The sequence below is a fragment of the Choloepus didactylus genome, chromosome 17 (genome assembly GCF_015220235.1).
Source record: "Choloepus didactylus isolate mChoDid1 chromosome 17, mChoDid1.pri, whole genome shotgun sequence".
Taxonomy (NCBI): domain Eukaryota; kingdom Metazoa; phylum Chordata; class Mammalia; order Pilosa; family Megalonychidae; genus Choloepus; species Choloepus didactylus.
In genome coordinates, this window is record NC_051323.1 from 17749058 (window position 1) to 17889932 (window position 140875).

Here is a 140875-nt window from a genome sequence, read left to right on the forward strand (position 1 = left end):
ATATTATTCGTTTAAAATATATATATATACACACATGGATATATTTACTTGCTCTGAAGAGGGGAGTGTGTGAGAAAGAAAAGGAGAAATATAGATGAGAAAGTGGCTGTCTCTATTTTCCCCCTTTATACCCAACTTTGACAGTGGATAGCCTTTGAACATTATGTAGGTGGTGGGAGGGGGGGAAAGGACAGGTTCTCTTACTGCTTTAGACAGTGATGGCCTCATTTTTGCAGCTACAACAGGCAACAGAAGGAAAAGCTTATAGGGTACCTTTAACTAAAACAATCTGGTCCTGCTTCAAGGGGGGAAAAAAGGACCCACACTGAATTTGAGTGCAAAAAATAAATATAAAATTTATTAAAACACCCACAATATTTTAAAGATACCAGGAGTAATACAGTTCACAAACCCAGTTGTTTGTGTAAATTATAATAAAATACAAATCAAAAAAAGATACATACTTGCAATTTCTAGGCACCCTAAATTAAATTTACCAAAACACTGGGGAAGAAGGGATGGTAGGGAGGGGTAGCTCAGGAGGCAAACCAATGAAGTGGGAGGAAAAAAATATTAACAAAAAGGTAAAAATGATACAAAATAAAATTATCAGCATAAATTTACTGTACTAAGAATATCTACAGTTTAATAATACACATCCTATTGCCTTGAGACATTGCAAAAATCTACCATTCATCCATCAACCCCAGATAAACTTCATTTCAAGTAGCCACAGTTACAAAGTCAAGACGGAATATTCAAGTATGGTTGTTAAGTTCACCTCCATTGGAAGCCAAGTAACCAAACAGGAATTTGAAGAGAAGAAATAAAACACATCAAAAAGCAACAGGGGTTCTAGATTAAGTCTAACGCATTAATACACCACAAGAAAACCTGCCCTTGCTTCTTTTTTTAATTAGAATACATGAAAAAGAAATGACATCACTCCTGTTGTTCTCCCCCCTTTGTCCCCTCAAAAGAAAAAAAGAAAAGGTATTGGAACAAAATTTGGATATTCAAATATGTCAATCAGTATTTTTTTTTAATCCCCATGAGAATAGCGATAAGTTATCCCTGAATGATGGGTAGTCAAAATGAGAAGAGAGCAAACAAAACCACTACAAAAAGCATCCCTGATATCAGAATAGAAGCAAAGGAGGAAGTAGGCCAAATCGCTCACTGATTCTTAGGCAAAAAGCAACCACAGACCTTGATTTCTGTGCTGCAGTGTCTGCTCGGGGAGAAGCCTATTGCTTTGCTTTGCTGGCAGCACCATGCGGAAAGGGCTGGGAGCACCGTGCTGGGGGACCTCACGCTCAGCCCCCTCTCACATCTAAAAACACCCTATGCACGCTGGGGGTATGCACCTCAAAAAATGTTCCTTTTTCCAGGGTATGTTGGCCATGTACCACTACAGATGTAGCTGGGTAAAAAAAAACACCTAGGTTTTGAGGGAGTCATTTCAAATGACAGCAACGATGACGGAGAAAGCTCACTGAGATGGGCATAGGAAATTCACATTTTATTCAAAAGCAAAACTTTTAAAAAAGAAAGTCAACCACGCTCCTTCCTTTAGGTGTTCTACAATTTTAACTGCTGAAGTATGGAAAAGAAAACGACCCCCGAGTCTTAAAGGTCACGTATGTCATCCAAAGGATGACATGCAGGTGTCAGATCCTCATGGAATCTACTGAAGATGTTGCAATGTCCTGTGTTTGAGGTATTTTAAAAAATTATTGTGACAGTGGATGACACAAATGGAGCTTCCTGTTGGGTTTTTAAAACATCAACTCCTGTGGACCCAAGAAGAAATTCAGAATAGCACCGACTAAGACGCAGCCTCAGTGACGTCAGATGAGCAGAGAGCGCTCCTTTCTTTAGCTGGGACATGAGGTGGTACCAACCAGACACAGAAGCAACACTGGGGTGAAGGCCACAAAGAGCAAAGGAATGACCTGTGACCCCCTGCCCACCGTGGTCCCGGCCAGCTGAAGAAAGAGCTCTGTGTGGCCAACCCCAGGGTGCAACGTGCCCTTGGGTCATCCAGAGCCATTGGTGTGGCCTTGGCACCCCAGGCTGGGAGGCAAACACATGCCCCTGCTATGAGGGTGCTGCCCCTTAAGGAATCCAGGGTCCCTGATGCCCCTTCCCCTGCAAAAATGCTCTTCACCCTTTCTTTCTCATTGGACCTGAGAAAACAGGTTTGAAGCCAGAGGACCTGCTGGGTCAGGGACGTCTTCTCCCATCTGAAGCAAAGGAGCAAGCTGCCTTCTCCACTTTCTTTGTTTGGCCACCAAGGGAAGAAAATAAAACGGAAAAACTGCTCAGAGCAGGTTATAGCACGGTAAACAGAAATCTAAGAAGACAGCACCAAAAGGGGGGGGGGGGGACAAAACGAGAGACTGGAGCCCACCTTATTTTTGGTTGGTTGTGGTTTCGTAATGTTGATAGCACCTCAGCAAGACAGGGTCAGGGACAGTCACGTTAAAACACCGTAGCACCATTTTGTTTAGACTATTTCAATTCATAAAAAAATGCTTCCTAGTCCATAAAACACACTTCAGTAACAAAAGGAAAGAGATATTGGTTGAGGCACGTCAGGGATATCATTTTAGTTTTCCACCAGCGTCGCCTTGGTTCGAGAAATCATGGTGGTTAAACTTCAAGAAGAAAATGTGGCTGGATCTCACTCAGACTGCATTACCATCTTACCATCTACTCATCATCAACCATCCTTGCACACCTACTGCTGTTTGATACGAAGCTATTAAGCTCTGGTACGTCTTTCCTTGCTTTAGCGCTTTAAAAATCCCTTGCTCTGCAAACTGTTTCCAAAAGAGGCTGGTGGAAGGGCCAAATGGGGGCAGGGTACAATCTCTTTCCATGCATGCCACTGTCAGTCTCTGGGAGAAGGCAAAGCAGTTACCCATGAAGCTGGGTATGGGAAACTTAGGCCCTGCTAAAAATGAAAACCACAACAAAATACAACAACAAAAAAACCCCAAATCCAAGAAACACCTTTAATCCAGATTTCCGATAGTTAGATAATGGTTTCTTGAGCTAGCACCAGTTATTTAGTGAGAACCTGCTGCAAAGCGATTTTTATTTTAAAAATCTCTTAGCACAGAACTTTGCAAATACTTCCCTTGCACGCAAGATGCAGGGAAATCAGAACGAAGCAAAAAAGGAACCAGAAGTCCGCACTGCCTGTGGATGGTGTCTGTGGACGGGGCATACTGGGGAGACGACTGTTAGGATTCCATCACGTTCTGCTGCTATAATATTAACCACTCTTAAAACTTGGTCATGCTGTTAGGTTCTTTAGTTGCAATGGCTTTATTTTTCTTCTCATGATAAAAATGTCCGTTAATCATCTTTAGGACTTAAAAAAATGATAGTGCCAGTAAAAAATAAAAATTTGATTTTTCTGTTTAAGAAACCTTCAGCAGCAAGGGGGGATAAATAGCTGTGCATAGTTACTTTTAAAATATACGTCTAAAGCATGCTAATTTTAATGACTGAGATTTGAGGTAGGTTATACATGTAGTGTGTAAAAATCAGCATGGGCGTGAGCACGGCACCAGCATCACCTAACTCTCAAAACACCACTCTACGGGGATGGGAACGTCCGATGGAGACTGCCTCCTGACTTACCTCACAGCAGCCTGTTTTCTAACCTAGAAATTTATGAACCAAAGGCTGTTTGGGCTGGGGGGGACAGAAGTCACACGCTTTTAGCTTGTATCGGTTTCTCCTTTCATCTAATGGCTTTGCTACCAAAGGGCGATGAGGGGAAAAGAATATTGGACATACATCAGGAAGATTCACGCGCGCCAAGTTATCCGAATCACCTGGGTTACACTAGGGACCTTCCAAACCAACAGCCAACCTGGGGCTTTCACAGGCCATACAGACAGTCACATTCTCAAAATGTTTCGTAAAATATTGTATTTCTTGCTAAGATCATTTAAAATGATGTTTTCAAGGCACCCCCGCATCTACCTAAGCATGGAGTCAAATGAGACCTGCATAAAAGTACTGATGCGATAAGCAAAATAGCATTTAAAGGACCCAACTTTTCCTCAAAACTAGAAAATTAGCATGCTCGTTAAAGACTCTGCTTCCTTTAGCTTGTCAAACTGAAGGTCAGAGGTTTTCCTATAAATCTGAGTTCTGAATAATTCTAAATCCTGATAAGCTCTTGGGTATTTATTTCAAAAGCAATATTATTTCATTTTTTGTCCTGTAAAATAAATGCAACTTTACAGAATATGGTAAAAGTGAAGGATAGACAAAGCACGTTAAATATCCAGCTACTATTTACAATTCTCCCACAATTACATGTTAAAACATACTTTTTTTTTTTTTTCAAGTTGCTGTTTAAATCTAGGCAAAAGTGCTTAAAAAAATCTTTCACTATTTACAATTAAAACCAGACCACATAAATGCTCAGGACATTTTACAGCGATTCTCCGCCAGCGTTCCAGGAACGGTTACAGTAAACACCCAGCGGGTGGGTTCTCAGCTCTTACACAAGGCACCTGGAAGTGCAGGAACTTGCCTTTAGCATCGTCATCTGATTGTTAAACTTATTTTACAAAGACCCACATCTGAATAAAACTGCTCAATAAATATCTGATGTTGCACTAAAGTAGGGCTCGGTTTTCATACACCGTGCGGCCACATCCCCTCCATGTACAGACAAGGACGAAGCCTCCCGTTCACCACACACGTCCACATGGGTAGCTTGATATTTCTGCTAATACCACAGGAAAAACAAACACTCCAAGAAGTCTGACTTTGTCATAGAGGCGCTGCCTCCACCTGTCAGGCACACCCTCTCTCGACAACGTCTCAAAATTGAAGCACCACGTTCTCATTTCAATGAACTGAACGAATGCACCAGAATTTCAGAATGGGCGTGGCAAAGTGGGTGGAGAGGGGAGGAGGGGATGGGGGAAAGGATCAGACAGAGAGATGGCACCCATTAGGGAGAAAAACCATAGCGACCTAGTGAAAATGTTTGACTCTTGCATTTTAAAATCGTTTTAAGTGTAGCCTCCTCCCTCAAATCATAGCTGAGAGGGAGCGGGCTTGGGTGGGATGCATGCACCATTAGCCAATGTGGAAATCCAGGAATACAGACAGATGTGTTAACTGCTGTTACACTGGTTTGCTGAGCTCCTGCAGGATCCAACCTGCCCTAGAGTCAACGTCCCAGCACAATACTACAGCACCAGGCTCCGCTCGGCGCCTGCGCAGGGCAGCGGCCGGCGGTTCACAGCTTGGGTTCAACTTCTTGTTTGATGTAAAGATACAGTAGCCCTTTCTCGGTATCAGCATAGACTTTGGGGCATTAAAAAGAAAAACTGCCACTAAGATAAATTCTTTCAGCCCAGTATGAGTTGGCTTGTCAATTTGGTGGACACAGCTCCTGAGAGCCTTCTCAACTCCAGCGCCATCGGGAGGTACTGCTAGGGGGACCTTGCCGTCACGTGACTTGACAAATAACAGAGGATTCAGTGTGGAGACTAGCAAGCTTGAAGCCTTCTACTTCCAACCTGGTTTCTGGGGAAACAGACGCCGGCATGACAAGTGCCTGGCCTGGGGCACGTGTGGCCTCCCCTCCCTCACACCCCCTCACGGACGCCAAGCCGGTGGCCCAGATGTTTTTCTAGGCTCTCCCATCCTACCGGGGGCCGGGCCGGGCGGCGACACTCGGCATTTGGTTCATGAGGGATGAGGGCGGAGGGGACCGCGTCAGCTCCCAGGGGGCCGGTCTTTCCTGCTAAGCCTTTACCATTACTTTTATCGCCTTAAAAAAAACCAATAAATACACATTTTAAATGGAATTTAAAACTACTCCTTTGTGAAAGGACACTATAAACTTTCTTTCCATTATTGTGATATACAAGGATAGAGTTTTAAAAACAAAGAGAAAATAACATCCCCCCTCCCCCAAACAAGGAAAAACAAAAACAAAAAACCCACCGTGGAGATATAAATATTAAGATCATGGAAAAAATCACCCGACAGCCGTAGTTTCTTCTTCAAAGTGCTGGGGAAGGGAGGGGCGGGTCAGTTCTGAGGTTTGGACCATAAATACATATATATGAGCGTCTATATATGTATATATAGATAAAAAGACTGCTGCACCCCCAACCCCCCCCCCCAGGTGTGAGGGCAAAAGCACCACAGAGGCAGCTCGGGCAGGGCCCGAGGCTGAGGATCGCCGGCTCGTGGACACCTAGATCCAGCGGCTGTAGGGGCCGGTGACCTTCGTGTAGGCGTAGGAGGACACGGTGACCGCCGAGTCCGTGGGCACGGCCAGCGCCTGCCGCGTGGGGACCACCCCCTTCCTCTCCTTCTGCTGGGGCTCGGCGGCGGCGCCCCCCCACTTGCGCTTCTTGCCGTAGAGCTTGGCCTCCTGCTGGCCCAGGCCCAGCCGGGCGGCCTCCTCCTGCCGCACCCGTGCCCGCTCGGCCAGCTGCTTCATCTTGGCCTCCCAGAGCGCCAGCCCGTGGTTGGGCTGGTTGAGGTTCTTGTGCTGGTAGAAGACCAGCGAGATGCGGGTGGGGTGGCAGCGGTTGGGCTTCTTGAGCGGCGTGGTGGCGTGCAGCTCGCGCCGGGCACACTCGATGAGGATGGAGCCGTGGGCGGGCGCCACGGCCACGCCGCCGATGTTCTCGTCCAGGAAGTTGTGCTCGCTGTCCGACCACAGCTCCTCTTCCTCCTCACCGCCGCCCGCCTTCTCCTCCTTCGCCAGCCCCTTGTTGGGGGGCTCCTCGGCCATCCCCTCGTCCAGGCTGAAGGGATCCCACAGCTTCTCGTCGGACTTCAGGGCCCCGAACAGTTTCTCAGTGGCGCCCAGGGGCATGCCGAAGGACTGCCAGGCTTTGTCCAGCTGGCTGGCCCCCGGTGTTGGAATCCTGCCCTCCTCCCCTTTCGTGGGGCTCCACAACTTCTCTTGGAACCCGGGACCCCCCTTCAGGGCCGAGTGGAAGTCCCCGGCCCCCAGTGCCCACGGCTTCTCGGTCAGGCCGGGCCCAGCCAAGGCTGAGGCGTTGTTCCCGAACTTGCAGGGGCTCCACGGTTTGCCTCGTAGCCGTCCTCCAGGCTGGGGAGTGGGCTGCAGCCCCTCGCTGGGGAACAGCCCCCACTGGCTGTCCAGGAAGTGGGAAGGGGTTAAGCAGCCAGCCCCAAAAGAACCGAGCTTGTCGGGGACAATGGCAGGGCTCTCCCCAGGAGGGAGCACCCCCCAGCTGCCACCCACGCTGTTAGTCCTCTTGGGGGACATGCCTGGGCCTCCTGAGTACTGTCCCCATAGGTGACCGGGTCCCCTGTTCTGAGATGCCTCGGGCAAAACCGTTTTACTCATCTTCCCAGGGTCCCTCAGCACAGAGTCAGCCTGGGCCAGTGGATCTGCTGGCTCTTGCTTGATGGATCTGCTGTAGCAGGTGGAGCTCTGTGCAAAGGGAGAGGGGTCCCTGGCTGCCGGGTAGATCTGGGGGGCCCTGGGAAGCAGATACTCCTTGGGGCCTGGGTAAGCAGGCTGCTGGTGGTGAGGAGCGGGGTGGTGGGCGTCCGAGGGAACAGCCTGGCCGGGCAGCTCGGCAAACTCAGCACCACTGTAGGCCGGGCTCAGGCTGTTGTGCAGAGCGTGGACGTCTGGCTTCTTCTCAAAAGTGCCACTGCTGCCGCTGTGCCCCCAGGTGCCAGGACCCAGGAACTGGGAGGGGAAGACGGGGTTGCTGGATGGAAAGCCATAGTAGCCGAAGGAAGGAAGGGTGTACTTGGAGTGGAAGCCGTTGACGGAGGTCGGGCCGGGCTGTGCATAGTAGGAGTGGTAGGAGTACACACTGTTCACGCTGTAGGGGTCGGAGGGCCGGCAGCTGCCCAGCACCGAGTAGCTCTCCACCACCGCGTTGCCGCTGTACTTGAAGGAGCTGAAGTGGCTCTGTGGCTCCACCTTGATGGACGGCTTCAGGCCTTGCTGGGACAATCCACCATTCAGGGACAGGCCTGGGAAGAGAGAAGGAGCAGAGAGAACCACAGCCGGGAGGGGCCCTGGTAGGAAGCCCGGGGATGGAACCTACCACCCTGCTCAAGGTGGGTCCTCTCCCAGGACAGGCAGGGCAGGTGTGACGCGCCCCAGCCAAGCCTGCCCCCACAGAGCGGCCAAAAGGAGGCTTTTCTGCATCTCCTCATCTCTCTCATGGAAACACCACCGCGGACCCCATCTGTGCTGGCCACCTCCCCTGGAGATGCCTGGAGCCCCGCAGGGACTGGGGCCAGGACAGTGAGACTCAAATGCAGGCCAGCAACTCCCCGATGCCTGTCAACCCTGTGGCCCCCGGTGCAGACCAGCATGCCCTGAAGCGCCCTCAGGCTCTCGGGGTGGAGAGAGCAAGCTGGTGCAAAACCTGAAATTCCACCTCTCCACAAAGCTCAATTCTGCAAAGATCAAAAGGCCTCTGGGAATTGGTTCCCCAAGTGCCTGCCCTCAGGTCTGGGGTCCTGGGGCTGCCACAGGAATCTTTTCCGACCACAGATGGGATGGCACAGATGGCCGAGCAGAGGCCCAGGGCTTCTCTGTCTAAAAAACCCTTAGTGGGAGGCGCTGAGATTGGGGCCCACCATGTCACGCCACCCCTGGAGGGCGTCCGCTCTCCACACACCTGGGTCAGTCGGGACACCCGCCAGCTCCAGGGCCTCCTGCTTGATCTTCTCGGGCGTGCTCAGCTTCTCCTTCTGAATCTTCTTCTTCTCGGCAGCCGCCTTCCTGGCTTCCAGCTGCCGCTGGCGGCAAGACTTGGCCGGCTCGGGCAGGCGCCGGACCTCGCGGGGGAAGGCGGTGAGCACCTGGATGGCCCCGCTGCCCACCTTGGCCTTCTGGTTCTCCTCGCTGCCGAACTCGTCGGTGGTGGCCATCTTGTACAGCGGGAGCACGTGCAGCTGCTCGTCCTCGGGGATCTTGCCCACACGGCGATTGTCTTCCTTGGTCAGAGTGCAGACCTGCCCCGAACAGGGAGAGGGAGAGCACCCAGGGGTCAGGGTGGCCGGGCACTGGGAGGGGAGGGGTCTGAGCACAACCCCCTGCCCCGGACCACCTCCTTCCCAGCCAGCCCCAGCCCCAGCGTTCTTGCTGACTTCCTAGAGGTTCTCAAAACAGCACGTTAAGCTCTGTTCCTAGAGTGAAAGTCCTACAGCTTTCCACGCCTGCCCACTCACGTCATCTCACGCGATCCTAATGAGGCTGAGGGGGGAGGAAATGACTGTCCCAGGGTCATGCCACCAGCCAGGGCCCCAAGACACGCTCCGACCTCCAGCACAGCGTCGTTCCCACTGCCCCACAGCCGCCTAGCGGAGCCCTGGGCCTACCACCATCATCCTCCTTGCCCTGAGCACCAGCCTTCCCTGGCTCTCAAAACATACTTTCTTATTATCAAAGCTATATGGAGTGTTATATGAAATGTATGCAAGAAAATAAGTTATCTCCACAATCCCACCACCCTGAAATAATCACTGTAAACCATCTGCCATATAGGCACACAACAAAAACATCTGCTATGTGCACACACACACAGACAGGCACCCATTTTGGGGTCATTCAATAGGATCATATGCATTCATTTTTTCTTAACATAGGATATTTTCTTATGCATTAAACTGCTCCCCCAATATGATTTAAAAGCTGCATATTATCCTATATTATCAGTGTGTCAGTTTATTGAACTAACCCCTTATTACCAAGCATTTAAACTTGTCTTCAATTTTTCCCTACCATAAACAATGCCGTGAGAAATATCCTTTGAGCTACCTTTTCGAAGATACTTAATTCCTTAAAATAAATGCTGTGAAAGAGAACTGCCACATACTGCCAGAGTGCTATCCAAAATGATTATCAATTTTTCCTCATAACAGCAGAAGGTAAGAATTTCAATTTTCCTATACTTCTGCCAATAATTTTGCCATTAACTTCTTTGGATTTTTTTGCTCATTACCAGAAAGGTATCTTTTTAGTTTGCATCCCTTGGATTACTGAAGCTCAACTTTTTTTCAAGTATGCCCCCTTGTATTCCTTCTTTTGTGAGTTTTATTATCTTTTGCCCATTTTTCCTTTTTTTTTTTTTTTTTTTTTTTTTTTTTTACAACTTATACCAAATGTTTCTATATTAGGGCTATCATTCCCTTTGTCAATTTTTACAAATACTGTTTTCCAGTTTGTGTTGGACTTTCGATTTTGATTATGGTGTTTTATCAATGAACAGAAACTTTACATCTTTATGTAGTCATATCTATTAATCCTTTCTTTTACAGTTTCGGCCTTGAGTGTCTCCTCAGAGCTTGTGCGGGCCTTCAGGCCTGGCTCCACTCGGACCCCCGTGTCCTTTCTGGGCTGGACTGACCTCCAGCCCAGTTCCTGCCACACTCTGAAACCCAGTGTTATAAGCAACAGGGAAAACGTAAAATGCAACTGATGAACCGGTGGATAAATATTTGCAAGGTGTGACAGAAAATGTGTTCCTTTCCCTAGTACACAAAGACATCCTAAAGATGTAAAAAATGATACAGCCATCCTTAAAAAAAAAAAAAAAAAAAAGCAAAGTACATAAACAGAATATTCACACAGGTGAAATAAAAATGGCCAAGAAAAAGAGGAAAAGATGGCCAACCTGTCTGGTAATAAAAGAAACACAAATTCAAATAGGATTGTACGTTTGCTACTCAGGTAGCCAAAGACTTAAAAAGACTGATAAAACCCAGTGTTGCTAAGTAGGGAGAAGCATAATTACTCTTAGTCTGTAAAATGTCCGTTTCCTCAGATCTCAAGCAGAGTGCTGCACTACATCAAAGAGGTGTGATAACGACGCTGCATCCCTGGGGTTTATAGTGGTGAAAATCTGAAAGCAATTTAATGTCCATCCAGAGGGGACTGGTTAAACAAGTGACGGGAGAGCCATTCATGCAGCCTTATAAAACATGGAAATCAACTGGCATACAGTGCTGTCCACCACATTTCCTTGAGTTAAGAACTGAGGCTCAGCGAACAGCATGTGTGTATGATGTGATCCCGTCTGTGTAAGGCTTGTGTGTAGCTGTGCACATACATGCTCAAGGGTCAAAATGGATGATCATCAAAATGCTAACAGTGGTTTGTACCATGAGATTTCAAGGTGATGTGTACGTCATTCTTTGTTGTATTGTTTTAAGAATTTTTTTTACGATGATTGGTAGTTATTAAATTAGAAAAAATATTTTCATTTTGGAAAACAATATTTTTTTACCCCAAATTCTAGAAGTTCTGGGAACCCAGTAACCTTAACTGTTCTGTCGTGTCTCTCCTCTACCCCCTTCTCTTGCCTTGTCCCTCTCCTAACCCTGAAGGCCCCACCCTTTCTATATATTTCAGCTGGAAACCTTATGTCATCCTGTAGATGTGGGCCTGCCCCATCTTGCTTCTCAGTCCTGGACAAGAAGGAAGGAAGACAAGATGGCAAAATGAAACCCCGGGGTCCAGCCATTGATCCCCACAGGGGCACGAGCTCCCAGGATCTGGGAGACCCCTTCCAGCCTCTTCCACAGTCCCATTGGGGCCCTTTATGCCTCTGAGGTCTCCTCACCTAAGTCCAAACCCCTCTCTCCATTGGCACTTGCTCCCTCAGTGCTTCATGGCTCCAAATACAAACCATTTGCTCTCTAAGTCCAAGTTCGTTTCTCCAGCCCCTCCCTCCACCTGAACATCTAGCGGGCAGCTCAAAACAGAATTCATTTTTCATCCCCAGCACTGGTCTTCTCCCATTATGGTTTAATGCAGTAAACAGCACCAAGACTTGCCCAGTTGCTCAAGTCAGAATCTTGGAGTTGTCCTCAGGTTGCCTCTCACATCCCACATCAGTCCAACAGCAAATCCTCTTCCTGCATCTTCAAAATCATCCCCAAATCCACCTGATCACTCCCCTCCCCCCCAATCCTGGACTCTCCCAGCCCCTTAAGCATGCCTTTCTCCTATTCTCTCCTGCCTCTACAGTCACATATTTTATTCTCTGTCTGCAGAGAGCACCTTTAAATTGATAAGTGAGATCACACGACGTTCCCCAACTGCGAAAAGCCCTTCAGGGGCTTCCATCACACAGGATAAAACCCACAGCCTGCCCCAGCCTCCGAGGCTCCCTGCGATCTGGTCCCTGCTCCATCTCTGATTTTGTTAGCCCTCTTCCCTGGACACTCACAGGCTGCCCCCTCACTTCATCCACGGCAGCTCCACTGCCCTCCTCAGGGAGGCTCCCTGACTGTTTGTTTCACCAAACACACAGCCTGTCCTCTCACCGCAACAGCCTCCGGCACCACGTCACCTCCCATACTTGGGCAGGGACTTGGGCCACTGAATTCCTTGGCATCTAGAGCAGCATCTGGGGCACAGTGGCCTGGAACCCTGCTTTAGCTAACTGGGGGCTCCAAGTGCCCAAGGGGCTGCACCCCACAGCATCCACGCTGCCTGATCCAGGTGGATTAGTCGGTGGACACGCCAGCCTTGGCCATTCGCTCTGGTGACACGTGGGCAGGAGCAAGCAAAGGACTGCCAAGAGTTCTGAGATGCTTGTCTCTGCATCCCTCTCTACTCTGAGCCCACCATTCGGCCCAGGCCCCAGCAGGGCTGCCCTCCGGGACCGTCCCGCGGGGTGGGGGTGGGGGAGGGGCTGCCTTACCACGGTGCACCCATTGTAGAGGTTATGCTGGTCCTTGTGGGCGTGGGCACAGAAGTCCATGCAGGCTGTGACCCCCGAGAAGGGCCGCCCTTCCTTCAGCCCCAGGCGGCAGTCGATTGCTATTTCCTCGTTGGTCACCTGTGGGGGACAGCCAAGGACAGCTGCTCCAGTGACCTGAGCTGGGTGGCCCTGACCCTGCATCTGGGAAGGCTTAGGCACCTCAGCCGCCTGGCATTTGGGCTGTGGGAGGGAGGTCTCCTGGCTGAGCCCCTGCTCCAAAAAAGCTTCCAGGCCCTGATAGGAATGATTTCCTTCTGGGCTTTCTCAGGTCCCCTTTGCCTTATCTGGGAGAAGCAGGAGTGACAGGAGAAAAACTCACGCCTCGCCAGGGCATACCAGACCCAGAGCAGGTGGAGGCTTAGCTGGGGGAGTGGGGTGACATTAGCTTGGTGTAAAAAATGGATCTTCCCAAAGGACTACAACATCACCATTTCTGGGCTGGGCTTTTCCCGTGGGGAGCACAAAGGCACCCACTCCTGCTTCCCAACTCGGGGCATCTGGCCAGAGCCGTGGGTGCTGCAGGGGCAGGGAAGGGCCCAGGAGGCCACACCTGGTTCTGATAGGCCTGGGGGGCCAGCCGCTTGTACAGGGGGGCGACCTCGGTGGCCAGATCCTGGAAACTCTTCCGAAGCACTTCTTCCTGCGGAGAGAAGAGCAGTCACGCACATCCGGAGTGGCCCCGCCTGGGAAACCACGCATGCCGGGAGTTAACCGCTATTTGCTGGGAAGGTGGAAGTAAGGCGTCGGGTAGGTGTTTCCACAGGAGGGGGGTGGGGCCATGTCTGTTTTAAGGCTCACCAGGAACAGTTCCTGCCTTAAGTTCCAGCTATCTTGCTAAGCTATTGCTCCTCTAGGTTCTAGCCCAGCTCAGCTCAGCATACATAAAACAGATCCTTGCTTTCCAGTGGGGAGCGCCTTAGATCTCTGGTGCAGAACAGCAAGTACATAAAAAGTGTGAGCAATGACTATGGCGCCTTCCTCCTCTGTGACAGTCAGGAAACCAGAGGCAGCAACGGGTCAGGGTTGGTGGTAGATATTCCACAGCCAGCCAGGCCCAGAACCTGCTGGACACAGACTGACTTCGAAGCTCTAGCCTCTAGATCTGCCCTATCTAATGCACTAGTTGCTAGCCTCAACTGACATTTAGGTTAATTTTCCTTGAAATTAAATAAAAAAGTTCAGTTCCTCTGCTGCATTAGCCACGTTTCAAATGCCCCGCGTGGCCAGTGGCTACTGCATTGGACAGGACAGATACAATTTCCATCAACACAAAGTTCTATTGGACAGGGTTGTCCCAGACACAAGAGCAGTCACATGGGCAGATTGCCTCTCCCCAGGACCCCCTAGAGCAGGAAGTGGGGCCGGTGGGGGCTCCTAGGAGGCTCGAAGCAGAGAAAAAGAATGAGGTTTGAAGAATTAGGAGTGGAGGGAGACAGTGGCTCTGCCATGTGTCCAGTGGGGCGCCCAGGGCTGCGGCCACTGTGCCTGAGCTGACAGAGCCATAGCCACCTCCCCGGCTGCCCACCAGTATGGTGGCCACAAGCCGGCACCACGTGGTTGGGGAAATAGACCCGAGTTCAAATCCTGACTCCAGCACGTACTAGCCATGTGCCATGGGCAAGCCATTTACCTCATCTGAAAGAGGGGAGCAACAGTGCCTAGATCACTGGGTGTCACGGAATCAAGTGCCCAGGAAATGGTCACTCGTGTAACAGGAAAAATATCTGTGAGAGATTAGACCGATGTATTTTCATTTGTGTTAATTCCTAGTTCCTGGCGGCCCTGGGCTGCCTCCATTCACAGAAGCAATTGCATTCGCTGCTTCCAAAGGAGAGTGGATGCTGTCTCGTACAAAAGTCTAGTGTCAAATTAGACTATTTTAAGCTCACGCTATAGTCTAAAAGCCAGGCTTTGAGGAAAAGGGGGTTCTAAATTGGAAAATGCTTCCCTTGACCTGTGATGAGCAGAGCGTGGAAGTCTGAGCCCAGAAGTTTACATGGGCTGTGCAGAGGACGTGTCCAGGGGAAAGAAGTCGCCGCCCCGTGGGCACAAGGGAAGCCCCTCCGGACTAGGAGGAGCCTGGAGAGATTTGGAAGGGTCGGATCCCCCAGCCAAGGGACCCAGTAACCCCACACTCTCAGGTCCCAGGTCCCAGGCAGGAGTAAGAAAAGCAGGAGGTGAAATGACAGCCCAGACGGATCCGTGCCACCTTTGCATTTGGAACAGAGGAGACCCCTTCTCAGGCTGCCCTTCACAACCCGGGCAACCGAGCAGACACGGCAGGGGTGGGGGCAGCCAGGCTGATGCTGCCAGTCCCCACAGCCCGGGCGCAGCCTGCAGCAGAGTCCCCAAGAGGCCCAGGCGTCCTGCTGTCAGGGAGAGAAGAAGGCCAGGCCTCCGGGTGAGGAGGCTGCAGAGGGGAGGCCCCACGCCCGGGGTCCAGAGCCCCAGGACCGTCAGCGGAGACAGCGAGCGCCTGGACACAGGGACGGCTGCCCAGGGGCCAGGCAGGCGGAGGATGCCCAGTGAGTCCCGAGAAGACCCGAGGGTGCCCCAAGGGCCGGAGAGGCACCTCCTCTCGCTCCACCAACCACACCCAAAACATGTCTCAGGAAGAGTGCAGAGAAATGAGCCCTTGAGAGGAATCTGAATGTTTACCTTAAAACAACTGTTCTAAACTAGGAGAGCTGAGTTGTCTGTAATTTTTCACTCATTGCCCCTCCGCATACTGCCCCACCCCTCAGCACCTCATCTGCAAGGTAAGGTCAGTTGACGGTATAATAAAGCAAGTTACGCTTTCCGCACAGCTGAGTCATGATGTGCTCGTTCTACCTGTACCGTGACTACTAGAGACCAGGTGGAAAGGGCGTGTGCGTGCGTGCGTGTGTGCGTGCGTGTAGGGGGGCTGTGGAGCTCTGCTCACCTCTTTGGGATTGTCCCCTGTGAGGCGGAACTTGCGAGGCGTCTTGCTCCGAGCGTATTTGCAGCCGTTGAAGTACATGCTCCAGGAGCAACCAAAGGAGAAGGAGGCACCGCAGGTGTTGGGGTCCTTGCCTTGGCAAGCGCAGGTCCGGCTGCAACAGACAGTGCAGGTTAGGCCATATCTTTCCCTCAGGGGAAAGCCCTGCTTCCAGAATCTTCCCCCTTCCTCAAGGGGAAGCCCTGCTTCCGGAATCTTTCTACTTCCTCAGAGGAAAGCCCTGCTTTAGAATCTTCCTCCTTCCTCAGGGCAAAGCCTTGCTTCTAGAATCTTCCTCCTTCCTCAGGGGAAGCCCTGCTTCTAGAATCTTCCTCGAGGGAAAGCCCTGCTTCCAGAATCCTCCTCCTTGCTCAGGGGAAGCCCTGCTTCTAGAATCTTCCTTGGGGGTAAGCCCTGCTTCCGGAATCCTCCTCCTTCCTCAGGGGAAGCCCTGCTTCTAGAATCTTCCTCGAGGGAAAGCCCTGCTTCCAGAATCCTCCTCCTTGCTCAGGGGAAAGCCTTGCTTCCAGAATCCTCCTCCCTCCTCAGGGGAAGCCTTGCTCCTAGAATCTTCCTCCTTCCTCGGGGAAGTCCTGTCAAGGCCTGGCATCCACCAGCCACCCAGTGACTGGAGCTATATCCTCCCCCGTTCCCAACTCCTTTCTTGGATTTCCTTGGGTCGAAAGCCAGCTCTGTTCTGCCCCCACCGCTGAGCGAAACACAAGGGCTCCTTGAGATAAGCAGGAAGAATCTACTTTAAAAACCCAGTTAAGTTTATACTTTGCCTTAACTCCAATATCTTTATCAGCTCCAACTAAGACCATAAAATAGGAAAATAATTTATGAGCCAAAGTCCAAATACACCTGCTTCCTACTGCCCCAGACACCGGCAGGCTTTTAAACAAATAAACACTGGAATTAAAATTCAATGCTTAATAAAATCTGGAAAGAACTCAAATGCCCTTCAACGGAAGGATGGATAAATTGTAGCTCATCCATACAGTGGAATGTTTCTCAGCAACGAAAAGGAATGAGCTGCTGACACACACATCAACATAGAAGAATCTCGGAAGCATGGTGCTCAGCGAGGAGCTAGGCAGAAGGCTACAGCTGGAGGTCTCCATTTATGTGACATTCTTGCAAAAAAGGCAAATCTATAGGGACAGAAGATAGGCTGGTGGATGCCGGGGGCTGGGGATATGGAAAGGAATGACTATAAAAGGGAACAGGGGAGATTTTTTTGGGGGGCATGGAACTATCCTGATGGTGTCCATGACTATAAATGTTTGTCAAAATTCTCAGAATTTACCTAACTGTAAGTGAACTGTACCTTAATTTTAAAAAATGAGAAAAAACCCATAAGGGTAGGTATGGTAAATATCATCACCCTCTTTCACGTGGGCGTTTTTACTGTTTTCACACTTGCTAACACCATTAGAATGTCAGAGCCGATCGGGGGTATGATGGTGTGCTGGTTTGAATCTATTATGTACCCCAGAAAGCCATGTCTTTTAATCCAATCTTGTGGGTGCAGACTCATTGTGGGCGGGACCTTTAGATTATTTCCATGGAGATGTGACCCCGCCCATTCAGGGGGGTTTTGGTAAGTTTATTGGCTTCCTCTATGAGAAGATAATGGGCAGAGACATTTTGGAGAGAGCTCAGAGACATTTTGGAGACAGCTGTTGAAACCAGAATGAGGAGAGAAACAAAGATGAAATCCAGAGCTTGTCCCGGAGAAGCTAATAAGACCCCCAGAAGCTGAGAGAGAAACACACTGGGAGAAAGAAGCAAGGATGCACAGGAGTTGAGAGAGAGAAGCTAAGAGAGACTGAAGCCCAGAGACATTTTGGAGAAAGCAACGGAAATGAGAAGTGAACCCCAGGAGGGGCCCAGCAGACTCCGGCCATGTGCCTTTCCATGTGACAGAGAAACTCCAGATGCCATCCACCTTTCTTCAGAGAAGGTATCATCCTATTGATGCCTTAACCGGGACATTTTCATGGCCTTAGAGCTGTAAATTTGTGAAGTAATAAACCCCCACTGTAAAAGCCAACCCATTTCTGGTATTTTGCATTTCAGCAGCTTTAGCTGAGCCGAGTTAACACTCTCCCAAGCTGGGGCCAGAATGCAGGTCCTGATCCCACGGCCCTAATCCTGTGCAGCAGAGAGCACCGTGGAGGTGGTGCCCGGCCACCCCCGCCCCCCACATACTCGTCATTGAGGCCGCATCTCCGGCTGGTGGGGTTCCCGTACTTCCGCAGGGTGTCGGTGAGCTCCTGGTAGAGGGTGTCGCTGAGGCTGCGGGGGATGCCCTCCCAGGCCAGGATGAGGATGACGATCACGGCGTTCTGGCAGTGGTGGCCGGCCCGGTGCCGCACCAGGCAGAGCAGCTTTTCCTCCTGCGTGTGCCTGCGGATCACCTGCAGGGGCACAGGGTGGGAGCTGTCAGCTGTGGGGCAGGCACCTGTGTTTCTCTGCAGGGCACCCCGTGCACCCCTTGCCGCTGCCCAATGGACCTGGGGGTGCAGGTCTTAGGGCAGTGTCCCCAGGGTGTCACCCCCTGGCAAAGGCAACCACACAGGCTAAGTGACTATTATGATTAGGGAATGAAAAACACAAAAGTTGCATTTCTTTCAAATAGCAAAAGGAAAACTGATGGCTATAAAATCTAAATTAATGAGGACTTCTACAGGCTTAGGAGTCAAGTTACATTGGTCCTAAAACACTTGCAGAGAAAATGCTACCTTCTCTGTGTGTTTTTAGGTAAAAAGCAAGGGCCTTGGGGAGCGCACCCTCCGCCCCTCAGGGTCCCAACCTGAGAGAACATCCCAGCTCACGGAAAGGGGTGTCAGGGTGAAGGGTCCCAGGAGCTGAGGGTGCTGGGCTGACTCTCCCCAAAGAAAGCCCAAGTGGACTCTGTGGCCAGACAGGACCTGGGGGGCCCGTGAGGAGGGGAGATGAGTGCCAATCAGGAAGAGCTGAGAGTGGCACATCGGGGGGCAGGTAACACATCAGAGGGCAAGGACCCAGCTCTGCAGGTTGTGCAAACAGGCTCCACGAGGGCTTCTGAGCAGGGGCTTGGGTTTCGTGCTGTAGAACGAGAGGTGAATGGCTGGGAGAAGGCATGACGGGGGGACCTTAACATACACAGACAGAAATGGAGACGGCCCCGAGCTATGGCAGAGGAAAATGAAACAGGAAAAGGAAAGGATTCCAGAGACACTGGGGAGAAACGCGCCTTTGCACGGGGCCTGACTCCACCTGACCGAAAAGGCTGAGGGATGGAGAAGCCCTGAATGGCTTCCGCGTTTTGTGGCTTAGGAGATGAGGCAGGAACGGGCGTCATGTACTGACGAGGCGCTTGGGAACAGGCTGAGGTGGAGACACTTTCGAACGGCTGAGTGGACATTTCTAGGAGGCCCCGACAGAATGGGTCTGCAGGTCAGGACATGTCCAGGCTGCAGACAGACTTGGTCACAAGAATGTCAGTGCAGGAAAGTTCTACGGGGACATCACGGCAGGCAAAATAAAGATCGGGCCAGATGTGACACGACGCATGCAGTGGGCCAGTGCACACGGAAAAGCATTTGCCCCGTCAAGAGGGGGCGGCCAGGCCTCTCCCGACAGCCACTACTGGGCAGGAACTCCAGTTAGTGCCCAGTGGAGCATTAACTCTTCCAATTTTGCAAGAAAAAAACGGAAATCCCCCCTTTTTAAAATGAGCAACAATTTAACTTTGTAAAAGACAGTCTGTCTTCATGCTAAACAAAACCTCTCTGGATGGGCCATAGGTTCCTGCTCTGGACTATGCAGAACTGCTGCAACCTCATCAAAGCATCAATCGTGATAATTTTTTAAACTGTCGTTTAGGCAATCAGGAACTCACGAACCTGACGTTAAATCATCTTACCGTGTTAGAACTCCCTGGGTTCTTGCCGGGTATCCCCATGAGACGTTAAGCTCTGCTGAGGCAGAGAGCACACCCCCCTTCACTGCTTTATCCCTGAGCCGGGCAAAGCACGGGCACCAACACACGTGCACAACTGGTGAGACGGCGGCCCCTGCGTCTGGGGCTTCCGAGGCACCGTCCTTGCCGTCCACTCGGGGCAGCTCGCCAGCGTGTCGCACTCACGGAGGGGAATGTGTTCAGAGCACACAGGGACACACAGGCCCCAACCTGCTGAGGCTGCGATTTATGCTGCGTCCTCGATTTCCTGAGCGGCACACACATGTCGGGGGCACAAGCAGACGGCTTTCCGCAGCCACCCCCCTTCCAGGCCTGTGGGTACACTCGACAGTGACCAGAAAATAATCCAGAACGGCTTCCCACCCACACTCCCACAAAGGGACCCAGCAGGATGAAATGCACAAAAGTGCAAAGTCAGAGGGTAACGAGGCGTGAATACACCAACACCCGAGCGCAGCAACGGAAACGGCTCACAGTCTGTTACAGAATCTCACGGGATCATCAATGTCTCATCCAGTTTCTGGTGGGAATTCTCAAGCACTGGACCAAGAGTAGCACAACGCTCAACAGAAACCAAAAACTTCCTGCCATCACTTCTACCCATGATGTTTTGTTCCAGTTCCTGGGGTTTCCCAGATAAGTCCACTCCCCCATGCCCCTGACGGGCCTTCATGTACCTGCCTCCTGACCTCGGTCAGCCTTCCAAACTGGCCCTGCGGCATCCTGAGATTTTTCTACCAGAGGCCCAGTTTGCTGTCCGCCGTGTGGGCTCCAAGCATGCCTGCATTTATTCCGAGCCTTCGGAAAGGTATTTGGGTCACGCTCTCACTCACACACTCAGCTACTTGGTACGTCTTTCATATTTTATACATGCCACCCTAAAATCAGAGATTACCAGGCAGCTCTCTGGGTCACCCCAATGCTTCCTTAAGTCATCTCTCAACCTCCAAGGCTCCCACGGCGTGCCCTGACATCGTCCCCCAACAACCTGGCCAGGCAAGTCTGAACGTGCCAGGCCCCCTGCCCTTAGCTGAAGGCACCGGCCGGGGGTCTGGAATGCAAACACAGACATGAACCCTGGCTGGAAAAGAACACCCGGGCTCCAGCCATAGGACCAGGGGTGGGAGAACTGCGGAGACGCCGACCACCACAGGCTGGACACTGCCACTCACAGCCACGAAGACCAGTCTGTCCTCAGCATTTGTGGGTCACTCCGGCAGGAGGTGGCAGAGAGAGGGAAAACCTGCCCCTGCTCCAGTTTCCAAAGGAAGTGGAACTCTTTTGGAGAGACCTTCCCACCAAAAAGACACAGGGTATTTGATGAATGTGGAACCCAAAAAACCACAGACGTCCACCACATCTAAATGAGCTGGCGAGAAAAGAAAAACAAAACAATGCAACCCACACACTGCCATTCCTTGCCCCTTAATAGTTCTGTCATCTGCCCATTTGTTCTTCCCATAAAAAAAAAAACAATTTCTTTCCTCTCTCCTTTTTCTTTCACTTATCAGAGAAGTGCATTTCCCTGCCTTTGGGAACAGTGTCACTAGGTGTCCCCTTCTCCCCGGATACCCACAGGGCTCCTCTGTCCTGGGGCATCATCTCGGGCTCACAGTGCCGTGTGTGCTCTGCACATCTGTCCCCAGGCTCCTGAGGAGCGCCAGCCTGCTCCTTCTCACGGCCGCAGGACGTGGTCTCCCTCGGCCCCTCCCCGGGTCCGCTGCTCTCCAGGCCAACGAGCTCTTCCGAGGCTCTGCAGAGATGCTCAAAGCCCTGGTTAGGAGTTAGCGCCTCGCATCTGTGTCCATGGTCTGAAAACGCACGTTCTCTTCCTCAGTACCATCCATGCAGCCAGCTGTTCCCTTTCCTTATTGTGTCAATTTTTCCTGAAGTCCCTAATGTTGGCTGGAAAAGTCCCTAAGTCTTCCTGTGCCCCAAAGATCTTCAATTTCCTGCCCCAAGATTTTAGGACTCTTAAACGACCATGTGCACTAGCAGGAGAAAGGGGTAGCGGTCACTCTCTGGCAGATGTCCATCATTTTCCTGATGGGTTCTCTGGGCAGAGAACACCCCACCCTGAGGAGCCCTGTCCGATGGGCCTGATTGACCTCCCACTGCAGTGAACTTTCCTCCACCAGGACCCCAGGCTTCTTCATGCCTTAAACGCTCTAAGCAGGTCCGGATTCTTTGGTTAGATATAATTCTACAAGGCTGGCTGACAGTCGCTAAAAACAGAGATGTGGTACTTCAAATTCAGACGCCTTTTATTTTCCTTAAACACAAAGATGCGAAGGCACGGGGTACGAGCCAGAAGGAAATGGGCTTTTGCCCAGAAGGGCTGACAAGGGCCACCTTACCGCCTGCCTCTCTCGGGGTCGGCCAGGTGCAGGGTCCAGCCTCTCTGGCTCTGCCCATGTGACTCGCTCACCTGGAAAGCATCGCCTTCCCTCAGCCCATTTCACAGGACCCTCTATCAGGGCCCCGCATGTGTCCACCTTCAGGGCTACTTTGCAAAGTTAAACCTCAATTTAATTTCCTGTGTCTCCACATCATAAACCGCTTGCACACAGGGACAAAGCCTCCATTTCCCAGGTAGACGCCCCCCGCTGAGCCCCCAGCCCAGGGGGGCTGACTGGCCTGGCTCTGCCCCCCAAGCATCCATCCCACAGGAGCAGATACTCAGCTAATTAAAGATCTCTTTATGGGCTAAAAGGGCAAGGCCAGAAGAACTCAGTTTTGGTGACACTGGAGGGCGAGTCATTTCTGCTCTCCCTGCCCAGCTGCCACGTAAGAAACGGTGGCTCAGGAGTGAGGCAGCTGCCCCGGGGGTCCAAGTGGGGTCACAGCCCACCCGCCTTCAGTTTCTTCCCGGATCCGGACAGGCACGTGGAGAGGGGAGTGGGTGCAGGCCCAGCCTGGCTAATGACAGCATCTCCAACCTTCTCTCTCCTACTTCCAGAGCCTGGGGCCACAGGGACAGCATGAGACGGATGGAGAGCTGGGTGCCGTCCCGAGGCCAGCCCAGGAGGCCAGGGGCTGACACAGGAACTAGGTGAGGACTCTGCCAAGTCCAAATGCCAGCTTCAGGGCTCCCTTGGACAGCAAACATGCCTGGTTCCCCCACACACACCCCCACCCTGGCCTGTGGCCTGCTCAGCCCCATGAGTTGAGGGGGGCAGTGGAGGGGCAGCGTGGCCTCAGGCACGGGCCCCGACACTCACCCACTTGGCAATGGGACAGCCGCGTGAGCTCTTCCCCTCCTTCCCGGTGTAGATGACCTTCTCGATCCGGATGGCCTTCCCCTTCTCTCCGTAACTGCAGAAGGAGATGGAAGCTATCGTTAGCACAGAGGACTCCCACGGAAGAATGGCTTTTGGTAAGGAGGACAACCCAGTGCATCCATGAGGGTTTCTGGTCACTGTGGGGAAGGTTTAAATCAGTGTTCTGTGCCAAGAGGCTCTGAAGACAGCACGGCCGCTCACAGGTCCCCAGGCCCTCGGCTCACCTGCCTCTGTTCTGCTCCCACCCTCTGGCCCACCTCTGGCCCAGGGTGGAGAGGGCAGCTGTGCAGAGGTCCCCAGTGAGGCCCTGGGCCTCCAGGAAGGTACTGAAACCAAGGGCTGAACCTAGGCATTTGTTCCCAGCCATGTTAGCCGAGCCACCCTGAGAGTTGGCGATCTATAAACCCAATAAAAAAAAATAATAAATGGGGAAATCCTTAGTGTTCTCCTGCAATGCCTCCCAGCTGACATCTGAGCAAAATGAGGGCAAATACTGAGGCTGGGGGGGAATGATCTTCCAAGCCCCAAATACCAGGGGCAGGAAACGCATCCGGTTCCTACACACACCCCTGCCCTGCCTCCCCCAGACCCAGCGAATGTCCCTAAATTCAGGGTTTCAGAGCCGCAGATCTCTGAGGCCATCTAATTAACTTCATGTCCAAGAGGTGACGAAACTGCAGTCCCCCGAGGTGACTGATGTGCCCGAGGCCATGCAACCATACGGGAGCAATGATGGCTAAAGTACAGCCTCGCGGTCACTGCCAGCCCAGACAATTACTTTCTCTGTGACTAAGGCCAAACTCCTGGACTGCTCTAAGCCTCAGTTTCCTCATCTGTAAAATGGGGACAAAACTGTTTCCTTCCTACTGGGCTCGGTAAAAGATTAAGTGGGATGATACACATGGAATTCGTATTTTAACGTGTTTTGATGCTATGGGCATGAGGGAAAGAGTCAATAAATACTAATTATTCTTAATAATGTAAACAGCCATCTTACCAAATCGTCTTATTTTGAGTAGTTTTGAAATTTCTGGTACACTACCATATCATCTGCAATTAACAGCAATTTGCCACTTCCTCCTTTCCACTATCTAGACCTCTTTCAGTCTCCCATCTCTGTGCTGGCCAGCCCTCCCAAAGTGCTAGCAGGCTTCTTTGCTTACTTCCTGACTTCACTGGAAATGTTTTCAACAATTCATTGCTGGGCATGAGGCTGGCTGACTTTTGGGTAAAGACAGAAACTTCCTTACTTTTAGGAGTTGTACTAAGAGGCTCCTAGAAGTGTCTTGAATCAAAATCTAATGATTACTTTTATCAAATACATTTTTAACATTTCAGGAGATGACCAAATAGTTCTTCTCCTTTGATCAATTAACATGATATACTATTTTAATAACTGTTTAAATCAAACTATCCTTGTATTTCTATAATGAATCCAATTTGGTTACCTCATATTATTATGCAAATAAACTGTTTTATAGAGGGTGATGTGATCATGGCTACTACAGTTTAAAATACACACATTCTTTGTCTCATCTACTCCTCTTAAAGGAATCTCTATGTCAGAAAAAAACTGTATAAATTCACCAAGATTTAGGAACAAGATATTCATTGTTGCATCAACAACAAAAAAATTCAAAAACAACCAAGCACAAAAAACGAAAACAACATAAATGTCCAGTCCGGGACTGACTAAATAAAACATGTTTGTCCATTTGATGGAAAACTATGTCATTAAAAAGGATTGGAAAGAAGTATATGTACTGACAGGGAAAGAAATTCAGTGGGGGGAAGGAAACGGCAAACAGTGGGTATGTTATGACTGATCCCATCTCGTTTAAAATTTCCCTAAATCCATGTTTATATGTAAAGACTTATTTATACTGTAAATGCTTAGAAAAAAATCAAAATGTAAGCATCAAACTTTTAAAAAATTGTTCCTTCTGGGAAGAATAATTGGGGGAAAGCTTTTTTCGCTCTTTACTTTGATAGGCATGTTTTATTTCTGTAATTAAAAAAGAGAACAAAGATTTTTTTTAATGCTGATCTAAGGTTTCCCTGAGTTCCATGTTCTCTATTCTCAAGATCTTAGGGAAGTGTTTCTGACAGTTTCAGCATTAAAACTGTAAGGCTACGCGAGTCCCTTATAGAGAGTACTGGGAAGACGGGGTTCTGGGGGGTTTATGTAGCTTGGTCTGGATCAAGAGGAAAAGACCAGATAGTGGTGCTTTTGTTTGGTTCCTGGAAAACTTTCAGTTCAACAAGCCTTTATCAGGAAGTGCCCACAAGGGCAGGGGCAGGGCATTGCGCCTGCCCCGGGATGGCCGTGGGGAAACACAGCCCGACAGGACACCCAAGGAATAGCAAAGGAATATCGCGTTCCCGCGGGAGGGTGAGCTGAGGACACAGCTGGGGCTTCTGGCCAGGACACCCTCCCCCATCATCCTGCCCTTGTGAGAAATGCTTCCTGCAGTGAACTCCAACTTCATATTAGAGAGTAAATAAAAGGGCCAAAGCACTGTCTGATCAGCTACACTTTTTTTTTTTTTTTTTAAAGCGGAACTGACTCCTGGTGCTAACAACCTCTGGCTTTAGCTCTTTCTCTCCTTAAATATCTCACCTTCTGGCCCATCATAAAGGGTCCTTCTGGCATCTAGATGGACGCCTAGACCTTAAAACTAGGTCTGGAAGGAGAGGCTGAAACCTTATTCTTTTAAAAGGTGACCTGGTCACTTTACCCAGTGGTTCTCCAAGGGTTGTTCCCAGACCAGTGGTGGCAGCCTCACCCAGGACCGTGTCAGGAACGCACGGCCCCAGACAGAGCTGCAGGATCTGAAACTCAGGGTGGGCCCAGCACTCCGCTTTCAGAAGCCCCCTGGATATGCTGAAGCCTGCTCAGGTTTGAGAACCACCGATCTAAAGCTGTGCTTCCTCGAGGTTACCTCTACCACAGAGCCATGAGGCCAGTGCCCCCAGAGCTCAGGGGACTTGCTGGCACAGTGTCGGGTCTTCATTTCCAAAATGAGCATTTAATGAACACCTTTTCTTAGGTTGCAGAAAATCCCCGCCCCAGCTGGAGGGCATGCACTCCACGCACTCCACGCAGCACTGTGCTCAGATACAGGTTTGACAACTGACTAATCACCTGTGACGAGGACCTGGGCTGCCAGGAGGCCGGAACCCAAAAATAAGTGGGGAGGATATTTTAGGATTTGCTTTCAACCTCCCCCTCCTTTCTTCAAATCTTTACCAGAGTCATTAAAAGCACTCCTCGATTTTGGTTTACTTCCCCTCCCTGCCTTTGCCTGTCTCCTGGCAGCAGAGCTCTCGTGCAGGGACGGTGTCGAGGCAGAGGTCTAGGGAAGACAACCTGGGCCATTCGCAAACCGGACCACCAGCCGGATCATTTACGTCAATCGCTCATCCTCCTTCTTGTTCCAGAAAGGATTTTTAAAAGGTATCTATAAACTATAAGTAACAGGTGATGTAATCAGAATAAAGGAGGGTGGGGGGAGACAGAGAGACGTAACGTTGGTACTCGAACGCAAATAGGGGGTGTTTTGTGTGTGTATTTTTGAGAGATGAGCCCTGAACATCTTGTCACCTGATAAATCAAGGAAGCCGTTTGTGGTGGTTTGGAGCTGTATGCACCCCAGAAAAGGCCATGTTCTTTTAATCCATTCCTGTGGGTGTGGACCTATTGTAAGTGGGACCTTTGGGTTAGCTTATTTCACTTGAGGCCTGCCCCAAGTGGGTCTTAATCCTCTTTCTGGAGCCCTTTATAAGAGGATAAAAGACAGAAAGAGGCAAAGAAGCTAAGAGAAGAAATACAGAGAAACACTCAGAGAAGTTTAGAGAAAACGCCACAGACGAAGAAGCCAGAAGCTGAAGCAATGAAACCCGGGCGAGAAGGACCAGCAGACATCGCCACGGGCCTGGCTCTCTAAGAGAGGAGCCCAAGCTCGCTGGCAGCCCGTCTTCAGAGAAGGTATTGTCCTGCTGATGCCTTAACTGGGACATTTTCAAGGCCTCAGAACTGTAAACTTGTAAGCTAATAAATTCCCATTGTAAAAGCCAACCCATTTCTGGTATACTGCATTCCCGCAGGTCAAGCAAACCAAAACACCATTCGAAACGCCTTAGGGTTATGTCAAAAGGACCCAGGAGCAAACCCGAATAGGCTCCCGCTGGCCAAAGATGAGACATCATATTCCTTCTGATGGAGGGACACAAATCTGGCTTGAAGCTTACTAGCAGCCAACATAAAGATGGAAATGCAATCTGTTACATGATTTACAAGGTCCTTAAGATAAAAATAAACCAGTTGCTGAGGAAAAAACACAAGTATTTCTGGTTTTGAGAGGAATTCCTCCCTTGGATCAGTTTCTAAAGAATCTACGGTTGGCTGTTATTTTTAAAGCAATGAAGGAAAAAAAGAAGGGAAATCTAAACTTTATCACTATCTCAATTTTCATTTCAAAACATACTCTTCTATAACTAAAAGTTCTTTTGGGGGCTGTCTGGAAAGCTTATAAAATTTTTAGCAAACTGTCCCAGGTCAAACGTGTGCATTTTACCCCCTCTGTGGCCCTCAACCAGCTAAGTTCAGAGTCAAGGTTCCTTACAAAAAATCACTGGCCCAAAATGATGCCTGGTCCAGCCTCAAAACTGCGTGCACGCGCGCGCGCACACACACACACACACACACACACACACACACACACACGGGCAAGGCAGGCATGCTTGTACAACACACATACTGTTTTAAATCTGCTTCATTCCCATGCACTCAGAGGTGCCCTTTAAATGGGACCTGAATTTACAGATTGAATCTTGGATAAAATACTTTTCTGATGTGCTTTGAATACAAATGTTTCCAGATGCCATAGGATAATTAAGAGTGATTCCAAAAATAAAAATATATATAAAAAAATAAAAAAGAGTGATTCTAGCAGGTCACTGAGCTCCACCCATCCTACCTTGTATTAGTTCAGGGAATTCGTTCAGTCCCAAATCATGCTCCCTGCCATATTAATGATAAGGTTAATTTGGCTCTCCTGGTCAGACAAAAGCTGGTTCCTAAATCTGTAGAAACGCTAAGCCACTGAGCTTCCACACCTTTGTGTGAATACATATGAGCAAACACATTCTATGTTTGTATAATCTTTGCCTTTACTGTTAAAACACTAATGCTTGTTATAAAAACAATGCAATCAACAGATCTCTATGGAGGTAAAGGCCGACAGTCCCCTCTTTGTTTAGTGTTTATTATGTGCCTGGCTCTTTGTGCTTTATAAACATCAATGCAGTTTATCCTTACAACTATAATGGGTGTGTTTTTATCATCTTTTCTTTTATAGACAAGAAAATTGAGTCACAGAGAAGCAGAGCAACCTGCCCAAGGACTCAGCAGTAAGTGGCAGGGCCAGGATTTAACCCTAGTCTAGCTCCAGTGTTCATGTTCTCTTTCTCCCCATGAAAGGCGCAGAACTTCTTAGATATATCTACAATATGAGCCCAGACTATCTGGTCATAAGAGAATCAAGGAAGTTATTGAAGACTCCTAGGACTATGCCAAAAAACCTCAGGAGACAACCTGAATAGGCTCCCAATGGCCAAAGATAGGACAGTGAAGTCCTCCTAATGGAAGTACAAGACACCACTGTGAAGTGGTTTTGAATTAAAAAGAAAGAAAAAACAGCCCCACTCTGATCAGGCTTTTAGATCTAACTACCAATCAACAGGACATACAAAGGGCAGAAGAACAGGTTAAAAAATTCCACAGGAAAGCAATAAGCAAGATTAAGACTGTGGGAAACTTTACAGGACAAACAACCATGTTTCTTCAACAAAAACATTTCAAGGGAAAGAAAACAACACAGAGAGGCAGTAAGATGGTGTGTAGACCTCGAGATCAAAAGAAACGCAGATGCACTGGAAGTGGGAATCCCCCACTCCTTGCACACTCTTCCTCACTCTCTGTTCTGCATGTTGCCTGGCACAAGGCACTGAAAACGAAGGGCTTGAAAGCCACATTGCATCAACAAGGCGCCCTCTTCTCCCTGGACTCACCGCTCCTCCATGAGTTCCCGGATAGAGGCTACAGTGGGGCCAGATCCCAGGTGAGTGTAATATGGGCCTTCATCTTTCTCCACTATTTGTTCTGCAGAAACACAAAGAGTAAACAATTTGAGATATCAATTAGTCAACATTAATTCAGTAAGGCAAACCACCAAAAGGAAAACAAATAGACACGTAAAACGGGAAATCCATCGGCTTTCAAACATGCGAAAATGTGTCCTACCTCCTTAGAAATCAGGAAATACAAAGTAAACCATAATGAAGTGCCACTGCACACTGACCAAACTGGCAAAAATGAAAAAATGTGATAAAACCAAGTGTTGTCAAGACTGTGGTCTAAACACTTTGGAATTCAGTTGACTGTTACCTAGTAAAGCTAAGGAAGCACACACTCTATGACTCAGCAATTCCACTTCTAGATACATACTCTAGACCAAGCACCAGCAAACTTTTTTTTGTAAAGGGCCACACAGTAAATACTTTAGGCTTTGCAGGCCATGCCATCCGTCTCTGTCGTGATTACTCAACTCTGCCATGGTAAAGGTGAAAGTGGCCACAGGTAACATATAAACATATAAATGGATGTGGCTGTGTCCCAACAAAACCATATTTACAAAAACAAGTGGCGGGTCATAATTTGCCAATCCCTATCCTAAATGAAATCTTGGTCACATGCATCAAAACACACTAACAAGGATTTCCATATTGCAATTGTTTTGCAATAATCAAAACTGTAAATAATCCATAACCCAGCAACAGTGGAATGGATAAATAAAATGCAGTAGAGTCACAAAATGGAATCTATCCAGTGCTGAGAATAAACAACCTGCAACATCGTACTAAGTGAAAGAAGCACGACACAGCAGAACACCATACAGAGTGTTTCTACTTAAATAATATTCAAAAACAGGCTAAACTAAACTCTACTGGGTAAGGATACTGCAATCCATACACAGATGGCAGAATTACTAGGTTGAACCCTAAAAAAATTGCAGCTTTTCAACAATTTTTGTCCTACAAAAACCCCTGCCAATTTCTTAGGGTTCAACCTTAATATAAAGAAACGCAAAGAAATGATTATTGCAAAAGTCGAGAGAGAGAGAGAGAGAGAGAGAGAGAGAGTTACTGCTGAGGGACTGAAGAGGAACGAGATTGGGAAGGGTACGCGGAGAATTCTGGGGGCTGGAAATGGTCTGTTTCTTGATCTAGGTGGTGGCCACACAGGTACTCACTTTATAGGTTTTCATTCAACTGTACATGAATGTTTTGTGTACTTTCCTACATAGAGAATTCAAAATTTTGAAAATGTGAAAAAATCCATTTCATACCAATTTTATGCAGAATGTTATGTTCGGTTCTTTGGGGGATCCAGGACAGGACAATACCTGATTGTTGCCTTTAAAAAGTTTGTCATCTAGCTGGGTAGACGTGACCCACATATATGAAGATACCTAATGGCACTTGAAATCAATGGGGAAAGATGAATTTTTCAATGAATGGTGTTAGGACAACCAGGAATAAAAAGTTTTACCCATACTACATACCTTACCCCAAAATATATTCTAAATGGTTGAAAGATTTAAATACAAAAAATAAAACCAGACAACCGTTAGAAGAAAGAAATGGAAGAGTTTTAAAAAACTAATTACAGAATTGGAAAGGTCTTTTCTAAGTATAACATGACATTCAGAAGCTACAATAAAACTTTTGATATATTTAACTAGAGAAAAAATTTTCTGGTAATAAAAAAAAAAAAAAAAAAAAAAAAAAAAAAAAAAAAGCCAAAAGGCAAAACTGGGGGAAGTATATGGAAATCACATCAGATGAGAAGCTAATTTCCTTAACATATCAAGAACCCCTATATAGCTATCTATGTTACCACACACATGCACACACAAAAACTGACAGAACTGTACAACACAAAGACTGAACTCTAATGTAAACAGTGGACTTAAGAGCATAATTATAATATTGTGTCATCAACTGTAACAAAGTTACTTCACTAATACAAAATGTTAATAACAGGGAAAACTGTGTGAGAGCGGTATTTATGGGGACTCTGTACTTTCTGCACGATTTTTCTGTAAACCCACAACTGCTCTAATAAAAAAAAAGAAAGAAAGAAAGAAAAGAGCTCCCATAGCTAAATATGGCCAATAACAAGAAAAATGGGGGTGGAGGAGGGAGGTTAAAAACAATTCTTAGAAAGGGAAATGCAAATGGTTCAAACACATGTAAAGCTAAAATAAGATCTGATTTTCACCTTTCAGATGAGTCACCATCAACAAGCCTGAAAACTCACTGCGTTGGTGAAGGCTCAGGAAAACAGGCAGGATAGAAGGCAATTAAGCAGTATGTTCAGATTACACAAACAGGTACACTGTCTGACCCAGCAATTACAGAGAAGTTCAGATTCTTTTAGGAATTTATTTCCAGAAATTTGGTTATACACTTGCATATGCACAAAATAATACATTCACAAGAAAATGCTTAGTATCAGCATTTGGAATGGCAAACATCAGAAACAACCTGAGTGTCTGTCATTAAGGGCTAGTTAGATATACCACAGCTCATCCATATAATGAAACACGAAGCGGCTTTCAAAAAGAAATAGGCAGTTTTGGATTTGCTGAAAGAAAATGACCTCCAAGCTATTTTAAGTGGAAAAGAGGCAAATTTCAGTATAGTATGTACAATAATGCTAAAGTTAGTGGATCCACAAATCACACATACATTTGTAGATGTACACACACACAAGCACAATGTGTATATGTCATTACCCACACTAAGAATAGCAGAAAATGAGCAAGTTTGTGAAACAGAGTGCAGCTGTAGTCCCCGTTTAAAAAGAAAAAAATCAAGACCAAAAACTAGTAAGCAATGGCAAGAGTGGGCACGGCACAGGGGAGCCTCCTACTGACAGCTTTGGCTCCCGGCAGCTCTTCAACCTCCCCACTATCCCGGGTCAGGCTCTCTGCTCCGGCCTCAGCTCAAGTCATGGACCCCTACCTGGCCTCACCCCTCCTAAGTCACCACCCAACACCACCACACCAGCTGCAGCCGCAGAACAGAAATCGAATCATGCCACGGCTCAGTGACGACCCCCTGCTTCACTCCATGCCCCCACCTCACACCATCTCTGCACACCTCCCCGGGACCCCCACCTCCTGTCATCTCTGCATACCCTCCACAGGACCCCACCTCACGCCATCTCTGCACACTTCACAGCCTGCATCCTACCACCACCACCACGGGCTCCTGCCACAAAACTGCATGGGTGCCTGTGTCTTTGAACATGCTCTCTCACTGTCAACAGTGCCTTCCCTCATTTCTCCCTTTTGAAAAGCTGTGCTCACACCCAGGGAAGTGAATCTCCCTGGCAACGTGGAATATGACTCCCAGGGAGGAATGTAGACCTGGCACCGTGGGACGGAGAACATCTTCTTGACCAAAAGGGGGATGTGAAAGGAAATGAAATAAGCTTCAGTGGCAGAGAGATTCCAAAAGGAGCCGAGAGGTCACTCTGGTGGGCACTCTTATGCACACTTTAGACAACCCTTTTTAGGTTCTAAAGAATTGGGGTAGCTGGTGGTGGATACCTGAAACTATCAAACTACAACCCAGAACCCATGAATCTCGAAGACAGTTGTATAAAAATGTAGCTTATGAGGGGTGACAATGGGATTGGGAAAGCCATAAGGACCAAACACCACTTTGTCTAGTTTATGGATGGATGTGTAGAAAAGTAGGGGAGGGAAACAGACAGACAAAGGTACCCAGTGTTCTTTTTTACTTCAATTGCTCTTTTTCACTCTAATTATTATTCTTGTTATTTTTGTGTGTGTGCTAATGAAGGTGTCAGGGATTGATTTAGGTGATGAATGTACAACTATGTAATGGTACTGTAAACAATCGAAAGTACAATTTGTTTTGTATGACTGCGTGGTATGTGAATATATCTCAATAAAATGATTAAAAAAAAAAAAAAAAAAAAAAAAAAGAAAAGCTGTGCTCATCTGTTAAGGCTGAGTTTGAACGTCATCTTTCCCATGAAGTCCTTGTGGATTCCCTCTAGACCCCCACAGAGCCTCGTGCACAGCACAATATTAAGGCACGAGCCACCTTACACTGTAATTGTCAATGTGGTGCAGCAGGATGGACATGGGCTTTGCCAACAGAGACATGTTACCTTCCCAGCCTCTCTAGTCCTCAGGCCTTCTTAGAGACAATCTATTTACCTCGCAGGGCTGTGGGGAGGGTCAGTGGATTCAAGCATATAAAGACCTCAGCACAGCACTTGACACAAAACCTGCACCCAGGAGGTAGCTGTCGTCCAGGCTCTGCTAAACAAATTTGTGTGGTTGTTGGCAAGTTTCTGAGCCTTAGAGCAGTTAAAATTATGTGTATACGTTTTAGAATTGTTGCAAGTTAGATGAGATGTAATATACTGGCACAGAGCTCGGCTTAAATGTTTGACGAACGAATGAATATTTCCAACTAAAGAACTAAAAATGACTTGTTCCAAATATACACTATTTGAACCATAAAAGAGAATTACAGAGGGATGTGGGTGGGAGGAGAGAGCAGGGAGGGAGGAGAGAGGATCTGAGAACGTGTGTCTGGACAGGGAGTGGTTTGAACACTCTATAGGTGCTGGGAGGCCACTGGAATACAGAGAATAGAAGGTGAGAAGATGCCAGAGCTTCTGGGCTCTGTTCCAGTTTCTATTGTCTGCAGAAAGTTCAAAGTAATGGACTGACTGCAGGGTCTTATACTGGAACTGGAACATAATGTAGCTTGTGGTGACTACTTTCTGCCCCAAATCAGAAAACCTCAAAATACACACTGGTTAAGGGCTGAGAAAGGAAATTTTTCAAGGCAAAAGTGCAAACCAAATTTGGCAACTCAATCCCAGCAGCTGGGAAGGAAACCATGAAGATCCAAAACCAAGCCAACCTGCAAACTAGCTGGACAGGTTTCTCTGGGAAGGTCTCTGGGTCCCCTAGGCTCCCAGTGCCAAACAAAACCAAAGTGCCTCTTTCTCTTTTAGCAGTTTACAGGGAGCCCAGAAGTCCTTCAGAAGTACTGTATCTTTAATTACATCCCTTTCCCTCCAAACGGATCTATTCTACGGGAAGAAAAAAAAAAAAGCTCTCATTTACCACTGTTGCAGGTGACCATTTCATTTACTGTACTATGCACTATTACATTAGGTACCATCAAAAAATAAAACCACATCCTTTGCTTTGTTTTGTTTGAAATGTTGTTTTTTTTTTTGTTGTTTTTCTATAAAGTTAAAAAAAAACATGACATAATGCTTTATATTACTTGTCACTTAGAATTTTCATTTTATACTTATTAAAAAGCTTTTAGACTTATTTGGACAGATCTGTATTATATATATTATTTATGCTATATTATTATGTACATAAAAAGGAAAACATAAGCTAAATAAATGAATTGTTTTGCAAGAAAATATGAAATTGTGGTCACTTGACCAACTATAAACTTTTGCTTCACTAACATGGAATTTATGCCCTGAATCTGTTTCCACATTCTGCATACTCAATTACTTTTTGTTTCTCTGCTGAACTGTAGTGTGCTCTATTTGAAGACATTTTAAACAATACTTTAACGCAATACACTTAATACCAACAATGTTCATTTCTCAACTAAAGAGATAACAGTATGAAAAATCTATGACCAGATTCACATGTGCAGCTTTGTCACAAGGGCTGTCTGGCCACCAGCAGGTGTAAGAAATTGCTAATTATAAGCCATACCCTGATTTCAGAGATGTTAAAAATGTTAAAAAAAAAAAAAAAAAAAGGATAGAAATACATATATCCTCCAATTATGAAATGTCATATTAAGTCAACTCTTTATTCTGATAATTGGTAATTAGAGGAAAAATTATGCATTATCCTGCCTTTCTGGGATGAGGAAGTAAACTGATGATGAAGAAAAGTACTTCTTTATAGAAAAATGCCAGGCATTAAGTGTAGAAAACAATGATGGAATTAGAAAATCATTTTGCAACCCCTAATGAAAAAATTAATTTATTTAAGGAACATCCATAGATGCTGAAACCATCAAGTGGAAGACCGATGGGGAACTGGATCTTCACACAGTGGCAAGGTACCCCATAGATGACCTGCTACACACAAGGGGTAAAGCAACCTTACGACAGCAAGACCTGGCTCTCCCTACTGTAACCTGGTGATCAACTTGGCATCACAGCGGGGCAAGCAGACCTCTGGATGTGATGTAACACAAGGAGTGTGGCATCATCCATAAAGTATTTCTAGAACATAAATGTTTCACCTGACCTAATCAAGTATTTAGCTCTAACTTCCAGGCCACAGAAAATACAGGGATATAAGTTAAGCAACATCCCAAATCTGGAATGGTGATAGGACAATGCACAGGACAAGTAGCTCTGGTCTCTTCAACAATCCAGGCACAGATGTGACTTCTCTTCCCACAGTGCCTCTGCCTAAACCACCACCTGTGGACTGACCCAGTCTGTATCCACCATCTCCACACTCCGTGCAGCACTGCAGCTGGAGCTTACTTTGTAGCATGCACCATGGAATCCACTGTCTATTACCCTAACAGTACAGAATGGTCTTTTAAAAAGTCAATGATGGTGCCAGATGGGTGACAACACTCTGCAAAGTTGGGATAATGTTCTGTGGAATGCAGTATCTACTCTGAATTAGTGACCAATATACAGTTCTGTTTTGCCCAAAGTGATATAAGGTTTATTAACCATCTTAGTGCTGCTCAATGCTATTAATCTTCAATTCAATAGGTGAGTTTACCGTATTTCCATGTATTATTGTAACATATGTTTGGTCTTCTGTCATTTCATGCTTTCCGTGTTTATGCTTCCTTGTTTTGTAGCTATAGACTGTGTTTTTCTTTTATTCTTCCCCTCCCTTACCCCAGGTAATCTGGAAAGTCTGTAGTATGTTTTCAGTAATGCTAATGGTACTTTTAGAGAAAGAAATTAGTACCCTTAAATTTCTCCTACCTCCTCCTTCACTTTATCTCCTGCTTTTTGTTGGAATCCTCATGGATATATTTCCCCTCTCTCTATTATAATTTGTTTAATATAAAAATAAATTTATTTCAAATAAAGTGTAAGTAAATATATGAACTTTTATTTAGAAAATTATCACAGTTAAGTTTAGACTTTACATTTAAATAGGTTTAGTGTTCACTGCCAACCCCTTCATACCACAACTTCCCCATATGCTACTTATTTATTTTGATGCCTCTCCAGAAAATCTGAGTTCTTGCATATTTGGAAATGTTTTTTTGGAGCTTTTACACATGATTGGCAACTTAAATGGGTACAGAATTCTTGGGTCAAATGTTTTATCTCAGTACTCTGAGTACATCAAGCCATTGTTTTCTGGTTTCTAGCAACACTGAGTAGACTGCAATACATCTATCCAACAAGAACTCATATCCAGAATAAAGAAAGAACCCTTACCAATCAATAAGACAGAAACAAAATAGAGATAGAGGTAAAAGACTTGAGCAGGTACTTTACAAAGGAGGACATACGAAAAAATGCTCAACCTCATTGGTCATGAGGAAATGCAAATTAAAACCATAATGAGATACCATTATATTCCTATGGGAATGGCTGATATAAAAGACTGATGAAATTGGACTTTATCAAAATTAAAATCTTGTGCATCTAAGGACATTATCGAGAAAGTGAAAATGGGAGAAAATATTTGGAAACCATATATCTGATAAGAGTTTAATATCCAGAATATATAAAAAATTCCTACAACTCAACAACGAAAAGACAGACAAACCCATTTAAAAATGAGCAAAGGACTATAATAGACACTTCTTCAAAGAAGATATACAAATTGCCAAATAGCACATGGAAAGATGCTCAACATCATTAGCCATTAGGGAAATGCAAGTCAAAACCATGAGATACCCTTTCATACCCACTAGAATAGCTATTTAAATAAAAATCAAACAGAAAATAACAAGTGCTGGTGAGGATTGTAGGGGACAAGTGGGAATGTAAAATGCTACAGCCCCAGTGGAAAAGTTTGGTAGTTCCTCAGTCAGTCAATTATAAAACTACCATATGACCCAGCAATCCCACTTCTAGGTATATACCCAAAAGAATTAAAAGAAGGGACTCCAACAGATACTTGTACACCAATGTCCACAGCAGAATTATTCACAATAGCCAAAAGGTAGAAGCAACCCAAGTGTCCATCAGCAGATGAATAGGAAAGGAGGTGGGGGGAAGTATCTACACACACACACACACACACACACACACACACACAGACAGACACACACACACAATGGAATATTACTCAGCCTTAAAAAGGAATGACGCTCTGATACAGCCACTATATGGATGAACCTTGAAGACATCATGTTGAGTGAAACAGGTCAGACACAAAAGGTCAAATATTGCATGTTTCCACTTACATGTAATAGTGAGTATATGCAAACTCACAGAGACATAAAGTAGAATTCAGGTTACCAGGGGTGAAGAGGAGAGGAATGGGGAGCTAATGCATAATGGGTGCAGGGTTTCTGTTTAGGGTGATGGGGAAGTTCTGACAATGGATGGTGGCGAGGGTGACAATACTTTGCAAAGTTGGGATAATGTTCTGTGGAATGCTGTGTCTGCTCTGAATTAGTGATCAATATATAGTTCTGTTTTGCCCAAAGTGATACAAGGTTTATTAACCTGGAAGTGAGATTGCGGGGTCATACAGTAGTTTATAATTGACTCTCTGAGGAACTGCAGTATTGTAAATGTGATTAATCCCACTGATTGGTATGCTTGGGAGTGACTGAGATGCAAGTTTTATGTTGTATATAGGTTTCCACAATAATATATAAAAAAAAGAGTGACTAAGAGACAATGACAATTAAATGCAATAAACAATCCTGGCCTGGATCTAAAATTGGAAGAGAAAAGCTTCAAAAGGACATATGGAAAAAATGGAATATAGACTGTAAGCATTATCTCAATGTTAAATTTCTTGTACTTTATAACTGTGCTTAAGGTGGTAACATAAAGAGATATCCTTGTTCTTGGGAAATGTACATAGAAGGATTGTTTTCAAGGAGCATGATATATAAAACCCACTTTCAAATGTTTTGAAAATACAGATAGATAGATAGATAGATAGATAGATACATAGATACATAGATAGACAGATAGATAGGTGAATTGACAGACAGATAAACTGAATGATATGGCAAATGTGGTAAGATGTTAAAATGATGGATCTGGGTATTGGGGGGGGATGTTGAAGTTCTCTGTATAGATTGTGAATTATTTTTGCAACAGTCCTGTAAGTTTGAAATTATTTCAAAATTACAAGTTTCAGGGGGATAAAAGACTAATGATATGATTTGTTGGTGAGGATTGGGAATGAGGAAATTGGTACAACCACTTTGGAAAACTACTTGTACCTGCCAAAGCTGAGCAGACACGATTTCACTCCCAGGTATAACCCAACAGAAATACACAAATGCCTTCAGAAACACACCAAGAGATATACACAGGACTGTTACGGTTTGCCCAAACAGTTACAACCCCAAACTGGGAACAATCCAAACGACTAATGGGTAAATTGTGGCTTATTCATAAAACAGAATACTGTACAGCGATGAGAAGGTACTAAAGGTGCTGCTACACGCAACAAATATGAATCTCACAAACACAACAGTGAGCAAAGAAAGCCTGACACATACAAGAGCACATACACATGCATGTATGATTCCATGTATGTGAAGTTCAACAACAGGCAAAACTGACCAGTGTGTCTAGAAGTAGTGACTTAGGATGGGGTCACCAAGATTTTTTTGCTAAGAGTCAGGTAGTAAACATATTGGGCTTTGCAGGGTGTATATCAATCTCTGTACAACTACCCAACCTAGCTGTTGTAGAGCTTTTAAAAGCAGCTAGAGATGATACACAAACAAATGAGTGTGCCTAAGTGTCAATAAAACTATTTATGAACACAGAAATTTGGGTTTTATGTAATTTTCATGAGTCACAAAATAGTATTCTTTTTATTTTTTTTCAACAGTGTAAAAAATGTAAAATCCATTCTTAGCTTGCCGTTGGTGGGCCAGATTTAGTCTGTAGGCTGTAGCCTGCCAACCCTTGCTTCAGGGGGTCAGGCAGTAGCCAGTGGGATGAGGGGCTTCCAAGGCACTGAGAAGGTTCTGTTTTTTGTTCCAGATGCTGTTTGTACAAGCGTGTGCCCTTTGTAAAACTGTACTGAGCAGTGCTTAAGATTTGCATATCTTCCTACATATACATATTTACATAAATACACAGAATATTTCAATTAAAAGACAGTCTTTTAAAATAATTTTTTTAAAAAGTGTACATGACCTGGATGGACAACATGGCACCATAGAGAGGACTGAAATTTAGTCAGTCCCCTGGAACAACTAATAAACAACCAGGAACAACAAGTAAATAATTTGAAATAACTGCTGGGGGACAACCATGACTGTCCACACATCATACATCAACCTGGATTGGGAGGAATGCCTGAGATCACAGCATAGAATCTGTTAAGTAAAAGCTGCAGAACTGCACCGATAGCCCCTCCCCCCATGGCAGGCTGCGCTGCAAAACCTCGCTGTGGTAGAGAGCAGCATGGCACTCTCCAAGTGAGTGAATATAGCTCAAATGAGCTCCAACTGGAGTTTTAGTTAACAAGCATGGACTGTTGAATACAAGCTACAAACCCCCAACAAGCAGACAGAGGCATTTAGTGACAACTGACCTTGAAGAGCCGGGGGACTCATCTGTCTCAGGAGGGGGAGCTCAGAAGAATAGGTGTTACTGCTGGCCGATGAGTGAAATTAGGGGTCCGTAGACTAGCTCTGAAAGGGAGTTTTCTGTCCCTTTTTCCCTCTCTCAACGTAAGCAGCTTGGAGGAGAAAACTTCAGCCATTTTCAGATTGCAGCGCTCTGATCCAGACAAGGGTGGAGACAGCAGAATCAGAGAGACAAAGAACCTATTTAAATGCAGATGATAACTCCCTAGGGGGTGTATCTTCCCTAAGAGGAAAGAGGTGGTGCCCAGCTGTGCTATCCACCTTCCAATGAGAACCAGACCCCAGAGCCTGGGGGAAAACAGCCACAGGCCATACCTCTTTACACCAATTAGGAACTACAGGCTGACAGGTGCCACCTGCTGGGCAGGAAAGCACAGCAACTTGAGGCCTTACAGGGTGTAATCAATCCTCTAAGAAACCTGATATTGAATATTGCCCCCTTCTGAGACCTGAGTCTGTTCTGGTCTGGGAAAACCTGATTGGGGTAACGAAGGAAATGAGATGCCTAGATAACAGAAAATTACAACCTACACTGTGCCAGTTTGAATGTATTATGTTCCCCAGAAAAAGCCATATTCTTTGATGCACTCTTGTGGGGCAGACATTTTCGTGCTGATTAGATTGGAATTCTTTGAGTGTTTCCATGGAGATGTGCCCCACCCAACTGTAGGTGACAACTCTGATGAGATAATTTCCATGGAAGTGTAGCCCCGCCCATTCAGCATGGGCCTTGATTACTGGAGCAGTATATAAGCTCAGACAGAAGGAGCCAGCTTGCTACAGCCAAGAGGGACATTCTGAAGAATGCCCAGAAGCTGAGAGAGGAACTGCAGTTTGAAGACGGCCGTTGAAAGTAGACGCTTGCTCCGGAGAAGCTGAGAGAGGACAAATACCCTAAGTGCAACTAAGAGTGGCATTTTTGAGGAATTGAAGCCTAGGGAGGAACATCCTGGGAGAAAGCCATTTTCAAACCAGGACTTTGGAGCAGACACCAGCCACGTGCCTTCCCAGCTAACAGAGGTTTTCTGGACACCATTGGCCATCCTCCAGTGAAGGTACCCAATTGCTGATGTGGTACCTTGGACACTTTATGGCCTTAAGACTGTAACTGTGTAACCAAATAAACCCCCTTTCATAAAAGCCAACCCATTTCTGGTGCTTTGCATTTCAGCAGCATTAGCAAACTAGAACATACACTAAGAAAAATGAAGATATGGCCCAGTCAAAGGAACAAACTTACACTTCAAATGAGATACAGGAACTGAAACAACTAATGCTAAATCAATTCAAAAAGTTTAGGGAAGATATGGCAAAAGAGATGAAGCATATAATGAAAACACTGGGCCAACATAAGGTAGAAATCAAAAGTTTGAAAAAACAACTGGCAGAATCTATGGAAATGAAAGGCACAACACAAGAGATGAAAAACACAATGGAGACATACAACAGCAGATCTCAAGAGGCAGAAGAAAACACTTAGGAACTGGAAAACAAGACACCTGAAATCCTACACACAAAAGAACAGACAAGGAAAAGAATGGAAAAATATGAGCAACGTCTCAGGGAACTGAATGACAACATGAAACGCACGAGTGTACGTGTTATGGGTTTCCCAGAAGGAGAAGAGAAGGGCAAAGGCGCAGAAGCAATAATAGAGGAAATAATGAAAATTTCCCATCTCTTATGAAAGACATAAAATTACAGATTCAAGAAGTGCAGCATACCCCAAACAGAATAGATCTGAATAGGCCTACACCAAGACACTTAATAATCAGATTATCAAATGTCAGAGACAGAGAGAATCCTGAAAGCAGCAAGAGAAAAACAATCCATCACATACTAAGGAAGCTTGATGAGACTATGTGAGGATTTCTCAATAGGAACCATGGAGGCAAGAAGGCAGTGGTGTGATATATTTAAGATACTGAAAGAGAAAAACTGCCAACCAAGAATCCTGTATCTGGCAAAACTGTCCTTCATATATGAGGGAGAATTTAAAATATTCTCTGACAAACAGACAATGAGAGAGTTTGTGAACAAGATATCTGCACTACAGGAAATACTAAAGGGAACACTACAGACAGATAGGAAAAGACAGGAGAGGTTTGGAATGCAATTTTGGGTGATGGTAGCACAGAAATGTAAGTACACTGAACAAAGATGACTATGAGTGTGGTTGAAAGGGGGAGGTTAGGAGCATGTGGGACACCAGAAGGAAAGCGGAAAGATAAAAATTGGGACTGTATAACTCAGTGAAACCTAGAGTGCTCAACAACTGTGATAAAATGTACAAATATGTTTTTACATGAGGGAGAACAAATGAATGTCAACCGTGCAAGGTGTTAAAAATAGGATGGTTTTGGGGGAAAAATACAATCAATGCAAACTAGAGACTATAGTTGACATAAACTTTGTATTATGCTTCCTTTAATGTAACAAAGACAATATACCAAAGCTAAATGCCTATAAGAGGGGGACATGAGGAAGGGGAATGGGACTCTCGGCATTGGTGATGTTGTCTGACTCTTTCATTCTACTTTAGTTTAATTCTATCTCTCCTTTTGTTGCTTTTTAGCTGTCATGTTTTTTTTTTTCTTTCTCTCTTTTTCTTGTGTCTCCCTTGTGGAAGAAATGGAGATGTCCTTCTATAGATAGTGGTGATGGTGGTGAATACACAAATATGTGACTATACAGGGAACCATCAATTGTTTACTTAGGACAGAAAGTATGGTGGGTGAATCAAACTATCTTTAAAAAAAAAAAAAGGTTGATGGAGAAACCTTGATGGCACTACATTGAGTGAAATAAGTCAGACACATAAGGACAAACATTGCATGGTCTCATTGATACAAACTAATTATAATCTGTAAACACAGACGTGAAATATAAGTTAACAGGATATAGAACGAGGCTAAAGAATGGAGAGTGGCTGCTTATTATGAGCAGAATGTTCAACTAGGTTGAACTTAAGTGTTTGGAAGTACACAGAGGTGACGGTAGCACGTTATTGTGAGAATAACTAACAGTGCTGAATGGTGTGTGAATGTGGTGGAAAGGGGAAGCTTAGAGTCATGTAAGTCACCAGAAGGAAAGTTGGAGGTTAAAAGATGGGAATGTATAAAACAGTGGATCTTGTGGTGGACAATGCCCACGATAACTGTACAAATAAAAGAAATCTCTTTCATGATCTAGAACAAATGTATCACACTATAACTAGGACTTAATAATAGAGGGGTATATAGGGAAAAAATATACCTATTGCAAACTATGTACTAAGTTAACAGTATTTTAACATTATTTCCTCAATAGTAACAAATGTACTATACCAATACCATGAGTCAATAATGGAGGGGGGGTGGTTAGGGGTATGGGAGGAAATGAGTTTTACTTTTTTGTCTTTATTTCTTTTTTGGAGTAATGAAAATGTTCTAAAAATTGGAAAAAAAATTAATTGTGGTGATGGATGCACAGATGTATGATGGTACCGGGGGCAACTGATTGTGCACTTTGGATAATTGTATGGTATGTGAACAATCTCAATAAAATTAAATTAAAAACAAACAAACAAAAAACAACAACAAGCACGGGATCAAAGTTCTTGAAAAGGCAGTAGAGGTGGGATCCTAATCATACGTGATTTAGCCTTTCACAGGAAGGATTTTTCCTCCACAGTAACAGGAGGAAAAAGGGGGAGGTGGTTGCATTTTATGCAGGGTTTGGTGGTTGAAAGATGAAGGACTTCCTGCATAATAGTTTCTATTTTTTTCAGTGAGGCATGAGATAAGGTTGTCAGCTCGGGGTGGTGACAGAGGAAGGAGAGAGAGAAATGTGAAGGGATCAAAGGGGGTATGAACTAGTTTTCTCACAAAGAATGGGATATCTAACTTCCTAGAGAAACATAGGTTTGCAAGAAAAGTACCAAGTACTCATGTAAAGTGTGTGACCATGAAATCAGAAGTGAAACCAGCTGACTCAGCTGTATGATTTTTCTGGAGTAGGCAGAAAATCTGAGTTTGACCAGTACTAGGTTTTGTTTAGCATGTACGGCAGAGGGAAAGAGGCAAGGGACATGGGGGTAACTGCAATCAGGGCCACGGCACTGCATAACACCAGAGTACCAATCACACATTAAAAAAAATTCATAGAAGTTGAAATGTAGGCTTTGGAAGATTAAATTAGTAACTCAAAGTCACACCTACCATATGATAGTTCTGAATATTCAAATCCATTTTTTGCTGATGTCAGAAGCCATATGCAGAGATCCTCTGTTATCTGACTCTAGTTCAAACCTAAATATGCACTTGATAGTATCTATATGGTCTGTATTACATAATTTCAAATGGGGAAAAATGAGCTCCTAGCCCACCTAAAAGCCCCAACCTATTTCTCCAAATAGCATTAAAACACTCAAAATCTGATCAGTCCTCCAGGGAACTCACACTAATTGTGGCTATCTATCCACTGTACAAGGTATTTTTTCTACTTTTCCAAAATATCCTAGTTGAATAACACAATAAAGCTTTTAGAAACAACTTAAAAAAAAAAAAAGTGTACATGATTGCTTGATTTTTGTAGTTAATTATTTGTAAGTGACTTTTCATCCTTGAAATTCTGCAAATGCACCAGAATCATTATTTGTCAACTTTTACTCATTTTCCTTGAGATTTGGTAATTTCTGATCATAAAAGTCCATTTAAAGTTTTCTATTCTATCTTTGACTCTTGCCTTTGTTCAGTTTGTTCCATCAAATGATCCCAACGTTCCCACTGGAATGACCCTGATTTAGGACCCCTCCTGTCTTCCCATCCCTCATGGGACCAGTCTCCAGGGTGATGATGCCCATCCAATCCTAAGTTCTTTTCCTGCCTGGGAATGCTTTTCCAAGCCTGTCCTGCTACCTCACTGATTTGCTTTTTCTGTAACTCTGATTCTGCATTTTGTAGCTTCTAACGCACTGTAAATGCTCCGTAACGGCATGGGTTTGCTTTTGGAATTTAATCCCTAGCTCTCGTGGCTTCTTTGTAACCTTATTCTAGTACCTCATTTTTTGTTTCTGGTTTCACAGTGAACATTTTCAACTTCCTCAGAAGTATAAATTGGCTGTTTAAAGGTTTCTTGTATTTTCTAGCGCAATTTTTCAAGTGTTACAGCACCCCTCCACTTTCCCGTAGAATATGAATATGACCTACATTGGATTATTTGTTTGTTTGCTAACTGACCTTTCCATGGGGAGCATTTTCCTCCAGGGTTTCTCCGCCTCAGCACTACTGATGTTTTGCACGGGACAGTTCTCTGCTGTGGGAGCTGCCCTGTGCATCTCAGGACGTGCAGCAGCACCCCTGGCCTCGCCCGCTAGATGCCAGTAGCACCACACCAGTTGTGACAACCAAAAATGTCCCCAGACGCTCCCAGATGTCCCCTGGGAGGAGGGTAGTATCTCCTTACTCCTCTTTATTTACCTGCATGCTGCTCAATTTCTTCCCTCCGAAACAAAGCTAGAGAACTGGACATTGCAGAGGTTTCGATTATTGGTTCAGAAGTTCAGCAGCCTCTTGGGGGAAGGGGGTGATGCGGCTTGCTGCAGACAGCTGCAACTGGGAAATCACATGTCCGTGTACTCTATTTGTTGGGGTAAACGCCTCTATATTTGTGGGTGTGTTTGTGTGTTGGGGGATGGCTTGTGCTCTGTCCTGAGGGCAATGGATGCTGTGGGTTTTTGGTTTATTCCCCCATATTGGAGTGAGCTAGTCACTCTGATAAGACATAAGTTAAAATAAAATCCTATAGTTTGCAGCATTTTTGTTTGGTGGTTTGGCAAATGTTTTTGTCTGCACAGTGGCTTTTGTTTGGTGCTCGCTGCCCTCAGCTATAAAGCTGGCTCCTAGGATGCGATTTTCAGGAACTGTCCTTACCCCAGACCTTATCCCCATCAGAAGCTGGAGAAGAGGGGAAGAAAAGTGCCCTGCTTGCACTCCCCACTTTCCGGAAAGCATCCCTTCTAGCCAGGTGGTCTCCAGCCCGGCTCGCCAAGTAGAGGGTCCCTCTGAACCTCCACTCTTGTTTCTCCCAATACTGGGAGCTGGCTACCCTAGTATTGTCCTTTATTTTGATTCAAACTGATCTTAAAAGTGGCAGAGAGTGCTTGGGATTCATGGTTTAAGGTTGAGGCTGTTGCTATATTTCAGTTGATGAACACTCTCCCCTGTTTTCATTTCTTTTGGTTCCTTTCAGCAGGTTTCAGGAAGCAGGTATTTTGCTCTCTTGCTGTTAAGTCACCACTTTTACTTTCAGTCCCCAGGATAACAGATATATATTTGGTAATATTTCTTCCTTCTTCATAGAAGTAAAGTGACATAGCAAAGAAAAGACTCAAAGGCTCAACTCTTCTTAAAGAAATCTCTGTTTTATGGCTTGCTTTGAGCAGTGAGAGCAGAAGTGAAGTTTTTTCTTCTCCTAAAAGACATAACAGAAAGCTCTGGGGCAAAGCTCAGGAGAATGGAATCCAATTTTTGATAAAATGCTGGTTATGTGGCCCTAGGTGTTTTTCCTTCACCCTGTGCACTTAATTTTATACTCATTAAAATAGAAAAATATGCTCTGTTCCACTTCTGTACTAGGCTGGGGAGAAAATAAAATGTATCCTTTCTGCTATCAGCCAGAGATAGTCAACACAAGAAATGACTCACTTCTGCCTATCGGAAAGCAGGATTTGTAATTTCTAAATGGACCCTTCCACCTTTCCCCTCCTCTGCACACAGAACTAGAGTGGGGTACCCTAGCCAGTAGGGAGCCTCACAACCAGGAATACGTGTGGGAACGCAGGCTCAGGAACTCTTCTCTTTCTGATATTGGTTCAGAGACTGGCCAAAACTGGTATATAATCAGTGCCTGGGGGTCAAGATGACACAAAAGTTTTATTTGTACCTATCTTCTTTCCCAAACAAGCATATAGAATGTCTCAGTTTCCTACTATAATGGATTTAAAGCTGAACAACTCAAGAGAATATAACTAACTGGATTCCACTTCCATGACTGTTAATAATTGACTGTTAAGTGATGGTAGCACAATATTGTGAATGTAATCACTACCACTGAATTGTACACTTGAAAGTGGTTTAAATGGGAAATGTTATGTTGTCTATATGTTACCACAATAAAAATTAAAACACAACCACCACCACAACCTTAGAACAAGGACGAGCAAATCAAGAAACCAGAATATACAACCAGAATAAATTAGAAAGAGGAAATAAAAATAAAAAATAAAAACTGATTAAATAAAAAGAGACGAACAAATTTAAAGTTTTGTTCTTCGACAAAGCTAGTAAGACAGGTATAATTCTAGCAAATGTGATTATGAAAAATGAGAGCATAAAATAAATGACATTAGGAATTATAAAGAGCATGTATACAAAACAAAAGGATAAAAAAAAAAACACACCGTTAGCTATCTAACATGTCTGTGTTAGTTTTGACAAACTGTGCAGGGTAGAGGAGGATGGCTCCTTGAGTTTGCTTCCAAGAGCCAAAATATTCCAATTTGGGAAGTAAATACCAAAGCAGAAGGCTCTGGCTAAGAGTTACCAAATTACTAGGACAATCAATCCTAAGATACACTAAGTTGTAAAGCAAGAGTTTCCCATAAAACCCTAGGGTTGTGTGATTGTAAAAACTTTGTGATGCAGTGGCTGAGAGATCCCAAATAGAGTCGAGAGGCTGTTCTGGAGGTTTCTTTAAATAAACTCCAGCTAGACATCCCAAAAGGCCATAGTATGCCATGCTCTTACCAAAAGTAGTCCCTAAATACCTAGATCCCTACCTGAGGTTCTACACAAGATGCACTCACTAAGTTTTATCTTGCAGAAACTTAAATCCACCAGTGTTCCTATACCAGACAAGTCCTAAAACCCAGAGGCAACAGCCTCCTTAAGATCAACAATCAGATGCAGCCCCTTCCCAATACTGTCGACACCCCTTTTAATGTGAACAAGTTGGGGGTGCTCACTGCCTAGACACCCCTGAAGGTGGAGAAAGAGATTAAGTAAGAGGAAGGGGTAGCAACAAACAAGATAAGATTGAACAAGGTCTATGAATACTGAAACTTTATATAATTATACATGTATTTCTGGATGCTGGGTGTTGGAATGGCTAGGAGGTAAATGACATGGTGGAACTGTAGCCTATAGCATCACCCTTTGGGATTTGCTCTGTAGCTGCTCATTGAATTGTGCCTTGAAGGTCTTCACCTTTCTGTATATCCCTCGTATTGCATAATAAGGAAAGAACTGAAACTGTGGAACTGTAACCCATAACAATTTTTGTAATTGCCTATATGACTGCTTGTTGAGCTGTACATCAAGAGAAGACAACTTTCTGTATGTATGTTATATTTTACAATAACAGAAATGGATGAAATTGTGGAACTGTGACCCATGACATTCTTTGAAATTCGCTTTCTAACTACTTGTGAAATCGTACTTTGAAAGTTATCACTGTTATGTATATATGTTAAAGTTCACAATCAAAACAAAAACAAAAACAAAAACAAACCCTAGGGTTCAGGGTCTACTTAGAACGAGAAGTGATGGAGCTGCCTCCCAGCCCCAAGGCAAGGCTGAGGCTCCACGGTGCTGAAGGCTGGGGCGCAGCTGTGCTCATTTTTAAGAACCACACTTGGTGTCCAAACACTTGCTTGTTTAAAAAAAATATTTAAAAGATCAGTTGTTCTTCTTCATGTCAAACTGAAAGGAGGGTGGGGGGTGAGGGGAAGCAAATTCTCATACAAATAAAAACTATGGGAAATGACTTTCCAGTATTGTAAACGGGGATGTCTACATGTCCCCGTGCAGAACCGCTGTCCACACCGACGGGACCTGCGGCTCCGACCTTGGCCACAATCACTGGATGGTGCCCCCCGTCCCCCCACCAGGCACCAGGAAAGGAGATGCTTTTCTTGTACTGGGCTTCGGGTGGGAAGATCAAATGGTTAAAAACACAGCATTTCTACGAGAAAAACTCCTAAAATCTATGTCCCAAACCTCCTGCTTTTGCTACGATTTAATTTCTCCAGCTGCCTGGAGCTGTTCCAAAGAGACATCAGGACAAGACTTAAAAGCTGATGTGGATGTGGGAAAGCAAATGAATGTCAACCATGTAGAAATTTGAAAAGGGGATGGTATTCAGGAAAAAACATAATCAAAGCAAACTGGAGTCTATGGTCAACAGTAACATTGTAATATACCTCCATTAAATGTATCAAAGGCAATATGCCAATGCTAAATGTATATGAGAGGGGGATATAGGGGAGGAATATGGGATTCTTGGTAGTGGTGTTATTTGCTGTCCTTACTAGTATATTGTATTGTATGACATGTTATTTTTCTTTTTATCATTTTTTTCTTATTGCTAAAAAAAAAAATTTTTCTTGTAGTAATCAGTATGTTCAAATGCTGATTGTGGTGATAAATGTACAACTTTATGATGATACCATGAACAACTGATTGTACACTGTGGATAAATGTATGGTATGTGAATTTAACTCTATAAAATTGTAGGAAAATATATATATAGGAGTAAAAGTGTTGGAGAAAACATGGTGAGAGGGATGATGCCTCACCAATATGGACTAACTACAATGTGTAAACTCAGAATTGAATCTTAGAACATAGCCTAACATGGACACAATAATTGTAATAGTCCCTAGATTGTAAGCTCTTACAGCAGTTAACTCTATCCCTGAATTGTAATGCCTGTCTCTAAACTTCGAGATGCTGATCCCCTAGAGTATAACCTGATTGGTCTCTGGAACAATGCATATCTCTGAGACACCTGAAACTCAGAGCTAGAGCTCAGCAGATACGAATGTCAGTATTAGTGCATACAGCCACTGTCAAAAAAATAAAAAAAAAAAAGCTGAAAAAGAGCCCAGACTTCAATTAGTGATATGAATGAAGCAGGTCTGGTTAAGACCAGGGCAAGCCAGGCCAAAGGGTAAAGGTTGAAACTGATTGTGTTTTAAAACTTCAACTTCCATATGAGACCAAGGGAATAGATATCTATTTGGTACAGGATCTAAATCTTCTAAACGGTACAACTCTACAGTCCATTTGTTCAAACACCACAATTGCATGGAACTTTGAATAGGAAGTGAGATACAGTAGGTTAGTATAGGCTGGAGTGAAATAGTGACACATCCTAGAGTAATTTGGGCAGATAATAAAAAATATATTTACAGCCTCCCCCTCCCCAGCCCCGAGGATCTGGGGGAAGGTGCGGATGTGTTGGACATCCTCACCTGGACTGGTGTTGATGTTGTCACAAACATTGGGACTGGCGGTTTGATGTGCTGAGCCCTCGAGCATGGGACTTGCCCTTTTGAAGCTCATTACCACAAAGGAGAGTCTAAACTTCCATGTAATGGTGCCTAAGAGTCTCCCCCTGAGTACCTCTTTGTTGCTCAGATGTGGCCCTCTCTCTCTCTAACTGAGCCATCTTGACAGGTGAACTCGCTGCCCTCCCCGCTACGTGGGACCCAACTCCCAGGGGTGTAAATCTCCCTGGCAATGCAGAGTATGACTCCCGGGGATGAATGTGGACCCGGCATCGTGGGACTGAGAGTATCTTCTTGACCAAAAGGGGGATGCAAAATGAGATGAAATAGTTTCAGTGGCTGAGAGATTTCAAATGGAGTCGAGAGGTCACTCTGGTGGACATTCTTATGCACTATATAGATAACACCTCTTAGGCTTTACTGTATTGGAATAGCTAGAAGTAAATACCTGAAACTACCAAACTCCAACCCAGCAGTCTGGACTCCTGAAGACAATTATATAATAAGGTAGATTACAAGGGGTGACAGTGTGATTGTGAAAACCTTGTGGATCACACCCCCTTTATCTAGTGTATGGATGAGTAGAAAAATGGGGATAAAAACTAAAGGACAAATGGGGTGGGATGGGGGGATGATTTGGGTGTTTTTTTTCACTTTTATTTTTTATTCTTGTTCTGGTTCTTTCTGATGTAAGGAAAATGTTCAGAGATAGATTGTGGTGATGAACACATAACTATGTTATCATACTGTGGACAGTGGATTGTATACCATGGATGACTGTATGGTGTGTGAATGTATTTCAATAAAACTGAATTTAATTTAAAAAAAAAAAAAAAAAAGCTGATGTGGAGTTATAACAAATGCACCACACTAATGCCAGGTGTTAATAACAGGGTGGTGTAGGGGAACTCTGTATTTTATGTATGATTTTTCTGTAAACCTGCAACTTCTCTAATAAAAAAAAGTCAAATAATAATAATAATAAAGGTAATATGGACCTGTTTCCTCATCGATAAAATGATGAAGTCAGATTATATAATCTCAGAGGATGCTTTTCCCACTAAAAAATGTCATATGGACTCATTTCCTGTCCTATGCTGGTTCTCCTTGTGAATGTCCTCATTACTGAGAAAAGATAAAATACATAAAGGACCTTAATGACAACCTCTGCAGCTCACTGTCCTCCCTGACAAGGGTGTTATGAGATGGTTAAAAAGTGATCTGGAGATCCCTGATGCAAATGTTAAAAACACATCAACACACCCTACTGTGGTAACTCAGTATAGAACTTTTCAGTAGAACTTCTGCTAAGTTTTCTCAAACCTGTACAATATCACACTACCTTTTGGAGTAAAGACTTTCCTTTCATGTCTTCTAAAATTCTTCTTTAAAGCTTCAAGGGGTGCTCTAATTCTAGTATCTTAAGATTCAGAGAACGAGGCCCCGTGACTCCCATCCATATCTTTAGAAACCCATAGTTTTTATATGACATCTTTACCCAAGAGTCTTGGTATACAGGTTTTTGAGGATTTGGTGATGTCCATATTGGCCAAAATTGTTTACTTGCCAAAAATCATCAAAGAACTTGAATATTTAGGCTTCTTTTTCCATGCTATCAAACCTGTTTATGCTTTGGTTGTAAGTTCTTCCCATAGTTTATCATCAGTTATTTATTATCAGAGCTCAATGGTATCCCCAAATTTCACTGGCCACCTCTACTGGAAAATTCTTCCTTATATTGACCTGAAATATGTACCTCTCTACCTACCACTGGTGAGTGGATGAGTTCCTGCAATACAGGATGGTCCCCAGCTGACATTAATGCCACAGCGAGCAGCCCTCATTCCTAAATCTTGTCCCAAGCCTGAGTTCACAAAGATGAATTCTGCCATACGAGCGGACGGGAAGCAGCTGCCCGGAAACGGGGCTCCAGACACTTCTGGAAAACGTGACGGCTTTCCCGACCATGAACCCCGGCACCTCCAGAAACTGTTTCCAAGCCAATCCCTTCTTCTCTGGTCACCCTCGTCATTCCTACCACCAGTGTTTCAGTGGGGACTCCATTCTCAACTCAGCAACATCAATCTCCCAGGGTGGCGTGGTAGTGAAGGGTCTATCTGCGTAAGCTCAAGTCCCACTGCACCATTTGCGGCCTGATGACCTTGGTACGTTACTTAATCTAACTTTGGTTTCCTCATCATTAGAATGGAACTCCTGAAAAGACCATCTTGTACTGCAGTTATGAGGATTAGATGAGGTAAAGTATCTGGCAGAGTGCCTGGAGCAGAGCAAGCATTTCATAAATACTATTATCGTAATAGCTTCCTAACTAGTCTCCCGCCATGAGGTTATGTCCCTCTGCCAATCCGCCATCCATCCTACCGCCGAGACGCACTTGCAAAAATATTATTTTAAAAATTATAGAAAACTCAGAAAACATGAGGAAAAACCACCCATGGCCCGACCATAAAGGCAACCACAGCTAAGTATTAGGACGTATTTCCTTCTGGTCTTCTTTTTTTGTTCCCTAATTTCTTTTAATCTAGGTGAGATGCTCATTGATATACTGTTTGGTTCTGCTGTTTCCACCTAAGGATTTCCCCACTATTTAGCATTTGTTAACACGAGTTAGATTTGCTTCTAATTCTTCGCTGAGAGTGAGCTGTCCAAGATGCAAACTGGAGCAATAAATGTTGGCAGCGATGGGAAACTCTGCTCCCCTTATGTCTTGCCCACTGCCACCACCCTCCTTCCCCCATATGCCAGTGCAACAGCTGCCAACCCACGGCTGGGTGTCTGGGACACCGATTGTCCTGCTGGCTCTTTGGCTCGCCGGCCTTCAGCTGCCTCATCCTCTCTGGTGGGGGCTCCCCAGGTCCGAGGAATGCAGGAGAACATGAGCTTTCAGGCCCCCCACACTGCAGGCGGCACCTCCACTTGCCCTCTGCTGCCCTGTGACCAGCTTGTTGCACTCTCCGTCTACACTGGCCACCTCCTCGCCCCGCCCCCTCTGCGCTCGCTGAGGTTTTAAAAACACAGAGCCAAACATGAGTTTCCTAAATCACCCGCTGTCCTTCCCAGCAACACCCGGTGTTTCAAGGGACTCCGATGTGTTAACAGCCACTTTCCCATGACAGCAGAGACCTCGCAGACAGGAGGCACTTGACAGACACATGTTGAAAGGGTAGCTGAGCATTTCATTTTATGTTTATATTTTGTCTCTTTAAGTAAACCACAAAGTCCTTGAGTGATGAACCACGTCTTAATTTTTGTCCTTTGTACAGAGCTAGGTAATCAATAAATGAATGAGGACAAAATAAGAGCCAACACTTTTCTCCCTTTGCCGTACAAGTGTCTTTTTCTTGCCCTACTGCACTCGGACAGAAATAATAACCGCTAACGCTTTTACAGACCTCACCCATGTGCCAGGCACGGTTCTAAGTGCTTTATGCATGTCACCTAATTCAGTCCTCACCACGACCCTGTGAAGCAAGTTCTAGCATCATCTGGGACACTGAGAGGTTAAGCAATTTGCCCAAGTTCTCCCAGCCAATAGACGATAGAGTCAGAATTCAAATGAAAAAGTCACTGGGACCAAATGTAATATCCCTATAATTCAACTCAGTTAAAATATGTGTTAAGGATCAACTGTGCCTAAGCCGGCAGTAAGGATATTTCCCCCCTCTGAAGGGGAGACACACCTAAGAAGGCAGTAACACAAGACAGATGGGACAGGCAGGCACAGAGAGAAAAGGGCAGGAAACCAATTCTTAAGATGAGAACAAGCGTCCCCCACGTCCTGGAAGTCAGGGGCCCTCCGCGCGATATCACTGCTAGTCAGATCCGCTAGTGAATGGGGTCAGCCTCGGGGGGCCACAATCCTAGCAGGTCTGTGAGCATCTAGCAGGTCCCTTCACATCCATTCACTCCCAGAGAGAAGCATCGTGCTCCCCTCTTCCTTGCCTCCCACATGACTCCTTGTCATCTCCCGGGTTTGGGACAGAATCGGCTGGGAGCCTGGGGTGACTGGAGTGGGCAGCACTGTCCAGTTCCCCGTCACTGACTGGGACACAGCAGCCCAATAAATCACACCATTTACCTGCCATTAATGTGTGAGAGGCCTTTTTGCAAGACCTGTGTGTGCACTGTAAAATCACAAGAATTCCACATACTCATCTGTAGCATCGATGCATTTTTCAGGTCAACATCTGAAACCTGCAAATCTCTTACAGAACGCTCCCTAAAGAGTAGACAGCCGGAGCCAACCAGAGCATCAGTGACTTTCCCTAAGACAGCACCTGGAGCAGTCGTCCAGGCCCAGGTGCCCTCTGCTTTTATTCCTGAAGCAAAGGCTCAGAAACCGACCCCCTGCCTCAGTGCTCTGACCCAGCAGACATTCAGCCACCACCTGGGTGCCGATCACGTCCAAACTTGCAGTTCAGACCCCAAGTCCAGCCTCTCAGCCACTTCAAACTCATGCAAACCTGAGCTCGTTACCTCTCCCCAACATCTGTGCTCTCGCTGAAGCAGACGCCTGGGTTGTCCTCATCTCCTCCTCCCATGGGCCCTCACTCTGCTCCCCTGCCCTGACCCACTGTTAGCTGAGGGCCTTGTTATTTCCTGCCTGGCTCATGATAACACCTTTCTTATAGGCACACCTCTACCAGCACAGGTTGTTCCTCCTTCCCAAAAGCCAGTATAACCTTTCAAAAGTGCGTGGTCATTACCTTGCTTTAAAACTTGCAGGAGGTCTCCATTACCTTTGGGACCAAGTCAAACTCCTGACCTTGGTACCCTAGGCCCTGTACTATCTGGCCCTTGTCTACCTCTCAGGCCTCACCTTACCTTTCTGTTCACCCCTCACCTCACCCCACCCCACCCCCCACACACTCTTCCCCCTTTTGCTCTTGCCAGACCAAGAATGCTCCAAGTCAGTCCCGTGCTCTCCCAGCCACCAAGCAGTTGCCCAACCTATTTCCTCTTACTAGTATGAGGAAATATCTTCTTTCCACCTGACGGTCCTGCAGGGCTCAGCACAAGTACCACCTCCTCCAGGAAGACCTCCAAGATGCCTCTTCAACCCCCAACACGTGTAACACAGAACATATGCCCACCTCTACTGCCATGGCACATGCCACACAATATCGTTATCAAGTTTTTCCAGTGTCTTTCCCCCTAGCCCGTGAGCTCATTTCCGTGCCCCCAGGCCTCGGCATGGTGGTGGGCACACCTATAAACGTTTGCAAAATGAAATACAGACTCTAGAAACCGGAGCCTGCCGGGCCATGGCCTTTCACTCTTCCCTGACATCCGGGCAAACTTACCGACACAGTCACACACAGGGAACTCGGCCTGGGCTCTCTTGGCAGGTGTATCCAGCAGACTCTTGGTGGGTGTGTCCAGGTACTTAAGAGGCGACTCCAAGAAGCCGCTGAGGGTGGGGGTGAGTGGGTTCTCAGCCTTGGTGGGGGTGGCCTCCTGACTCCCCTCCTCGGAATGGAAGCAGGTGGTGGAGAGCACAGTCACAGCCCCTGAAGACTCGATCTTGATCTGCTTGGGGGAACGGGTAGCAAAAAGGCTCTCGGGGGCCTGGAGACAAGTTGGCTGGTTCTCAGGGTCCTGAATGGGCACAGACGGGGGGCCAGGAAGCCCAAAGCTATCCCCAAATTCAGCCTCAAATTGCCGGATGAGCTCTTCCAGTTTGTCGTCAGCAGGGGGAAGAGGGCCGGCTGAGCCCGGCTGCAGGGTTGCCAGGGGGCTGGGGGACCTCATTTCCTGAGTAGGGGTCAGCAGGCTGTCCCCAGAGGGACTTGGTGCAAATAGCGCAAGAGAAGGTTCTGGGGGCAGGGAGACAGCGGAGGCCTGCAAGGCGGGAAGGGGGGCAGGTGGATGTGCCTGCACTTCCTCGGAGGCCGGGGGACGCAGCCCTTCCAGGACGATCTGACGGAGCGGCAGGAAGAGGGGCTGTGCTTCCCGTGGCCGGGACCTCTTGATCTGAATGGGCTTCCGGATGCTGGGCCTAATCCCGGAGGCGGCCTTCTCGGTTCCCAGGGGGCTTCCGGCTAGGGCCGGGGGCTTCTTCTTCTTCTCCTTGGGTGGTCTGTCTGGAGGCCGGGGGGCAGGTGAGCTCAGGGGGGCCCACCAGCCGGGCGCGGGAGGCTCCGTGGGCGCGGAGAAGGCGGCGTCGTGGGCCTGCTCCAGGAAGAGGCTGCGCTTGTGGTGGAGATGCTGCTGCAGGGCGGCCTGCGCCTTCTGGTGGGTGTTGGGCTCTGAGGAAGGCGTGGGGGCCTCCCTCTGGAGAACGGGGCACGGGGCTGGGGACGGGCAGGGGGCCTCAATTTTGACCTTTGGCTTGGTGGGCAGGGCCTCGGGCCTCTTGAATACTGACTGGATGTAATCGCTGGCGCTGCCCAACAACTGCTCCAGTTCGGCCATGGGGTCAGGGCTCGGGCGGGGGCATGGGCACAGGAGTTACGGGGGGTTGCTGGTAGGGTTGTGGTGGGGTGTCGGTGACCCAGGCTTCAGGAAACTCAGTTCTAGGAGCTGCTGGAGGGAAGGCAGGGCTGTCGGGAGCAAAGGATGAGTGCTCTTCGGTGGGGACCACAGGCCACGAGGGAGCCCGGAGGTAGGACTCGGGAGATCTGAAAGGGGCGGGAGGGGACAAGGCCTCGGGAAGGGGGCAAGGAGCCTGGGAGGTGGAGTGAGAAGGCTGGGGGAGGGCGGACGAGAGCTGCGTGAGGGCCTCGATGGCGATGGCGGTCTGCAGGCTGATGTTCTTTTCCTTGGCGATGCTCAGGGCACTCTGGGACAGGGGCAGGCTCTCCGGGGGAGGTATCTGGGGGCCCTCGGAGCTGAGGAGCGGCCGGGTGCTGGGTGCTGGGAGGCCAGCCTCCCCAGAAGGCAGCGTTCCTGGGAGCCGGGGCCGCTCCTCCCCACCCTCCACCACCACGGACTTGATCTTCCCTTCCAGCCACTCGAGGTAGTCGGGGCACTCTGGGCCATCGCAGTTGCAGTTGGGGGGTTTCATGCCATGCCGCGCGAGGACCAGGGCTGTCTGCAGCGTGTCAAGGTCTTCGCCGCCAGCAGGGCAGGCCTCGGGCCCTGGCCGGGGTCCCCTGCTGTTGTTCCCGGCCTCGCGGCTCATCTCACGGTTGAAGGTTTCATAGAGCCGGGTGCTGAGGGCCCCGTAAGAGGATACGGCTTCGGCCACAGCCGAAAAGGCCACCAGATCGTGGGCATCTTCCAGGCGAGCGGTGTGAGCTGGGCCCGGGGCTGCTTCCCAGTCAGGCTTCTGGTCGACCCGCCAGAGGCCCCCAGCCCCCAGGAGACTGGGCCCGGCGGGTTCTCTAGCACCATTGACTGGCGCCCCTGAGGCGTTTAGCTGCCGTGAGTCCCCATGGTGCACCTGCCCTGAGTCCATCTGACCTGGAACAGGTCCATTAGCTGGGCTGAGTTCTGAGCACGTCTGGAGAGAGAGAGAGAGAAAGGGGAAAGGGTGAGCCAGGGTATCTGCTCAAATGCACAGCTGAACCCCACTTTTCTTCCAAATCCTCTCCCGAGCTCTGATGCAACTTCTTAAACCTCGATTTACCTTCCCACATCTCTTTTCCCATTTGCTCCGCCAGCAGAAATGGAAAGTAGATCTTTCAGAGACCCTCAAGTGGGATTTCGAATGTTCGCGGAACCCTTTAGAGCCTCAGATCGACTAGACTGATGAGGCCCCCTGAAACCGAGCAGTTTGTGAAGGAAAGAGCTGATAACGGAGCTGGAGATGGCAGCACAAAATTATGGATGTAATTAACACAACTCAACTGTATGCTTGAAAGTTGTTAAAGTGAGAAATGTTACACTGTATATAAGCCACCGCAATAGAAACTTAAAAAAAAAAAAAAAAAAAAAAAAGGTCCTTTAACTCTCAATGAGCAAAATGACACCAGAATCATGTTTACATTGTATTTTGGCAGGAGAGAAAGAAAGCTAAAAAATGTAAGGAAGCTCCCGTGTCACAATGCAACATGTTATATATGTGAAGTGTGCATGTGTAGGGTTAGCAATGAGCAGCTGTGATGAACCGACCAGGGTTGGTCATAGTTTCTCAGTGGGAAGGAGCCGACCCTGCTTTTCTCTCCCCACTGCTGTCCTCACTGCAGCCTAGGCTGAGCTCCAAACAACACTCCCACTTACAACCCCAGGCCTGGCGGAAGCACCGAGGCCCTGACACACTGTGCATTTAGCCCCGTGCTGAGCCAGTCGTGCCCATGATGAGCTGCCTGGAAAAGATCCAGAGCTCTGCCCAAGCCCAGCAAATGCCACTACACATGCCCGATGCCCACAAAAGCACACAAAACGGGCACAGAACAAGAGGACAGAGACGGGAGGGCCCCAGCTTATGTGTTAAGAGTCGATACACAGCCCGGATTTATGATGTGACTGTGGTTAAAAAAAGAAATTTTATGTCATATATATGCTACTAGAATAAAAATTTTTTTTTAAAATAGAGACGTGTACATCATTAACCATGAACCCTATTGTAAATGATGGACAATAGTTAATAGCACAATTATAGTTAATATTATGATTATAAAAATGTTCTTTCATGAATTGCAACAAATATACTACACTAATGCAAAGTGTTAATAATAATAAGGAGGTACATGGGAACTCTATTTTATGTATTTTATGCATGACTTTTCTGTAAGCTACAACGTCTCAAATAAATCATCAGTACAAACATGTGGAGCTGAGTTTGCGAGAACATTCCCTCAGGAAGGGACAGCTCTTCCTTAGAGTAGAAAACCAACACAAAAAAACAGAAGGAAAGAATGACAGATTTAGAAAGTCATCAACAGATGCTAAAACTGGGTGTAAGCTTGATGAGGAACAGGATACTTACATGATCTCAAAGTACCCCCCTTACAAATTGCCTAATTACAATATAATAGAAGCTTTACAGTGGAGAAATCTGACAGACACCTTAACCAAATGATCAGAGTTATCACCACCACTGTCGGGCAAACCAACATCACGTGCTTCTTGCTTTGGCATCAAGAAGGACATAACATCACTTGTGGGATTCCTGCCAAAGGTATAACCTGAATCTAATCATGAGGTAACATCCGATAAACCTAGAAAGTAACTGGATTGTTCTCTTTAAAAACTTCAAAGTCCGTGGAGGTTCCCAGGGGCGGGGGCTTGAGGGGTTGAGGGGAAGGGGAAGTTACTGCTTAGTGAGTGCAGAGTTTGTTTGAGGCGATGAAAAGGTTTGGGTAATGGATGTTGGTGACAGTAGCACAATATTGTGAATGTAATTAATATCCATGAATTCTACACTTGAAAGTAGTTAAAAGGGAAAATTCTGAGTTGTATATCTGTCACTATAATAAAAAGTTAAAACAAAACATAAAACTTTAAAGCCCAGAAAGGCAAACAGAGACTCTTCCAGATTACAGGAGACTAACGAGACGGGATAGCTAAACGTATGACCAAGGGATTAGACCATGGACTGGGGAAAAAATAACTAGAAAGTACATTACTAATGAAACTTGTACATGGATAGTGGATAAGATAATATTATGTCAATCTTAATCTTGATGTTGATCACTGTACTACAGCTATGGAAGAGACTAGGAAACCACACACTGAAGCATTTAGCGGTAAACAGACATAATACCTTGAACTTAATCTCCAACGGTTCAGAAAAAATGTTATGCATATATAAAAAAGTGCACATAAAGAATGATACAGCAAATGAGGCAAAACGTAAAAATTTTGGGTAACATGGGAACCCTATGTACTATTCTTGCAACTTTTCAATAATATAAAATTCTATCAAAGAAAAAGTTAAAAAATCAATTAGTTCCTCAGGTAGGAATATCTGTTTTAAACAGATGGCTAGCAATGTTACTAATCCCAAGACTGTCAAACATGGCCATCATGGCTGCAAGGTGGTGGTGGGAAGCTGGGTTTGGGATCAGTTCCGTGGGATGCCAAATTTTACAAGCAGTTACAGTTTACAAGCTTCTGCACAAAAGACAGAAGGAACATCCATAACCAGGAAGAAACATGAAAGAACAGCACAGATTTACAAAACCAGTATCAGGAAGACTAAAGTTGCACAAACCTGAACTGGTCAAGATAATTAAAAGGGATTTAAAAGTTACTTTTGGTGTATGAATAAGAACAAGGAAGGGCTGCCTGCTCTTGTGCCTCTGAATTTTGTGGGAAGAAAAATGCTCTTTGGACCAAAAAAGAAGAGAAAGGGAAGAATAGACATAGATATAAATAAGGCAGGTGAAGACAAGACGGGTGAGGAGACTTTAAGAAACTGGGTTCTAGTCTCCTGGCCAGGGGACCTCAGTGATGATTTCTCAACATCTGCCTTGATCCTGGAGAAAAACTACCAGGAGAAGGTACAAAAAGGCAAGAAAAGGGCAAGGGTCACTCCGAACTTTTACTCCACTGAGTTTGACAACAGTCTCAGGTAAGATTCCTGAATGAGTAACTAAAGGAAGCAGGAGTCACACTCAACTTAAGGCCTTCAACCCATCAACACTCAAAGAATCTTCCTGCTTTGTGCCACGTGGCCACTGGGCCAGCGGCCACTCTGTGGCCGGCAGACAGGTCACAAACTAGGCAGCTACAGGCCGAATCTGCCAAAGACCTGTTTTCTTGGCCCACACAGTGTGAGGTTTTTTATTTTGCCAACAATAAAGAGGTCAAGAGATTTCACATGAAACCCAGATTTTCTTAAAGGCCCACACCTCCACCCGGCAGATTTGTCGAAAGTGAGCAGTGGATGCCAATTACACACAACAGAGCTGCTCCAGCTTCACCAGTCTGCATTGTCTCCTGGAAACCAAGACCAGGGGTCAGGGATCATTTATCAATTGCCTGAATTTAATTGCCACTTCATTCATTTGTGTTACCTGCCAAGGGCCTCTAGGCATTTCAGTCAAGTTTCCCAATTCTACCACAATCTCTTTGAGGGTGAGTTACTGGGAATTACAGGCTGAAGGGCTGGTTCACCAATGACTGAATGACCATGCTCAAAAGGTATCCAGTGATGTATCAACCGGGGGGAAAGAGTCTTTGGTGGTCTGCCACAGGGCTCTGTCCTGAGATCTGTCCTATTCAACAAATTTATATAGCTGCACAATTATCAAATAGGAAGTGCTGAAAACAGGAGAAATAATGCTATGCTAACTGACAAGCCCAGGTACCGAAAGGTCAATAGGTTAGCAACCTCATAACTGCAAGATCTAGAAAAAGAAGAGCACACTAAGCCCAAAGTGAGCAGAAGGAAGGAAATAAGAATAGAGTGGAGATAAACAAAATAGAGAATTTTATTTCAAAAATACAGAAAGTGAATGAAGCCAGGATCCATAAAAAAGGATCAATAAAATCAACAAACCTTTAGTACACTGGCAAAAAAAGAGGAAGCAAATAATTAAAATCAGAAATGAAAAAAGGGACATTACTACCAACCACACAGAAACAAAAGGGATTATAAGAGGATACTATGAACAAGTACAGGCCAACAAATTAGATAACCTGGATGAAATGGACAAATTTCTAGAAATTTGTTCACTACACAAAGTATGCTGACTCCAGGAGAAATAGAAGACCTCAACAGACCAATTACCAGTAAAGAGATTAAATCAGTCATCAAAAACGTCCCCCAAAGGCAGATGGCTTCACAGATGAATTCCACCAATCATTCCAAGAAGAATTAATTCCAATCCTGCTCTTCCAAACCAAAAAACTGAAGGGGAGGAAACACTACCTAACTTGTTCTATGAAGCCAACATCACCCTAATACCAAAGCCAGATAAAGAAAGTATGTGAAAACAAAATTACTGGCCAATTTCTTATGAATACAGTTGGCAAAAATCCTCAACAAAACACTTGCAAATCGAATAGACAACAAATAAGAATTATACACCATGATCAACTGGGTTTTATTCCAGGTTTGCAAGACGGTTCAACATGAAAAAATAATGTGATACACTACGTCAACAAAATGAAAGGAATAAAAGCACATGATAATCTCACTTGGCACAGAAAAGGCATTTGACAAAATTCTGCATCCTTCCTTAATAAAAATACTTAGAAAAATAGGAACAGAAAAAAATTTCCTCAACATGATAAAGGGCTTACATGAGAAACCCACAGTTAACATCATACTCAACGGTGAAAGACTGAAAGCTTTCCCTCCAAGGAAGAGACAATGATGCCCACTGTCACCACTGTTATTCAACATCGTACTGGAAGTTCTAGCCAGAGCAGTAAAGCAAGAAAAAATAAATAAATAAATAAAAGGCATCTAAGTTGGAAAGTAAGAAATAAAACTTTCAGTATTTGCAGATGACATGATCCTATATAGAAAGAGTCCTGAAAAAATCGACAACAAAGCTACTAGAGCTAATAAATGAATTCAGCAAAGTGGCGGGATACAAGATCAACATGCAAAAATCAGTAGTGTTTCTATACACTAGTAATGAGCAAGCTAAAGAGGAAATCAAGGAAAAAATCCCATTTACAATAACAAGAAAAGAATCAAATATCTAGGAATAAATTTAAACAAGGATGTAAAGGACTTGTACACAGAAAACTACAAAATATTGCTAAAAGAAACCAAAGATGATCTAAATAAATGGTAGGACATTCCGTATTCATGAACTGGAAGACTAAATGTCATGTCAATTCTATCCAAAACGATCTATAGAATCAACACAATCTCCATCAAAATTCCAAAAGCCTACCTCACATAAATGGAAAAACCAATTATCAAACTTATTTGGAAGGGTAAAGGCTCCTGAAAAGCCAAAAACATCTTGAAAAAGAAGACCAAAGTCAGAGGATTCACACTTCCTGACTTGAAAGCATATTACAAAACTACAATGGGCAAAACCACATGGCCCTGGCACAAGGATAGCTGTATCAACCAATAGAATCAAATTGAGAGCTCAGAAATAGACCCCCACACCTATAGCCGATTGATTTTTGACACATCTGCCAAGTCCACTCAATTGGGAAAGAACAGTCTCTTCAACAAATGGTGCTGCGAGAACGGGATATCCAATGCAAAAGACTCCTATCTCACCCCATATACAAAAATTAATTTAAAATGGATCAAAGACCTAAATATAAGAGCCAGGACTATAAAACTCCTAAAAGAAAAGGTAGGGAAGCATCTTCAAGATCTTGTGTTAGGCAGTGGTTTCTTAAGACTTTACAACCAAATCACAAGCAATGAAAGAAAAGATACATAAATGGAACTTCCTCAAAATTAAAAACTTTTGTGCACCAAAGGACTCTGTCATGAATATGAAAAGACAACCTACTCAATAGGAGAAATATTCCATTGTATGTCTATACCACATTTTGTTTGTCCATTCATCTCCTGATGGACACTTGGTTGCTTCTATCTTTTGGCAATTGTGAATAATGCCCTGATGAACACGGGTGTGCAAATATCTGTTGGAGTCCCTGCTTTCAATTCATTTGTGTTATGCCAAGATGGGACTGCTGGGCCATGTGGTATTATATACTTAACTTTCTGAGGAATTGCCAAACTGTTTTCCACTGCAGCTGCACATTTTACATTCCCACCAACAATGTACAACTGTTCTTATTTCTCCACATCCTCACCAACACTTATTTTCTGTTTTGTTTTTTTCAGTAGTAGCCATTCAAGTGAGTGTGAGATGGTATCTATTGTAGATTTTATTTGTATTTCCTGATGGCCAGTGATGTTGAACATCTTTTCATATATTTATCGGCTATTATATATGTTCTATGGAGAAATGTCCATTCACATCTTTCGTCCATTTTAAAAATAGATTGTCTTTCTGTTGTTGGGTTTCTTTATATTATTTGGCCATAAAAGGGAATAAAGTTCTGATGCATGCTACAAAAAATGGATGAACCTCAAAGACGTCATGTTGAGAGAAGTCAGTCAGATGCAAAAGGACAAATACTCTACAATCTTACTTATATGAAATAAGCAAAACATGTAAATTTATAATGTCAGACACTGGTATCCAGTCTACTGTGGGTTGTGTGGGGCAGGGGTATGGAGTGTTAAGGTTTAATCGGTACATAGTTTCCATATGGGATGATGGAAAAGTTTTGGCAATGAATGATGGTGATGGAGACACAACTTTGTGAATGTAATTAATACTATAGAACTGTATATTTGAAAAGGGATAAAAAGGAAAATTTTAGGTTGTATATAAATTACTGCACACACACACACACAACCACAGAACTATATAATACAGAGTGAACCCTAACATAAACAGTGGGTTCAAGTTAACAGTATAATTATAATAATATTGTTTCATCAATTGTGACTAAAGTACCACTCTAATGTAAAATGTTAATAATAGGGAAAACTCTGAGTGTGTGTGTGTGTGTGTGTGAGAGAGAGAGAGAGAGAGAGAGAGAGAGAGAATGGGGGAGGGATATATGGGAACTCTGTGCTTTCTGTACTTTTTTTTTAAACCTACAACTGCTGTAATACTAATAAAAAAAGGCTAAACAAACAAACAAATTTAACAGGGTTCTGTTCTTAGACCCCAAAGCACACGTGCGATTACAGATGGGAGAAGCACGCACATAACAACGGCAACAGGCACTTGGTAAACGTCTTAGGAGTCAGGAGGTGTAAGACTCCAAGAGCTAATTGGTGACACGTTCAGGAGCTTCAAAGGGACTTATAACCCAGCATATTTTCAAACTTTCTGACTGTAATCCAAAGAAAGACATATTTTATACCATGATCCCTTATATACTTATATATAGAACAAGTTTTGCAAAATAGTACTTCTCCATTTTAGGCGTACCAATACTAATTTTTTTTTTTAATGCTGGTTGCGACATCCGAGCTGACTTCACAGTGCACTGATTGGCACCAGCCCAGGTCTGACGCACACACAGCCCTGGCCTGACCCGCACAGAACCCGTGCACAAGCAGGAACAGCCTGGGCTGGCCCTAGAGGGGTCCACCCGAACGCAGGGCTCCCCACGGGCCACTCCCTCCAGAGGGGCAGAGGAGAGAGAGCCGGACAGTTCAGAAGCTAAGAGGGGCACGTCCCTTTTGGTTCTGGAGAACTTGGTCTGATTTAAAAAAAAAACAAAAAAACTTTATTGAGATATAATTCACATACCATACAATTCGCCCATTCAACCCATAGTTCTTTAAACCTCTGAAAGCCTGTCACTCGGTACATGAATTAGATTCGTTTCGAGTGGCCTTAAGGGGTGGAATTCAGAAACAGGTGAAGCCATAGAGAGAAAAGACTTAGGTCCAATTCAGGGAAAAGTTTCCTGAACACTTGCATATTAAAAACTGCACTGAGTTCCCTCTCCCTCATCACCTCCCTCTCCCCCAACTTGCTCAACAACCAAGAATAGTAAATTCTTATCAACCGAGATGTTGAAACGGAAACCCAGCGGTTATTTGCAATCACTGGGAGGGAGGCAGGGCGCGGCTGGAGGAGGAGAGAGAACAGGTTAGCCACTCGGAAGCCGCAGCCCAGACATGCCCAACTCAGCTCCAGCAGCTCCAACCCCTAGAACCTTCGCAAGCCTGTCACCCGCTGAGAGCCAGCTTGTCTACCACAGAACTGAACTCTCCCTCCCCAACTTTCCAATTTCCACCAGTGTTCTTGCAGTCACCGAGCTTTCCAACGCAGAACATCCAAGTTCTCCTGACTCCAGCAGGCCCAGTCACCGAACAATTCTAAATAGGTCTCTCTATCCTATCTCATCCCCTTCCACCCTTGCCCTGCCCATCTGGGCCTTTGTACGTGTGCACACACTTTGTAATTGTTCAACCCAACAGCGGCTCCTGTAGATGACCATCTCCTCCCACAGCCCACTTCCCCCTCACCCTCCCATCAACTTCAAAACCTCTCCTCTGGTCCACCCTTCAATCTTCACATCTTAAGAAAGCCCTGTGCATGCATCAAGTGCCGAGTACCGTGGCAGGTTGTACTTTTCAAAGATCTTTGTCCTTGGTTCCTGGGAGATGCCCTCTCAAGTCTTTGGACTTTCCCACAACAGGAGAGTCTTTTTGTTTTTTCACGGTGGCCCAGACCACCCTTGACCACTCCTTTATGTTCAGGAGAAGACTCAGGATGGGGCCAGCCTTGCTGGTCTTAGGAAGCACAGACCCACCACACTAAAAGACCAACCCTGTGGTTGAGGGCTTGGAGCTCTGAGCTGAGTCCTATCAGCCTGACCTCAGGAAGCAGGGGTAGAAGTCAAATCAACAGAGCGATGGTCCATCTGTCCTGCCTGTGTAATAAGGCCCCAATAAAAACTCTGGACACAGAAACTGGACAAGTGTCCCTGCCTGGTAACACACACTGATGTGCAGGAGGTAACACACACTTCGACTGCATGGGGAGAGGACACAGCAACTTCGCAGTCTCTTCTTTTTTGTATCCTTTTCTCTCCAATAAAACTGTAATTCTATGTATAGCAGTTTCCTGACTTCTGTGAGTCGCTCTAGCAAATTATTGAACCTGAGGGGTGGGGGGAACCCCCAAATTTGTAGCCAGCTGGTCAGAAGTGGAGGTGGCCTGGGAACCCCCGAACGTGTGGCTGGTGTCAGAAGCGAGGGTGGCTCTTAGGACTGTGCCCTTGACCTGTGGCAGCTGATCAACACCAGGTGGTTAGAATCAGAAGTTATCACAGCTGGTGTCAGAAGTCACTGCAGCTGGTGACAACGATGGAAGTGACGCTACCGACTCTCGAAGCTTGATCATACACGGCAATAACTCCTGCCTGGTTCTCTTGGGAAACCCCCTCTCAGAAGCCAGTGGCCATGCTGTGAGGGAGCCCCGGCCACACAGAGAGGCCACGTGTAGGGGTTCCAGCTGACAGCTGGCATCGGCTGCCAAACATGACAATTCCAGCCCCTGGTCTCCGAGTCACCTCTGGCTTTGGAGCTCTCCCAGCTGAGGCCCTAAATCTTAGGGAACAGAGAGAGAAGCTCTCTCCACCGTGTCCTTTCTGAATTCTTGATCCGCAGAATCCGTGAGTATAATAAAATAGTGGTTGTTTTATGCCATGAAGTTTTGGGACGGTTTGTTATGGAACAATAGACCAGACTGTATGTTTCAGGAACCTCAAGTTTATAAGATAATAGGGGGAAAAAGGACTTAGAAACAAATGCCCCTAACCAGTGATGTGAAAGCAACCTCTATGGGGGCCCTGTGGGGCAGGGCAGGAGAGGGGAGGCAATTCCACCTGGGAAGGGAGACGTGTGTGTATTAAGAAAGGTTTAATGCACAAGCAACAGTTGGGATGAGGCTCAAAAGATGGGCAGGTATTTCGGAGGAGGGGGAAGGAAGAGGAACTCCAGACAGCACGAAGAGCACACGCGAAGGCACAGAGTCACGGGAAGAGCTGGCACGGGGAGGGGCCCGGCGTCGAGAGCATCCTGAGCATAAAGCGTGGGGGAGGCCAGGTGTGCGGCTCAGGCAACGGAGAGCAAATTTACATTTACATTTACATTTACATCAAATTCCAGGTCGGTGGCTTGAAGGCCAGTTACGAGACTTCTGCAATTGTCCAGATCAGTGATAAGAAGGGCCTGAACCAAGGCTGCAGCAGAGCGATGGGGATGAAATGTGGTTAAGGAGATGGATGATTACGTGTAGGGGGTGAGACAAGTGAGGACTCAAGAGTGGCTGCAAGGTCTCTAGCCCCAGTGGCTAGGGAAGGTGGTACATGATGAAGAGCAGAAAAAGGCAGGCAGGTGTGAGGTGGAGGCAGGGGAAGATGTTCAGGTGGTGACATTTAGGGCTGGAGGTGCCAGGGGGCATCCAGAGCAAGAGGCCAACAAGGAGCTGACAGTACAAGCTTTACTCTTGGGAGCTCTGGGCTGGAGGGACAGATCTGGGAACGTCAAATGTGGTGGGGTAGGCAGGGTCATCCCGAAGAGCCTACGCCACCATGAGAGAAGTGGGCAATGGCAGAGCCATGAAGAACAAACACCAACCCACAGAGGACTAGAACCTGAGTCAGACGCCACAGTGAACAGAGTAAAGCAAGGGCAGACCTTGTACGCCAATGTTCACAGTGGCACTGCTCACAATGGGCCGTGGAAGGAACCCAAGGGCCCATCAATCAATGAATGGATCAACAAGATGTGGCATAGACACAGATGGAACAGTCGGCCGTAAACATGAAGTCCTGATGCAGGTGAGCACGTGACAGCATGGATGAACCTTGAAGACATCACGCTGAATGAAATAAGCCAGACACAAAATGGCCAGATATCGTATGATCTCACTGATATGAAATAACTAGAAAATGCAAATTCATAGGCGGAAATTACATTCCGGGTTACCAGGGACAGGGGGTGGAGAAGGGGAATTAATGCTGCTTAATGGGTAAACAGAATCAATCAAAGGAAGATTAATGGCTGGAAAAGTTTTGGGAATGGATGATGGTGACGGTAGCACAACATTGTGAATGCAATTAACGTCACTGCATCATATACTTTAAAGTGGTTAAAAAGGGAATTTCATGTTGTATATGTTACCACAATAAAAATTGAAAAAACAAACAAAAACAAACAAAAAACAGATAAGACCAGAGTCCCTGAATTTGGCCATTAGGATACTTAGTCGATTGCTGTTCAAAAGCGTTTACTCCCTCCCCACCACCTCAGTGGACTCCCCGCCTCACTGATGTCAGCCTTGGCCCACATGTTGGTCAATGGGGTATCAGCAGACATGACAGAGCAGAAGCTCAGAATGCCACGTGTGATGTGTCATTGTGTGAGGTTTGCCCTCGTGCCTCCCCCATTGCCAGAAGGTAATGCACACTTCAGGAAGCTGTAGCTTCTTCACCTGGGGTCCCAGAAGGAGCAACAGGAGCAGAGCAGACCCCACCTTCAGGAGCAGCCAACTGGTTGACCAGCCAACTCCCAGCTGACATGGAACCCACTTATTAATGCCTCCAGCTGCTGGGCCTGGGAGTGATTTGTTCGCAGCACTAGCTGACTGGTATAGGATGTCACAGCAAATTTCATCACAACAGATGGTACCGAGTAGTATGCAGGAAGCCTGACTGCATGGGATGGAGAGAGAACAAGGAGGTACAAACCAGGACCAGCTTTTACAAAAAGCTGGATAATGAAAGAAAGGAGCAATAAATGTGATTCTCTAGGGAGGATCACATATTGAGAGGAAATTTTTTACTCTTTTATTTAACAAGAGAGACTTGAGTACATTAATTTGTAAGGAGGAATCAAACAAAGGAAGAAGAGAGGATAATGTACCCTAGAAGAGCTGCCAAAGGTCCTGCTAGAGGTGGAGGTCAGACACCAGAAGGAGCCCTGGCTGGGAGAAGGGGCAGATCTTGTCCCTGGGGCCACAGGGATGAAGTCAGGACAGGTGCTGCCGGCTCAGTCAGGGCTGCCCCCTACATGTGGGGCCCCAGCCCTGTGATCTGGCCTTTTGGGATCACTGGCTGCTCCAGGGCAGGGCTCCAGGAAGCTGTCTTAGGCTGACCAGCCCAATTGGACCAAGCTCTGCCTGGGTCTGCGCTTTATCCAACCTACCAGCAAACAATCCCAGTGGTCCTTCCCATAATAGCTTCACCACACCTTCCGCTGCTGACAAACTTCCAGAGACACCCCCTGGTCATGGGGCTAAGCTTGGACCTTTCACACTGGCCTTACAAGCTTTCAACAGTTTGGTTCAACCCCCTTTTCCAATCCTCCTCTTCTGGCCCCTGGGTCTTTACACACAACCATCCTCCCGGATCCTGATAAAGTTCTCTTTGACCAGCCCGGTTAGCCATGGGGTTGGTACCAGATTCTATCCAATCACCACGTGCAGCCACCTTCTTTGGGGGATCTTTCCATGACAGTGTATGACCAACTGCATGGTGAGCTCCTGGGGGCAAGGACTCCCCATCACAGCCCAGAACCTGGCAGACAGTTCTCAGTACATGTCCATGAAGGTCCGCTGCTTCTTCCTCCCGAGGAAGCTCTCGGTGGTTAATGATCTCCCCATCATGGCACCTGTCACACCATGTGCAGGGAGAAGTCTGCAAAGGCTGCTGAATGCCACCAGGGATGCCTTCACTAAAAGGACTCAAGAACCTGACAAGTGATCCAAGAGAGCACACCTCATCTGCCTCCACAGAGAAGCCCACCAGAGGTGCTGGTGCTGCCCCTCCTTCCTACCCATCTGCAGGTGCAAAACTCCTTCGCAGCCTCACTGGGACCCTCACCCTACCCATGTCGGGCCTCTGCCCTGTCTCATATACATGAAGAGCGCACTGGTACATGCCAGACTCCGTTTTCTCTGGTATGGCCCCTTGTCTTAAGAGCAGCAGGGATTTGTTCCTGGAAGAGTGAGAAGTGGTAACCATTACTCAGGCAGAGCAAGTGCCCTTCTCAGATCCAAGAAGAGACCTAACCCCTCACCCTATGTCGTGAAGAGGTGATGTGAACATTCAGCATCGCCACCCCCAGTTGCAATTCCCACCTTCAGAAGACTTAGCCGAGGAGTCCAAGAGCCCCTGTAGGAAAGCATCCTTGCACCCTGCCTGCCAGGACTCTGGAGCTCTCATCCGCCCTCCTCTCCTCTGGCCAAGTCCCTTCTTCTGCTCCCAAATCCCCACGGCTGGCCCCCAGACAACTGCAGGCATTAAAGAGCAGCCTGCCCTCCCCACCGAAAGGGCTCCTTTGGAGGCCAGGAAGGGCTGGAGGGTGGAATCCCCCAAACACCCCATTTGGTGTGAAATGTGCAGAAATGACACCAGGCGTCAACGTCTTCCCTGACTCTCAGTGTATCAACAGATGGAAACCAGATCAGCAATTCTCCATTAAAGGGAACTAGAAGGGAGGAAGGAAGGAGAACAAATGTTATCTTGAGAGATCAAAGTCCTTCTTGGAGCCTTCGGGAAAGGGAAGTGAGAAGAAGACCGGAGTTAAGAGGGCGGTTCTGCTGGCCTGCTGGCCGTCAGCAGTTATTACCCACCATATCAGAAGAAATGTGGTCAAGCAGGAATTTGCAGCCAGGATCATAATGCTATAGTCAACCACCAAGAAGGCCAGTGGCCTGGAGGCAGGCCAGTCTGGGGAATATTCTCTGCAGAGAATCTCCGAGAACTAATTCGCGTGGTGCACCAAATAGTGGTGGCTGATCTCCACCCAGCTTTCCCAATCACACACTCCGACAGCTCAGCTGCTCTGTTCCTCCAGCAGCTGTTCGAGGACTTAAACTTTCCAGCTCCACCCTGTGCCCCAGTCTTATAAATAAGCTCAGCATCCACCTCCACACAAGGCCAACTCCTCCCCACCCGCCCCCCAGAATGGACGGTCCCACTCAATCCAATAGCACAAGAGTTGTATTTATGGCATAGTCTGTCTAGAGCATCTAGAACAAATGAATTATTTATCTCTTAAGAGGATTCTCCCCTCCTAGGATTTGCTGATGAAACAAATCTGAGTGTGGCAAGACTTTTAGGGGGACCCTTTTGGAGCATGTGCACACCTGCCTACTTTTGCAGGAGAGAGAGGGGGAGAGAGAGAGAGAGAGAGAGAGAGAGGGGGGGGGGGGGGAGTGTGTGTGTGTGTGTGTGTATGTGTGTGTGTGCGCGCGCGCGCGCAGTGGCTAGCCCAGTTCTTGTCTGGAACTCCACATCTAAACTCACCCTCTGCATGCAGCAAACCCGGGGGGGGGGGGGGCGCTATGTCAAGTTTCTTCCGACTACCATGTGTTAGCAGATGGTGTTCTTGGGTGAGCTGGGGAGAGGTGGTGCTTCTGTGGTTACTTTGTACATTATCAATAAAACATTTTAAAATCTAATTTTTCCTACTACAAAATGGACATTCAGCAGCTCTCCCAATGGTGTTGGGGTGATGCTCAGGAAAAAGATTAAATGGGGCCTAGTTCCCAAAGCCATCATATCTGGCAAAAGAACAGGACAACAGTTGCTCATGCCTTCTGACCCACTCAAAATTAGTGTGTTTGGGGGAAAAAAAGGAAAAGAAGAGGACAAGTAAGGAAATGGCTCTACCTAACTCCTACAGAACACTTTCATGACGGGCTGGGTATCGTGCTCATCACTTACACATTCATTTATCTCATTAATCATCACAAATTCTTACAAGGAAGAGACTTACCTCCACAGATGACACTGAACACAGAGAGGGTAAGTAACTTTCCCAAGATCACACAGCAATCCAGTAGCATAGTCATTTTCAAACACTAAATACTCTTAGTCTTACTTCAGGAAATGTAAGTGAAATAAATGAAGCAACAGAAGAAATTTAAAAGTTGCATACATCAAAGATTTTCCCTGATGCGTTAAGAGTAAAGAATTACAAACAAAGTACCCCCAACAGCAGGGGAGTGGTTTTAAAAAGTTATGCTATTTCTTCTTCTGTGAAAAGAAAATGGGAAGCAGACATATAAAAAAATGTCATTAGTAATCAGAGAAATGCAAAATAAGACCAAAGTGAGATTTCATTCTATACTTGTCATATAGAATGTTTAGATTAGAATCTTGCCCTGCCACTTAATGGACGTGCTGCCTTGAGCAATGCAATTAATCTCTCTGTGCCTCAGTTGCCTCATCTGTAAAATGAGGGTTAATACACAACCTCATGGGGTTAAGAGAATTAAAAAAAATATATACATGAAAAGCACTTATGACAGTACCAAGTACACAGTAGGCACCGTGAAAGGGTGTATTAGTTCAATACCAAGTGCTGGTGTGGGGTTGCAGGAACTTTTTTATACACCACTGCAGCAGGACAAAACCATTTCAGAAAAATCTGTCACTCTCTTTTGAGACACGCACATACCCTGTGGCCCTGCAATTCCAGTCCTTGAGAAACTCTGCACACACACCTTAGGAGGTATGTGCACGGACAGTCATAGCAGCATTGCTCCTAAAAACCAAATCAAGGAAATATTCTAAGTGCCCAGCATCAGAGAATGAACAATGGAATATTATATAGCAGCGGGAACCAAGGAGCCATAGGAACACGAATGGATCCCAGAAACTGTACTGAGTTTAAAAAAAAAAAAAAAAAAAAAAAGTGAATCACAAAGAAACTACATATTCGCTAATTCTACAAAGCTCAAAAAAGAAAGCAAAATTAAATGTATTGTGTAGAGATGCATATTTTTGTAATTTATTTCTAAAAAGCAAGGGAATGATAAACACAAAATTCAAGGTAGTAGTTACCTCTGGAAGTGAAGAAGGGGGACAGAATTGGGGGAAAATAACCAGGTTGTTCCAATGGTGTTGGCAACTTCTTAGTTCTTAACTGTACTGGCAGTTCACATGTGTTTATTTTATTATTATGCTTTATCTATGTAACACTAGGTCAACTATGTGTTTCAAATAATACATAAAATAAGAAAAACATAGATATTTCACCCATAGATGTACAGCTGCTTAAAATGTTAAAAGAATAAGAAAGAACATACGGAGACATGTTAAATGAAAAAATGAAACTCAAGAATGAATTTGCACTCATTAAACAGGAGCTTACCAAGGGTTTTTAATGACGAGGGAAGTATTTGTACTATTTGGAGCGGGGAAAAAAAAAACAAGATTCAAAATCTCTCTCAATTTAAGAATGCCATTCCATTAAAAAGGTGCACCTGTGCACACACACAAACACCAAGGGGAAATAAGCAGAAATGTTAACATGCTTATCTCTGGCATATTTTCTTGTTCATCCTCTCCCAAACTGATAGATACTACGTTTTTATTTAGAGAAAAAAGAGGGGGTTAAGAATAGAGTGCCTACAGCACACCTGAAACTTTGTACAAACTGTGCCTGCGAACAAACACGAGAAGGGAGCCACAGGGAGAGGAGCTGGTGGGTGAATTTTTTCCTTGCTGTATCTATTGCTAGACCTGTTTGTGTTGAAACAGACAGGCAACATGTACACAGGAAGTAAGAAAATTTCTAAAAAAGACAGCAACACTCTGCAGAGGGCAAGACAGGGTCTAACTGAGACGGGGTGCTGAGCCTGAAAATTCCCCACCTACTAAAGCTGTCTGTAACTCTGGCTGAAAGTCACCTCGCCGTTGCACAGGGCAAGAAACTTGTGTCCCTACCAGAACTCCAGGCTAAAACCCTGCAGCTCCCTCCCTCCCAAGCAGCTGCACCACCAACCCCAGCCTGCAGGGTGGGGGAGAGGAGGGGGTAAGCAGAGCCACAGGCCGCCCCCACCCCAGCCTCCTCATCCGCAGCCCTCCCGGCGGAAGCCCCTGCCCCTCGCAGCCGGTAGCGGCCCGGCCAGAGGCCGGCGGGGGAAACGGAGCCGACCACATCTGAGGCCCGGCGGGCGGGCGCGCAGCAGCTGCCCCGGCGGCCGCCAGCGCACAAGGAACAGGTCGTGACGCGACGTGGGGGCGGAGGCGGCTCCTTAGCCAGACTCAACAAGACCCCCGCCCCCGACACACACACTCACAGACACGCACACGCACGTGTGCACACACCCCCGCGGCTCCAGCAGCTGCTGGGGCCATCGCCCAAGCCCCGAAGCGCACGTCCCACCACAAGAAAAGTCCCGATCAGTCCCCAGGGCGGCCGGTGGGCCGCCTCCTTCCCACAGCTCCGCCCACCCGACGGCGCAGATGAAGTTCTCAGCAACCACCTCCTACCCCCCAAAAGTGGAAAAGGCTAAGTGAGAAAGCAAGAAATCAAACACTGCCAACACCACAGGTCACTGACAAAGAGCCAGCGCCAGGCGCTCTCCTCCTTAAAGGGGCCCCAAACCCCACAAACCACACTGGCAATTCCGGTGTGTCAAAGGAGTGTGGGTTGGAGGAAGAGGAGGAGGAGGAGAAAGGGAGGGTGACAGCAGAAGCTAATGGGTTTTTTTAAAAATTGTTTTTAGAACACTTGTAGGTTTACAGCAAAATCATAAAGTACAGACCTACCATGTATAACTCCAAACCTGCACAGTTTTCCCCATTAACATTTTATATCAGTGTGCTTTTGTTACAATTGATGAAACATCATTATCATAATTCTATTACCAACTATAGTCCAAAGTTTATATCATGGTTCACTCTTCTTGTTGTGCACTTCTATTCTGGTAACATACATAGAACCTACAATTATTTCCGTTAACCACTTTCTCGAGCACACAATTTCATGGTGGTAATTACATTCACAATGTTGGGCCACCGTCACCATCATCCATCACCAAAACATTTCCATCACCCTAAAGAGGAACTCTGCACCAAATGGAACGTTAACTCCCCATTCCCAACCCCCACCCTGGCCCCTGGTCACCTGTATTCTAGTTTCTGGGTCTATGAATTTGTATATTCTAATTATTTCATATCAGTGAGGTCATTTCATACAATATTTGTCCTTTTGTGTCTGGCTGATTTCACTCAATGTGAAGTCTTTGATGTTCATCTATGTAGTACCATGTATCAGAACTTCATTCCTTTTTTTTATGCAATTTTATTGAGATAGATTCACATACCATACAATCCACCCAAAGTATACAATCAAAGGCTCACAGTATCATCATAGAGTTGTGCATTCAACACCACAATCAATTTTAGAACATTTTCATTACCCCAAAAAAGAAATAAAAACAAAAATCCAAAACATCCCATACCCCTTTCATCCCTTTTTCATGCCTTTTTATAGCTGCATAATATTCCAATGCATGTATATGCCACATTTTGTTTACCCATTCATCTGTTGACAGACACTTGGGTTGCATCCATCTTTTGAAAATTGTGAATAATGCCACTATGAACACCAGTGTGCAAATACCTGTTGGAGTCCCTGCTTTCAATTCTTTTGAGTATATACCAAGAAGTGAGCCTGCTGGGATATATAATTCTACACTTAACTTCCTCAGGAACTGCCAAACTGTTTTACACAATGACTGCTTCATTTTACACTCCCACCAACAATGTACAAGGGTTCCTATCTCTCCATATTCTCACCAGCACTTGTTATTTTGTTATTTTTTAAAAAATAGTAGCCATTCTATTTGGTGTGAAACAGTATCTCATTGTGATTTTAATTTGCATTTCCCTAATAGCTAATGATAGTATTTTCATGTGTTAATTGGCCATCTGTTTATCTCCTGTGAAGAAGTGTATTATAGTCCTTCGCCCATTTTTAAATTGGGTTGTCTGTCTTTTCATTATTGAGTTGTAGGTGTTCTTTATATATTCTGGATATTAAACACTTATCAGATACATGGTTTCCAAATATTTTCTCCCATTCTATAGGTTGTCTTTTCACTTTTTTGATAACATCCTTTGCACAAAAGTTTTTAATTTTGATGAAGTCATTTATCTATATCTTCCTTTGTTGCTTGTGCTTTTGGTGTAAAGTCTAAGACACCATTGCCTGACACAAGATCCTGAAGATGCTTCCCTACATTTTCTTTTTTTAAGAGTTTTATGGTACTGAACCTTATATTAAGGTCTTCGATCAATTTTGAGTTAATATTTGTATATGATGTGAGGTAGGGGTTCACAATCAGTCTTCTGCATGTGGATATCCATTTTCCCAGCGCCATTTGTAGAAGAGATGACTCTTTTCCCATTGTATGGACTTGGCACCCTTGTCAAAAAGTAATTGACCACAGAGGTGAAGGTTTATTTCTGAACTCTGAATTTGATTCCATTTGTTAAATGTCCATCCTTATAACAGTACCACACAGTTCTGAGTACATTTAAAACTTATAACCAAGCTACAGTAATCTTTTAAATTCTTCCAGCAACCCAAAAAGATGGGTGTTATATCTCCATTTTAATGAATAAACAACAGAGGCACATAGAGGTTAACTGACATACTCCCAGGCACTGGTGCCTGGCAAAGATTGAATCTAACATCAGAGCCAATAATGGATGCCCGTGGCCTCCCAGCTACCTGGGTTCTAATTCATTCTTTTGGTGAATGAGTTCCCACAATTGCAGGATTCAGTAATTATTAATGAATTTCAGCCTCCCACTGAGTGTGTCTCCATTTACTCATTTCTTAAGAACTCAACAAGACAAACTTTTTCACTCAAAGAAAAGGGTCTTTTAGGCAAAACTATGGAAGCAAGTCCATTTTTGGCCAGAAGAACCATCACGTCAGACATAAAACCAGTGTCCCATAGTGGGTTAGGAAATGGGAAAGGAAGGAAAACTGCCATTTAGGGAACCTACTGATGTCCAGAAGGCAGGAATTTAGGAAGCGCACATAAAATAATTCTATTTATTCTAAACCTTGACTCCTGGAAAAATCACAACACGTTTCAGTGTAAAGTCACATTATCCACCATCACTGCTGGTCTTGGGTCCTTGTACGTGCTACTCCTGCGTGTTGAAGAACAGGATCCGCAGCCCCTCCTCATCTGTTCCGTGCTCCCCAAGGGTCAGAGGTGATGAAGGAGGCCCTGGGAGTCCCCCGTCCTCTGGCCTCTCCGTGGCAGAACTCCTAGCTTCATCCCCACTCCCAAACCTGCCTCCTCGGTTTCTGTGGTCTCCAGGATCCTGGCACTCCTCCGTCCACTCTCCTTCTCCTCCTTCATCTTCTCATCAGGGCTGCCCCCCATCCTTCCACTCTCGCCCTCTCAGTTCTCCGTGCTTCCCTGGAAACTCATCCCATCCCAAAGTTCCACCACTCGGCCTGTACCAATGACCCAAAAGCTTTCTTCCACCTGGACTGCTCCCCAGCTGCCATACCCACTTCCTCCAGCATGCTTCACCTGCACCTCAAGCCTAGCACACCTAAAGCCTAACTCAGCATCCGAGCCCTTTCTTCAGCAACTCCTCCATCCAACATCCCTTTTTCTGTTCAACTTAAGAGCCAGAAATTGTCCTGGGCATCCTGGCTCAACCTTTCATCACCTTTGATGTCCTTCTCTTTATGCTCCCATATGCAAGCAGACCCAACTCCTGTCAACTGTTCCTTGGGAGTATTTCAGATATGCCTTCTTTCCGTTTTCTCCCCACTTATCTCTCACGGCAACAACTACAGTCGGCCCTCCTTGACTGGTCTGCTCACTTCTGCTGTCACCCCAGCACACCACCATTAAACCAACATTCAACCCACTGAGCCTAGAACCCACGCTCCCCACCTCCAGGCCACAGTACCCTCCAATGCACTACATGGCAATCTTCTCTCTTCATTCAAGCAGCTTAAAAAAAAAAATAAGTATTGAGGGCAATAAAGTCCCTCCCATTGAGCAATGCTGCTCCTGGGAACTTAGTTTTATAAATTTACATTTTAAAAATTCTCCACACATCAGTGAAAACTGAAAAATTCAATAAGAGGGAATGGTTTGGTAAGTTAACGATACAACTCAACGGAATATTATAAACTCATCAAAACCTATAATTATGAACACCAAGGAAAAAGTCTGATAAAATTGGAAGTAAAACAAACAGAATATCGTACTCTAGGAAGGTTATGGTTGCAACTATGTAAAATTATGTACACTAATGACAAAGGAGGGAAGATAGTCTAAAAAGGCGAAAACAGCTTTAGTAGACCCACAAAATCGTGACATTTCCACTGATGCTATCAGTACATTATTTCCTATCTTTCATACATGGTTATGTAATTATGTATTCATTCATCTGTCCCTCCAACAAATACATATTGAGCACTTACCACCTGAGCGTCACTTTCAGTGGACAAGTAGAATCTCTGCCTCGTGGACAGGGATGTTCTGAGTTGGGCCCCACTGTACCATTATCTCTAAAATGTGCGTGGCAGCATGACTCTGTGTTATATACCCTATGGCACTGAGTCTGTGATGAAAGCAATGAAAACTGACATTAACTGAGAGTTTATCTCCGAGCGAAGCTGCCCTTTATGTAGTAACCGATAGGATATCAAAGGCTTAACAGAACTCATTGCAGATCCAGGGCAAACCCTCCATGACCCAAGAACATAAAGGAAGGTCATAAGTCTAGAATGATAAGGAAGGCAAAGAACACCTCAGTAGAAGTTTCTGAGGGAGATGGAAGAACGGGAGGTTCTGTTCACTGTAAAGTGCAAGACAAGGGGTAAAATCAATATAAAATTCCCATTGCCCACAGATGACCACAGTTTAATTTGGCAACTTTCTTTTACTGAGCAACTTGAACTTAATTTATAAAATTGGGATCACTGAGTATATTCAGTAGGTTTTTTCCATGCTGATCTTTTCTCTTACTGTATCATAAAGTGTTCTCCCATGTTTTAAACCATTCTTCAAAATTTCATTTTTAACAGCTGTAGTGTTTTCCCTGGTATGGTTATAGCTTACATTACTTTTTAAAAAAATTTTTGAAGTTTAACAAATACATATTTAATTGTTTTTTATAATGGTATTTTTCCTGTCCATCTTTCTCAAGCTTTTTTAATTGCTTTAAACATAAAAAATATGGTATTTTGTGTTCTGATGTTGATAATTCCAGTACCTGAAGTCTGATTCTGCTGGCTATCATTCATTGTGCCTTGCTTCCTGGTATGGGTGTGTGTGTGGATTAATTAGTTGATTAATTTTTCACTATGAGCCACTCACCTTTCTCATAACTTTACCTGTGGTAACTCTTCCAGGTCTAAGTTATAGAATAATCCCTCCAAAAAGTATTTAAGTTTGCTTCTGCTCTGTGCCTGGGGTACTTCCAACTAACCCTTGATGCCAATTTTCTGCTTCAGGTTCTCTTGGGACCCTTATGGTTCTGTGAATTTGTGCTTCAAACTTGCGTGATTTTGGGCTCAATTTGTTTTTCTTCTTCCATCCATGGCAAAGAATCAACAGACAAGTTCTTTGCATTCATCTAGGAAAACAGCTCTATGTGGTGGTGGTGGTGGTGGGTGGTACTGGGGAGGGTCTCCTCTCAGCCATCCTATCTTTGGCAGGACTTGGACCCTGAAGGTCCCTGAACTCTTTAAAAAGTGCTTCTACTATCTCATAAAGCTCCTTTGCAAGAATTGGAAAAGGCTCTCCTGCTGGACAGGCGTAGCCCAAGAGGCACACTGTTGGTAGGCTGGATTTTAGCACACTTCCAGCTTACATGGTTTAGTCCCTCGGATTGAATGTTTTCTTTTTTTTTTTTTTAAAGGGTCTTTTGAAACAAAGTCACCTGCTAGCTCTGATACATCCCAGGACCCTACTCCTTGCTGAATACGAACAAGTCCCAGTCACTGACCCCAACATTGCCAAGGAGGTTTAATACCTGCCCTCCAACTGGAGGGTGTCTCTTTTCAGGAAGCAGCAGCCATGCCCCACCCAAGGCCGTGATCCTTGTTCCTCAACTCTGTTCTCTAGGGAGAGGCAGTGGCTGAACCAGTTTCCAAGTCCCTCTCTCTCCCCAGCTATGGCCTTGATCCCAGGCCAACACCAACCAACCAGGGGAGTGGAGGGAAGGGTGCATGGCCTGGTATTTCAGAGACAGAGGAACAAAGGGGAAGAGCAAGGTAGTTCTCTGGGAACTGGGCCGCACCCACCTCTCTGCCCAAGGACTTGGCTGTTGATAAAGATTTAGGAGTTTTCACCTGCAGGCTGGTTGGGCAGACACGTGACAAGGAGAGCACTTCAGCTCCAGAGACCAGGCACCTGCCCCAGCTCACCTACCATCCTGAAAGCCCTGCACAAGTCATTTTACCTCAAATTCCTCATCTGCCTAAAAACAAGGCTTTTAAAATGTCAGGAAAAAATGAGGATATGCTCCAGATTAAGGGAGGCTAAAAAAAACACAAACACCGCCCTTACAGTAATAACACTAAATGTTAATGGATTAAACTCCCCAATAAAAAGACACAGACTGGCAAAATGGATTAAAAAACAGGACCCATCTATATGCTGTCTACAAGAAACTCACTTCAGACACAAGGACAAAAATAGGCTGAAAGTGAAAGATTGGAAAAAGATATTTCATACAAACAGAAACCAGAAAAAAGCATGAGTAGCTATATTAATATCAGACATATTAGACTTCAAAAGTAAAACAATTAAAAGAGACAAAGAATGATACTATATATTAATAAAAGGTCAATTCATCAAGAAAACATAACAATCATAAATATTTCTGCACCAAGCCAGAGTGCCCCAAACTTCATGAGGCAAACACTGAGAACACTGAAAGGAGAAGTAGATAACTCTATAATAATAGTTGGAGACTTCAATACACCACTCTCATCAATGGACAGAACATCTAGACAGAGGATCAATAAGGAAATGGAGACGTTAAATTGTATGATAAATGAACTAGACTTGGCAGACATTTATAAAACACTACACCCCACAACAACAGGATACACATTTTTCTCAAGTGCTCATGGAACATTCTATAGGATAGACCACATGTTGTGTCACAAAGCAAGTCTCAACAAATTTAAAAATATTCATATTATAAAAAACACTTTCTCGGATCACAATGGAATGAAGTTGGAAATAAATAACATGCAGAAGACTGTAAAATTCACAAATATATGGGGACTAAACAACACACTTTTAGAAAACCAGTGGATAAAGGAAGAAATTATAAGAGAAATTAGTAAATAACCGAGGGAAATGACAATGAAAACACAACATATCAAAATTTATGGGATGCAGCAAAGGCGGTGCTGAGAGGGAAATTTATTGCCCTAAGTGCCTATATTAAAAATCCTCAACAAAATAACTCACAAACTGAATCCAGCAGCACATTAAAAGAATTATACACCATTATCAGGTGGGGTTTATTCCAGGTATGCAAGGCTGGTTCAACACAAGAAAATCAATTAATGTAATATACCACATCAATAAATCAAAGCAGAAGAACCACATGATCATCTCGATCAATGCAGAAAAGGCATCTGACAAAATTCAACATCCTTTCTTGATGAAAACACTTCAAAGGATAGGAATAGAGGGGAATTTTCTCCATATGATAAAGGCAATATACGAAAAACCCACAGCTAACTTCGTACTCAATGGTGAGAGACTGAAAGCTTTCCTTCTAAGATCAGGAACAAGACAGGGATGCCCACTGTCACCATTGTTATTCAACACTGTGCTGGAAGTTCTAACTAGAGCAAATAGGCAAGAAAAAGAAATAAAAGGCATCCAAATTGGAGAGGAAGAAGTAAAACTTTCAGTCTTTGCAGATGACATGATTCTGTAGGTAAAAATTCCAGAAAAAACTACAGCAAAGCTACTACAACTAATCAAGGAATACAGCAAAGTGTCAACCTACAAGATCAACATGCAAAAATCTGTAGTGTTCTTATATACAAGTAATGTGCAACAAGAGGAGGAAATCAAGAAAAAAATTTCATTTACAATAGCAACCAAAAGAATCAAGTATTTAAGGAATAAACTTAACGAAGGCCACAAAAGACCTACACAAAGAAAACTAAAAGAAACCGAACAGGAGCTTAAAAATGAAACATACCGTGTTCATGGATTGGAAGACTAAATATAATTAACATGTCAATTCTATCTAAACTGATCGATAGATTCAATGCAATACAAATTAAAATCCCAACAACTTACTTTGCGGAAATAGAAAAACCAATAACCAAATTCACTTGGAAAGGCAAGGTGCCCTGAATAGGCAAAATATCTTGAGAAAGAGGAACGAAGTGGGAGGCCTCACACTATCTGACTTTGAAGCTTATTACAAAGCTACAGTGCTCAAAACAGCATGGTACTGGCATAAGGATAGATATACCAACCAATGGAACCAAATTGAGTGTTCAGAAATAGACTCTTGCATCTACAGATAATTGATCTTTGATAAGGTAGTCAAGCCAAAGCAACTGGGACAGAGCAGCCTCTTCAACAAATGGTGTTTGGAGAACTGGATATCCATTTCCAAAAGAATGAAAGAGGACCCACCCCTATCTCACACCTTATACAAAAATTAACTCAAAATGGATCAAAGACATAAACATTAGAGCTAAGACCATAAGACTCTTAGAAGAAAATGTAGGGCAATTTCTTAAAGATCTTGTGATAGGAGGTGGTCTTCTAGACCTTATAACCAAAGCACAAGCAACCAAAGAACAAAGAGACAAATGAGATCTCCTCAAAATTAAACACTTTTGTACATCAAAGGACTTTGTTAAAAAAGTAAAAAGGCAGCCTACACAATGGGAGACAATATTTGGAAACCACATGTCTTATAAGGGTTTAATATCCCAAATAAACAAAGTGATCCTACAACTCAACAAAAGAAAGACAAACAACCCAATTAACAAATGGGCAATAGACATGGACAGACACTTTTCTGAAGAGGAAATACAAATGGCTCAAAACATATGAAAAAACGTGCAACTTCACTGGCTTTTAGGGAAATGCAAATCAAAACCACAATGAGATATCATCTGACACCTACCAGAATGGCCATTATCAAAAGAAAACAGACAATCACAAGTGCTAGAGAGGATGTGGAGAAAGAGGTACAATTATTCACTATTGGTGGGAATGTAGAATGGTGCAACCACTCTGGAAGACAGTGTGTGGCAGTTCCTCAGGAAGCTAAGTATAGATTTGCCATTTGACCCAGCTATTCCATTGCTAGGTAATCACTCAGAGGAACTGAAAGTTAAGACATGAACAGACATTTGTAAATTGATGTTTATCGCAGCATTATTCACAATAGCTAAGAGATGGAACAGCCCAAACATCCATCAACAGATGAGTGGATAAACAAACTGTGGTATATATACACGATGGAATATTATGCAGCTGTAAGACAGAACAAAGACATGGAACATATAATAACGTGGATGAACCTTGAGGACATCATGTTGAGCAAAGTTAGCCAGAAACAAAAAGACAAATACTGTATGGTCTCACTTACATGGACTAACATTAATAAGCAAACTTTGAGAGTTAAGAGCCGATAACAAAGGCTACCAGGAGATAGACAGAGGGTAGAGATCAGGCATTTGATGCTGAAGGACTACAGAATGTTCAGCAGGATTGATCGTAAAGACCCAGAAATAGATAGCATAATACTGTGTGATGGTAGCACAATATTTTAAGTACATGGAACAAAGATGTCTGTGAGTAAAGCTGAAAGAGGTGGGCTAGGGGCATGAATGACACTAAGGTAAAGATAGAAGATAAAGACTATTTAACTCAGCAAAAACTGGAGTGGTCAAGGACTGTGACTAAATGCACAAATATAAAACTGTTTTTGCATGTGGGAAACCAAACAAATGCCAACCATGCAGAGTTTTGGAAAAGGGATGATATTGGGGAAAAATATAATCAAAGCAAACTGGAGTCTGTGGTCAACAGTAACACTGCAATATGCTTCCATTAAATGTAACAAAGGCAGTATACCAAAGCTAAATGTGTATGAGAGGGGCATATAAGGGAGGGACATGGGATTCTTGCTAGTGGTGTTGTCTGACCCTACTATTATATTGTATTATATGATACTTTATTTTCTTTTTATTATCTTTTTTATTATTCATTAAAAAAAAAAAACTTTTTTTCATAGTAATCAATGTGTTCAAGTGCTGACTGTGGTGATTAATGCACAACTGTATGATGATACCGTGAACAACAGATGGTATATTGTGGATAATTATATGGTTTGTGAATATAACTCTATAAAATTGTATGGAAAAATATAAACAGGGATAAAAGTGCTGGAGAAAACATGAAGAGAAGGATGTACACATTTACTGTCTGTAGGAGTTAAAATGGTATAGTCTTTCTGGAGGACAGTGGGGTGGTTCCATACGAAGCTAAGTATGTGGGTGCCGTAAGGTCCTGCAATCTCACTAGGGGGCATTTACTTGGAGGATCTGAGAGCTGGGACATGAATGGACATTTGACACTGGTGTTTATGGAGACAGTATGCATGATTTGCCATGGGTGGAGGTGGCCTAAGAGTACATCGACTGAGGAACAGAATGGTGAACTGTTGTGTGTGCAAAACAATGGAATACTGAGCAACTGCAAGGAGTAAAGATGTGAGACACGCCAGGAGGTGAACGGATCCTGTAGATAGCATTTTGAGTGAACTACGCCAGAAACAAAGGCCAACACTATAATGCCTCACCAATATGGACTAACTACAATGTGTAAACTCAGAATTGACTCTTAGAGCACAGCCTAACAGGGGAATGATTATTGTAATGGTCCCTCGATTGTAAGCTCTTACAGCAGTCACACCTATTCCTGAATTGTAATGACTATCTCCAGATTCCAAGATGATGATCCCTTTGTGTATAACTTGATTGATCCCTGGAACTTTGGGTATCTGTGTGACACCTGAAATTCAGAGCTAGAACTCAGCAGATACGAATGTCAGTATTAGAACATACAGCAACATTTAAAAAAAGCTGAAAAAGAGTCCAGACCTCAACTAGAGATAAGAATGAAGCAGATGTGGTTAGGACTAGGGCAAATCGGGCCAAAGGGTAAAGGACAATACTGACTGTGTTTTAAAACCTCAAATTCCATGTGAGACCAGGGGAAGAGATGTTTAGTTGGTGCAGGATCTATATTTCCTAAACAATTTAACTCAGACAGTTTGTTCAAATACTGTAATTACAGGGAACTTTTAAAAGGAAGTGAAAACTGGTAGATTTGCATAGGTTAGTGTGAAATAGCGACACATACCAAAGTAATTTGGGCAGACAAAAATATATATGCAGGGCCCCCTGAAGAGCTGGGGGAAAATGCAGAGGTGTTGGGCTTCCTCACCTGGATTGTTGCTGATGTTCTCAACAACACTGAGGACTGATGGCTTGATGTACTGAGTGCTCTATCATGGAACTTGCCCTTATGAAGCTCGTTACCACAAAGGAGAGGCTAAACCTGCTTATAATTGTGCCTAGGTGTTGACCACTGAGTCCTTCTTTGTTGCTCACAGGTATCCCCTCTCTCTAGCTAAGCCAACTCGGCAGGAGAACTCACTGCCCTCCCCACTCCGTGGGATCTGACTCCCAGGGGTGTAAATCCCCCTGGCAACATGGCATATGACTCCCGGGGCCGAATGTGGACCCAACACTGTGGGATTGAGAACATATTCTTGACCAAAAGGGAGATGCAAAATGAAATGAAACAAAGTTTCAGTGGCTGAGAGACTCCAAATGGAGTCGAGAAGTCACTCTGGTGGGCACTCTTATGCACTATACAGATCACCCTTTTTAGGTTTTAGTGCAGTGAAACAGCTGGAAATAAATACCTGAAACTATCAAACTACAACCCAGTAGCCTTGACTCTTGAAGATGATTGTATAGCAATGCAGCTTAAAAGGGTGACAGTGTGATTGTGAAAGCCTTGTGGCTCACATTCCCTTTATTCAGTGTATGGATGGATGAGTAGAAAAATGGGGACAAAAACTAAATGAAAAATAGGGTGGGATGAGGGGGATGATTTGGGTGTTCTTTTTTATTTTTATTTTTTATTCTTAATCTGATTCTTTCTGGTATAAGGAAAATGTTCAAAAATAGATTGGGGTGATGAATGTAAAACTATATGATGGTACTGTGAGCAACTGACTGTACACTTTGGATGATTGTATGGTATGTGAATATATCTCAATAAAAATGAATTAAAAAAAAAGAGCAAGGGAAAACACACACACACACACACACACACACACACACACACAAATACCAATAGCCTTTTTGAGGAAATGGGCATGCTGAACCTCAGATTCACAAAGAGCTCAAGAGGCCCCAAACAGCCCAACAATATTGAAAAGAAGAAGACAAAGTTGGAGAACTCCCACTTTCCAACTCAAAACCTACTAAAAAGTGATGGTAATCAAACCAGTATGTTACTTTCAAATGGCTAGATATACCAAAGGAATAAACTGAGAGTCCAGAAATAAACCCATATATCTAGAGCCAGCTGATTTTTGACGAAGGTGCCAAGACCATTCAATGGGGAAAGAACAGTCTCTTCAACAAATGGTCCTGGGATAACTGGATACCTACATGCAGAAGAATGAAATTGGACCCCTACCTCACAAAAAAATTAACTCAAAATGGATCAGTGATCTAAACATAAGAGCTAAAATCATAAACCTCTTTGAAGAAGACACAGGGGAACATCTTCAGGACCTTGTACTAGGCAATGGATTCTTAGCCATGATACCAAAAGCACAAGCAACAAAAGAAAAAATAGATAAATTGGAGTTCATCAAAATTAAGAACATTTGTGCAAAGGACACTATCAAGAAAATGAAAAGACAATAGCAGAATGGGTGAAAATATTTGCAAATCATACATCTGAAAATGATCTAGTATTAAGAATAAAGAACACTTGCAACTCAACAACAAAAAAACAACCCAACTCTAAAAAGGGCAAAGGATTTGAAAAGACATTTCTCCAAAGAAGATACACAAATGACAGAAGAGCACGTGAAAAGATGCTCAACATCATTAGCTATTAGGTAAAGGATGGCTATAAAAAACAAAACAATGTAAGTGTTGGTGAGGATGTGGAGAAATAGGGACACTTGTGCATTGCTGGTGGGACTGTAAATTGGTACAGCTGCTGTGGAAAGCAGTCTGGCAGTTCTTCCAAGGAGTTAAGCACAGAATTACCACGAACCAGCAACTCCACTCCCAGGTATACAGCCCTAATCATTGAAAACAGGGACTCCAACTCTGTGAATAGCAGCACTATTCACAATAGACAAAAGGTGGAAACAGCCCAGATGTCCATCAACAGATGAATGGATAAATAATTTGTGGTATAGAATTATAATGGAATATTATTCAGCCATAAAAAAGAATAAATTACTGATACATGCTACAATATGGATGAACCTGAAATGCATTATGCTAGGTAAAAGAAGCCAGACACAATAGGTCACATATCATATGACTCCATTTATATAAAATAACCAGAGTAGGCAAATCCAAAGGACCAGGAGGTGGTTAGCAGGGACTGGGAGAGGGGTTTGGGAAGGGAGGGCAATTGCTTACTTTTGGGAAGATGAAAACGTTCTGGAACTAGAATCTGCACAACATTGTGAATGCACTAAATGACACTAAATGCTACTTTAAAATTGTTAATATTATGTTACGTGAATTTCGTATCAATTAAAAACAAAACAAAACATGTCCACTGAATACAACTGTGTGATACGGAGTTTTTTTTCCTCCTACAAAGAACATTGTGACAATCGGTAAAATTTGAGTAAGGTTGGTAGATTAGCTAGTGGCAGAATATCAATATTATTTTCTAATTCTGATCAATGCATTGTGGTTATTTATGTGATTTCAGAAAATGCACATTCAAGCATTCAGCGGTAAAAAGGCATCACATCTGCTACTTACTTTCAAGTAAGTCAAATAAAAATGAGAGAGAAAAAAAGAAGAAAGCAACTGTGGTAAAATGTTAACATTTGAGGACTCTGGATGAAGAGAATTCTTTGTACTATTCCTGCAACTTTTCTGAAAGCCTGAAATTATGACAAAACAAAAACATTTTTTAAAAGGATTATGTTACCGGAAGATCTCTAAGGCTCTTCCAGTTTCTGAGAAAGCAGCATTATCGGCATTTTACGGATGAGGAAGAGGAAACTGAGGCTGAAGCGAGTGGCCCCGTCAGTGGCAGCAGGAAGCTCTAGAACTCCGGTCCTCTAAGCCCTGCCCCCTCTCTAGCCCCAGCTGCTATAGTCCAGCCTGAGGGACAGGGAGCCCAGAACCACCCCAGGCAGTGGATGGGAGCCACAGAGCAGGGAGGGAGTGATGGGATCAGGATGCAGAGAAGCAGATGGCCTTAGATTGGGGACCACCCTGCTCTCCTCCAAGGACCCCTTCCCTCCACACACTCTCACGGACACCCCAGAGGAATAACCCGAAGTTTCATCAACACACACACACACACACACACACACACACACACACACACACACACACACACACACGCTGCAACAACAAGCACACAGGCACACATGGAGCACCGACTCATGGGCTGGATTGCCAAGCAGTCTACCCCTGGGAGGATAGCCTTTAAGCCGCCTCTAACCAAAAGAAACACAGCATCTGGAAATTCTAAGTAAGCCTCCTAAGTAACTCTAGGGTCTAGAAAAAAAAAATCAGAATCACAATTACAGATTTGAAGATAAATTAATAACAAGAAAAACTCTTGTTTCTATAAATACTTTTGCTAAAAGAAGAAAAGTTTTCAATCCAAGAAGCTAGAAAATAAAAACTAAGAAAAGTAGGGAAAAGGCAATAGTTGATAAGTAAACAAAATGGAGTGGTATTTATAAATGAATCTAAGAGATGGATCTCCCAAAGGCCAATAAAATAAACAAACCTCCGACAAGGCTGATTAGAAAAAGAAAAATCATAAATAATATTAGAAATGTAAAAAGGAATATAACCATCATTAGTGAATACTACATGAAATGCTTTACTAAAAACTTTGAAAATTTTAATGAAAGGACCATTTTCTGGGAAAATTTAGAGGTGGCAGAAATATAGACAATATCCATAAACACAGAAGAAATCTGCCAGAGAGCTATCATCCAAAAAGGACACCATCCCAGCAGTTATTACATTATTTTTTCAGCTCATAAAAAATAATGATCTCTTTTATTCTTTCATTGAATTCTCCCATACCCCTGTGAGGTAAACACTATCTTCTCCATTTTATAGACAAGGGATGAGAAAGGCCACGGCACTGTCCCCGAGTCACAGAGCGAGATGTGGCCAAGCTGGGACCCAGTCCCACAGTCTGACATCTCAGCATAAGGTACAGAAAACTTCCAAAATGCTCCTCAGTTCCTTGCATTCATCAGCCAGGTTTGGAAACTTCCTGGCCCTGGTTACTCCAAGTGTGGTCCTGGGATGGCAATTTCAGCTCACCTGAAAGCCCCACTCCAGACCATGTGAATCAAAATTTGTCATAACCAGATCCCCAGGTGGCTAGGATGTACATTAAAATGCGAGAAGCACTAGGCTAGCCTATATCTCAGCACTCCCTTTGATTCCTTGTAAAAACTGCAGAAGCAGTGCCTGTCTGTCTAGCACCAAAAACAATCAATTGAAAAACTACTGGGACTAGATTTGACCATATAAACACATAAATAAAAGCTTGGCAAAATAAAAAAAAAAATTGCTTAAACTAATAAAATAAATGTGTCTAATTTGCTAAGATATGATAGTTACTACTACTAATATATGAAGCTCCCTTACAAATTCATAAGAAAACCATACAAAAGAAAAATAGGTAAATCAAAGGATACTCAAAGAAGAAATGCAGATTGCAACTAAACATGGTAACAAGAGTTGCAAAACAAAACATTTAATACCAATTTTGAATGCCAATTAGATAAGTTTCTATAATAAACATATTATTTTGATTATCAGAAGAAAATCAATGAAGACACTCAAAATGAAAAAAGTATATATCTGTTTGATCTAGAAAGACCAAAATATTAAGAGGAATTCTCTCAGCATGGTATAATTACGGATTTTTTTTCTTTTCTTCCTTTTGCTTACCTGCATTTCCTGAATTTTCTGCAATGAATCTGCATGCATTGTCATGAACAATAGCAAAAAATATATATATATATATTCTCTAGAGTTTGAGCATATGTAGTAAAATTGAGCATATGTGGTCCTCCTTGCATTTTCACAAGTGTCTGCATCAGGTCTGGCCTTCTCACAAACCATCACAGCACTATGAGTATGTCTTTCCAGTCTTGATCAAGTTTGGAGAGCATCAAACAATTCTCACACTGCAGAGGGCACAGCAATTGCAGGGAGGGAGCTGGCTACCAGTGCAGAGCCGGGTCCCAGCCCCAGACTCTCTGGCTGTGGAGGCGATTCTCCCAATGGTGGTCCATGAACTACCCTTTGAGAGACCCCTCCTCCCCCCGCCCCCAGTGACTTCAGGCAGGAGAAGACTGGAAAGCCCCAACTGGCATCTTACGGACTGGATCTGTCAGTGGGCAGTGCCTCTGCTCTTGGAAAGGGGGGCAACAGGAAGGGAGAGGAGGGTAGGAAAAAACTCTCCCCAGCCCGTGAGCTACAGTCCTGAGCAGCCGGCTGAGTGCTGGAATCCGCTCTGCTCCAGGAGAACGCATTTGGAACAAACCCACAGGTTCCCGGAGGTCCATCTGTCAAGAGTTTCTGCTCAGCACCCTGAGAAGGCGGCTCCTCCAGAGTTGGCAGGGAGACAGCTGTGGCTTCCAGGAGGGGCCCGAAGGCTTGGCACCGAGCAGGCCAGAGCCCATCGTGACCCCCCTCAGCCCTGGGGCTACCCGGCACTCGGAACCTCGCTGCCCCAGGTGGGCACTGGGAGACTAAGACACGATGGGGTGTCACAGCCGTGCGTCCGCCTCCCTCCCAGGTCCCCAACAACTTTTGAATGTACCCTTGGTTGCACTGTTCCCTGGGGGGATTAAAACAAACTAGCAAAGGAGCCAAAGAAAGTGTTTCCATCCCTGAGCGTCTGGAATGAATGAGCGGGGAATGGCGGGCGAATGCAGAACGCCGGCCAAATGAGTAAGAGATCACCGCTGCTGTCAAACAAAGGCCACCGACACGCTGGACCAGACGCACATCGGTTACAGAGGGAATGGAAAGCGGCTCCCAGCCCACCCCAAACCCGTAATTCTTCTACAAGCGCGAGCCACCTTTTTATGCAGATCAAGAGGCAGAAATTCCGAATCCTGCTTGACAATAGCAGGGTTTCCTGTGTCTCCAAGACAGCAGCCCCCACGTCCCAGGGCTGAGGGGTCCCTCGTCCAGGGGTCCCAGTGGACCCGCTTTCCTAGACAGGTCCCACCCCAGCTCTGGTGAAGGGAAAGGCCAGAATGACTGCTAAGGGGGCGCCAGATTCCTAAGAAGCAGTGTCTTTGACTCCTCATCACAAATAAAATGCAAATACACTGGGGGAGGATTAGCACAATGGTACAAAAGAACTTCCCCTAGAAAACACTTGGGGGTGGGGGCAGACTCTGGAGAACATGGGAAAGAAGATGCTACAGTGAGGAGGAGGAGGGGGCAGACAGATGTGGCACCACCTTCACCAGTGATCTTTACGAGCTCTGCTACTGGTCAAGACGAATCATTATCCCCAAAGGGAACTTGCAGATAAGCCGTGTTCTGTGCCACCTTTCATGTGTGGGAAACAAGAAGGCAGTTCTGCCTGGTAGTTAGTGCTGAGGAGGGTTAAGGACAAGTGGGCAAGTGGGCGGTGAGTCACAGGCTAATTATGAGGTGTGGATCAGAGGGGACCTGCCTGACTTCTGCCTATGGGAAAATGGCCGGGACCTTCTGTGGCCTATGAGTTCAAGCTGGGACCTAGGGCTGCTTTATTCTGCTCCTCTTGTTGGTCTGATTGTCTTACTTTGAAGAGTGAAGCTCATGGTCTCTCATCAAACTGGTTCCACAAGCATTTAAGAGGATTTACAATATGCTAGGTGTGCTGGTTTGAATCTATAAGTACCCCCAGAAAAGCCATGCTCTTTTAATCCAATCTTGTGGGGCAGACATATTATGGGTGGGATCTTTTGATTAGGTTGTTTCCATGGAGATGTGGGCCTGCCCATTCAAGGTGGGTCTTAATTAGTTTACTGGAGTCCTTAAGAGAGCTTAGAGCAGACACAGACCTCAGAGCTCACACAAACCCAGAACCAGATGCTTGGGGATGCAGACAGAAAGGTACTGGAGATACTAGTGGACGAAGCCCAGAGTTTGCCCCAGAGAAGCTAACAGAGGACCCCCAGACACTTAAGAGAGAAACACCCTGGGAAAAACAAGCAAGGATGCACAGGAGCTAAGAGAGAGAAGCTGAGACAGAAGCCCAGAGACATTCTGGAGAAAGCAACAGAAACGAGAAGCTAACCCAGGGAAAGGCCCAACAGACTCCAGCCATGTGCCTTCCATGTGACAGAGGAACCCCGGACACCATCGGCCTTTCCTCAGAGAAGGTATCTACCTCTTGATGCCTTAATTTGGACATGCCTTAGAACTGTAAATATGTGAACTAATAAACCCCCATTGTAAAGGCCAAACCATTTCTGGTAGATTGCATTTAGGCACTTTCAGCAAACCTTTAGCAAAAACACCAGGCTTTGTGCCAGTTATTGGGGACATGAAATTGAGTAAGATGAGTACCCCAACAAGTCTAGGAATAAAAGTTAACAAGAAATATGTAAAACCCATATGAAGAAAACTTTACAAACTTCAAAAGACACACAAAGTTAGAATGGAGATACACTTTTGAAGTTTACAAACTTCAAAAGAAACAAAAATTAGAATGGAGATATACTTCCAATTCCCTGAATGGGAAGATGCATTATAAAACTATCCAGTCTCCTCCAAAAATCTATACATTCCATGCAATTCCAATTGAAAAATTCCAACAGTTTCACGTGAAAATCAACAAGTTGCTTCTAAGCTTACTTGGAGAAGCAAATGTAAAAGCAAAGCCAAGACAAGGGTGTGGAAAAAAAATGAATAATTGGGGGAGCTTTTACCAAAATGGCATGGTAATTAAAACAATTAAATACTAACAGAGAATCAGACAAATAATTCAATGAAACTGAAAAGCCCCTACAACTCCCATGTATAAATGAGTTTTTATAATAGGCTTAAGGTGGAATTACAAGCCATGGGGAAACTATAAATAATAGATTGGGGATAACAGACTTTTTTATTTGGGAAAAGTTAGGTCCCTACCTTATACTATATACAAATATAAATCTCAGCTTAGAGATCTGAAGGCACAACATAAAGCTTTAAACTAAAAACTCAAGAGGCTAAAAGAATGATAGATTCTGACTGTATAAAAATCAAATCTCTACACAATGAAAGACAAATGAGACCAGTTTTTTTCAAATTATAACAATTAATACCAATAATATATTAAGAGTATTTATGAATCAACAAAAAGTCAACCTAATTAAAAGTGGGTAATGGATATTTCAAGTAATACTCAGAATGCAAAATGGCTAACATTTCAAAACATTCTCAATTTCATAAATAAAATAAACTAAAACGAGATACCATTTTCACCTATCAAATTGGCACAAATTAAAGACTGGTAATTTCTCATTCAGTGTCAGTGGGAAAATGTATTTGATAGACCTTTTGGGAAGGTAATTTGACAACATCAATTAAAATTCTATTTCTATGATTTTGTCCTATATATATATACTTGAATAATCAAAAATACATGTACAAAGATGTTCATTTATAATTGCAAAAAATTGAAGCTATAGATGTCCATCAATAGAAAACAAATTAATTATAATAAACCCATAAAACGAAATACTCTGTAGCTATTTAAAAGGCTAAGAAAAATGTGTTGACATGAAAAGATGTCCTCAATATCCTAAGAGTAAATTAAAGATTACAACAACCAAAAAAAAGTATGGTATAAGCACATTAATGCAGAAAAAGGTAACAAGTTCACATTCATTTTAAAGTATGGAACAATATGTATAAATTTTTAGCAGTGACTACACTGAAATGAAGAGAAAGGGACTTCTGGTTTTCCAATTTATATGCTTTTATGTTATTTGACTTCATTAAATGGGCATGTTTGCCTTATTTTTAAGTTATTTTTTTTTTTCTATCTTGGAAAAAAATAACAATAACATTACTATTGATTTCTAGGTTGAAGTCCATCCCTCACTACCACTGGTTTCTAGCTTGAACTCAAAGTCCACCACTTCTCTGCCCCCTTCCTGGCCACACCCTCCCCTTTCATTGCCCTAAGGAGTGAGGATGAAGGGTGATCCCAAAGTGTTGCCAAGTCATTTCTCTGCCAGTTTCAGTAAGTTCAGCCTGGGAGGCGGAAGAGCCCTGTCACTGCCTCAGACCCTGCTGGACCCGGAGAGAGGAGACGGCTTCCCTCCTAACTTTGGTGTCTGTTGCAAGCCTCCCAGGAAGGAACAGAGAAGCGAATCTCAGTGGCACAGTGGGGGCTGTGTTGAAGAGATGCCACCCTGTGTTTCCTGGCACTATGGATCCCTTTCTCCTCCTATTCTTCTCTCCATCCTAGAACACTCTTCATGGCCTCAAGGACACCAACTGGGCCATATTTTCTAGATGTGCAGAGAGAAGTGGGAAGCAAGACTTTCACCTGCAGCCTAGCCCTGCTCAGCTCAGCCACGAGCTCGTGGACAGATACTTGCTCTCAGTCCCTAGCTTCTAGCTTTATTTCCTCTGCTGCTAGGGAGGAGGCTTTTCTAAATACTATCAAAACACATTTGGGCTTAGGACCTGCTCCAGTTCTAGGCAATAAATTCAAACTGACTTTGCTTAGGGAAAGGGAGGAACGGAGGAACGGAGGAAGGGAGGAAGGGAGGCAGAAAGACAGACACAAAGGAAGGAAAGAAGGAAGGAAGGAAGAAAAGAGGAAGGAAAAGAGGAAGGAAGGAAGGAGGAAGGAAGGAAGGAAGGAAGGAAGAAAGGAGGAAGAAAGGGAATTGATAAATCTATGTGCTTTTAATTGGTCTTTGGTAAGACCAACAAAATAACATAAACCTCTGGCAAAGCTAAGCAAGGGAAAGAAAAAAATTAATATATAACATTGGAAATGAAAAAAGTGGTAAGACCACAGATATTGAGGGAACTGAAAAGCAGTAATTGTATACACATTATGCTAATAAATCTGAAAATGGATCAATTATGTGGAAAAAAAAACAAGCAAACATTTTACACCCGTAGCCACAGGGACGAAGAAAAAAACTAGAAGCTGCAAAGATCCTCTCTCTTAAAAAAAAAGGCCCAGAAAGTTTCATCAGCAGATCATTTCACATCTTTAAGGAATGAAATTATTTATACTGTATTATTTAAACTATTCCAAAGGATAACAAAAGAATAAAAGTTTCACAATCCATTATATGAAGTTACTATTACACTAATACCAACATCTGACAACAAAAACAAAAAAGAAAAATTACAGGTCAATCGCACTCACATGTACAGGTGCAAAACTCCCATATTAGAAAACCAAATCAACATCATGTTAAAAAATTACACCCCATTACTAAGTATGTTATATTCAAGGAAGACAAAGACAGCTCAATGTTAAGAAATGTATTACATAATTCATCCTATTAACAGATAAAGGAGAAAAATCATTTGGTCTTCAAACCATGATCAAAAGGCACGTGACAAAATGAAACACAACTAATAGGAAAAAAAACTTCTTAATAAAATGGAAAAGGAGAGCTGTACTTTCTGCATGATTTTTCTGTAAACCTACAGGAACACTAAAAAAATTTTTTTAATCTAAGAAAAATGGAATAGGAGACCATTTCCTTAACTTGAAACAGAATACCTCAAACCAGCAATCAATAGTAACATCACCTTAAAGTGAAAAGAAAAAAACATCACTAAGAAGAAGCGTGTCCTCTGCTCAAGAAATATTTGCCAAATGAGATTAACATGGAAGGACGGTCCCAGAGGGAGGCTGTGTGCCCACTGGCCGCTTTGAAGTCAGACACCCTCGCCAAGATTCCAACTCTGCCCATTGGTCAAGCTACCAACCGAACCTCAGTTTCCCTGTCTGAAAAGTGAGGCTACCGCCACCTGCTTTAGAGCTATTGTGAGGACTGAGAAAATTATTAAAACTTTTCCCCATGCACCTACCCTCACATACGGTGAGTAACCCCACATAGCATTACTGATAGTTAGCAGGTAGGGTAAAGTGGGCCATAAAACAGTATTGCACAGTGTGGACTACAGTTGTACTGTACTATCACAGTAACACTGTGATATTCTTTCAACAGCTGGAGAAAAGGTACTACAGCAGTGCTAACTGTCAATAACAGGGGGGTATGAGGGGTATGGGGTCTTTCTTTTTGGAGCAATGAGAATGTTTTCAAATTGACTGTGGTGATGCATGCACAACTCTGTGATTACACCCTGAGCCACTGATTGTACACTTGGGATGGAAAGTATGGTGTGTGAAGAACACTGTTTAAAAAAAAAAAGCATCAAACCATTCTTATCAACAGTGTGAAACAGTTGACTAGTATGCATAGAATAAAGCATCTGAATGGACATTCCAGATAACTTTCATATGTGGGATGTGAAATTACAGGTGAATTCCCCCATGTCTGTCTATTTCTGTCTCCTAAACTTTCCAGAGAACATGTATTACCTGTATAATATATACATACAGGTGGTAAAGACATTTCAATTTAGCCAACCCTGGGGACTGCCAAGCCTGAAGGACAAGGTAGGAGGGGAACGAAAGAAGACAAGGAAGAATGTAACATGGGGAGAGAGGGTTGCCGAGTTCCTCTGCCCTGCACCTTGTCACAGTGAAACCCAGTCAGTTTCAGGTGCACCTGCACAGGTGTGTAAAGGTATCCCCAAAGGAGGACAAGCTGAAGTCCTCCAGGCCCCACATCAGCTCGGCTGCCATCCTATGACCAGGGTCTGACCTGATTTTTCCCAAATGCCATGGAAATTCTGGGCAACAGGAATGAGGTGTACTACTGGTTTCTTGAGCCAAGTGCTGGCTGCACGGGTGTGTTTACTTTGTGAAAATTCACCAAGTTGTACACAATGTGTGCATTTTTCTGTATGTATACTATACTGAAAGTTTTTAAAAATTAAGAACTGGAGAGGGGAAAACTCAGTTTCTGTCATCTGCTACAGAGACTTTCCCTCTTCAATTCTGATTTTAATAAATACACTCATGATCAGTCTCTTGGAACCGTCAAGTCCAGGATTTTGTCTGACATGTTTCCTTGTCTTAATTTTTCCAGACTATATTATCAGTAAAATTATCAACAGATGAGAAAAAAAATTTCTGGGGCCACCCAGGGGTATGGGAGAGACAGGGAGAGACAAACTGGATAAGTGCAGGAGCTCTCACTCCAGGCTGCACGGGCAAATCATCTGGGGAGCTTTTTAAATGCGGGGGCCCAGGCCCCACTCCAGACCAGGCGCATCAGACCCTGAGGGGTGGGGATCCAGGCGCTGCTAGTCTCTCCTTTAAAAGGTCCCCAGATGACTCTAATATGCAGCCAAGACTGAGAACCACTAAACCAGTTGAACCAGAGGGACTGGCCACTGAAAACTCTGGGCAAGTTGAAGCGTGGCCCCTGCCCGTCTGGGTGAGGCTGCGGGGGTGGGAGCAAGAGTTTAGGGCTGAAGTACCCTGGCACCCACCCAGATCCCCCTCCACATCCACCTCCCCTCAACCCCGACAGAGACCCAGTGGGGAGCAACACCCCCGACTTGGAGGTGAGCGGGAGGGGCTTCCCAAGGTTGGACCCAGAACTCCGGGTTCTGGCTCCCAGCTGGGGTGTTTGGGCTGCCCGGAACACGTGCCAGCACAGCTCCAAGACACACGCCTCTCCAACCACACAACCCCAAGCTAAGCCCTAACTACTACCCAGGGTCCAAATGGCACTTCTGGGAACCAACAGCTGGAAAACAGGAAACCAGGGAGAGAGAGCACTGGGAGGAATAGGCAGAGGTCGGAGTGTGGCTCAGCCATCAGGGAGGGCCCAGGCGCAGGGCAGGCCCCAGGGCCCACCTGCCCAGAGCCCAGCACTCACCCCCAAGTCCCCACACCACCCACATCCCGCGTCCGTTCCACCTAACTGTGCAACAGGAGCCCACGAGTGTGACCCCCCCATCGACAGCTTTCTTGATCTGGCAACCCCGTGGCATCTCCCAAGCTCCCTAGAAGATTGTGACACAGGTCCCTGGTCCCCACTTCACAAAGCTGTATTGCGAAGCAGGGGTGGGAATGGGCTGAGGCCGTGAGGGGTGTCCTAGGAGGAGGAGAGAGAGGGCCACACTGCCAGGAGAAACAGGGTGGCATCTCGTGGGCACGGCCTCCAGTGCTACCCTGAAGATCCACCTCTGCTTTCCTTCCTGATGTCTAACATAGAGCTCGGCTTGTCTCTGTCTCAGAAAGAGCTCCTGGGAGATACCCTCTAACTCTGTGGACCTTCCCATGATAAGAGTGTCCTGTTATTCCTGACAGGCCCTCCGGACCACGCCTGACACTTGACGCTAACAGGGTGACTCCGGGTGGGAACCACACAGGTAGTATGCACACAAGGAAGTCCAAACAAGTGATGGGTGGGTCAGAGCTCTGAGCCACCTCCAGTGGGCCAGACCCTCGGGGTGGGGTGGTGGCTCAAGGTTGAGCTCAACTCCACGGGCAGCGATCCAGTCGCTCATGCCCACATCATAAGACCCCAATAAAAACCTGGTAATATACATCAATGTGCCCACCTGGAAGGCAACACATCCTGACTCCACAGAGAGAGGGCATGGAGGACCCCTTCCCCCAGACCTCACCCTATGCATCTCTTACTTGTATCTTTTCCTTTTAATAAAACTAATCATAAGTGTAATACTTTCCTGAGTTCTGCTAGTCATCCTAGAAAATTATCAAATCTGAGGGGGTGGTGGGAACCCTGAAATTTGTAGCAAAGTGCAGGTGGTGCTAGGAACCCCCAAATGGGTAGCTGGTGCCTGAGGTGAGGGCCGTCTGGTGAGGATGGAGCCCTTAACCTGTGGCGTCTGACCTAACCTGGGGGGTTCGAGTCAACTGAACTGCATGGGATCGGAAATAACAGTACCCCCTCGAGCTCAGGGTACAGGGCAACCATGGCCCAAATTAGGAGGGCACGGCCTCGCGGCTCTGGGCCCGGCAGCCCTCCGCATCCCAGGCTGACTGATTCAAGCTCACAGAGAAATGACCTGGCCTAGGGGTCAAACTCAAGGAAGAAAGTGCAGTCAAGGGACTCTGTTTGGGGACCCAGGCAGGGTTCTCTGCCCAGAACCCCCCTCCAGGGTCTCTCCCCTGCCTCTGACAGGAGTCACTACCTCCCCGGTTCTTCCCCCTTCCACGGAGCGGCCAGCAGGAAGGGACCATGGACAGGGGACTGTCAGCAAACTGCCCCTTCGGTAAACTCCCTGCGCTCAGCAGGGACCCACGGCCTGCGGGGACAGAGAAAAGGACTCCTGGGGACAGGAGATGTTGGGGTGGGGGAGGCGTGGAGGCTGCAGAGGCGGCGAAGCAGGAAGGCTCAGTCAACAGGGCCGGCCAGGGCTTCCCGTCAGGAACAAGTTACAAACCCTTTCAATGCCTTTGTTTCCTTCCCAAAGCCCAGGAGGTTAGGATTACACGTGAAAAATGCCAGAAGGCGGGGTTGAAAAATCCAATTACTTAATCACCAAGGGCACAATGGTTCCAGGCGACAGAGGTAACCAGGATTTTCGTTGCCTCTTAAGGAATACTTTTGCGGCAAGACGGGGGCGACCTGCCCCTTAACCCCCTCCCCACTCTCCTCCAGAGTAGAAGGAAATTAGCATGTTGACTTTGTTGTCTAAAATTTAGCATCTCAAGCAAAAAAGCCATAGAACCTCAGCAGGGGAAAAAAACAACCACAAACTGTTTGCAGGGGGTAGGGGAATTAGGAGATGCCCAAATTCATGCAATCAAAACCATTAGGATGTCTGTCCTTATAGAATCAGCTCCCATGGGAAAAGCTAATAAGTTGTTAAAAGCCAACAAATGGAAAAAGCTACAAATTCAAGGGGCCCTGCCTAAGGCAATGAAGCTCTTGCAGACCTAAATCCACTCTAAAGGATACCGATACCTGGCCTGGGGCTTGGTTGTTCTCTTCCTCTAAATCATGCCGTGTACACACACACACAAACACACACACACTCCTCTCCCTTCAGGGGGCTCCCCAGGTCCTGGCACTCCTGCATCAGAATTTGAGACTTGCAGAAACGGAAGAGAAGGCAGGAGGCACCCTTACCTACAGAAGCTGAGACACAAGTGCATCTTTCAGAATACTCCGAGGGACTCTCGGGGATGGGGAGCTCGCTGCCCCTCTGAGTGGAGGCTCTGCCCCTGAGACGAGGGCACTGAAGAGTTTGGAGGTTCCGTCCAGAAGAGGGGCAGGGAATCAAAACACAGAGACTCTGCACTCCCAGGGGCAGAGTTCAAAGGCAAGGTCCGCTCAGGGGGTGGCCTGCCAACTGCCTACCCCTGTCCACCACAACATGAACACACGACCCAGAGCAAGCAGACAGAAACTGAGAGCAATTCGAAGCTGCCACATCCCAGCACACAGTCGCGGGACTCGCCTCGCTCAAGGGCTTACAGACCCGTCTGGATGCTGAGCTCCTGAGAGCGGCCACAGGTGGCACAAGCTGCAAACTAGTTGTGCCAGCAGGGCCATGTCTGGGTTTGCAATGCTTTGGAGAAAGAACGAAAGAACTAAAGAAAGCAAGCAAGCTGGTCCCTCCGAACACTTGGTTTGATAAAAACTAACTTTGGTAGGTAACTCCTTCGTTTCACAGAGGAAACCGAAGCCCAGGGACACCAAGTGGCCTTCCAAGGCTAACGCAGTAGGAACAGAGCAGGGAACAGAGAGTAAAGAAACTAGATACTTCTCCCCCTCTGCTCTTCTCAGCCTGCGGGTCTCCTCGGAGACCCCCTGAAGCAGTAAAGGCTGCTTACACTCTTATCCACACAAACCCTCTTAACTGGTAGAAGACGATTTCAGGTTCAAACTTTCCTGCCCAGGCACAGTATTTCCATCCCGCTTTACCTGGATCTCAACATCTTTTCAAAACTAAGTTCCCTTCCCAGCTAGCCCATTTCTGATCCCACTACCCTAATCTGTCGTCACTGGATTCCGGAAACACTAACTTATTCTTGCTCGGTGTGTTGATTCTTCCTCCCAAGTGCCTTGAGCATCAGCATTCCCTGAGCCATGGACTAAAGGACTCTTTAAAGAGCTAAGGCACAGCTGCATGTGAGGGTTTTGTCTGCCATGTGTAAGTTCACAGCCCCACATGCAAAATAGAGAGCAAAAGTGTTTACTACATAAAAAGACAAAAATTGCCAATACTGGCTTTCCCACCTAGAGTTAGGATTTTAGCTGACATCGTTAAGGTCTCTGAGTCTATTCAAATGGTTTTGTGAGGAGCAACTCATAATGATTTCCCCAATTTTTCAAGACTTAGTACTGTATGTGGGACATGGTAAATGCTTAGTAAATGTTGAAAGACCAAGGGATGAAGGAAGGGGGCTGCAGCAGATGAGGACGGGGCTGTGTCCTGGTTAGCACCATCATAGACAGTTTTCAACCATCCGGGCCATCCCTGCCCCCTATTCACCCAAAGCCTTCCCAAAAGGACCCACAAGGAATCCACCTCCTCCTCAGAAGCTGCAGAGACTCTGGGAACAAGGGTGAGTCCTCAGCCCACTCCCAGATGCCCAGGTATGAAAGGAAACGTGGCCACAAGCCCAAGAGGTCCGGGGTGGGAAAAAGAGCACTTTAGCCTCTTAAATTGGGGAGACCCAATTAAAGAGGCGCCAAACCAGAGCCCCACAAGCATACTCCCTGCCCCCATCCCAGCGAGCCAAACCCTTTGCTTCAGCCTCCAGGCTATGGGAGGGAACTTGGCAAGACCACAAAGCCCATTTCTCACAGAAATGTCCATCTGCAGCTGGAAGGAGCCCAGTGCCCAGGCTCCTCCTTAGTGGGCCCAGCAAGAGGGCTGCAAGAGCCATCACGGTGATCCATGAGGGCAACCCCAGCCCCCAGCACCATCTGGGCACGAAGGCTCTCCCTTCTGCCCACTCAGGAGTCTATCTTGCAAAGTCCTCAAAAGAGCTGGGGCCACCAAGGAGGTAGAGCCGAACTCGAGGACACTAATTCCAGTTCCCAGCAAGGAAGGGAAAAGTCCACTCTCTCTCTGTCCTCAAACTCAACTCTGAAATCCTCTGGGCTGGCTCCTTTCCTGCTCCGGCCTGACATACTCCCCTGCTTCCCCATTTGCCCAAGCTCACTGCAACTTATAAATGTACCTCAGAGAGAAGGGGTTCTCCTGGCCCCTCATAAAAGGCTGGGGAATGAGAAAAGCAGGTATAAAAGACCTAATGGGAGTGACCCACAGCATGTGTGTGGAAAGTTGAGGGTTGCAGATCCTTGACAGAGGGGTATTTCTGCAGGGGTCAAAAGGAGATACGGGAGGCAGAGGTCCTGGGCTCACTCCCAAAATAGTTTCCAGACTTCTCCACCAGTCATCGGTTCCCATGGGGCAGAGCGCGGGAGCAGCGTGGGAGCCTGAAGCAAGGCAGCCGGGTGCTCCCGGGATTGGCACTCATCCCTGCCCAGCCTGTGCCGCGGCACACTCCCTGGGATATCACGGGGGGCCGTGTAACACACGAGACAGGAAAATGACAGCTTGCGTTTATCAAGCTCAGCTCTGTGCAAAACCCTGGGCTAGGCACCACATACCCCCAACATCACAGATATTCTTGAAAGCCTGGCAGAACTCAGCACACGGTAGACTGCATGTTCCCACAGGCTGCTGGGTACCGTTCACCTGTGGGGCTTGCCCCTCCTGTGGGAATGCAGACTGGGATACCCCCACTTCCCTGTGCCCAGAGTCTTGGCCTGATTTCAGAACGAGCTCTTCTTACACCACAACCTGATGACGGAACTGCCCCATCCGGGGGTACCCATGACACCCCACCCAAGTGGACACCCAGGGAAAGACCATGTGCAGCAGAGGTGGGAGGCTCAGACCCAAGTACTTGCCGGCAGTGCCTGAGTTGCACAGAGAGGAAGCTACACTTCTGACAGCACCTCAACAATCAAAACAAGCACAGACAGAGCCGCAGTGCTTTAAAGACTCAGCCAGCTCAGACCCCACTCCGAGAAAGGGAGACGAAGAAGACTTGTTCAAAGGGCTTCCTCTGGTTTTTAAAGTAGCCCCTGCCATCTGCCCGCAAGGCTAAGGGCCAACCAGGTATTACACTGGGAATCTCCCGCAGGACTGTGGTTCCCAGAGCCAGCAGGGCGCCGGCAGGGAGAGGTGCGGAACACCCTTGGAATGAGCTGAAGGGAAGCAGCCTGCCAAGGAGAGCCATCACCACCATGGCAGGAAGGGGTGCTCTCCGGCAGGAAGGGGTGCTCTCCGGGGTAAACAAACCTGCCGGCAGCCCTTTCTCCCAGCAGAGAGGAAGCTCTGGCTGACAAGACCGGACAGAGAGGTGGGAGGGAGGAAGATGCCCCCTGCCTGAGCCCATCTGCTCTCATCTCCTTGTCCTGTTTTCTCCGGGTGGGGAGCAGAACTGGGGTCCACTCCACGACCTCCATACCCCCACCCCTGCAACAGTGCACCCCACGTGAAGTCAGCAGGGAGAGGCCAGAGAAGGAAGCAGAGGTGGAATATGGGGGACCTGTTGGGGTGGGGGAGAGAACAGGGAGCAAGTGTTGGCACGAGCTCACAGCTTTCTTCTCCCCACCCACACTCCACTTGCTTCAGGGGCCTCCCACAGTCTCATGCCAGGCCCGGCCATCACCCACGACTCCAGTGTCACTAAGGCATGCCCAGTGCCTCAGGGGAGCCAGTGCCACCTGGCTCTTCTCCTTCCCCAGAAGCTGCTCCAGATGCAAAATTTCTGCCCCTCCCCCAAGTGCTTCCTTGCTCCAGTTCCTTGGGATGAGGCCAGGGAACCACCCTGGCCTCCTCATCTCCCCTGCAGCCTCTCCCAGGAGCCCCCAGCCCACGAGGGGAGGCACAGCTCCTCCCTGCCAGTGTCCCCACCCAGGCAGTGAGGCAGCAGGGTGCCACTTCCAGCGCCTCCGCGGAGCTTCCCACAACTTTCCCAGGAAGTGGTAGGAGAACTTCCAGGGAGGAAAAACTAAGAGCATCTGGGGACACCGAGCAGCTCACCCACCTGCTACCGGAGGAGCCAGGCTCCCCTGGGGCAGAAGGGGAAGGTGGGGCTGGGGCAGGAACGGGCATCCTCTATCCCAGGAGGGAAAGCCCACCTGCCCTGCCCTGCCCCCCCCCCCCTCCGCAAGCTGTCTCCCCACTCCTTCCCGGCCGTTCAGCTCTGGACTTGAGAGGCAGCCGCAAAGAACTGTCTCCCGCTCTGCTTTCTGTTCCCTGAGTGAAGTAATTGCTGAGTAATCCTAAACTCACGGTGGGTCCCCCGCTCCGGAAACACAGGCAAAGCCCAGGGACATCTACTGACCCCGGCCCTTGCCAACCTGAGTGGACTGTGGTTCCCCAGCATGTCCTTCCACGTTACACACTGGGGCCAACACCCCACCAGACGCTCCCTCTCCCTGCCCCTGCCCTCAGCCAGCCACAGGGAGAAGCACATTGCCCCCATCTTTGCTTCCCACACACCTGCTAACACTCCCTTCCCAGTCCCCCAGACACCAAGCCGTGCGGAGTAACAGCAGACGCCCGCCGGAGTCCCAGTCATGATGTTGCATCAGCCCCCACCCTACCCAAAATATCCTCACCCCCACCACCTCCTCGCCTCCCAGTCATCTCCATGGTGACAGCAGCATGACTAACGACACCCTATCAGCTTCAGACTCAGGAGCACAATTACCCCCTCCCCCTCGCAGGCCCCCCCACCCCCCACCCCCGGGGGGATTTCTGCAGATTGGATGCCAACCATCAGTGCCAGGGGCATTCTCAAGAGAGGTTTCTAGAGGCAGGAGTGGGGAGTGGGGTGCATGTCTTAAAAAATAATAACAGTTCAACAAACCAACCCCAACTGCACCCAAACCAGACAGCTGAGAAAGCAAAAAGAATCCAAACAAAACCCACACAGGCCTGAGAATTCACTGGCCGCCCACAGCCCCCACCCGTCCCCCTCAGCTGCTGTTACACACACAGCGGGGGATTAAGGGGTCAGCGGAGGAGACCCTTTATTTTAATCCAATCCAGTCAAACCCCTCACCCCCGCCGCACGCACGCGCGCGCGCGCGCACACACACACACACACACACACGCGCGCGCGCGCATGCACGATACCTTGACAGGCGCCCCTGTTCCCCAGGGCCCGGCTCCTTCACCAGCCTTTATTTCCACCTGCAAGAGAAGCCCGAGAGACTGATGAGCCAGACTGATAGGAGGAAAGAAGCAAAGTCCTTCTGTCGTGCCCTCCCAGCCCCCACCACCGAAGGGGAAGGAGGCGAGCGGGAGAGGAGGGGGCCTCGGAAAGAAAGGACAGCGGGGACCATCTTCCTGCCTCCAGCTGCCACCCAGAAGCTGCTGATGGGCTCCTTCTCCTTCCTGTGTGTTTTGTTTTCAGTTCTCCCTTTTGAACCCTCCCCGGGAGCCCCGAGGACCCTGCCCCTCCTCCCCGCGGCCGGCCTCCCCTCGTCGCCCCTCGCCCTGCCCGCTCCACCTCGGCCGGCCTCCTCTGCTGCATCGACCGGCCGCCGCGCCTCCCATTATCCCAGCCGGAGCGCACGGAGGGAGGCACTGCAGAGGCGGCGGCGGCCAGCTGCCGGCTTGGCTCCCCTCCCCGCCGCGGATGGTGTGCGAGGGGGCGGCGCGCCCGCCAGCCAATCGCCGCGGCCGGCCGGGCGGGGGCAGGGCCCGCGGGGCGGACCTGCCCGCCGGGGGGCGGGGGCCCCGCCGGGAAGGGGGCTGCTGCTTCCCAGCCCGGCCGCCTGTCCCCGCACGCACGCTGGGGGATCCCGGGGCACCCCTGCCCCCCCCCGGGGAGGGGCCCCCGGCGGCAATACCCGGAAGGCACGCTCTGCATCTCCGGGGTCAAAGATGACCGATTTCTGCAGGACTGCGCCTCCTTAGGGCAGGCGCCGGTGGGCTCCGGCTGGGGCCACTCTCTAAACGTACACAGGACTCCAACCAACTGCCTCATCCTAGCAGCAGCTACAAGGGTGCCAGGCGCTATGCGAAGCAACTGCCCCATCAATCCTGAAAGGCGTGGGAGGGTGGGGGCGCCGGGCAGTGGGAAAATTTAGCCCATTTTGCACATGAGGAAACCGGCGAGACAAGTGAAATAACTTACCCAAGGTCACACAGCTAGAAAGCATCAGAGCTGGGACTCGAGCCAGGTCTGTCTGGCTCTAAAGACCACATTCGTGACCATTGTGCAGTCCTAACCCTCCACTCCGGTCTCCAAACCCTCCCTCTGGGAGGCTCACCTCAGGAAATGAATGGGCTGCTTCTTGGCACCCACCTCCCTGAGGCTCAAAACCTCACCAAGTCAGCCTTGCCTTCCTGGTACACACAGACACCCACACAGCACCCCTCATACTCCACGCCACCCAGACAGCCCCACACACATTGTTTTCTCCTATCTTGGAGAGGTAGAAGGAGAAAGAACAGAGAGGGGCAAGAAAGGTCTGCAGTCCACTCCTGGATTTAATTCCCAGGCATCACTGAGTGTGCCCTTCTCTACACCATCTTCTCCCTGTTCCTGCACACCACTGCCTAACTGCAGGAGCTTGGGAGTCACACCTGACCTTGGCCTCAACTTTCCAAATCTGTAAAATGGGATAAAAGAAGCAGCTACCTCAGATCTGCAGTGAGGAGTCCATGAAGAAACACTACCTAGCTCCCATCACTCCTCATCCCTCTAAGAGCTCACCAGGGGCTCCTTCTCATTTGCACGAGACATGAGTAAGTCAAGGCTGAGAGAAGTAGCTTGTGGGAGGAGTTAGTATGAGTAGTTAGTATGAGTTAGTGAGAGTCTCTGAGTCAGTGACTGGCTCTCTTCCCACTCCAGCACAGATGCCCAACTGCTGCCCCCTCCCAGAGGCCCCAAGGAGTTTTCAGAATGGAATGAGCTGTCTAGAGAGAGACCATAAAGCTGGCCTCTGGTGTGGAGACTCCAGGAGACACTGGGGCCACACCTGCCTCACACCTGGGGACAAAGGGCAGTCCTGCCCAGCTCCTCCCTGGGACACAGAGGCGGGCAGGTGTCAAGGCAGGGCAAGGAGCAGAGTCCCGGGCGACAGTTCAAGCTGGGAAACTGGGCTTCTGCTCCCCTTAGCTTTTGCCTTGGCCAGGCCAAGCTGGAGCCCCTCCTTCTTCCGGGTCCCTTGCACCCCTGCCCCACCCACTCACCCACACACAGTCTGCCACTAGATAAGAGGTTGACACAGTTCGGACAAAAACAATACAGTTGCTGGTTTGGCTGCCACAGTTTATCAAGCCCCTGCTACATCCCAGGCACGGTGCCAACCACCCCACAGGCTCATCTCATTTAACTTACTCTACAAACAACCTTGTCTGTTAAGGGGAAATGGGCCTGAAGATGTCAAGTTACTTGCCAGTCGGCACACAGCTGGTGAGTGGCGGTGGGCTGGAAGTCAAACCTAGGCCCTTCTCATCGCAAGTTTCTACCCTCTCTCTCTCAGCTAACTCCAAAGAGATGCAGAGGGCGGGGGTCACTCAAACCCCACCACTTCCCTTCAAGTTCTGGATCTGACACTTCACCCACGCTGTTCCATCTGCCTGGATTCCCTGTCCCCACCCGGCAAGCTAATAGGGTGCAAATGCTGCCTGCCCTCTGCAGCTTTCCCAGATCACCAAGCCCCCACTGGCATCACCCGCTCCTGGGTCTCCACGGAGCAAGCAGCGCACGTGTCTTGTAGAGCACCAGTCGCCAGGCAGTGCGGTTATTTGTTTACACGGCGGTCTTCCCCACGTGGGCGGGGGCCTGCCTTCCCCACTTTACTAGGCTCAGCATAAAGCTGGAATGTGCTGAGCGGACTTTCTACCCAAGGAGGATGGAGAGGAGAGCCTGGGCGCTGAGATTTACTGTCTGGGCCCCTGAGGATCCGATGGACACCTGCTTCCCTGGAAGGACAGGACCTGCACACCTGAACTGTCAACTGCAGCCCTGCCCCAGCCTTGTTGTCCCCGCACGCGTCTCCCTCCTCCCCGCCCCAGGGGCTTGTTCTGCCCCTCCCCCAGTACTAACTCAGCCCTACCCCAACCACAGGTCCCTGCCCTGCTCCCCAGCAGCCGGTGGCTACCTCAGAGGAGCCTGTGGGAGAATGCCAGGGCTCGCAGGCAGCACAGAGGCACATGCTGGACCAGAAGGAACAGAAGCTCACCCCTGGCAGCTCTGCACAGCCTACACCCCACACCTGCCCCCCTCCCATCTCCATCTGCCACTCTTTTAACATTTGGGACTTCATAATGACGGAGTAGAGGTGCTTCAGACACCTGTGCACAAGGCCGAGCCTCTCACCTTCCAGCATAACCTACAGTCTCTACCGCGTTCCCAGAAGAAGGAGTAGGGGCATAGCCCTCCCCACTAGGAAGAGGCAAATGGATTCACTCACTTTTCAGTACCCAACTCTGAGAACCTCAGGCAGAACACACCCCAGATGTGCAAAGACCCAGATGTGCAAAAAGCGATAGAGTCATATCCAGACACAGGCTGGGGGCGGGGGGCTGTCAGGAGAATTTACCAAGCACCAACCCCGTCGCCCCATCCCCAGAACCTGACATACCGAATCCTAATTAACTGCCAAAATGAGCCCATGTGACAGGTGTTGGCCATGCCCATCTTACAGATGGAGAAATCAGGATGCAGAGAAGCTAAGCATCTTGTCCAAGGTGACACAGCTAGAAGCTGACTGAGCAGGGCTCTTGCCACCCCCTCACTTGCCAGGGTACTACAGTCAGGGCTGCCCTGTGTAGCTCTGTATTTTTAGGTCAACTTACCTTTTCTAGAACTGGCAGGGGATAAAGGGAGACCAGCTTCTCTTCCTCCCTCGCCATGGCCCGTGTCCTGATTGAAATCCCCCTCCACAGGACTCTACTTCAAAGCTCAGTGCAAGCCCTGCTTCCTCCAGGAAGCCTTCTCCGGTTACTCCATTCCTCTCCAGCCGACAGCACCTCCAACGTTTCTTATCTGATGCTTGGTTCCGCTATTTGTCTCTCCGTATACACATTTCCTGCCTCTCCAACCGGAATGACTGGGGCTGTGCCTCTCCAGAGCCCCTGCGAGGGTTTGCCCGACAATGCTGCACACACTGAAGGCACTTGGAACTGCCTGGGGGGGAAGACAGGGACCTCCTTCCCTTCCCTCTCCATCGCACAAAGGATCCTGCTAAAGAAACCCAACACCCCCTCCACCTTCGGAGCCTCTGTTTGAAGTCCCCGGTGTCCACGCATCAATTTCCACCCAAGTAATTGCAGCCCATCACACACACATCATCCCCTATATTTGAAACTCTTTGCGGTTGTCATGGGAACTGCCTGTGCCTTCATTCACTGATCAGGCCTCGCAATTAGCTTTGGCAGCGGAAGCCTGTGTCAATGGCAATTGCAGGGAGGAGGAAACCCAGAAAGAGGAGGAGGAGGAGGAGGTGGTGGTAAAAAGGGAGCAGCAGTGATAGAAGAAGGAAAGATGCTCCCCCTTGAGATGCAGCAGAACCAGACTGGATGAAGGTGCCTGGCGATGCCCAAGGGAAAATGGTCCCTCACCAGCCAACAACTCCGCCCGCTTGCTCCCAGGCCAGCACCCAGAACATACCCGGGACCCGCCAAAGCTGGCAGGTAGCAGCCGCGGCTCTGCCCACACCCCGCATGCCCTTCCAGATGCGTGTGAGAGGGATTATACTCCATAAACCTCAGCAGCCTCCCCCACCCTGAATCTGGACCACCAGATGCTCCAGGACCCAAGCGTATGACAAGGGAGCGCACAATGCTGTTGAGAAGGGACAGGAATGCTGAGTGGTTGCACCTGAGGACACGTGCGTGCCCCCAGGTGGAGCCCAGCATTCTGCATCCTCCCAGAGCCCGCCACCGGCATCTGCATAGCATCGCCCCCTCCTCCTGGAAGGCCCCTCCTTACCCTTCGCATATTGCTGCCCTGAAACCGACAAAGTGTGTTCCTTACCCTCCCGCTGGGCTCTGGGGGTCCAAAGGTGACTACGGCCAGTCTCTGCCCTCAAGGCGAACCTCCCTCATGGTACTACCAGACTGTATGGTAATTATTTGTTTCCACGCCGTCTCCCTCCCCGGGCTGTGAGCTCATTAAGCACCGAGTCCCTCCCCGCTGCATGCCGCTCAGCTTGGTGCTCTGCACGGCCGGTGCCAGGTGAGCCTCGCCGACCGAAAGGGGCTGGGAAGGCAGGCGGGGCTGCGAGTCGGAGCAGAAGCCGAAGCCCCGCCAGGAAGAGGAGCCACCCAACTCCGCAAAGGGGACACGCGCAGTCTGGCGGACGCCCCCAAATGACTCCACCGAACACAACTCCCCTTCCAATCCGAGAATCTCGACTGGCTGCTCTGACGGCGATGGGAGACACATTCCCTCTTCCACTAACTCCCTGGCTGGGCACGGGGAAGGCAGGTGCTGCAGACAGAACTTAGATCAGTCAAAGCCCACGGCAGGTTAAGAGCTGAGTGACAGCGCTTCGGCCTGTGTCTCTTGCTTGGGCTACCTGTGGCACCTGTGGGCACCTGAAGGCCAGCCAGTTCCCCCACACTAGGCTGCCAGCTTTCCTTCAGCAAAGCCACAGAGAGGTCCCCCAGCCCCTGCCCCAGGACAGGGCACCACAGCCTCGGCCCTGCACTGATGGCTAGGGGTGATGCTAGGGCAGAGGCTCACCTCCGAAACAGCCAGCTGGGCTGGGCCAGGGCTCAAAAGGAGACAATGGGTCTCCTTCCTTTCCACAGCCTCTGTCTTCCTGAGCATCCCACCCTCAAACCACAGGGAGCTGCAAAGAAGGGATGGGGAGTGGAGAGGGGAGTGGAGTGACACCCTTTCTGGCCCACTCCCACGCTCCTTTTTCCAGATGAGAGAACCCGAGGCAGAGAGGGGTGAATCCAGGCACGGTCCGTGCAGGAGTAGGTCTTTGGATGAGATGTAAAGACGAGCAAAGCTCACAGTGGTTGCTGATCAAGACTGTGGATGGCACAGGGTGTTTGCCCCATGAGGGAGCTGGGAGAGAGCCTTTGTGGGGAGGCAGCCACACCTCACCCCTTTTGTTACTCCTTCACAATCAGCAGATAAGTAAAACACGGCCCTCAGGGAGAAGCAGTGAGCTTTGCCATGGATTTGAACCACTGTCTCTTTCCACACACCTTAACCACCTACCTCGAGGTGAGGGAAAGGACCCTAAAATTAAAAATTCCTGAAATGGGCCAAGCCAGACAGCTATTTTCCTAACCTCAGAAAGAGGCCTCCGTGACGGTCCAAAGACCACACAAAGCAGCTGGACGTCCAGCCTCGAAGAGCTGTCCAACAGGACTTCCCACGGAGACAGAAACATAATTAGCTTAAATTTAAATCACCACATGTGGCTCAGGGCTACCATATCAGACAGTTCAGATAGAACATGCTCCTTAAATTTGGGGAGGTCATGAATACTCTCAACAATCTGATGAAAACCACGGATCCCCTCCCCTGAGAAAACCCACCCCAGCAAATTCACACATTTGGCTGAAGTTTTCAGAAGGTTCACAGGCTCTACCTTTGCCCAGGTCAGGGACTGTGACTGAGGGATAAGATTAAGTGTAGAACTTGACCAGAAATGTTATGGCCCAAGATAGATGTTTCTTCTGCTGGGCAGTTGTGTAAGGAATATAAAAATAGATGCAACATTTTACTTTACATAATCTTAGCAAGAGACCACCGAGAGTGGAAGCTCCCACCTGGTTGAGGGATGTCCCACAGCATCCCCACCAGTCGGTGCCCAGCCTCTATCAGGAAAAGTGCCACCTCTCTGGGCTGGTGCTTCAGTCTTGGAACAGCTGTAAATGCTAGAAAATTCTTTTTTCTAATGAGGTTCAGTCTACCTGCTTATATCTTCCACCCACTGATAAAAGTTCTGCACACTCCTCTACATAAAGGAACTGGCTCCCTCTTCCCCCGAGACTCATTTAGCCTGTGCTCTTCTTATACTTGTTTTCAAGCTGAAAGGCCCTGTTTCCTTCAATTGTCTGCACGTGACCACGCTGACAGATCTCCTCAGGACAGGCTGTCAACGCCCCTTTTAAAGTTCAGCTCTCACACCAGCTCTGCCTACCTGCTAGGAAGCCAGGGCTCCTTACTTGTGCCTGACTATTTTTTTTTCTTAGACAAATGCAGAACTTTGCATTCACCCTGTTTAAAGGGCATTGTGCCTGGTGGGGCCCATTGTTCCAGCCTGCCCTGATCTGCTTAACTCCTTGTTCTATCATTCAACTTAAGAGCTGCATCACCACTACCGTCATCACCACCCACAATCTGACACACCCACTACATCTCACGAAGAGGCCACCACCCCTTCTACTCCACAAGCTTCCAGACACACTAGCTTCTTTCCCTGAGACCCTACGATTCTGAGTGTGCCCTTCTTTTCACAACCACCATCTACTATGGTGTATGCGGCACCAACATCCCAAACCAGGTAGCTGAGTACCCAGCATCTCCTGAGACCCCCTTTCCTAGCTGTCCTGAGAGCAAACACACAAGTTCTTAAAGGGTTTTATTGCTAACTCACTAGACTAAAAGGAAATGAGCTCCAGAAGAACAAGAAAACACCTGGAACAAATCTCAAACGGTTCTTGTGCCATGGCCGACAGTGTGAAAAATGGGTTGGGTTATTTATACTGCTGACCCTTGTTGGCAACTCCTTTTAATGCTTCCCATTTTAATCACTTTCGAGCCTACAATTCACCACTGTTAATTACATTCACTATATTGTGCTATCATCAGCACCATCCATTACCAAAACTTTTCCATCAACTCCAAACAGAAACTCTGTCTCCATGAAGCATTAACACCCCATTCTTCACCGGCGACGCCTTGTTTTAGCTGGGGTTCTCTGCCTGTTCATCAGGACTTATTTCTGACTCCTTCCGCATACCCCACCCCCTCCTCTCCCAGTCACAGAAGGGCTAGATATCTGTCACCTGGGGGTCTAGTTAAAGTGCAGATCCTGATTCGGGAGGTCTGGGGTGGGGCCTGAATTTCTGTATTTCTAACAAGGTCCAGGTGAGGCCGCTGCTGGGGGTCCCTCAGGAGCAAGGTGGAAACGGCTGTGGACCATTCCGGTGCCGTCCGACCCAGGAGAGAGTTTAACAGTACAAGCAGAAACCAGGCAGGTGCCTGGTCGTGACCTCACAGCGCCCCCCATCTCCCAGATCAATTAAATCAGAATCTCTGGGGGGTGGGACTCAGGCACTGGTATTTCTTTTTTTTTTTGAAAGCTCCCCAGGTGAGCCCAATGTGGAACCCCTGCCCACAGGGCTGATAAAAAGATTGAACCAGAACCTTTATACTAGTGCCTTTCCCTCCGCATGCGTTTTAAGTCAAAAACTGGCCCTCTAATACATCCAAGAAGCTGGCAAGGGACACCATCATGTATTTGCAGAAACCCAAATCAATTCCTTTGACTGGGCTGCTTTGTCAAGAACAACAGGGGCCACCAAAGCTCACCACTAGTCCACAAACCACCGACTCAGTCAGCTCTAGAACTGTCCAATGTAGGATGTGAGGCGTACACACTTATCGTGTCCTAGATCTCTTTGAAAACTTGGACCTCTTCCCTGCCTCTGGCCTCCTGGCCCTTCCCCCTAATTCCGTAAGGACTGTCCTCCCACGAGCACAACTGACGGGGACTCCGGCAGGGCACTCAGCCGGCTCTTCTTCCCCAACCACACACGCTATGATCTCTTCTGTTTTGCGTCTCCCAGCATGTTGCCCGGCAGCTTGCTCTGGCGCTAACTTTTGCTTTCCGAAGTTGTGCGCCCACCCCCACCCCTTCCTTCTTATTCTTGCTGGGAATATAGAAAAGTCTGTTATTGTCTTGACTATTTTCCACCAGCCTCAGCACATTCTGGCCACTGGACTTCCTGACGCTCCTAGGAGGTCACACCGCTCTCGAGTCTGTCTTCCGTGCCACATACCCCCTTTCCACGCAGCGAGGGTGGCCTCTGACAATCTGCCCTCGCTAGAGGACAGGACTGTGCCCGGCCCAGTCCCACCACCGCCTTCTCCCTTAGGGTACCTGTGTTCACTGTTGTCGGCGTTTCCTTTTTAAAAAGCAATCCTATCCTTCCAGCTAATTTCCTTGCAGAGGCTATGGCCATGATGCTAAAACCTGTTTGCGTGCGAAATACAACTTTCTAAGGTTTATGGCAAACACATCTCCTTGCCCAGCCTTCTCTCTGGTTTTGTGGACACTGAGATGAGTCCCTTTCTCTAAAGATTCCCATCACTCCCCTTCACTGATCAGTTCTCCCCTTGTTGCTGGGAACCAGCCTGGTGCCAGCCTGGAAGCATCCCTCCCACAGCCTCCATCTTCCAGAAGACAGAACCCCCAGCAAGCTAGGCAAGAGGGAGCCCCAATTCCAAGGTATCTTGTCTCAAAACTGGCACTGAGCTCTGGCTCAACCACTAAGTGCACTCACACCATACAGCTTTCTATTTCTCTCATTTGTTTTCCACCCTCCGTCATGCTTCCAACCCTATGCATACATTTCTCTATACAGGCTTTTTTTTTTCCATAAAGAAGTTATTCTCCTGCCCTTTCTATCAAGCATTTACTTCCCTCACCTATGGGCAACTTTTCAGTGAAGCACAGGACCACCATGGCTTCTCGATCTGGGGTGTCCAATGCCCCCAACCCACCCCCACCTGCAGGCATCTGGAGATAAACCTTTCACTTGTATTGCACCTTTACAGTGACAACTCAGAGACTAAGTGGTGCACGGTTGTTTATGTTCTAGACATTCCAGGGGTGTTCTGTCCCCACCCTGATTCCCTTCTATGTGCCAGACATCTTGCATCTCTTGTAATCCTCATGACAACCCTGCAAGGAAGGTGAACTACCCACCTTTTGAAAATGAGAAAACCACCGCTCAGAGAGTCAACCTATCTCCCTCCAAGGAATAAGGGGCACCATGGGGTCTGACCCCAAGGCCTGGGTTCTGAGTCCTACTGAACCTCTGCACCCCCCAAATCCTACTTTTCAGCCTTCTTCATTGTGCATCAAGTCATAGGCAGGTAAAAACATCGTGAGGCCCATCAGCCTGCGACATCAGCCTAGGACCACAATACTTGCCGGGACTAGGAATGAAGCCGGCAGTACAGGGAGGAACCTCTTCAGGTATGTCAGCTACAGCTACCGCCAAGCTGCCCCGACCTCACTTTAGGTCCCAGAGACGTGGTCTTCTACTCCTGCACTGGGAGGGCCTGTCCCTCTGGGGAGCTGGCTCTCGGCTCGTAATGCTGAACTTCTTATCTGAGCCGAGGGGCTGCTGAGCACCACCGCCCCCCGAAGGTCCCTGGGAAAAAGAGTGAGGTGGTGGGAGGAAGACAGGAAACCCAAGATAACGTTCCCCCTCCTATCGGACGACACAAAACAGCTGTCGGGAGATGGAACACTGTCCCCAGAACAGGAGGGAAGTGAGGACAGGGAGCCCGGAGTAGTGGCACTGCTCTGAACAGACAGGAGGAAACACAGCCATCAAGCATGCCAGGAGCCACTCTGACTTCCGAGAGGCTCCTGGGATGCTGTGCCTGCCCCACTCAGGGCCAAAGTCTAAAGTCGTCCTCCTGAGCCAAAACCAAAGAAAACTCAGAAGCCAGCACTGTCCTTTCCCTGGGACGTGCTCCCCAATCACTCAGATTGAACTGGTCCAATGGCCCCACAAGGTCTATTAAAGGCTGCCAGGGTCCTCGTTTGCTCAGGAAGAGTCTCCCGGGGGTGGCTCGGCTACCTTGCCAGAGGCACGTGCATTGAAAGGAGATTCGGCTTGGACAGTGGGTCTCAGGCTTTCAGGATTCACGGACCAGAAAAAAAAAATTGTGCAGACAGACTCTAGTTGTCATCTTTGTATTTTACAAAGTAAAAGCTTTAAGAAGTAAGTAAATCTACTTTCTGTGAACATCTTCATTTCATAAAAGAAAGCACATTTTAGACATCAAGAAGTATTGCTTTTTTATTCTACCCTTAGAATAAAGAAGTACTGCTTTTAAATCAAAGCAAGATAGCTGAAAGAAAAATATTCACTCCGTTGTCCTGGGGAGGCACTGGGGGGACTCTGTCCTGGGCCAGCACTGGGCCACACATCAACATCTGGCCCCCTAACCTGGGACACCAAAGGCCATTGGGCCACACCTTCCCGACCCTGGCTGGACCCTAGAGGGGCAGGCAGCTAGGACCCCATCCGCGGAGGCAGACACCTCTCCGAGGGGTTGACTCTCAGCCAGGCCGGAGCCACAGCGTCTTAACCACGACCACCCGGCAGCTGCAGCCGGGGACGGCAGTTCACACACCAGGATGGCAGAGCCCGGCCTCGCTCCCGGCCCCCTTCACTCAGGTTTGCGCCGTCTCTTGCCAAAGGAAGAGCAGGCAGGGACGCTGGTTCCAGGGACAGCCAGTCCAGAAAGCTCAGCCTCCCCACCACCCGGGTTTGATTATGAGAGGAACAGAGTGAGACAAAGGGGGGAGTGGGGGAGAGAATGCTAGAAGGAAGCAAAGGAATCAAGCTTTGCAAAGTAGACTGAGCAGGTCCTCCTTGCACGAAACACCGGATCTCCCGCTCACAATTGAAGGCTACTCCCAATTCTACCCCCTTTTCAGAAATGCCCCAAAGGGCACCGGGCAGGCAGGCTGCTAACTCCCCCCAACACCAGCACCATAATATAGGGGCTAGATACTGTCTCCAGGCTGAGGAGGCTGCTGCAGAAGATGGGATCCAGATGTCTGCTTTAACCAGAGGCGGAGAAAACAGGGCACGGAGTCTGTGATCCCCAGGCCATGACATGCGGCTTCCACCGGGAGGGGACAAGAGGTGAGTGAGGGCAGACACACGCCAGCAGCACCCACTGCCCTGCCCCTAACACTCGGCTCTTCCTTCCTGGCCAAGGGCCCACAGCCCCACCAGCTCGGGGCACCGCGCTGCACTCCGTGGTCAGAGAAACACTGAGAGCAAGCGCCGCCAGCCCATCCCGGCCACAGGTGCCTGAGCCCTGAGAAGCACGGCGGCTCCCAAGCCAGCTGGAAGGGGCTTCAAAGACCATCCAGCACAACTCCATTTCCCAGACAGGGGACCGGAGTCCTCTGGGTCCTTGGACAAACGAGTAGCAGGGCTTGGGGAGCCCGCAGGCAGCGCAGGCCTCGAGCGTCTCTGTCCAGCGCCAGTTTCGCTGCCTGGAGCGACCTCAGCCGCTACGCTGCTCCCTGAGCCGTTCAACTTCTCTCGTTCCTACTTCTGCCAACTCTCCGCTGTCGCGGCTGCCACCAACCTCCAGCAGGCAGCTCGTCGCCAGCATGGAAGGGAAAGATGGCCAAGGTGGGGTCCCTGCCTCTCCACTTTTCCCTGCTGCCCTCATCCCAATGCCTCCTTCCCTCCCTCTTCCACCTACCCCTCGTAAAGGGAGTAGTTCTTTCTGAGGTTGACAGCACCTCAAACTCACATCGTTCATTCATTCAGTTAGTATCTGAGTGCCTACTACACGCCAAGAGACTGAGAACGCAGAGACAAGAAGTCTTTGGCTTCAAGAAGTACTCAGTCCAGTAAGTACTCAAACCCACACCTATGGGTTTCTCATTAAAATCTCACAGTTTCAACCAGCCCTCTTGCAACTTTTCTGGGGATAATGAAGGTATGCACGAATAAAAGGTGTAGGAAAGAGAAACATCCCACTCCACCAGAGCAGCATAAAACCACACCGTCACACCAGATCTTTCTTTCCAAATTCATCGGCCTCTGTCCTTTACACGGCACCAACTGTGCCCATGTCACCCCAGCACTGGTACACCCTCCAAATACACTCAAGGCTTCAAGCAGAACAAGAAACCGCTAGAGAAAAAGCTGGATATCACTGCTCTGTGTCAAACGCAAGCATCAGAGAGGCACATGTTAGCTCAGAGCTCTCTGAGACCCAGCCGGGCTGCGTCCCTCAGTTCCACAGAGGGGGCTCCCAACCTTGGTTACACTCTTGTTCATGGCCCGTCTCAAAGTTGGACCAAGAGAACAGAAATAGGGAGAATGGACTTGACCCAATGAGTCTTTAAGAAGACCCCTGTGAAGTTGGTGCCCCCAAGGCAGGGGGCACTGGGGGGCCTAGCAGGGGCCGGCTTACCTCCTTAAGGAGCCCTGCTTTCTTCTTCAGCACCTCACACTTGCGCAGCTTGCAGATCTGGTGCGTGCGGCGGTTGGTACAGCTGGTGCAGGCCCCGCAGTTTTCCAGCCGCCGGCAGGGCTCACAAGTACCGCACCGTTTCCGTTTCTTTCGCCCTTCTCCACCCCCGCGGAGCTGGGGCTCATTCCCCGCCCCTGGGAGCCCATGCCCCTGGTAGCCCCCTACCATCACCTGGCCCTGCGGGAAGTCATAAAGGCCTGGCAAGTCCGGCTGGACAGCCAGGGGCACCTGAAACTGGCTCATGGCACTGCCAGAGATGGGGGCATAGGTGCCGGGACAGAACCCCGGCCCAGCTTCCCACTTGCAAAGGCCACCGACAGGTCTTTCTCTCCTAAAACAGTCAAGACGCTACCGGGGGATGGCAAGTAGCTTCAGTCTACCCAAGGGCCTCTTCTCAACCCCTCTTCACCTCCTCTGCAGCAGTCTGCTAGGGCTCAGTCGGGGGCCCCTCTCCCACCTGCTGGGGCCCAGCACCCAGGAGAGGACACTGGCAGCAGCCCCCAGGGAAGGGATCATCTTGGCTGGGCGGGCTCTTCACCCTCACCCACCGGGAACCCAGGCATGAGGTGAGCAGGTGGGTGTGTGGCCAGGGCAGGGTAGAGTGGGGAGTTTCTCTTCCTGGTGTCTGTCCTTCTGGGGTCAAGATGAAGAAGGCACTGCCTAAAAAAGGAGACAGAAAGGGGAAGCACATCACCCCGGGCTCAGGGACAACTTCCATCTGTTACCTCTTCCTGTTTCTGGGAAAAGAGAAAATGGGGTAAAAGAAGGGGCTTGCACAAAGTAAGGCCTGCCCAGAGCCTTTGGCAGGGTGCAACCCAGCACCCGCTCCCTGGCTGAGGGAGGGGGCCTAGGGCCTGACAGGGGGCCGAGGGGGGCTGGGCAACAAATGGAAAGGGGTGGTCGGGGTGAGATTTCTAAGAAAGTCGCCTTCTGCCCCACCCCCACCCCAGGGGCCTGTTCGAGTTCACCAAAATTCCCACACACGCGCCCTTCGCGGGAGGCCGCTGGGCCCTCCCCCAGGGAGCAGAGCTTCCAAAATAAAGTTTGCTCAGACCCTGGCTCGGCGAGGCTGCCCGGGCGCCCCCAGCACGGAGGCGGCCTCGAGGCGGGGGGCGCGCCCGGGATAGCCGGCCGCGCCGCGCCCCGGGCCCGAGCCCCGCCCGCCGGCCGGACCCAGGAAGGCGCCCCGCGCCGCCAAAGGGGCGCGGGAAGGGGGGCGCGCTCGAGCTGCGGGCCGGGCCGGGCCGGGCCGCGCGCGCGCCGCCGCTCGGGCTCCTTTGTTCTGGGGCCTCGGCCGCTCGGCTCCGGCGGCTCCGCAGCCCCCGCCCCGCCCCGCCGCCCCCGCCCGGCTCCGCTACACTGTGACCCGCAGCACCCCAGCCCCGTCCCCCGCAACAAAGTAGCGTCCCCCCCGCCGGCCGGTCCCCGAGCCGTCCCCTCCCCCCCGGGCCGGGCCCCCCACGCCTCCCCGCCGCCCCTCCCCCACCCCGGAGCCGGAAAGGCACCGACTGCACCGACCTGCCCGCCGCCTCCGGGGCGGAGCGCACAAAGGGGCAAAGTTTCCCGGCCCGCGCCGCCGCCACCGTCGCGGCCGCCGCCGCCGCCTGGGGCGCCCGCCTCCCGGAGCGCCCGGCCCGGCCGAGCTCGGCGCGCGGAGCCCCCCGCCCGGGCCGAGGAGGGGACGGCGCAGGAGGAAGGAAGAGGCAGCGGCGGCCGCGGCGGCAGCAGCAGCAGCAATGAAGGCGGCCGCGGGACTCCCCGCCCCCCGCGCGCCGCGGCACGTGCTCGCCCGGGGACTCCCCCGCCCGGGAGGGCGCGCACGTGCGGCCCCGCCGAGCCCCGCCGCCGGCCCCCGGGCAGTGCGAGGAGAGGGTTCCCGCGGAGGGGGAGGGGACGGGGCCGACGGCCCGCGAGCGGGTGGGGGCTGGGCCCGGGCGGCCGCCGCGCCTCTGCACCTGCAGGAGCCATCCTCCCTACCCATGGCCACCCCCCGCGGCTGGCGGCCCGGCGGTCCTCCCGGGACCCGGCCGCCCCCCTGGGTCTAGCCGTCCCCGCTCTCCCGCGGCTCGGCAGTCCGGGCCGGCGAGGCTGGCCGCGCGGGGTGGGGCACGCGGACCTCCCAGCCTAGGCCCTCTGCTGAGCCGGCCTCGGTGTGTCCCCACTTCCTGCCACTCCCTGCCGGCCCGAGCGCTCCGGGACGGCCCCGCGCGCCCCCGGGAGCCCTGAACTCCGGGCCTGGCTGACCCCTTCACCCGGCCTCGGCTCGCTCATTCCGAGGCAGGACAATGGGGACATAACGAGTCTGCGTACCGAGTCCGCCTGGCGGCAGGGAGGGGTGCACAGGGGCAGAGGCCGCGCAGGCCGGCTGGCGGGGCACCCTCGCGGGGGTCACGTACGAGCGCCCTGCCCAGGGGGACCCCAAGGCCCTGCCATCGCGAGCCTCCCCCGCGTCGCGCTTGGCTCTTTCGCGTCGAAAACAAAGACTAATCCGATACCCCCGCCCTGCCTGCCAGAGGAGGGGGAACGGGCGCGTCGCGAAGGGTAACCAAGGAGGACAGCGTTCAGGAGGGGCTCGGGAAGCCTCCGAGGGGGCCGCGGCGCAATCGAGTCCCTAAGAGCCGGCGCAGAGACTTTAAAAAGTCACCCCGGGCTGTGTTCCAGGCAGGGGGCAAGGGGCAAAGCACGAGAATATTTCCAAGTTGCCAAAGTGCCTGTTCTCTCTGCTGCTTTTTTTCCCTCACCTGTTGTGCAGGCCAAGTTGAAATTCCAGGTTAGATTAATTCAGCTCCACCCATCTGGTCTGACTGCCAAGCTGTCCGCAGCTGCCTTCCACCACCTACCTGGGTTGCTGGGGAGAAGGGTGGGACACACACACACACACACACACACACACACACACACACACACACACACACACAGGCAAGTCCTGGCAGAAACAGCCACGGGGCGGACTGGACAGACCAGTTTGGGTGGTGCTTACGGAGCCAGGTACCTGGCAGGCTTCCCCGCCGGGCTGAAGTGAACAACTCAGCCAGAACTGGGAAAAGAGCATTCGGCCGGCTATTTAGAAGGGGGAAAAAAAACGTAACTGATCTCAAGTAGCGCTGTCCAGAAAGCAGCCCTAGGCAGTAGGAAAAGCCGAGATTGTCTGGAATTTCCTCCTGGCAGGCCTGATTTTGACAGCATGCTCCGTGACCAGGTTGTCAGCTGTGGGGTGAGCCGGTGAACATGGCTGAGGTTAAATACTTCCTCCCATGCTTTGAGAGGTCTGAAGAGTTTCTCCCAGAACTGAGGAGAAATACTAATAGAGTGTAAGTTTCAAGCAAACATGAGAACAGGTTGTGAACTTGTAATTGTTTTGAATGTAGTAATTTTTAACAGTTTACACTATTTTATTTTAATAAAAATAATGTATATTAAAGAAAATGTGAAAAATACAAAAATTAGAAGAAACACATCACCCAAACACAACCACATTTAACCATGTGCTATATAGATTAGTCTTCTTTATAAATATATATGTAAATATATATAATATGGTTGTACTCCTGCTGATTATGCATTTTGTTGTCCTTTTTTTTTCACTTAACATTATACCATAAGCATTTTCCTATTTGTTACTCAATCTCAGAAAGACAGTGTGGCAATGAGGAGAAGAAGATGACTTTGGAGTCAGAAAACTCTGGGTCCCAGACCTGGCTCTGCCACTTGCTAGCCCTGTGACCAAGTAAAGTGCTGAAATAGGCTATTATTATTGTTTAATCCACAGGACAACCTTTTATTAAATCCATTTTACAGAGAAGAAAACAGATTGTCCAAGGTCACTGAGCTACTAAGTTGTGGGATCAGAATTTGAGCCCATTTCCCTTTCCTCCCATATTCTGTCTTGGCGAGTGGCCCCAGCATCCACCTAGATACCCAAGTCAGAAGGCTTCTGTGAGATGACCCTCTCATGGAATGCTGATGAAGAATGGGTTGGCCCAGTAAATGGCTGGAGTGGACATCCCTGTGGACTGGTGTGGAGCTGAGGGGCATAGGCCTGGATTGGAAACACAGATGTGGGCTTCCTCGGTGAGCAGACAGTAGGTGAGGGCTCAGGTGTGAAGGAGCTCACCAGGAGTAGACATGGAGCGTGAGAGGAAAAGGCAGCCAGGACAGAACCTCAGAGAACACCAGTATGTGGGGGACAAGCTGCAAACAAGGGCCTGGCAAAGGAGATAAAGAAGGAGCAGCCAGAGAGGTGAGAGGGAAACCGGGCCCAGGCCTGACGCCTGTCTGGTGAGGCATCCCCATCCACTTCTAACTGTGCAACCTTTCACTTCAGCAATCCCGTTGCTCATTCTTGCCCTGGAGAAAACCCTTCCAAGTCCGCACCTCCCAGCCGCCCCTTCTCCCTGCCCCATTCCCACAAGTCTCGGCATAAATGTCGGGTGTTCCGTGAAGCCTTCTCCGGCTCCTCAGGCAGGTTCCGCAGAGGTGCGGCGCTCTCGCTCTCTCCACACTAACAGTTCTCTTCCCAGCATTGTCGCTGCACAGTTCTCTCCCAGTGGCTATGAGCTCCTGCAGGGCTGGGACCCCAGCTTTTCACTTTTGAAACCCTAGACCTAGTGCCCAATCAGAAATGAGATCAGACAGCCCTGACCAATGAAATATTCCAGTAATGCCGGGGACCCGCCGGCTTCCGAGGCTCTTTCCTGCCTGCTTTCCCACCTGCACAAACCTTTCAGGGGTGCCCCAAGATAAAGCCCCAATTCCTCAGGTCCCGACTTCCCGGGTGCTGCAGAGATCATTCCCTCCTCACAGCACTTGGGGCGCGTGGGAGAGCAGCAGGGGTGGGCATGGAGGTGTGGGGGGCAACCCTCTCGGCATCCGAGCAGCGTTAGACTAGACGGGACCAGCAGCGTCGCTATCGCCTGGGACCTGGTTAGAAACACACGCTCTAGAGCCTCACCTCAGACCTACCAGTCACCAGTCAGAGACTTGTTTTGACCAGCCCTTCAGGTGACGCGCACTCAAGTTTGAGCAGCAGTGGACTAGAGGAAGCAGCAAGAAGCGAGTTCAGCACCAAGGCAGAGGCCAGAACCAAGCCCCCGGGCGCTCAGGGGAGGGAGCCCGAAGCAGGCGTCTTTTGCAGGCTGGCGAGGCCGGTCCAGCCGCCAGGGGCTGGGGCGGGGCCCCTTTTAGGCAACTGCTCCCCTGAGGTCAGAACTTGGCTGCGCAGCTGCCCCGAGGGCTAGCGAGGGAAATCCCTGGGCAAGGGGAGGAATCCAGGACTCCAGGGACTGTGGAAGGGGTGGGGGGCATTTCCCCGGATGGGGATGGAGGTGGGGCCGGGGAATAAGGAAGCTTCCAGCTCTCTTGATGAACTGACGTTGAATCAGCACCGGGCGAAGTAAGGCAAGGGGACAGGAAGATAATGGGTTGTGCCCATGTGGTTCTTTGGGGAATCACAGCGTGGAACCAACACTGCTGGGTGTTTGCTGAACCTGAAAATGGCTGAATGTGACTAACCTCATCGGAAGTGCTTGGTCCGGCTCCTTCTTTTTAACTAAGAAGTAATTTGTCCTATTTGAAAAATAAGATTTGTAACTTGGGAGCTTTGGTAGAAGCATAAATACATACAGATGTCCACACTTGGCCTAGGTTTTAAAGATTGAGGGCACAGGGAGTTTATTTGATATCGGATGTATTTCTTCTTTGGTCATGTATATGTTAAAAATATTTATCAGCTACTATTTGCATAGCATTTTCCCTTTTTAAAGGACTTCCACACACATCATTGTTCTGTCTGCACAGAGCCCCTAATACAACAAATCTGCAAATGTTACTTTCCTTTTCTTCCTATGACATAGTTTTTCTCAAATTATTATTCTTATCACCATTTTATAGATAAAGAAACTGGGGCTCAGGGTCAGTCACTACTAGGTGGCAGAATCAGGCCTATGATCCTGGACTCTGAAATCAGTCTGCCACAGTTAGGGCTGATATGGGGCAGAAGTTAGCATTTTGCTTTTGGGAAAAAGGAGATTCATTGGTGGACTGCTGTCAGACATGCGTAGGATATCTAGACTGTGCTTTTGAATAGCTCAGCAATTGCTGTGGTGTTTTATAACTATTTTTGTGTCTGTATTTTGGATTTAGGTTGAATCAAGTAGACTATTTTACTTGCAGGGTGAATTAAAGGATCCTCTTCATAATGGGAGAGAGGTGAAATAACCTGGAAATCTTGCAACCTAAGGTCAGCTGGGCAGGAGGATGGGACTTTTTTGACTCAGGGACCCAAGTTGCTGAATTGCCAACTGGAAGAAAGGCCTCACTACCCCCAAAATATTGGTCCACGGGGTGTGCCAGTAAGGATCAGTTAGGCTGTGTTGCAGTGATAAACATACCCAAATCCCAGTGCTTTAACATAGCAAAGGTTTAATTCTCTGTCATGCAATATGCCCATTGTAGGTCATTGGGAGCTCTTTCAGGGACCCAGGCTGCTGCAAACTGGACACATACTTTCTCAACCCTGAAGGGAAGAAAAGGGGGTGGGGCAAATCGAGAGCTGATTCTTAAAGCTTTTACCTGGAAGTGACACACATTATGTCTGCTCCCATTTCATTGGCCAAAGCAAGTCACAAGGGGAGGGGGGGCAGAAAAGTGCACTAAATGCAATTCCCCATGTACCTGGAAGGAGAATTGAAATATTTAGTGAACAGCACTAATGTCTAACACACATGTGGGGGGCAGGAGGGGTATGTGTCTGTGTGTGTAAGGTGTGTGTGTGTGTGTGTTTGAGGTGTATGTAAGTGCAATTAGTTCTGCCTAATTCCAGGGTGTTTCTTTCTCCAGGGGACATATCTTGGAGATTCCCACTCTAATGGGCTGTCACTCCTTGTTCTAGAGAAGGTTCAGAGATTTAGACTATGCTGAAAGAAATCTAAGTTGAGGAAAGCATGGGAAAGAGGTCAGTGGCAGTGGAGCTAACTCAATAGAAATTAATTTGTAAATTTTTAATTTGTAAATTTGGAAATAGAGAAAGAAATCTAGCAAAGGAAAGAACCCAGGAGAAATGTGACACCAGGGGCCTGCCTAGTAAAGCAAACTTTTAAAAACAGCACAACTGTTCAGACAGAGGTGTTTCCTGCCTTTTTTTTTTTTTTTTTTTTTTTTTTTTTTGCCAATAATTCCCACTTATTCTTCCTGTTTAAACTCAGGTGACAGTCCAGGAAGATTTGATGGCCTCCCGAGGTTGGGTGAGTGCCTGGGTCTGTCCCATTCACTGGGCCGTGCACAGGGACTGCAGCTTGCTCAGTGCTGGCTGCAGTATGGAAATGTGTTACAGTGGAGTGTCAGCATGGAAGCAGGGAGGCCAGCTGGAGGGCTGTGGCAGAAACATGATGATCTCCATTGGGGTAGTGGAGGTAGGGATGGAGAGAAGTACTGGAGAGAGACTTAGGGAGTCAAATCAACAGGATGTGGTTTGATTGGGACTGAAAGGAGGTTTCTAGAAGAGCAACAGGGTAGATGGGAGAGCCAGGGGGCCCAGAGGAGAATCAGGTTGATGAGTGAGGTCAACATGGAACACGCCCCAGAGAGACCCAGGAAGCAGTGCATTAGGGGTCTGGGGTTCAGGTGGGGCAATGGCTGGGACCAGATCCTATGCTTTGGTTAAAAATCTCACATCAAATCTTCCAACAAGGCCAGCCTTTTAAAAAGAAACTTGTTTAAAAAAAAAAAAAAAAAAAGGTGATGATGAGTGAACTTTAGAAAATATACATGAAAATGGTGAAATTCTTGAACTACAAATCCAAAGAATCTGGTGAGAGCAGTGCAAGAGCTTTATAGAACAAGTAGAACAGCTCTATAAAGGACTGCTTCAGCTTCAGCTGGCATGTCCCATTATCTCGTTTTCATATGTTTTTGTCCCATCTCCAAGGGTCAAGCCTTATTTGCAGGAACTGTCACAGTGCTGGGCAACCGATCTTCAGAACCCCTGCCAGGGACCCCATTTTCTACTCTGCCACTGCTCCCCCACCCCAGTGACACCCTCCGTCCCCTGCCCAGGCACACGGAGAGGGCTCCCTCTGTTTTCTCTGGGCTCCATTTCCAGCTCCTCCATGTACTGGTTTTGTGACCACGGGCAATGTAATTCACTTCTGACTACCCTTCCTCACCTGTGAATATGGAAATAATGATACATCCTATGGCAAAGCCCTAGCTCAAACCTTAGTATACAGTAGGCACTCAAATTGTACCATCCCTCCATCACCCCCATCACGATTCCTCTTCTCACTTCACAGAAAAGTGGTCTTACAATATTTTAACCATATGTAACCATGTCAACCAGAGTTGAAATACATGCAATATACAAATGGCCAACAAGCACCTGAAAAGATGCTCAACTGCATTAGTCATTAGGGAAATGCAAATCAAAACCACAAAGAGATACCACTTCGCATCCATTAGGATGGCTATAGTAATTTTTAAAAAGTAAAATGGAGAATAACAAGTTTTGGCAAGGATGTGGAGCAATTGGAACCCTCATATATTGCTGGTGGGAAAGTAAAATTGTGCAGCCGCTGTGAAAAACAGTTTGATGGTTTCTCAGAAAGTTAAACATAGAATTACCAAATGACCCAGCAATCCCACTATTAGGTATAAGAAATTATACCAAAGAATTGAAAAGAGGGACTCAAACAAATACCTGTACGCACATGTTCACGGCCGCACTATTTACAATAGCCAAAAGGTGGAAACACCCAATGTCCTTCAACTGACGAATGGAGAAACAAATGTGGTCTGTGTATACAGTGGAAGGACTGATAGATGCCACAAGGTGGATGAACTTTGAAAACGTTTTGCTGAGTGAAAGAAGGCAGACACAGAAGACCACATATTGTATGACACCATTGATATGAAATATCCAGAATAGGTAGCTCCATAGAGACAGCAGATTGGTGGGTGCCAGGGGTCGGGGGAAGGGGTAATGGGGAGTAACTGCTTAATGGGTGTGGGGTTTTCTTTTGGGGTAACGCAATGTTTAGCAACAAGAGAGAGATGACGGTTGCAGAACACTATGGATGTATAAATGCCACCGAAGGGTTGATTTTATGTTATATGAATTTCACCTCATTGAAAATTAGATTAAACATCATTCTCTTCATTCTCGCTGCCCCCCCACCCCCACCCCAATACATACAATAATAAAAGAGGACATCGTGTATCACGTTAGGTAGGAGGGACTCCTCCCTCGTATCCAATCTGCCTAGGTCCCGTCCCCACCTCCAAACTGTCCTGACCGTCCCTTGGCTCGCACTGCCCGCTCCCACGCTGCACTGCCCAGGCCACCCCCCGTCCCTTGCCCTCCCTCGCGCCGTGATCTCCTTTGATTCAGACCCCCAGAGTCCCGGGATAGAGAAGTCGGGTAACTGCGCTATCCTGCAGCCGACCAGGAAAAGAAGTTTTAGACTCTTGCCACTCAGAGCGCGGTCCGGGGACTGGCGGCAGCGGCGCCGCCGAGAGGTTGTGGAAACGCAGCCTCTGCATTTGCCCCCGATCCGCTGAATGGGGATCTGCATCTTAAGACCCCCAGGGGATTCCTCGGCACCCTGAAGGCGGAGAAGCTCTGCCCTAGGAGTCTTCAGGGGCGGGGATAGGTAGGGCGGGAGGAGTTCCTGAACACACGTGCGCTAATAGATGGGCGTCCTGCGGGGGCCCTAGGGAGCTGCGACGTGTTCCAAACTTTGCGACGTTTATCTGCTAGGCCAGGGAGTGGAGTCCTCAGCTGATAGCTAATCCTCCTGCCATTTTTTAGGACTGTCCTAATGTTAGGCGTGATTAGGCCCCTGACACTCAGCCATCGCAAGCCACAATAAAACTTGAAATTTTTTTTACCTCCAGCCTTTGGAAAACAATCTAGTTATTTATCATTAACATCACTGAATTGTATACTCAAAAGTGGTTAAAATGGGAGATGCTTTGTCATATATATGAACCACAATAAAAAAATTGTTAAAGCCTATCAGACATAAAATAGTGCATTAATGGCAGAAAGAGAGCAGAAGACCCACATTAAATAGGCTGGCTGCTCACAGAGGAATGCACAGTGGGCTGGAGGCACCCGAGTGAGGCGGTGGGCACCAAATAGCCCCAACACCACCACCACCACCACCACCACCCTGCCCCCGGAGCCACTAGCCCAGGAGGAGCCACAGGGCTGCTGCAAAAAGAAGGAAGATGGACAGTGAGATGCAGGAAGCCTGGAAGCAACCCAAGACGCCTGGGCAAAGAGTTTAGGATTATAAATACATGCTGGTCTGCAGTTGTAGAAAAGACAGTGCAGTCGGATTTTTGGAAATGTCTCAGGGACAGAGAGAGGAGGTTGCCCCTTGGCTGAGACAGCCCTCTTTGGAGGCTGGCAGGTCAGTATCCTGAGATGATGGGTCAGAGGTGCCCAGTCTACCCACAGATCCCTGCAGGCTCTCCTGGGAGGTGGGCACCAACAGCCACACTGAGAGGCAACCTCAGGATTAAGGTTGTCAGATTCAGCAAATAAAAAACACAGGATGTCCAGTTAAATTTGAATTTCAGAAAAATACTTTCTTAGTGTAAGGATGTCTCATACAATATTTGGAATATGTGGACACTAAAAAATTATCTGTTGTTTATCTGAAATTCACATTTAACTGGACGCCTTTTATTTTATCTGGCGACCCTACTAAGGGTCAGTGTCTGTCCCTAAGGCATGAACCAGGGGATGTATGGGCTGAAAAGAAAGTCTTCACCTGGGGTGGGAGAACCCAGTGGTACCACCCAGTTGGTATTTTTTAATATGGGGCGGAAATGAGCTTTGTTAGTTTTGGGGTGGGGCAGTCCTTCGGGGAGAGGCTTTGTCATCTCATTTGCATTGTAAAATGTTTTGCCCTACAAAGGTGGGAACTACCAATGTGTGTGCACATGTGTGGGGTTCACCAACCTGTTTTTTACATTATCATGGACTGGGTGGGGTAGTTTGAGGACTATGAATTAGTATATAAGTACTGTCGTTTTGATAGTCTAGGATCCCGTAGGACTGTTTACTTAGTTCAGACCAATAAAGTCCCACTTAGCCAGAAACCATGCTTCTAGGCAAGTGGCATTTATTTCTTGAGACCTGTAGAAGAAAACGCTGGTAACTACCTGACAAAGAAATCAAAGAATTTCTGAGCATAAAATCGTACAAAACCCTCCTGTATGTCAACAGACTGAATTAGATGAAAACTGAGGAAAAGTATTTACAAAACATAGGGACAGGAAAAGTGTTACATACTTAGTTTATAAGAAAAAAGATGAATACCCAAAAAGGAAAAAAAAAAAAAACGACAAAAGCTGTGAACATTCACAAAAGAAAAAAATACAAATGACCAACAGAAATGTAAAAAGCCCAACCTCATTGGTAATTATAACAAATCGACAGATCACAAAATGAAAACACTCTGCTTTGCCAGAATTGTTCCAATTTTCTTTCCTATGATATGCCACTGATGGGACCATAAATGTGTGTACTCTTTTGGGAAGCACATTAGCAGTGTGTATCAATAGCTTTAAAAGTATCCCTTCTGACTCAGTAATTTCACTTTTAGGAAAGTGCTGCACTATGATTTAGTTACAAGGATCTTCATGGCAGATTCATTTATAACAGCAAAAAAATCAGAAATAATCTAAATGTCCAACATTAGAGAATGATTAGTTTACGGGACATGCACGTGTTAGAACACTGTGCAGCTCTTACAATGTTTTACTAATTTTAAAAATCACATACCTGTTCATTATAGAAAAATAGGACTATCCAAATGAGCAAAAAAGAAAAAATGAAAAAGAATCTGCAGTTAGTGATAGTCACTATTAATGTCATGGACAATGTCCTTCAAAACCTTTTAAAATAATGTTTTTTAAAAATATTTGGTGACATTGGAAAATATTAACCATATAAAGTCAAATAAAAACAGTATAAATTGTATTATCAAAAATTTGTAATTGAAATATGCACAAATTTGGAAGTGAATACACTGAAATATTAACAATGGTTATCTCTTAGTAATTTTTGTTTCCTTCTTAATACCTTCTAAATTTCCAAAATAAATAGGCAACACTGCTATAACTGAGAACAGAAAATTGTTTTCTAAGAAGAAGACAAGTTGAATATTAATGCCTTTAAGTAGGTCCTTGAGAGAGAAGGAAGCAAAGCCTGATTGCTCTCTAATCATGATTTGTGACTTTGGCTGCACACTGGAATCACCTGGAGAATTTTAGAAATACCAACACCCAGGCCCCTCCCAGGGACCGTGACTGCAGGAACCCAGAAGGGACCCGGAAGGGACGCAGGCCTTATGTCTTTGGCAATATCTGGGCAGGTGTGGTGGTGGCAGCAGGCAGGGGGCGGCTCTAACGTGCAACCAGGCCAAGAACTGCAACTTGCACAAGTGACCACGAGTTTCAGCAGGCATTTGGCTGCTGTGGTCGGTGGAGGAGTCCCGGAGCTGGGGCTGGAGGGCCTGGTTTCAAGCCCTATGTATGGCCCTCTTTAGCAGTGTGCTTTAGTCGAGTCACTCATCTGAGCCTTAGTTTCTTCATCTGTAAAGTGGGAATATTACTGCCTACCACAAGAGTTGGGGTGTGGCTCCAAGGAGAGGCTAAATGAGAGAGTGCCGGGTAAAGTAGAAAGCATCTAGCAACTTGTTCCTGTTGGAACCTGGAAATTCAGATGATAGCAATTATCTTTGATCAATGAGCTGCCCTTGGCAATGGTGGGAACCCATGCAAATAAGCAGGTTTGTTTCTAAGCTGTCAGCCTTGTAATTTGGGGTAGATTTGATGTGGAGATTCTGTAGGCTGGGTGCTGTCAAATGTAGATGCCTCAGGCAGGCCTAGCCAGAGGGCTCCCGGGCAGTGGACAGTAGCCAACAGGGCTGGGCTGGTTCAGACAACTTGGTTGTTCTTGCTTTGAGAGATGGCTGGCCTCCAGGAGCCAAAACCTTATTCCCATTAAATGTGCCTTTGCATTTTTAACAGATATTTCAGAATGTCTACTTCCATATAAGTGTTCTTGTTTAAATGGTCTCCTTAGGAGGTTATGTGACCATTGCTTAAAATGTCTAGGAAATTTCTCTTTGGACATTGCCTTTGTCTAAACTACATTATTTTCTGAGTATTTTCAATCAGTGAATTCATCCTCCATTCTTTGAAGAGGAGTTTAATTTTAGGAAACAGGCAAAAATATCTTTTCAGAATGAAACTTGGTGATTAAGGTGTTATTCAAAACTGGGTAAGGCATTTTATTTTTTTAAACAAGGTGGTGATTTGTATGGTACCTGGGTAGTCTGTCTCGTTACCCACTGTATTCCCAGGGCCTGGCAGGGAGCTGGACACACAGACACTCAACACGTTGTTATTGAATGAGGACAGAGCCTGGCTCTCTACAGGGACCCATAAACTGGCTCCAAAAGCAGCTCTGAAGAGGTTTTTGAGCAACAGCAGCCTATTTGGACATAATTTCCAGTTCTAAGTATGCTGATTAAAAACTCAGTCCCTTTCCTTGATTGGTATGCTGTGTAGATATCCTATGCGTTTGATCAAGGAGAAAACATTGCAGTTCCTTTGTCCTTACTGAGGCAGATACTAGATCGAGTCTCCTAAGACAACCACTAATCAGTGACACTGGACAAATCCAGGTATTCTTGGAACTGTTTTTCATGCCAACCCAATCCACAAAACAGTCAAACGTGGCATTGTTTATCAGGACAATGCCTGAAACTTGTTCGCAAAAGGATTTCAAGACACCAACGTTAATCCAGGCTTGCAAGTTAGCCAAGTTCCACATGCCCATGCTGTATGGAATTGAGGTGTACAGAGTCAAGCAGCTCACAGCCAGGACAGTGAGCTGACAGAGCACCTGGGATGTCCCCACTCCCCTTTCAACTAGCTGTGTGACCTTGGAGGAAAGCATTTCACCTACTTCCCCCCTTGGAATTTACTTCCTTATCTATACAATGATCTAGCACCCTGAAAGTCTTAGGATTCTAAACTGAGAACAATGCAGGCTGATAAGAGGCAAGGAGACCGGGTTACTAACTGTAGATAAACTGCTGGCATGCAACCGCTGGCTGCCAGGGTACGGGGGTGGGGGTGGGGTGGCGGAGAGAGAGTTTTGGAGCAGCAGAAGCCAGTTTAAGCTGAGACAACGTCCCTGCTTTGAAGCAGAAAGAAAGCCAAAGACAAAACTCAACTGCTCCTGGCAATGGAACCGTTTCCAGGAAGGGAACACGTAGGTCATCTGAGGTCAAGTTCAGGGCACACAGCCAGCCAGCAGGCGGGAAGGAAGCTGCAGTGAATGCCTGCCTGCTCTCCCAGCCCTCCACCTTCTGAGCACCGGCCACTTTCCCAGGCTGCCCAAGGGACCCCTGAGGCTCCTTGGAGACCCAGAATTCTGGCTCTGGCCTCAGAGACCCGGTCCACGTGGAGGTGGACGGTGTGCCTTTTCTTTCCCCTGAAGGGAAAAGGGGCCCAAGCACTATTTTAAACACTTGGCATTCCTCATCCACTAGCACTCTCCCTCTCCTCCAGTCTCAGGGCCTCGCCTCCCCCAGGCACACGGAGCACTTTCGTAGCTCCCTGCCTTTGCTTGGGGTGGTTACTCCAAAGCCACACTTAGCCCAACTCTTTTTAAAAAAAATAATTTACTGATTTTTAATTGTGGTAAAGAATACATGATATAAAAATCATTTTAACCATTTTAAGTGGACAATTCTTTGGCATTAAGTACATCGACAATACTGTGTAACTTTCACCACTACCTATTTCCAGAGTGTTTTCATCATCCCAAACCAAAACTCATACTTACTTAGCAGTAACTCCCCCTTCCCCCTGAGCCCCAACCCTGGAAACCACTATTCTGCTATTCTGCTTTCTGTCTTTATGAATTTGCTTATTCTAAGTATTTCATATGAGAGAAATCATAAAATATTTGTCCTTTTGTATCTGGCTTATTTCATACAACCTGATGTCTTCAAGGTTCGCCCATGTTGTAGCATGTTCTGGAAGTTCACTTCTTTTTACAGCTGAATACTATTCCATTTTATGAATATGCCACATTTTATTTATCCATTCATCTGTTGGTGGACACTTGGGTTGTTTAACTTTTTGGCTATTGTGTATAATGCTGCTATGAACATTGATGTACAAATATCTACTGAAGCCCCTGCTTTCAGTTCTTTTTGAGTATATACCTAGCAGTGGAATTGCTGGGTCATATGGTAATTCTGTTTAACTTTCTGGGGAACTGACAAACCATTTCCACAGCAGCTGCACCATTTTACATTTCCACCAACAATATACAAGTGTTTCTATTTCTCCGAATCCTCACCAACACTTGTTACTTTCAGTTGTTTAAATAGCCATCCTAGTGTGTGTAAAGTGGTATCTCATTGTAGTTTTAATTTGCATTTCTCTAATAGCTAATGATGTTGAGCATCTTTTCATATATTATTGGCCATTTGAATATGTTCTTCAGAGAAATGCCTATTCAAATCCTTGGCCCATTTTTTAAATTGGGTTGTCTTTTTATTGTTGAATTGTAGGATTTCTTTATATATTCTGGATATTAAACTCTTAACAGATACATGGTTTCCAAATATTTTCTCCCATTCTGTAGTAGGTTGTCTTTTCACTTTCCTGATAAAATCCTTTGATGAAGTCCATTTGATCTATTTTTAATTGTTACTTGTACTATTGATGTAAAATCTAAAAATCCATTGCCTACTTCAAGGTCCTGAAAATATCTGCCTATTTCACATAAAAGCTTTATAGTATTAACTCATATATTTAGATTGTTGATCCATTTTGAGAGGTAGTTCTTTGGCTATGGACTCCTTTAGCTCATTGAACATATTTACAACAGTTGATTTAAAGTCTTTGAATAATAGTACCAATGTAAGCTTCCCCAAGGATGGTTTTATTTTGGAAATCTAGTTCTTCCACTCCTCTGGCATTGCTAGTTTTTTGTTTGTTCATTTGTTTTGAGGGCTGGAGATAGCAATTTGTCACTTTTGCAAACTATTTTTGCTTTCAAACAGGGAATAGAAAGAGAATGAGTTAAAAAAAAAAAAAAAAAAGTACTGTCTCTTTAAGACTCCTCTGACACTTCTGCCTGAAGGGGGTTGGGACAATGGTCGCCCTCAAAGCTGGCCACTCAGCTGACGCTGATGAAAAGCAGTGATCAGCGATGAGTCCACACCACCTGTCCCCAAATTGTGGAGGACTAGGTCCTTACAGCCCACACTTGACCTGCAAGCCATACCAGGAGCACCAGCTGCCTTCCCCACTGCTGCTCCCGCACAGCTGGGGGTGGGGGGTGGGGGCGGTAGCCACTGAATGGGGGGTGAAATTCACTGATATTTATTTAATTTACCAGCCTCTTCCTCTTGCACCTGCCTGGATGTTGCACCGTGTCCATTAGACTCGAGTTTCAAAATAGTTGATTCAGCCAGTTCTTGCCAGTTCAATAGTTGCTTTGGTGGAGGGACTGATTCCTGGAACTTCCCACTCCACCATCTTCCCACACTGATCCTCCTTACTCCAATTCTAGCTTTAAAAATCCTACCGCCATTTAATGCCCAGCTTGAATGCCATTTGATCCATGAAACTCCCTCAGCTGGAAGTGACAAATTGTTACAGTCTGCCCTGCATTGCATTGCATTTAGGGTCATGTAGTCTCTCCCCAGTCAGGACCACCTTGTACCCACTTTTCACCATCACATCATGCCCTTTCCCTCCTTTGCTCCTGCTGCTCACCTGCCTGAAAAAATATCATTTGCCTCACCCTTCAAGGGTCAGCTCAGCTCTCATGTCTGTGAAAGTGTTTCCAAAGCTCTCCAGCCTTACCCACAGAGAATTATTAATCTCCATTTATTGAGTGGCTACTCCAGGCCCAGAAGTTTGTCCACAGTACTTCTAATCCCCGCAAAGTAGGTGCAAAGTTAGTGTTGCTTTCAGATTTAAGGAAAACGGAAGCTCAGAGAGGTGAAGGAACTTGTCCAAGTCATACTGCTGGTGCCTTGCCAGGATTTGGTCTCAGTTCTGTCCAATACTAGTACCCTAAATAGCCATCTATTCTAGTCTACTTTTTCCATCATAAGGCAAATCTTGAACACAAGACTAGAAGGACTTTGAAAATCACCTTTCTGGTTTTCAAAGCAAGAACCCAAAGTACAGAGGAGAGGCCCAAAGTGACACAGCTTCTCCCTCCCCATCCCCTCGTTCCTCCCACATGTCAGCACTGGTGGCCCAGGAACCACCTGCCCAAGGCAGAGGGTTCCCCAGTATCACATAATATTTCTCTGGGGCCCCCAGTTGCAAGCCATCTGATGCATAACTGTGGGGCACAATGCACAGCTGGTTTCAAGCTTCTGAGGCCAGGGCCCCGGCCCTAGATTAGGCAAGAGAGAATGCTGAGGTAAATTCAGAGCCACAGGCTGCCTGAGTTCAGCTTTATATAATGATAGACTCCCAAACGCTAGTAGCTTAGAAATTTATATCTTTCTCATGTGAAAGAAGGTTGGAGGAGGGCAGTCCAGGACTGGTGCTAACAGTTTCAGGGTCGGGACCTAGGACCTCTGCAATTCTCTCCTGCAAAAAGGGAAGCCCTTTTTGGTTCACAGAGGCCCCACAGAATCACCTGGGAGGGCTGTGAGGGTAGAATCAAAGGGCTTGATGTCTATCTTCTATTTCTACCACTCACTCCAAGGATCTCACAACCGTATTAATCTAGTTGGGAGGCAGAGAGGCAGCTCAGCCTAGTGGGAGCTGGCCTGGAATTCGGCAAGTTTGTAGCATGTTGCTGGCAGGGTAAAGAGGGGGAAGGGTGTGGGAGACATTTCAATGCGGAATTCAAGGGACCCGTCTCCCACCCAGCCTTGCGTCCCCTTTCCTTCTTTTCACGTATGTAGTATTTGAGCTACTCCAATGTGCCAGGCACCGGGGACACAAAACTAGATGGCTTATCCCGTGCTCTAACAGAGAGCCAAGGAAATAAGATTATTTTAACGCTATGTGTTGACCAACAGTAAGATGCATGCAAAAGACACTACACTGGAGCACGAAGGCAGGGCATCCAACCCAGCTGGGGGCAGGTGGCAGCGAAGGCCTCCGGAAAAGGGGCACTTCCTGATGAAGAGGGGCTTAGAGGACAAAGGCATTCCAGGGAGAGGGAATGACACAAGCAAACACAATAAGAGCAAGGAGTTCGGGAGCTCAATGAGCACTTTAACGTAAACTTGACTAGAGCAGGGTTGGCAGGACACGGGGCCGAATGGCGCTGGGGTCAGTTTGCTTGTGAGCCTTCTGGCTGCTGTGTTGAGTAGGGATTTGAAAGTCACAGCAAGAGGCACAGACGTGGTTAGGAGGCTGCATTAGGGATACTGGAGGAGGAAAGTGGTAGCATCAGAGGTCTGCCTGGATGTTGAGGATGAGTGAAACGGAGTCAGAAGTCTCCCAGTTTTCTGGCTGGGGAGGCTGGGGAGGATATTGGGGCCACCACAGATACAGAGAATACAGGGTCTTTCCCTGGTGACCTGGCACTTTCTTCCCTTGGGGAACACCCCCTGCTTCAGAGTAGGATCTAACCTCCCAGTGTCACTCTTTTCTGTTGCTGTTCCCAAAGATGTGCACACGGGTCCTTTGCATTTGAAGGGCTTTAAGTGACTTTAGGGGTTGAAAACCCCTTGATCTGGTCTAGCAAATCAAATATAGGAACACAGTCTGTACCTGCATCCGGCTTTGACAACCTGGGCCTAATGCCTCATTCTCACAGGATGGGCTTGGCACCTGACTGTTTTCTCTGCCTGAATCCTCTGCCCCATTCCTCCTTCAGAGTCCCAAAGAGCTGTCATTTCCTTAGGGGGGCTGTCTCAGATGACATTACAGGGACCTGTTATAGGTCCCCACAGCACACTTGCACTCCTTTTGAAACACTCACCACACCTGCAATTACTCGTTTAATGTCTATCGCCTTCTCCACTAGATGCCAAGTCCTGCGAGAAAAGGACAAGGTCTCCTTTCTTTCACTGTCGTCTCCTTGGCACCTATCATACGGAAGATACTCATAAATATTTGTTGATGAGTGGAATAAATGAATGAAGAGTCGGGGAGCTAGTCCTCTTACTCTAGGACTACAGCTGGTATCTGCATTAGAGGTTCCTAGAAACATAAATGGGAATTAAACATTTGTGCACACACCACCACCACCCCCCGCCCCCAAAGCTAAAAGACTAAAATCACCAAGTCCAAAACACAGAATATCGTCTTCATCCCTGGTTTTCTCCAAAGACTGAAGCAGTAAACAAATGCAAGAACAAGTAGGACAGATTCTCAACAAAGGTGCCAAGACAGTTCAATGGGGAAGAAAATAGTCTTTCAACAAACAGTGCTGGGAAAACTGGATATCCACAGGCAAAAAAAATGAGCTTTGTCTCCTTCCTTACACTACACATAAAAAATAACTCAGAATAGACCACAGACCAGAATGAAAGAGCTAAAGCTAAAAACTTTTAGAAGAAGATATAAATCTTTGTAATGTTGGGTTGTTCAAAGCCTTCAGAGACATGACACCAAAACACAAGTGACAAAAATAAATTGGGCTTCATCAAAATATAAAACTTTTGTGCTTCAAAGAACACTATCAAGAAAATGAAAAGAACCTGCAGAAGGGGAGAAAATATTTATAATAAATCATGTATCTGATACAGGATTTGGATCCAGAAGATAAAGAACTCTTACAACTCAACACTAAAAAGCCAAATAATCCAACTGAAAAAATGGACATAGGATTTAAACATTTTTCCAAAGAAGATATACAAATGGGCAATAAGCACATGAAAAGATGCTCAATATCATTAGCCATCAGGTAAATGCAAATCAAAACCACAACGGATACCTCTGGATCCAGCTGCCAATTTGCAGAAAACACAGGAGACAGAAAATATGGTGAACTGTACCAATACATATGTGATCACCCAAATCCAGGCCATGGAAAACCCAGACTTGAGTGAAAACCTTGAGATTAAGAGAGACTTAGAAGACATATATGCGTATTTTTTTAATGGGGAAGACTAATCTATAATGTCTGGTGATGGATATTTGGGTGATAAAATGATAAACACATCTTAGGAAGTAATTACTATAAAGTTTTGGTAGTGTATGGTCGGTTGAAATTGGGATGGGGCTTCTGGAGTGGCTGGCAAAATTCTTGCTTGAATTCAGTGGTGGTTACAAGGATGTTTGCTTTATAATAATCCATTTTGTGTTGTATAGACTCCTGTATCTATATATTTTACTTTATTAAAAATGAAAAGTCCTGAAAAAAATACACACACACAATACCACTTCACTCCCACTATGACAATAATCAAAATGACAGATAAGCGCTGGCAAGGATATGGAGAAACTGGAACCTAAATACATTGCTGGTAGAGATGTAAAATGGTGCAGCCACTTTAAGCAGTTCCTCAACAAGTTAAACATGGAGTTGCCATTTGACCCAGTGATTCCATGCCTTGGTATATACCCAAGCGTAATGAAAACACATCCACATGGAAACCTGTACATGAATGTTCATAGCATTATTAATAGCCAGAAGGTAGAAGTATTTCATATGTCCATCAACTGATGACAGATAAACAAAATGTGGTATAGCCATACAATGAAATATTACTTGGCCATAAAAAGGAATGCACTATTGATACATGTCACAACATGGATGAACCTCACAGATATGCTAAGTGCAAGAATCCAGTCACAAAAGACCACATATTATATGATTCCATTTATACAAAATGCCCACAACAGACAAATCTACAGACAAAAAGTAGACTGGTGGTCGTCTAGGACTGGGGAAGTTTTGGCGAAAATGGGGAGTGAATCCTAATGGGTACTGGGTTTCTTTTGGGGATGATGAAAACATTCTGGAATTGATTGCACAGTCCTAAGACTACACTAAACACCATTGAATTGTATACTTTAAATGGGCAAACTGTATGTATATAGATTATATCTCAATAAAGATGTTAAAAATTAAAAAACAAAAACAAAGGTCAAGTGGGATTAAAAAAACTTTTATTTAAACATAACACATTTGTTAGAAACACATCTCATGCTCATTTTCCCCAAGCATAAGGAAGAACAGTTTTCTGTCTTCTGAGACACTCAAGTCCAGAGGTCACTCATTTTCCTCTGAGGCTGCACACTTGCCAAGGCCTTGATACAGGAACTTCTCTCCCAGTGAATCATGGATCTGCAGGTTTCTTGCAATGGAGCACTTCAATTCTTTAAAGCCACGTTATTTTTCTTCCTTAATAAAAAATTGTCCTTGAAGCTTGAAGAGCAGCACACACAAAATATTTTCCTCCTTTTTTTCTCTTCTTTGAAGAGCATAGACAGATTCAAACCTTTAAGCTCATCTGGAACTCACTGAGTAAGGTATTTAGAAGAGGCCAGAATGAAAGGATGATGAAACCCCAATCGTTAGATGCTAAACATCTAACATCTTTTGGACTCCTGGGTTACTCACTCCCTCCCCCTCTCCCTCCCTCTCTCTTTCTTTTGGCCAGGCTTCTTCGGGTCTCTCTAGGACAAAGGACTTAAATCCCCCACCTCCACTTTCTCTGCCAAGAGCTGGTGAATGGGATGAGATAAAGAAGCTTCCTGGAGTTTGGCCTCCATCTTCTAGCTCTGGGGCTCACATTTGAGCTCTGACCCACTTCTG

The 140875-nt window shown here is 46.9% G+C and overlaps 1 protein-coding gene across 1 annotated transcript; it reads right to left on the reverse strand.

The window, feature by feature from the left end:
• Positions 1-1507: 1507 nt before the first annotated feature.
• Positions 1508-120795, reverse strand: TET3 (tet methylcytosine dioxygenase 3). Its single transcript, XM_037806418.1, is given in 13 exon segments — positions 1508-8022; positions 8679-9015; positions 12711-12848; positions 13321-13410; positions 15694-15844; positions 17944-18152; positions 22921-23014; positions 29053-29143; positions 55579-56750; positions 56752-57719; positions 105996-106052; positions 119035-119754; positions 120613-120795. Coding segments are annotated over 12 exon segments (5385 nt in total). The 5' UTR covers positions 119338-119754; positions 120613-120795; the 3' UTR covers positions 1508-6247.
• Between the last annotated feature and the right edge of the window lie 20080 nt (positions 120796-140875).